The 144,179-nt window shown below is 38.8% G+C and overlaps 5 protein-coding genes, 1 long non-coding RNA gene and 1 other non-coding gene across 8 annotated transcripts in view; 3 read left to right on the plus strand and 4 right to left on the minus strand.

Moving 5' to 3' along the window:
• The first annotated feature begins 5,368 nt into the window (after positions 1 to 5,368).
• LOC149833759 (phosphatidylinositol 4-phosphate 5-kinase 6-like) lies at positions 5,369 to 9,748 on the plus strand. The gene is made up of 9 exons (XM_090009212.1): positions 5,369 to 6,355; positions 6,494 to 6,645; positions 7,957 to 8,124; positions 8,237 to 8,402; positions 8,488 to 8,598; positions 8,687 to 8,880; positions 8,998 to 9,104; positions 9,187 to 9,280; positions 9,460 to 9,748. Exons 1-9 carry the CDS (start codon positions 5,369 to 5,371, stop codon positions 9,746 to 9,748), a joined length of 2,268 nt encoding a protein of 755 aa, XP_089865338.1.
• An 11,172-nt stretch (positions 9,749 to 20,920) lies between these two features.
• Positions 20,921 to 22,053, minus strand: LOC149833760 (uncharacterized). Its single transcript, XR_016432711.1, has 2 exons — positions 21,958 to 22,053; positions 20,921 to 21,276 (listed from the first exon to the last, which is right to left on the minus strand). It is a non-coding gene; the product is annotated as an uncharacterized LOC149833760 (long non-coding RNA).
• A 1,132-nt stretch (positions 22,054 to 23,185) lies between these two features.
• On the minus strand, positions 23,186 to 26,435 carry LOC149833761 (G-type lectin S-receptor-like serine/threonine-protein kinase SD2-5). Its single transcript, XM_090011009.1, has 2 exons — positions 25,047 to 26,435; positions 23,186 to 24,641 (listed from the first exon to the last, which is right to left on the minus strand). The coding sequence occupies exons 1-2, from the start codon at positions 25,993 to 25,995 to the stop codon at positions 23,518 to 23,520; spliced, it is 2,073 nt and encodes a 690-aa protein (XP_089867135.1). The 5' UTR covers positions 25,996 to 26,435; the 3' UTR covers positions 23,186 to 23,517.
• A 20,421-nt stretch (positions 26,436 to 46,856) lies between these two features.
• On the minus strand, positions 46,857 to 87,675 carry LOC149833762 (Transducin family protein / WD-40 repeat family protein). The gene is made up of 20 exons (XM_090011010.1): positions 86,514 to 87,675; positions 85,532 to 86,018; positions 84,953 to 85,040; positions 84,658 to 84,839; positions 80,510 to 80,646; positions 79,089 to 79,155; positions 66,780 to 66,948; positions 66,529 to 66,643; positions 65,419 to 65,494; positions 65,116 to 65,298; positions 63,261 to 63,421; positions 53,341 to 53,446; positions 52,826 to 53,036; positions 52,413 to 52,699; positions 52,115 to 52,236; positions 50,972 to 51,116; positions 50,752 to 50,844; positions 49,276 to 49,349; positions 47,539 to 47,592; positions 46,857 to 47,458 (listed from the first exon to the last, which is right to left on the minus strand). The coding sequence occupies exons 1-20, from the start codon at positions 87,557 to 87,559 to the stop codon at positions 47,152 to 47,154; spliced, it is 4,110 nt and encodes a 1,369-aa protein (XP_089867136.1). The 5' UTR covers positions 87,560 to 87,675; the 3' UTR covers positions 46,857 to 47,151.
• A 2,892-nt stretch (positions 87,676 to 90,567) lies between these two features.
• On the minus strand, positions 90,568 to 118,283 carry LOC149833763 (putative NOT transcription complex subunit VIP2). 2 transcript variants are annotated; one of them, XM_090009838.1, is made up of 13 exons: positions 117,842 to 118,283; positions 116,699 to 116,810; positions 116,436 to 116,614; positions 115,954 to 116,335; positions 113,653 to 113,862; positions 113,481 to 113,582; positions 93,263 to 93,351; positions 92,813 to 93,019; positions 91,742 to 92,143; positions 91,603 to 91,655; positions 91,475 to 91,516; positions 91,052 to 91,196; positions 90,568 to 90,945 (listed from the first exon to the last, which is right to left on the minus strand). In XM_090009838.1, exons 1-13 carry the CDS (start codon positions 117,860 to 117,862, stop codon positions 90,886 to 90,888), a joined length of 2,004 nt encoding a protein of 667 aa, XP_089865964.1. In that variant the 5' UTR covers positions 117,863 to 118,283; the 3' UTR covers positions 90,568 to 90,885. The 2 variants fall into 2 exon arrangements, with proteins under 2 accessions (XP_089865964.1, XP_089865965.1); XM_090009839.1 differs by lacking the exon at positions 90,568 to 90,945 and having other exon boundaries at positions 91,058 to 91,196; positions 91,603 to 91,651.
• On the plus strand, positions 116,699 to 116,782 carry LOC149833764 (small nucleolar RNA snoR35). The gene has a single exon (XR_016432914.1). It is a non-coding gene; the product is annotated as a small nucleolar RNA snoR35 (small nucleolar RNA).
• A 24,166-nt stretch (positions 118,284 to 142,449) lies between the features above and the next one.
• LOC149833765 (uncharacterized) overlaps positions 142,450 to 144,179 on the plus strand; it is a 3,180-nt gene continuing 1,450 nt past the window's right edge. The window contains exons 1-3 of the mRNA XM_090009840.1: positions 142,450 to 143,016; positions 143,109 to 143,223; positions 143,329 to 143,443. Of these exons, the coding sequence (XP_089865966.1) occupies positions 142,916 to 143,016; positions 143,109 to 143,223; positions 143,329 to 143,443 (331 nt within the window). The 5' untranslated portion in view covers positions 142,450 to 142,915. The remainder of the gene's footprint in view (positions 143,017 to 143,108; positions 143,224 to 143,328; positions 143,444 to 144,179) is intronic.

Consider the following 144,179-nt stretch of genomic DNA (forward strand, 5'->3'; position numbering starts at 1 on the left):
GGTGGCCCATTTTTTGGCTGATTTCTTTTTGTTCTCTCTCTCTCTCTCTATGTGACAAAAAATGGTGTCACTGCGATATTTTTCTGGCCATATTTCACTTGCTGAAAAATGGTCAACAATTGTTTTTGGAATTTGGTTTCTCTTACTCGCGAGATCGAAGTGGTTGATCTCTAGTTTCAAATATTGATGAAAGAAACGTGTATCCTTGCCCTTGTGGTGATTTGTTACAAATGACAAGAGCAGAGTTAGAAATGGGAGAAAAGATTGTTCGATGTTCGATTTGTTCACTATACATAACAGTTATCTACAACCAGGAGGATTTCATGAACAAAAATAACAATACAGAATAGACAATCGGAACAAGCACTCACACTAGCATAGAAAAATGGGGTTGGAGCTCACAAAAATGTGATTTCTTTAAGTTATTGCATTTTAAATTTATTTTTGCAGGTTTATTGTATCGTTGTTAAAACTTATAATGATAACTTAATTATTGATTTAATAGATTATACCCGCGACTTCTCATTGTTATAGATTATAATGAGTTAATTATTCCTATTAAATAACGGTGATACAAAAATGTTATCATTATAAGGTGGTCATTGTTATTGGTGTACCCAGTTTCGATGACATTCTTCGCTGGTGTTGGATCACACATTAACGATGACTTATAAAATATCGCCGTTATTACTCAATTAAAGTAAAAAATTGGTAGCGATTTTTTTGTCGTCATTAAAGTAGAAAGAAAAGTTGCCACTATTGACCTTCATCTTTGTAGTGAGTGTGTATCTAGAGTTGCACAAAGTAGTCCACGGACAAAGGTACTCGATCTTCTCTTGAATAATCATGCAAGAGGATGCTGGAGATGCATTGTCGGTCTTTCATGTAGCCCTTGCTCATTGTTTCAGTTTCAAACTAAACCCTTTGAAGCGTTGGAGATACCAAATTTTGAGTTTCTGTCATCATCTGGGCATCATTGGTTTTTTTTTTTTTATATTTACACGAAGAAACCACACCCAGGACAAGAGACCTAGCTGTGCTGGCTCGGTACTTACGATCCCTGTCCGGGCAGTCTACGTAGGCGTACCCCTTGTCCCAAGGGAGTCGCCACGCATGATGCCCATGGGCATCAAATATTTACTGTGCACAATGTTGGGTCTCACCGTGTATCTGTTCTTGGGCTGGCGTGATACCTCATCACACCCGTCATTCTGCGTTGCATCGTTTATTCCTCGCTCAGGAATACATTAAATATAATTTTGGTTCCTTCAAAAAAAATTTGTTGAGATTATGTATCTTTATGATAATTTCTTTTTCTGTTTTTTTTTTCTCCCTTTCGGAGGAACTATGTATCTCCCTAAATATGAATGCAACAAAAACACAGGTGATTGATTAATTAGTTGTAGTAGATATAATTAGTGCATAATAACGAATCTGGTTCATAAAATTCATGGAGGACCTGTATATGAAAGTTAATTTTTCATAAAGAAGTATGGTTAAGTTTATGATATTTATAGGGAGAAACTACCCAGGATCATAGACCTAACCGCACTGGCTTTGCCTGCTGTACTTTGGCAGCGTAAAACTCGACGGGCTTACACTCGCAAGGGGGGGGGGGGGTCTACCTGTGTCCTTGTGCACAACTAGGTTCCAGTTTAGTCCATGAACCTACTCGGTCTTTCATGGAAACTCACAATCTTCTTGGGCTTCTCTCCGGTCTATGTTTCAGAGAAAAAAGGTTTGTTGGACAAAGCTGTTCCCGAAGGGATCGATGTGGATCCTGTCATGGATCGGGTTATTTTTTCTCAGGTTCTCGTACTAGGACCCTTGAAGTCACATCTACTGTTGTCAGAATCGAATCGGCGTTAGTGTGCTGCTGCACCTGATCTGCCCACCATCTTATGTTGGCCCCCCAAAGCTGACAAGCTGTATCTCATAGATAGAGGGCGGTCAGCGGCACACTCAAAGTGTGTAATGTGATTGCACCTGATCGAACCACCATCTTCAGTTGGGCCCCAAAGCTGACAGGCTGTATCTCATAGATGGAGGGCGGGTCAGCGGCACACTCAAAGTATGCAATGTGATTGCACCTGATCAGCCCTCAATCAAATTGGCCTAAATGGGCAGGTTCCCACTTTTCAATTCAATGAAGAAGCCGATTCAGACCCTTATATAATTGGCTGATCACTGCCCTCCCTACAGCTGACAGGCTAGTTGTATCCCATAGATGGAGGGCGCTAAAAGTGTGCAATGTGATTTCACACGATCATCCCTCAATCAAATTTGGCGCTAAAAGTGTGTAGTCGCCATAAATTAATAATCATGCTAGCTCGTTGTTCTAAGCTTCACCCTGTTCTTTATAATATGGTGAACTTGTTCTTAGGTATCAAGTAAGGACAGGAACTGAAAGATGGGCCAGCAAGTTGTGTCTTCCGATCCAAAATGTGTCTGAAATCCATGTTGGACTGCACTTGTGGACCTACTTTTCATCAGGAGTGTGCCAGGTACAAACTGTCTGGACCCCTTGCCGTCCAACATCGGGACAATTGCTCGTTGGGAAAGAATACTGTGGGCCTTACCAGACACCAACATATTGGGCCCATTTATATCTGATCTGCGCCTTTTAGGCGCTTTTGATATGTGGGACACACCCATGCAGGGACAGACTGATCCCTGCCTGAGTGCTGTCCTGCCATTGATATGTGCAGACAACACACATCGAGCAGGATGGGCTGTAATGCGTGGGGTGTATTTGACAAGCCACATAGGATGTGCCAGTTGCACCTATGGCTGGTAACCGTACCGAGCATCTCGTGACTCGGCCCGTCGTTCATGATCAGTTTGTATAGCCGGCGAGCTGAGCTACGAGCAGCTCTTTTAGCTTAAAAGAGTTGAGCCTGAATATAGGGTGTTCAGCTCGGCTCGAGAGAGCTTGTATAGATAAAAAATATGTATTTTTTATGTATAATATATTTTAAGTGCAATATATAAAAAGAATATTGCATAATATATATATATATATATATATATATATATATACATTTTATGAAGTATTAAGTATAATATATAATATTTTAAGTGTAGTATATAAATATATATACATTTTATCTATAAATAACATGGAATGTTTTTAGTTCGGCTAGTCTAAACACAAACACGAGTCAAGCCATGAGCTCATCCAGTAAACAAGCTGAGCCCGAACATGCTTTGTTCAGTTTGTTGGGCTGGTTTATCAGCCTTAGTTGCACCTCTAGGGGTGCGACTGGTGAGTACAGGACAAACGTGGGGGTGCAAACAGGCCCTTAACCCACCCTAATGTGCATGTAAAAATATAAATACCAAAAAACCACAACTTACCACCCAAGTGGTAAGCGGGGTCCTGTTCCAAGCAGAAGGCCCAGGTTCGAATACCTCTGCCACATGGGGCTTAAGAGTTATATAGTAGGGGTCTGCCAAACCCCAGCTTGCCTTTCGAAAAAAAAAAACCAACTTCTGAGCAATTGGCAAAGTAACGGAGGTACATAAATATTGATTTGGTTTCACATGTGGTATTAAAGACCAAGAAGGGCTAACGAAAGCTATAAAAGCATAAAACCATATAAAGTATTTTTTAGATGAGCAAAAATATAAAAAAATGTTTTTGAGTGTATTTTGCGAAACTCTTTCCTTTTTTCCGATGGGGGGGGGGGACATAATTTTTCAAGCCAATAGAGATATTGGCAAATTAAATATGGCCACCTTACTCCTGTTTCACTGCTCACTAGTGATTATCTTGCAAAGTGCAAAGTATGTGCTTCCCTTCTAACCAAATCAAGTGTGATCTGTTTTCCTGTTGTAAGGGGATCAATCATTATAACACCAAGGGCTGATGTTAACATGCCGTATATTTAAAATGGTGCATTGATTAATGATACCAACTTTTTCGTTTGATCACATTCATCAAAAAAATGAAATCATTTTGTTGAACGTGAACGTGGGATTAGAGAGCAGGAAACAGAAGGCAGATGCCACATGGCTCAGAAAACCAACTACAAAATCCAAACCAACCAACTGGATTGTGTACAAAGTGCAAAGAGCAACAAAAGATGGTGAGTCAAGCAAGGACCCAACATGGACACGGCAGCCTTCTCTTTCTCCTGCTCCTCTTCTTCATCATCATCACCAACACTAACAAATGGATGGTGGCCCATGCTTGTCGCCACCCCTGCGGTTGGGGGGAGAGCAAGTGCCTCTCTCTCTCTCTCATAGAGGAGGAAACAGGTGTGTTGTGTTTGGCTTTCTAAAATAGAGATGGGTGTGGATGGAGGACGGGATAAATCAAGTATTAAAAACAGGAAGGGACTAAAAAAAGAAGAGAGAAGATTGGAGTTGGAGGTAAAGGGGGAGAGAAAGGGGTGGGTGAGTTTGGGTTTGGGGTTGGGGTTGAAGAGAATAGAGAAATGGTTTACGGTTGGAGGGAAGTTAGTAGTGGGACCCAACCAAAGACATCTCCTCCAATTTCTCATGGTTATGATATCCAACCCAATCTTTGTCCAATCTGTCCTTGGGCTCCCTCTTTTCAAACATCGTAGCCCATAAGACCCCGCCCAAAAGGACACCTCTCTCTCTCTTCTTGAGGACGACGCTGTCTTTGCTATTTTTTGAATCCTTGTTTTTCCTTTGGTTCCTCTTCTTTTACTGGCCTTTTCTTCTTTCTCTACCTCCTCTCCCCTCTCTCTCTCTCTCTCTCTCTCTCTCTCTCTCTCTCTCTGAGCTCGGGAAGATCTCATTTGGCCGATTTTTTTTCTATTGTCCATCAATGCCTGGATTTTTCTTCGTTTAGATTTAAGAGGAAAACAAGGAAGGTTTTGGTTCTGCTATGGATCGAATTTGGGGTCTACCTGGGTGAGGAATTAGGATTTTCTTTCGGGCGAGGAGAGAGGATTTCTCTTATTTTGGATTGTTGGTACACGCGTACATGAAGAATTGTGGGGTAAAGGATGGAGGCGAGGTTGGAGGAGGCGCTCTCGATTGGGAAGCTGCTCGCTCCGCGTGTTAACAACAGAGGATACGAGGCGGAGGTGGACGACGACGACGAGGAGCCAGGGGAGAAGAGTGTCGTTGTCTCGAATTCGCACGGTTTAGATCCCTGCTGCTGCTGCTGCTGCTGCTGATGCTTCGTTTCTGCATTGGTCGTGGGCCTTTCTCTTCGGGCGTGAAGCCCCTCAATTCAGGGCAATGTGGCTATGCATAGCTAAGGGATCGTTCGTTCGGTGAGAGGATTCGGGCGATCGAAGCTTCGTGGAGAAACAGAGGGATAGTGACATAGGGAGAGGGTGGGTTAGGGAGTAGGGGGAGAGAGGTGAGGAGGGAAAGAGTGGGCAGAAAAATGTACAAGGAGGAAGAGGTATCGGCAGCGTGGGAGACGACGGTGCGGAGATCTCAGGGGGCGAGGCGCATTGGTGGCGGCGTGTTCCGTATGTCTGGTCAGCCCGTAGCTCATGTTGATGACGAGGAGGAGCAGAATGGTGGTGGTGGTGCTGGTGTCCATGTCGAGAAACTCCTCCCCAATGGTGATTTCTACACCGGCCTCTGGGCCGCGGGACTTCCCCACGGAACGGGGAAGTACGTCTGGACCGATGGGTGTATTTATGAGGGCGACTGGTGCAAAGGGCAGACGACGGGGAAGGGCAAGTTCTCATGGCCGTCGGGCGCCACCTTGGAAGGCGAATTCAAGAACGGGTTCATGGACGGGTCCGGAACCTACACGGGTGCCAATGGGGATACCTACAGGGGCCTCTGGGTGATGAATCTGAAGCATGGGTATGGGCAGAAGAGCTATGCCAATGGGGATTCCTATGAAGGGCACTGGAGGAATGGCTCCCAGGATGGGCATGGGACGTATGTGTGGAAGAATGGGAATGAGTATGTTGGTGAGTGGAAGAATGGGGTGATCAATGGGAGGGGTGCTCTTGTTTGGTCTAATGGGAATAGGTATGATGGGCAATGGGAGGATGGGGTCCCTAAAGGCCACGGCATCTTCACTTGGGCAGATGGGAGCTGCTACATTGGCACCTGGAGTAAGGATCCCAAGGACCAGAATGGGACTTACTATCCGTCGCGAACCTCTCCGGCCGCTAGTAATCCGAGTGGGTGGGATCAGCAGGAGGTCTTCACGGTCGATCTCAAGGATTGCAAGATATGCCAGGGTGAGAAGGTGTCGATCCTCCCGTCGCAGAAGACCTTGAATTGGATTGGAATGGAAGTTGATTTAACACATAAACCGGCATCATGGAGGTCTTCCAAGGTTGCAGCTACTGATAATAGCGGGCTAGCTAGGAAGAGGATGGGATCGTTGGATGTGTTGAAGAAGAGCGTGATCAATGCAGGTCATACTGGTTCGATCGAGAGGGGATTCGAGAGGATGGTTATATGGGAGACAGATGGGGATATCACCTGTGACGTTGTCGACGGAAACAGGCAGACTCCTTTCGCTCCTCACGCCGGCGGTGAGGGAGAGGGAGGAGTGCAGCAAGAGTTTGACCGGAAATCTGGGGGGAGGCAGCACAAAAAATGGCAGCCTAGGGAAGTTAAAAGGCAGGGAGAAACCATTGCTAAGGGACATAAGAACTACGAGCTAATGCTTAATTTGCAGTTAGGAATCAGGTACCTCTTTTTCTTCTCGCATTCTTCTCATTGATCGGTATATGGTCTGGGTCACTAAATCGGTAGCTGCATTCAAAATGTTTTTCTGTCTGTCTATTGTGTGTGGAGCTATGGATCATGAGGACCCAGAAGTTCAATACTTGCTGATAAATCCCATTTGTGATGATTACTAGAATTTTGTACTCGAGATGAATTGCTACCTTTAACAATTTTTGTCTGCATCCATAGGGGTAAACCCAGAGTTTTACACTATTAAGACAGCGACCCTAAGTACGTCTGGCAGAGCCTGCGCGGCTAGGTCTCTGATCCTGTGGGCGGTGTAGGCGGTTTCTCCGTGTAAACATGAAAAAAAGCTGGATCTGTAACTTGATTGTAAGATCTTCAGTTCTAGACCTCGGATCCATTCTTAAGAAGAATCCAGTTTCGGGTCAAGCCTGAATAGACCCTTGTCTGACCCGTTTGCAACCCTAGTTCACTCTATGATAGCTCAATGATTCTTGGTGCCAGATAATTAGCATATGGTGGATTCACTCGGTTATTTTGTTGAACACAAGTCCTGCATTATTCATCTCTATCATGGAGATTGAAATAGTCTAAATATGAAATCTCATGCTCGAGTGAATAACAGAACGCCTTTGGTAGTTGAAACGGCAAGAAGGAAAACATTAAATTGTTATTTTCTTTCATTTTAAATGATGGGTGTTGCTTTAAACTTCAGCCTTATCCGGAATACATATAAACATGTTAAATTGTCATCTTCACGTGTGGGCAAACCTTACAAAGACCCATGCATGAAACTTTTTTTGGGCAGCATGATATTATTCAATTGCATGATTATGTCCCCTTGTATTCAACTATTTGACATTTTCATTATTTGTGTGATTCATGGTTGTTGCAGGCTGCATTGAATTGTGGTGAACTTGCTAGATGTAGAACAAATAACAATTTGATGGCATTTGATATGGTTTTTATTTCTTCTAGTCTTTCCTTTCCTTTTAATTATTAGCTCGTTTATCAAAAGAGAGGAGGTTATGAAACTTCATATAGTACTTGGTCTTTTTTTCCTAAAATTGTCATATATGCACTTAGTACTTGGTTATAAAGACTGACACCGGTCCTTAGTCTTTTTTTCCCCTCTTTAAATGTATGAAACGGTGCTAGGTTCTGAAGTGTGCTGCCTGTCTTGTTTTATGGAATGCTGGAAAGCATACTCTATGAGTTGTCTTAAATTTTTTATTGCTGTGCCAAAGTAAACCAGTTTCTAGATTTTTTTTTTATCAACTATTGCTAATAGCTATTGTGGTTATTGAGGCATTCTGTGGGAAAGCCTGGTCCGGCTAATTCCCGTGATCTCCGTGCATCTGATTTTGACCCTAAGGAGAAGGTTTGGACAAGGTTCCCTCCTGAAGGATCAAAACATACACCACCACATCAATCTGTCGAATTCAGATGGAAAGACTACTGCCCATTGGTGTTCAGGTTTGCCCTCAGAACTCTGAACTTTGACATTGTTGTGATCTACCATTGTGGAAAATTTGGCTTTTTACTCTGGAATCAAATGGCATCTGATGCCTCGGTTTGTCTTGTTCAGGTATTTGCGCCGGCTGTTCAAGGTTGATGCTGCTGATTATATGTTATCTATATGTGGAAATGATGCTCTCAGAGAGCTCTCTTCTCCAGGAAAAAGTGGAAGCTTCTTCTACTTGACACATGATGATCGTTACATGATCAAGACGATGAAGAAATCAGAAGTGAAGGTGAGTTTTGATTATTCTCACTAACCTCTATACCTGAAAGCACACTGTTGGTTGTTGCCTTGATCTTTTTCACTCTTCATTGTAGGTGCTTCTAAGGATGCTCTCCAGCTATTATAAACACGTTCGAGCCTATGAGAATACTCTCGTTACCAGGTTCTTTGGTCTTCATTCAGTCAAGATGGGAGGGTCACAAAAGGTAGGGATTTCTGCTTAAATACTTTTTTGATCTATGGGATGCAAAATTTGTTTTATCGATCATGTCAATGATTCTTTTAGTGCATCAGGTGCGCTTCATTGTCATGGGAAACCTGTTCTGCTCAGAGTACCGCATCCACAGGCGTTATGACCTGAAAGGATCTTCTCATGGTCGTATCACTGACAAACCGAAAGCAGAGATTGATGAAAACACAACATTGAAGGACCTTGATCTCAACTTCTTATTCCGTCTGCAAAAGTCATGGTTCCAAGAAGTTCGGAGGTAAATTGTTACTTCCCCTCATTATCAACCCCTTACTGTTGAGAAAGTGGAATGATATTTTGTTCTCATTTTGGTGAGAAAGACTTGGTTTTGATGTAGCTTTTATATGTCTCTCAGGCAAGTTGATAGGGACTGTGACTTTTTGGAGACGGAGAGAATTATGGATTACAGTCTCTTAGTAGGTATTCACTTTGGAGAAGTCGCTGGAGCACGAAGCCCAACAGGTCAATTTTCATTTATTTGAATTCCTTTGAACATGTGAGGTTTCCATGGAAGAACGTTAGAATTGTTATGCTGTGATGACAGGAAATGGAGAGCCTGTCCAAGCAAGAGAGGCTTCTGCTCGCCTATCTAGAGCAGAAGTCAGAGACATGGATCAACTGGCTCATGATCCCATTAGGTACTGTTAGATTGATATGATAATATAAGCTTGTTCAAACTTTTTGGCATCACTTATTTTATAGATATAAGGTGGGAATCCCTCTTGGTACAGAGTAATTCTGTCCACTGTTTTCTACTTTACTGAGCTGAAACTACAGTTCAATTGGAATCCTTCTTGATGTTGAGATGTGAATGCAGGCGTTCATCCATCAGACTCGGCATCAACATGCCTGGAAGAGTGGAAACAACAGTGAGGAGAAGTGACAATGAATGCCAGCTCATTGGTGAACCTACTGGTGAAATTTTTGATGTGGTCTTGTTCTTTGGAATCATAGACATACTCCAAGACTACGACATCAGCAAGAAACTTGAGCACGCCTACAAATCGATTCAACATGACCCCACCTCAATATCAGCTGTAGATCCCAAGCAATACTCGAAACGTTTCCGTGATTTTATATTCAAAGTCTTCATAGAGGACACGTGAAGAAGGCAACGTGCCACCGCTTTTGCTTTGGGGTTGTACATGATACCAGAGGATGCTTGTTTCCAATCTGGTCAGATGCATGCAGGCCACGGTGATGCTCGCGCAATGGCATAGAAGATTATACGTCCAGTGGGCACATTTTGGAAAGGCTCCCTACAGTGCCAAGATGAAGCCAGACCCAAGCCATGGGACGGCAGAATGCGGGCTCAATTGAAGAAAGAAACATCAGTTTGTTGCTGGCCTGCATGCTGATTATTAACCAGCATACATATTTAAGATGGTTAAAAAGATGTAACCTACGTATATATGTAGAAAAGAGAGAGAGAGAGACAGAGAACGGGCTGTCCAACCAAAGGAAAATCCAAAATGTACAACCAACAATGGTCGGACAGCTCTCGTTAACCTTCTATTAACTATTTCGTAGATCAGATTTGACATATTTGATCTCTGTAATTTATTTAATAAAAAACATGTTTTCGATTACGATAGTTTGATATTTATATATGTTTAAAAATAAAAATCAAAGGCACAAATGCATCTAAAATTTTACAACACAAAAATCTGTTTTTTTTTTTTTTTCTAAACAACTCTATCGTTTTATGATAAAAAAAAGGATGGCGATTGGGGCCCATCTAAACATAAGCAGTCCAGCAACGGTGATTGGAAGCTGTTCATCTCTTAGATGAATGGCATCCTGGTGAGAACCCTGACATGATCCAGACTCTTGAAATTGGATTGGTACCATCAGGTTTGAGGAAGAAGTGTGATTGAGATCCATATTTCATGAGAACGCTTTTCTTGCACTGAGAGATTGTGAGAATGCCCACTGCAACAGGTCCCACGACGAACAGTAGGCGCTGAGAAAGGGTAAGGCATCGGAGGCAACGTTATATAGACAAGAGAGCGGAAGGGAGGGGTTGTTTTAAGCGACTCTTAAATGGCAACCGAGGGTAGAGGGCTGCTCTTTAACACTGGCCTCACAAAATAATTGTAACCCTTTCCTTTTATTTTCCATGTTGACAAATTAGAATCATTACGGCATGTTTGTAGAGTGAGGATTTGAATCCCAAGAGAGTTGTGTAATGAGAAAGCGATTCATGTGTCTCGCTTTTTTGGGGCACAAATTTTTGCATGTTTGTTTAGCCAACCTATGAAACCAAGTGTGTGATTAGAATTCCTCTGTCTGCAAAACTATAAAAGAATCATTGTATCAATTCAACAATATGTTTATGTGTGAGAGAGAGAATGTTTCAGCATCAAATCTGGCCCAATAAGCTGCCATGACTGGTTGCACAACCTCCCCTATGTGGTTGGTTGTTTGATGCCACACGAATGAGCCAAAAACAATGTAACACTTTCTATCAAATGAAACACTTTGAGAGCTTTCTTGGCCTCATCCTCACGTGTGATCCCAGGGCCATTAAACTGGCCTTAGATGACCCTTGATTGAAGCTCATAGTCATCCCTTTAAAATCTCATGTAACCAAGCCAACTTCTTTGAGTAAAGATATACCAAGTATTACCTCTGTCTCGGACCGAGCCTTCGGAATGGGGGCATATATAATGAGAAGCTCTACCGAGTGAAAAATGCATCAAGTGTAGGAACGCGCAATATAAGTTGGGTTGATTAGTGACGTGCGGTGGTAGCAGGGAATGCGATAGGTAACAGTATCGTCATTGATGAGATGGTATGTGACACCACAGATGTGTAGCGTTATTTGATTAAGCAGTATGCCCATGGATCAGAGGATGTTGCATTTAAAGATTTGGTTAAGGATCTCTTGTAACATCCCTAGAAAATCCAATATTTTTAAAACTTTTTTAAACCCAAAATTTTGAGAAAAATTTAAAACTTTTTATTTGTTATTAGTGTAAGTTTTATGGAATAGATTTTTAAAACAATATTTTCAATAAAAACAGTGTAAAAGCCCGACACCAAATACTAAAAACCGGCTCGCACGAGTGGTGGAGTTCGGGTCGATCTCAAGGGACAACCGAAGGAACGACCAAGGACAAAATGCTGGCCGGGGAAACCTGCAGAATCATGGCTGACAAGGTGGTCAAAATAATAACCAAAATTGCAATAACTTTAAGGGCGACAATTATCATCGTCGTGACTGCCGTATCCGTCATGGGGATCATTGGCAGGATACATGTCCCAATAGAAACCGCGGTCAAGGGAATGAAGATAACCGCGCACCCCGAGCTGCAAATGTTGTTCAAGGTGAGGAAGATGATCAACCTGCAGAGGTGCCAACAGTTGGTGCAATACAGATGATGAATGCAGTAAATGTCACAACTGTTGCAGAACCGTCAATATGCAAAGAGTTGATGTACTTGGAACTTATGCTCAATGAAAGACTTACCAAGGCATTGATAGACACTGGTGCTACGCACAACTTCATCTCGCGTGAAGAAACAAAATGGTTGGGATTATAGTGAGAACAGAAAGAGAGCCGCATGAAAGCGGTTAATTCAAAGGCTAAGGCCATCTACGACATCACTCGTGATATACCAGTGCAGATCCATAACTGGTCGAGAAGGATCACATTATCAGTTGCACCTATGGATGATTTTAAAGTCATCCTCGGGATGGAATTCTTGAGAAGCAACAAGGTAGTGTCGATGCCCCACCTCAACGTTGTCAGCTTTGAGAGTGAGAGTCAGCTCTGCATGGTTACTGTGATGGCAGGGAAGCCCTGTGAGTGCTTGGTGTCTGCGCTCTAGTTGAAGAGAGGCATGAAAAGCAGTGACGAGACTTTTCTTGTCACAATCTACGCTACGGGCGAGGCAGAAGAAGCCGCAGATGTCTCAGAGGCCTTAGCGCCAGTATTGAAGAACTTTGGCGATGTTATGCTCGTCGAGATGCCGAAGAAGCTACCTTCGAGGCGTGAGGTAGACCATCAGATTGAATTAGTACCGGGTGCACGACCACCCGCAATGGCTCAACAATTGATCACATTGGTGAAGGAAGGAAAGACATAGAGATTCTCGCTAGAGGATGGTTTGCTCTGCGTTGCGGGCGATCGTCTATACATTCCGTGACAAGATACCTTAAGGAGGTGCTTGATGCACGAGTGCCACGATACTACCTAGGCAGGGCACCCAGGGCAACAGAGGACCTTGACATTGTTGGAACGTGCATTCTATTGGCCACAGATGTGCGATGACGTAGATGCTTATGTGCGGACTTGCTTGATTTGCCAACAAGACAAGCCCATCAATCAGAGACCCGGTGGACTACTGGAGCCCTTACCTATGCCAAGTCATCTGTGGGAGTGCATAACCATGGACTTCATTGTGAGCTTGCCGAAAGCACAAGGTTGCAGTTCAATTTATGTGGTTGTGGATAGGTTCTCGAAGTATGCTATATTCGTGTCTGCCCCTGCCACCTGCTCAGCTGTAGATACTGCAAAGTTATTCGTGTGGAACGTAATAAAGCATTGGGGAATTTCAGAGAGCATCATCAGTGATCGTGATGCATGCTTCATTGGCAAGTTTTGGCGAGAAGTGTTTCGCTTAATGGAGATGAACTTGCATTTCAGCACAAGTTTCCACCCCCAAACCGACGAACAAACAGAGAGAGTAAATGGCATGCTGGAGGAATACGTGTGGCACTTTGTCAGTGCCAACCAAAGGGATTGGGTTGATTTACTTGATGCAACTCAATTTTGATATAACCTTCAAAAGATCGAGTCATCCAGTCATAGTCCATTTGAAGTCGCAACCGGACAACAGTCGCAGACTCCGCACTCCCTTGCTGCACGAGGATGTGGCAAAGCACCTTATGCATACCAGTTTGCCAGGATCTGGCAATATCAGACAAAGTTGGCAAAGGCATATCTAAACAAGGAAACCAAGCGCATGAAGAAATGGGCAGATGAGAAGCATCGTCCAGCAAAATTTCGTGTTGGAAGCAAAGTGTTGGCCAAGCTCTTTCCTGACCACACAACTATCTTTTGGGGCCACCACCGAGGCCTTATTTGCAAGTATGATGGTCTCTTCACCATTATCAAATGTGTGGAAAACTTGGCGTACCGGCTAGACTTGTCAACAAACTTTCAAGTGCATCCGGTATTCCACATATGCAACCTGAAGTCGTTCCACGAAGATGAAGGAGATCCTCAACGGAGCATGCCTCAATGTGCTCTGATCCCGCAGCGGGCTCCTTCAACAGTCAGTGTACCAAGCAGAGAGCCAGATGTCATCCTCAATCATTCCAACAACTATCTAGGGGAAGTCAAAAAGTACTTAGTGCAGTGGAAGGGATTGCCAGAATGTGAAGCCAACTGGGAGAAGGCCAGCAGCATGTTTCAACATCGACAACTTGTAGAAGGCTACCATGAACAATTGGCGTCGAGGACGGCGCCAACTTAGGCGGGGGAGCGTGTTCTGGACCGCCATGTTTTTCACCTTTTGCTCTAATGTATATACCTCTTTGGCACTCTAGAGTGCCCCACAAGGCCTTATGGCCTAAGAACCCCGTGTATTCGAACTCTCTCTTCCCCTCTTGATGTACTTTGCTTTCAAGTATCTATAAAGAAGCTTTTTGCATCCTTTTCTCTTTGCTCTCTTTGTGTTTGTGCATACGAGTACTCTTGCTTTCGCTCGTGCATGTGTGTTGTGCACTCAAAAGGCCTACCTTTGGTGTTTGTGTTTGCCCGAAGCTACGTCATGGGGGCCTTCGCTTCTAAGCCCGTGACAGTAAGCTTGTCTACTTGTAATTTGTGGACATGGTTGTGCACTCCCAACATTTTCTGAGCAGTGATGAACTATTTAAGTGATAAAATGTCTCATCCTAATACATATATCTCTATGGTATTAGACCCAAGGTGTTTGCATAGTGGGATGGGGGGCCTAGACTGTTAGACTGGCAGTCTAGGTTCAAATCCCATGGGTGTCACCCCTGCCTAAGCCGAAGCTTGGCAACTTTCTGGGGTCGAGGGGTAAGCCCTCAGAGTTTTACGTCGACATGGACAGAGACCCTAGTATGGCAGGCTAAGCCAGCGCAGCTAGGTCTCTGCATCTGGGGCAGTTTCTTAGAGTAAAAATAAAAACTCTATGGTTATTAGATTCCAAGTTAAAAAAAAAACTACATAAAAAGTCAGAACATCCCAAGTGTTTAATTTGTAGAGGTTGTAAAACTAGAAGCTAGGAGTCTTCGCGAAGAAACCAAATTCCTGCTACCATGTGCACACTTCGAAGTTTACTTCGTTTGGAATTGTGGGAACTGTGAATGGATGAGTTGATATGATTCTTACAAGTGTAGTCCTCTGCTTTTGGACGACATTCCAAGCTGATATATTGGTGACTTTCTTTAGAGATATCCTCTGCTTCCAATATTCCCTTATGGTGTGACTGGTATCTGTTTGGCAACTTTTAATTAATGATCTATAAGTTCTTGTTCATCCACATTGGAATAAAGCTTCCCCTAAAGCGGTGGAATCTTGGGTTTTCTTTTGCCTGATCTTATATTTCAAGCATTCACCTTCTACACAGACTAAAAGTTAGCAATGGGTTACAACATTTCATCTTGTGGGGATAAAGAGAAATATGCCAAGAAGATAGAAAGGGCTTGAGAAGATATGACACATCTGGGGGTTTCGGCATATGACAGTCAAACTGCACTGAATTGAATTTCCAAGCAAATCAATCTCGGGCTCCATTTGTAGATCGACGTTCCCTTTATGAGTTGATCATGGGAATCTGATGATCTGGTTTGTTAAGTTGATTTGTTCGGATTCACCATGATGCTTTATGAAATGCTGGTTAAAAACACAGCAGCAAACTAGAAAGAATAGTAGCTACAACGACGCAGAATTACTAGCATTAAAATCTGCGACTAAATTAAGCCTATGTTTTTTTGTAGCCGTGGCTAGTGTGTCAAGATTGGTGGCACAAATGGCGAAAGCATCAACCAACGGGGAATCCGCTTGTCTGGCAGGAGCAGTTAGTGCACATCACTTTGTGATGGGACGTTGCAAGTTCGAATCCCAATTGTATGGTTGTATAACTGGTAAAGGTCTGCCTACCCCAGCTTTCTTTGCCGAAAAAAGAAAAAAAAAAGATGGCAAGAGCATCAAGGACAGATGAGGCAGTGTGTGACTGAGATCATACAATAAACTTGAGGGTGCAAGCATTGGGCTCTATCTCTCAACCACCTTGCTCCTGCAAAGCGCATTGATTCCCTTCACATGATTGTCCATAGAACAAGAATTAGGTCTTTATCTCACTCTCTGGATCTTGGGCAGCCATCTGCATCCATGCAAAGCTTCTTCATCTTCGACAACGTATTAAGGGATGACTGAGCTTTAATAACTTGAACAAGTTTAGGTTCATCGGCCAGTGGGAAGCTAAGATCTCCTATCTGGCCCAACGTCAGGTCGATCTTGTTGGTGTGTCGAAGGGTCAAGTGTTTTAGTTGCAAGTGCGTATCGTCGTCCTCTCTGTCCTCGTTGCAGAATGGAGAGCACGAGATGAGCTAAGATGAAAGTTGAGGGCTAGAGTTGCATGGTTGGCTAATGGCGATGATAATACATGATTTTTTTCACATGAACGCATCAAATAAATACAGTAAGAACCGGTTACTCTCGGTCGAGATCGATGGATGCCAGTTTGGTCAGTAAAATTTCTTGTCAGCTATTACTTCTTATTTCTCCAGGCTGTATTTGGCTGACTTAGGCGTCGAGGGGGTCATCAACGATATGGGGTATAAGCGGTTGGCGGCAATCCAATCTGTTCCTCTGCAGGCTCGATTCACCGAAGTTGAGATTTCTAATGCTATTAGCGGACTCTCAGGATGAAAGGCCCCAGGCCTTGACGGTTTCCACGTTGACTTCTTCAAAGCTTTTTGGTCAATTGTTAAAACTGACATGCTCCACTTGTTTGATGAATTCTATCGTAATGCAAGGTGCCTAAACCATATCATGTGGCAGTAATCTCTTTAAATCCTAAGAGGCAAGGGGCGTCAGATATATCCAACTTGAGGCTGATTTCAGTGATGGGTGCTCTGTATCACATTATATCTAAGGTGTTGGCTAATCGGTTGTGCATTGTCATTGATCAACTCGTCTCTCTGAACCAGGGAGATTTTATTCCAAGTCGAAGTTTACAATGGTTTTTTATTTGTATAACTGAGTTTTTTCACTCTTTACATTCGACTGGAGCACCGAAATTCATGCTAAAATTGAATTTTCACAAGGCTTATGATAGTCTGGCATGGGATTTTCTGATTGAATCTCTAACTAACATGGGGTTTGGTAGCTGGTTTATAGCATGAGTTAAGGAGTTGGTCACAAAAGTTGTATCGTCTGTTTGTATCAATGGACTGAGAGGGGAAGAATTCAAGTTGGCTAGAGGTGTGCGACAGGGTTGTCCCCTAGCCTTTTTAATATCGCGGCAGATGGTTTACCTATTCTCATGAAAAGGGCAGAACAAACAGGCTTCTTGGATTCCTTGGGCATTCCTGGTTTTGTTGGTCACACAATTCAATATGCAAACAATACTATAATATTTGGTCATGTGAATGTTAATCAAATGTCCAAGTTGTGCTTCATTATTAAAGTCTTTGCTGCAATTTTAGGGTTTCGCCTAAACGAGAGTAAGTGCGCTCTAGTCTTACTCAATGTTGACCCTCTTCTACAATCGGCTGCTGCAAGGATCTTCAACTACCCAATATCCGACCTTCCTGTCAATTTCTTGGGTCTATTGTTGCACTCACTGCAGCCGACAGGAACTTCATTTTGGATGTCTACTATAGAGCGGGTGCAAGGAAGATTGCAGTCTTGGAAGGCCTGATATTTATCTTTTGCGGGACAAGTGATGCTAATTCATCATGTTTTGGCCAGATTACCAGAGTTTCGTATGAACATGTCCATTATACCGACGACAGTAGAACAGACGATTAACTGTTTTCTTTCTCACTTCCTTTAGTCTGGGAATGTGTCTCACAAAAAGTACTTGCTTGTTTATTAGCAACAGATCGTTCTCTCGAGGCAGCAAGGCGACTTGGAGATTCCGGATCTGAGAAAGAGGAGCATTGTTTTAGTCTTGAAGTGGGCCTGGGTAGCTTTCACATCTCAATCTCCTTGGGCTACGTTTGTTAGGCAAAAATATGACAGTCTACCTGACTTCCTTCTTTCGACACCCAGTTTAGTGTGTCATTTGTCCCTCTAGCTGGAGTGGCGGAAGACACTTCGGTCCTTCAGTGACAGGAATATTAGGCGGGTGCATGGCCGCCTGTGGCTTCACTGGGCAATGGCAAGCGGAGATAGGTTCTCCTTTAAGCAAGTTTACCATTCCTTGTTGCCATCTGAGATAGACTGGTTTCCCACTGATTGTATATGGGGTAAGGGGCCCGCTACAAGGGCAAAATCTTTGGCGTAGCTAGTGGCTCTGGATCGTGTTCAAACCCAGATTAATGTCAGGAAACAGGGGATTCAATTTTCCAGCATGTGTGTTCTTTGTGAGAAGGCAGTAGAGGACACGACTCACTTATTTTGGCTCTGTCCGGTCATTCTAGACTTATTTTTTCAAACTTGGGGTGCATTGTTTGTTCAAACTCGTCCGAGTTGCGTTATTCGAGACCTCTTGTTTGGTCCCATGATTTCACGACACAAAAAAAATGAAGATTATTGTGGCGGGTATGGTTGTTTTCAGCATGGTGGGTGATCTGGACTGAAAGAACGACATCTTCTTCATGGGCATCAAATTCGATTTCAGAAGGCTTCGCCAACGGGTCATGTCTGATGTGTATCTGGCTCTTCAATTACATAGTAGAGAGGGGGGTTTGATCGGCTTATACTCTGAACTGTGCACAGTCACCATCTAGATTGTGGCTGTCTTACTCCTATGTTTCTCTCTATATTCTGTTGGATGTATTTTGGTAATGTTGAATGGTGAATGTTCTCTCTCTCTCTCTCAAAAGTACAACGTGCTTTCATGGCTAGGAATGCCAAATTGCCTCTGCAATTTTTATAATTGAAGCAAATGGAATTTGAAGCTTTTTATTGTTTCACCTAATGCTGATCAAGTTTCATATAACTCAGTCCTCTTGCAGATATGCTGCAACTCCAAACCGTCATGCACATCTCATCCCAACCTAGCTCCAAGCTTTAATAGATTCACATTTCCTCGGTCATTGTCTAAAGAATGAAAAATGATGCGTTAGTAGATATCCCCATCTTCTGTAAATCTTTGGCTTGAATCAAACTAACAATCTCGCGTCTTAAATCTTTTAAGCCTAAGGAACTTGAAACATGTAAGGGTGGTTCTGGCATTTGGCATATATACTTCAGCAATGGCTTGTGCAAACACTATCTGGGATAAGCGCAATATTGCAAACCAGGCCTTTGTTTTGCAACCTCGATCACTCTTCAAATAAGCATTGTGAACTGACACAGAAATGTGAGAAAACAGAATCAAAGTACAAAGAAAACATCCATGTTTTTTTCCTGACAACACCTACCTGCCAAGCTTATATGCATCTGAAAAACCATGCCTTCTGAGCAGTGGATCAAGTTAAAGCAAAACTCTCAAAGTGTCAGCCTCGATCTGCAACTATAATGCTCCACAGCTCAGGTTCAAGCATCCCTCAACCGTGATCCAACTTTGCTGGGCCAGTAAGCCTGTGGAGCTCTGGTCATAACAAGAGTCAATGAGTACAGCTCTTGATTCAGACCGTAGCTTAGTTGGCTCAAGTGGTACGTAAGTTAATCAAAACATCTCTCCAAAACAATACGTCATTCTTAGATTGCGTTATTTTGCGCTTACGTAATTATAAGAAAAAATGGTTGTGGAAAGGGGCCCACCAATTTTCACCCTATAAGAACTCATCAAGCATGAACCAGTGACCATGAGAACCACAAGAGAGAGAAAATGGAAGAAGGGAAGATCAGTACATTCTTGCCTATACCATCCATTTCATTCGAGTAGGGTCTTTGCTGCCATGGAATACTGTAATAAGGCAGTGAATTATTTCAGCTCTCTTTATCCAGATAAGCATGTAGACAAAGTTTTCTCAGTAGCTTACATGGGGTCTTCTCTGTCAGTTTTGGTTGTCCTTGTCTTTTGGGCTAAAAGACCCAGTGAGACCAAGGATGAATTTGGGGTTGGGTTTGGGTTTGTTTCTTTCATCTTTGTTAACCATGCCACTGATGAACTTGGAGCATGTTGGTGGCAACCAGAAATCAAATAGACAGTATAGCATGACAATTTTGGCAGTGATGCTGTGCGGTGTGGCAGATGGGCTCATGGCAGGAAGTCTCGTGGGCTCTGTTGGAGAGCTGCCAGAGCGATATATGGAAGCAGTTTTTGCAGGAACCGCTTGTTCAGGTACTTTAGCCCTATATTGCATTTTTTGGAAAGTGTAGGAAATATCAAAAATTCTAACAAATAGGAACTCTAAAGCATACTTATTGAACTGCGGCCCTCGCTAATATTCAATTCTTACAAAAAATATAACTTTTTTAAGACAAAAAAGGAATCATATGAAAAATGAACTGTGCATGCCCATCACACAAACTATTAAATTGGACAAATTTATACTCTGTTGTTCTATCAATTATGAGTATAATAAAAGTGTATGCATCAATCGTGAAAGACGTCATCATACAAGTGATTTTGGCAGTAGTAGTATACGTTTTAAAATGTTTTCTATGAACTTCACTAGCTTATATGGGTAGACTTTTTGATCAATAAATGAAGTTGGATTTGCGTCATGTGACCCTGCCAATTGTGATTGCTTCTATTTGAATAAGAACCAATGTGCATTTGATATTGTGTGGATACAGGTTTTGAAATGTTTTCTATGAACCTATGGTCTGCCCCTAAATTTTGCTTGTTCATGCAGGTGTTGTTGTATCAGTTCTAAGGATAATAACTAAAGCGTCCCTCCCCCAAACTCCCCAAGGTCTACGGAAAAGTGCACACCTCTACTTCATTGTGAGTGTGCTTTTCATGGTCGTGTGCATGCTCTGTTGCAATATTTTAGACAGGTTGTCCATCATGAAATATTATGCAGACGGGAAATTTTCAGCACTTCAAAGCCACAACAAACCACATGAGGGGGATCTGAAACATATCAATCTGACACAAAATCAGACAAACATGGTTTCTTCCACACAACAAATAAACCTGACATCAGAATTCTGGAACACATGAAAAAAAATCAAGTGGATCACAATTGGCATTCTTATTATTTATGTTGTGGCCCTATCAATATTTCCAGGATATTAAGATTTACAATCAAAGATTCTTGGGGACTGGTATGCAAGTCTGCTGATAACAATATACAATATATTTGATTTGGTAGGAAAATCCTTGACTGCACCGTATGTCCCAAAGACCACAGTGAAAGTTGTATGGGCTTGCATGGGGAGGCTCGTGTTTTATCCCCTCTTTGCAGCTTGATTGCACGGGCCCAGGTTCTTCCATACCGATGCCAGTGCTGCTATTAACAAGTGCCCTCGGTCTAACTATTGGATATCTGACAAGTGTACTGACGATACTTGCTCCTAAATGTGTACCTACTAGAGAAGCAGAAACATCAGGAATAATAATGGTTTTATTTTTAGGGTTTGGATTGGCTGCAGGATTACTGGTGGAGTGGCTTTGGCTGATGTAGATAATGTGTTTTCCCACCATGACAATGTTCTCCAGAATTTAGACCAAATGCATATTTAATTCCTTCCATAATATGTTATTGTTTGTTGCTCTCTTGTTTAGATGACTTATTTTTCTGCCGAAATTAATCTAGGAATCAATCATACAATTCATTTGTGTCTTTCATGATCATCTTATCTACCAAGAACTCGATGAGCACATACAACATTTAGACCATCAGTATTCTGTCAAGTATTTGAACTAATTCCTACTTATAGACCAATGAACTCTGGCTGCAGGAAGCCAACAGGCAAAAAGCAGCTGAACCTTTATGGATGCTAGTGATCTAGTTAACCAATTTACAAGCTGTTGGTAAACCAAGCAGATACACAGTCTGATTGCATCAACACTTGGGAGTTGGGACTGCTGATTAATTGATTTCAGGTAACAATGAATAACATGCAGAGTTAACATAGGTTAAAATTTCAAACGAATATGCATGTTCTGGGATAGATGCTGCATGCCATTTCATGTTTCCTAAGTGAAAGCTGCTGGTAACTATGGTATTACCCCATGAGAGCCTCATTAGTTATAGCAGTTAACCTCACCTTTTGGCATTTTCCAGGGATCTGTGCTCCTCGGGAAACTTCAATTAATAGGCAGAACAAGTTCATATGCCAAGTTAACATTTGTTTTCTCATGATCGACTTCTCCTAAACCACAAATTTGAAAATCTCTACAAAACAATGTAGTACACTCAAATCAGAATTTTGGAAAAGATTTTGCTCCAACATGGCATTCTAAATATTAGAAGAACAAGAAACAGTAGATGCAAACAGGTGACAGCGTTGGCTTCCTAAAAACACATTTTTGATACTGTATAAAGTATAAACATGAAAATTCAGGAGTTATAATATGTCTACAGTGAGGTTATGAATGCCAGATTGCATCATTCTGTGGTAAGATAGAATAGCAACAGAGAACATAGTTATAACTAAAAACATCATTGCAGCTTCTTTCCTTCTCTGGCCATCAGAATACACCTTATTTACGGAGGGCATTTACAGACTTGCTTGTAGTCTGGTAATTTGGTTCACAAAAATCAGTTATCCAAAATGATAAAAAAGTGGGAATTTCATGCTCAAATTTTTGCCAATATTATGCACTATGTTGGTTCTCAAGCTTATCTTTGTTCTTATTAACTTAAGTACTGGGGCTCATGGGCCCCATCTGAATAGTGCAGGGTGAACACAAGAATATTAAGTCAAGCCAGTACATCATGCTATTTCATCAATGATAGCAAGCCTGTTGCACATAATACAAGAATTGCAATTATTTGATCGAATAGTAGAGTTGTCTTTTTCAATTTTTCTTTTGACTTATACCTAACATTGAGGAGAGGCATCAACCCTTGTAATTTTAGGGCCATTGGAACTGCAATTTATTTCCATCCTCGAGAAAAAAAATAGTAAACAATGGGAATGTAGTCCTGCTTGTTATTCTAGTTTGACAGATAAAAAATCGACATGTGCTCCTAACATTGAAAATTTGCATGATTTTTTAAAATATAAATGATGTTCACATGGTTATCCTAAAAGCAGAAAAGTCATGTCTTATGATCAGAAAGTACAATTAAAACAGAAAAGCCCCAAAGCGTAAAACTACTGATTGTTCAACACTTTAGCATGTATTGAGGGAGAGAGAGAGATGGCACCACAGTCAGCAGCAAGCATTCAGCATTTAATTTCAGAATATAGGATTTGGCAGAACTAGAAATCTTTTTGCTGATACATATAAATGAGATGACCAAACTAGTAGGTTAAATCACACGTTATAGATACAAGTATCATTGTATTAGTTAGATCAGTTAAGGGTATCAAATACAGCAACGAATATTACCATGAAATTACTCGATTCCTACAAAATACACCGCCCCAATTCACAAAACTGAACTAAACAATCAGAAGTTGAAGCAATTTACAAGCCAAACCAAAATTTGAGTCAAATGCAAGTCAAATGAGAAGAGTTGAACTGCCAATAACCATATCTTACATCATCAATTGTGTCACACTATATCTCCATAAATATGTGGAGCTGAGTTTACTCGAACTTGATCTTTGGGAAGGAAGTTGATATTCACAGATCCCTAAGAATGGGCATTTCCCTACTCACCTTGGCCCAGATAGCCTCACAGCAGACAGGAGGGCTTCACTGTTACAGTCTGCAGCATTGCACGAAGAAGCTTCTTCACTGACAGATTTCAGTAAATTTGAATATAGTCGGAAGCCAAATGCTGTGGTAGTCGGAGGTTGTGGCACTTCAATGAGTCCTTCAAGTATTTGAACAACTTTAGCCATTGAAGGCCTCAAAGACATGTCCTCCTGGATGCACCATAGTGCAACTCTGACTGCAGTGGACACTCTTTCATCTTTGTCGTCATAATGCAGTTTTGCATCAAGGATATCATTCAGTTTCCCTTCTGCCATCTTTTTAAATGCATATGATGGGAAATGGGCTTTTTCTGTGCTTTCTGCTGGTTCAAAATTCTTTCTTCCCCCAATTATTTCAAGCAAAACCATTCCAAAACTGTACACATCACTCTTTTCAGATATGGCATAGTTTGTGATCCATTCTGGGGCAAGATACCCTCTTGTACCTCTCAATGTGGTACACACGAGACTCTGTTCCCTTGTCATTAGTTTTGCAAGCCCAAAGTCTGAGACCTTTGCAACATAATTATCATCAAGGAGGACATTCTCAGGTTTTATATCACAGTGTACAATTTTGACATTACAGTCCTCATGAAGGTAAGCCAACCCCTTTGCAGTTCCAATGGCTATGTTGTATCGTTTGTCCCAATCCAACAAGAAACTTTCTTTCTCACAGGAAAAGATCCACCTATCAAGAGATCCTTTAGACATGAAGTCATAAGCAAGCAACCGGTGCACACCCTCTGCACAGAAACCACGGAGCCTCACTAAGTGAACGTGATGGATACTGCCTATTATATTCACTTCTGCTCTGAATTCTTTCTTCCCCTGGCCTACTCCCTCCAATTTCTTCACAGCTATTCTGCTCCCATCAGGAAGAACGCCTTGGTAGACCGATCCAAACCCTCCTTGACCAAGCTTCACAGAGAAGTTGTTGGTAGCAGTCTGAAGCTCCCTGTAACTGTATCGAACAGGCATTCCAGACAAGCCCTCCAAAAAATCATCATCTTCAGATGTATCCAGCATAGGCTCAGACACTTCTATCTTCTTGTGGTATTTAAATGCCAGATAGACCAGCACACCTATCACAGACAGTGTGACAATTGCAATTATGAAAATAATGATAAGGGTGTGCTTGCTGCTTCCCGTTCTGCTCCCAGACTTGGAGCCATTGACATCATTAATAGGAATTTTGATATATGCAGAATATGATTTGTCATCACCTTTCAGGCTCCCCAATTGGCTGTATTGGAAACATGAGCCAGTTTTGTTATCGAAGAAGAAAGCAATGCAGGAGCAGTTGTGATAACATAAATCTTGACACCCTAAAAGATTGGAACTGGGCATAGGCAAGGAAAAACTATTTGCAAAATATCCAACCCCCCCACCCCCGATACTAACAAGCTTGAATGAAGCTTCTGAACTACAAGTTTGGGAAATTGCAGGCTGACAGAGAGATCCAGAGTTCAGAACTTCGGGACACTTACATGTATTTGGGGTGGTGCATATGTAATATGGTGCGCATGGTTGAGGTGTGTCACAATCGTTTTGTGGTATCCTTCGCTGCTGGACTGGAGTATCAGAGTTTGAATTTTGAAGGTTGAAGAACGAAATGGATCCATCACCACCTAAAACAGCAGCCCACGTAATATTCGGATTGGAGTTGTCAGAGAAAACAAACTGCATGAGTAGATCTCCTCTCTGATTGTATAGATTCCACGAGTTGCTAAGTAGGGTAGCAGAGTATATGCTATCGGTCTGGCCCTGCATGCTAATAGTTCGCTTCTCCTTCTGCATAGACCAATACTGCTGCGGTGGGTCATAATTTGCCAGAAGAATCATGTCCCCAGAAACCATTTTTAGACTGTAAATTCCGCTGGAGTAGTTTTTGCCGGTCGACTCGCTGCTGATGAATTCCATTCCAATACTAAAATTCTGACCCGACAAAAGGGTGTCTACCGGGTGCTCAAAACTCTGCCATATGGGCTGAGAATCGTTATTAATCAATACCAAATTGCCAGAGTCCTGCAACACCATGGCCGAAACTCCTTTTCCGGAGGTTCCTGTCGACCAGATGGAGCCGCCGTTCAGCTCCAAGTGAACATTCCCATCTGGGCCGAAGACGACATCGTCGTTCTGTTGAACCGGCGAGTCTCTGTTAGCAATCCAAACGATTCGCGAGCTCCTAATGTGCCAGACCGAAAGAAGAAACTGCGAATCATTCCCTACACCATGAAAGCCAAAGGCAAAAGCCTGATTCCCGGATCGAAGAAACATGCCATGGTTATCAACCCAATTTACCTGAGGCCCACGAAATGGGGGCACAATCTTGCCATCCCTGACTACGCTACCATTACAGCTTCCAACTAAAAGAATCACCACCACCCAAATAGTCCCCACCAAAGTGACAAAGCCCCTAACTTCCACACCCATCATAACAAAATGAATCTCTTCACCACCAACAAAACAACAAAAACTCAACAGACTATCAAAAGCCAAAAATTGGAACCAAACAACAGGAAAAAACGTCTTAATCCACAACCAAAAGGGAAGAGAAAAGAGTTCTTCACCCACATAATAACAACCACCAACCAATCATTTGCGATCAATTAGTCCAACAAACAGCAGAACAGAAGGAGAAAGCGAAAGAAACATCCGCACCGATCAACCCCACTTGACCTTCTGAACCAGTATGTAATAACAAGAACTCAACTAAAGTATAACTCAAATTTCTCTAGACAATGGCAGATCTAAGCTCCGAGTTTCACGAACCTGTTTTCCCTACCCACCCTGGTGCAGAAAATTCAAACAGAGGAATATAAGCCAAAAAATAAGGATTATGGTGGTGGTGGTGGTGGTGGTGGTGGTGGCGGCGGCGGTATACAACTGATTTTTCTTGTGGGGTCATGCACAAAAAGTGTAGGTAGAAACCAGTACCGCTAGAAGCAGCTACCACCTGTCTTCCTCTAAGGATATTGATGATGGATAGGAAGGAATTTAAGGAGGTTGGGGTTGGAGGTTGGGGTTGGGGTTGGAATTGGTTGGGATGGCATTTAAGGAGCCATCCAATTGCCGGTCGAAAGTTTGAGAAGAGCCACGAAAACGTTCAAAACTGCAGCCGCCTTCCCATTTGGAAGCCTGTCTGGTTGAACGATCCCCACTCATCATAGTCCCCACCATGAGAAAGTACTTTTCGCCCCCCCACCCCCACCCACACACTTTGTCCCACAACATCACCAGATTGGACCGCAGACGTCAGAAAGAAACCAAGGTGAGAGGACCAACCAAGAACCAACCGTGCTGGAAAGAATCCAAGATTTCCCAAATACCACCAGAGACCTTACAAAGATTGTATTGTAAGGCCTCTGGTGGTATGTGGGAAATCTTTCCTAAAAAAACCAAGGATTTGTTAAAATAAAGTTCGTTTGGAAGCAAGAAAAGATATTACAAAAACAAAAAAGGAAAATTGCTTATGAGAAATTTTGAGATAACTTTTTTTTATTTTTTTGTTTGTGCAACATAAAAAAAACAGGTTGAAAAAGTATCAAATAAGAATTCTCAGACGATAATATGTAGTTATTATGATAATTCGGCCAAACGTAGCTGTCATCTTTCCTTCCCATGTGAAAGTATGGACGAAACGTGTAAAACAAAAGAACTTAAATAAGAATTCTCAGTTCACAAAGGAACAAGCCAGACTGCTATTATTTGCTTCCCCTAGGAAGGATATGCATTTGGACACAAAGTGGAAGGGGATGTAAATGTTTGCTACATTCGATTGGCCAACGTCATTTTTTCATTTTTATTATTTGGTTTACATTATCCCATAGTGTGATCTACATATTGTTTTTAGTGGGAACCGGCTTTTGAATCACCTTGCAGGTTTTTTCGGAGATGCAAAAATCGACAGCTATGAATGTATCAAATTTTAATGACAAAATAAAAAGCATATTTTTTTTGTCAAGAAAACATTATTCAACGGTCGCTTCCTACTAAATTGAATATGCTTAACACATCTACGAGGTTAGATAGAGAAAACAACTTGCTTCGTGATATTCCAACTAAATTGTACCTACAATCGACTGTATTTAATATAAACCCTACAGTGCGAGCCAAGTAAACTTATTTTACGGCATAAAAGCAAACGTGAATCATGGAAACCCCAACTACTTCTTATGCAACTTCCTTGACATGCATTGTTTGTCCTCATTGGATTTCGGATAACATAAATAGAAAAAAAAAAGACAATTCAAAATGTCTAGCAAACTTTTATCTTAAAACTAGAATTGTGCACAGAAGATTAGGGATGGCAGTGGACTAGAGGGAAACGGGGCCTCGCCCCGCCTTAACCCGTTTGGACTGGGGATGGAGAACATGAAACAGGGATGGAGGTTAAAATCAAAACCGGTGCGAGAATAAAGGCGGGGATGGAGGGCATAATTTTGAGATGGACCTTGTCCCTGCCCCGCCCCGGCCATCCCTGGGGAAGATATTGATGGCACCAGAGTTGAGACTTTTCTTGTTTCATCTAGCTCTTGGATAGGTCATCAAACTTTATTTGCAATTCTTCGTGCATTTTTTCCCAAGTCCAACCCGTTGCATCCGGTCGTAATATAAGTTTCTATGCAACGGTTGACGGCCTTTCCTGTTGATGGGGTCATCATCATGCCAGTTACATACCCTCAAAACTGTTTGGATTTGATCCAATTCGATCCTCTCATCCCTTTTGCTCATTTACTTTCAATTCTGGCTCACAGTCGCCAGCTGGGTCTTAAAGTCTTTTTTTTTTTTAAAGAAAGTAATTCATTCAGCAAGTGAGAAGTGATGAGGTAGAACTGTCATAATCCATGCAAACAGTAATCAAAGAAACAGCCTTGCTAACAGCTGAAAAACAACTATTGAAAGACAAAGAAACCCAATGCTCTGTGCTAAAATGCATCTGCTCCCTGATCAGTCAATGGCAGTCTCGTAACATTTCTGTCCGGCCTTGGAGGAGATCTCTTGTCTTAGCTTATCGTGGAGTGCTACGGTAAGACCCACAATTTTTTAATAAAAATTCTAAATAAATCTCAGAGGTATTTTATATAAAAAATAACATATGAACTCAAAAATACGAAATGAATAGATTTCTACGAATCAATTATACTCATGACATATATATTTTTTTAAATATATGCTCAAACAATCAAGGAGTCTTAACTTTCTCTCTAAGTAAAATTAGGAGATTTCAATGAACCAACTCACTTAGTTTCGTCGATACGAAAAAAAATAGTGTACTCATAATTTTTCGTAAAAAATATCGACAAAACCCAAAAAAAATGCGACACCCACAAAAATATCCGACGGGTCCTACAAAAATATATCACCAAAAATATCTTGTGTACCCCCCACAAAAATATCCTATGAAATCATGAGGTGGGCCCCAAAGAAATATAGAAATCATTTGCCAAGCAAGCAAGTTGACTAGTCAATATTTTTTTTTCTTTGTTTTTCCTTTCTTTCTTTTCTTATTCCACTAGGTTGCTAAGTTCTTTTTAATCCCGCCATTCCCCTTAACTTGAAATGGACGCCCCCCACATGGGAGGCTTCTAATGAATAGGGTAAGTTTAACTTTATATTTTATACCATGGGTTTTAGTAAGTTTTAAGTTTAACTTTGATTTAAAACCCTATTTTTAATTTATCTTTTTAAAGGTTAAAATGGAGTGCTACATAGGATGAGATGGACCACCTATGGACCCCTACACATTTATAAAATTTAGTTTAATTTACAAGTTTCATTCCACTAAATAATTTTTAAATTAATTCACTTAAAATTCAAATTCAATTAAAATATGAAATTAATGAAATGACTTTAAATAAAATTAAATTAGGCTCAATTGTAAATGCATGTTATTTCTTGAAATTTGAAAATACATGTATTTAAGTTATTTATTATATGTATTTTTTCTAAGTACAATTCAAATTCTTCAGAAATAATTTCTGAAGAAAAGAAATTCAATAGAGTCGATGAAACCCTTGGGGTGTGTGGGTGTGTTTCTTACACTTAAAATAAATTTTTAAGGATACACATAGTTCGTATTATCATTATCAATTTATCTAGAATAATTAATTTCTTTTCAAAAAATATTATTTTCTCAATAATGCATTTCGAAGATGATTTCTACCAAGATCGATAGGATCCATTGTTGTTTTGAATCTTTTTATTTCATTTAGTTTATAAATTAGATTTCAAACTCATGAAACTAAATTTAAATTTATTGAATTATGTTACATACATATCAAGTTATCATAAATTCGTCTGAAATCCTATTCGACTTTATTTTGATAAAATTTATTTAGAGACAAGGTTTTAGTTAAGGTCTTCCCAACCAAAAGTGTGTTCTGTTTTAGAAAGAATGAGAAGTTCAACCCCAAATTTGTTGATCCCTTCTAAATTTTGAATCAAATCTGAGAGATCGCATACTGAGTAACATTGTCACCACAACATGCAGAGATACATAATGTATTCCATGTGTCAATGGTTATAAAATGCATTCACAACCCCTCTCATGTCATTCAACATGAAGACATTGACATCAGAGAAGACATGTTGGTAGAAGAAAGACCGGTAGAAATCGTGAACCATCGAGAACAAGTGCTAAGAATCAAGGTTATCTCACTTGTTAAAGTGAGATAGCAATTTCATTGCATTGACGATTGCACTTGTAAACCCGAATCCAACATGCGTGAGAAGTAATAAGAGTTATTCGTGTCGTACTCTTAACAGAATTTTGAGGACACAATTCTTTTAAGGAGTAATGATGTAAGACCCGTAATTTTTCAGTAAAAAATCAGAATAAATCCAAGAGGTATTTTATATAAAAATAGCATATGAACCCGAAATATGAAAAACAAACCAATTATACTTATGATGTATATATCTTCACAAATATATGCTTAAACAGTCAAGGAGTCATAACTTTCTTCCTGAGTAAAATTAGAAGATTTCAATGAGCCAACTCGCTTAGTTTTATCGATATGAAGAAAATGATGTATTCATAATTTTTAGCAAAAAATATCGATGAAACCCCAAAAATATGTAGGACCCACAAAAATATTTGGCGAGTCTCACAAAAATATCTCACCAAAAATGTCATGTGGGCCCCATAAAAATATCCTACAGAATCATGAGGTGAGCCCCATAGGGATATAGAAGCTATTTTATTACTTTGTCACTAAGTTTGGGTCTTGGATCAAGTGTATTAGATTGGATCTACAACCCATGTAGTTTCAAGATCCATAAAAAAAGTTATAAATAGAGGTAACCCCCTCTCTTAAAAATTGTCCCCCCCTCATTCTCTCTCCTCTTTTTCTCTCTAGCTATTCTCCTCTCTCTTCTTTCTCTTAGTTTTAGCCTAGATTAAGCCTACTTGCATTGAGCTTGGACCTGCTTAGCCCAGTTGGCCAAGATTCACTTGACCTACCAGGTTAGCTTTTCTCTCTCCTCTTTTGTCTTGGTTTTAGCCTAGATCAAACCTACTTGACCTAGACTTAGCCTAGTTAAGGTGGGTTTGGACCCACTTGACCTAGACCAAACTTAGTTGGGACAAAACCCCTAGCCGCTTGACCTCCTCTATCATTTTCTTGCCTAAAGTCCAACCCATCTGACCTAACCTAGCCTATTTGAGGTAGGTTTGCACCCAGTTGGTCCTAAGCTAGGTCCAAATTGGTTTTTGGTTTAGACTTCATTGGATCACCATTTTATCGAAAGTTGCAAGAGACACTTTTGGTTGTTACTGTACCAAACATAAAAAACATGCTCGCCACGACCTAGGAGTGCATCAACTACCTCATTGGAGTACTACCGCACAGTTTGGGTAGGTTTGCGCACCAAACAATGGCAAAGTTCTATTCTACTTGATATATACGTATTTGCTTATGCTTTTGAGATTGTCATCGCATCGAACGATGGCAAGACTTCTGATTTCCGCAATATATATGTATTTGCTTATGCTTTTAAGATTGTCATTGCATCGAACGATGTCAATGCTTCTGCTTTTCGCAATATATATGTATTTGCTTATACTTTTGAGATTGTCATCGCATCGAACGATGTCAAGGCTCCTGCTTTTCGCAATATATATATATATGTATTTGCTTATGTTTTTAAGATTGTTGTGGCATAGAACGATGTCAAGGCTCTTGCTTTTCGCATATACATATATATGTATTTGCTTAGGTATTTAAGATTATTGTTTTGTTGAACGATGTCAACTATCACGATTTATGCAAATATATATGTATTTGCTTTTTACTAGTTATTTAGTTCAGTTTCTCCCTTCAAACATTAAGTATGCTTTCATTTACGCCACCGCGCTATATCGCATAGGTGCCTGCTTATACTACATATAGATGTGCATAAATAAGCGTCCAAATGGAGATCAACTTTTATCGCCAAATGAGATTCTATATGACTGCTCATCGATCAAGATTTTGATTAACGAAAGAAGCTCCTATTGAAAAGGCTCTGCTCTTTGCCCAAAACCACTTTTTCGTAAAAACGTAATTCACTTGTGCATGGCCTAACTAAGGCCTAAGGTTCTAATGAACCATGAAAGATGTGAAGTACGTACAACGGTGTGCACCTATCCCCAAGTTAAGTGTAGCATTTTCTTTGTCAAAGAAAAGAAGTTCTACCAAATTTTCTAAAAATGATGTTCACCAAGCTTAAAAGAACGCAACACTTTCTCTGTTAAAGAGAGAAAGTACTACTGAATTTTCTAGAAGAAGCTCACTGAGCTTAGAAAAAGCATAATGTGTACTTCATCACACAAAAGAGGTACTGCTAAAATTCTAACAAGTTACTTTCTATAAGTAGAAAGAGTCATAATGTTTCCTCCGTCAAGCACAGAAAGTGCTGTCAAAATGTTTGGCAAAGTACTTGCTTAAACCAGTTTGATTGGCATGATGATGCCCCTGCTGTCGGAACCCTGCCAAAATGGATCGTTCTACATTCGCCTGTAAAGGCACCATACTCGTAAGGGTTGATGCAACAGATTAGTTGTTATGCCTTGACTAGGCCAAGTGCTTGTTGTGGCTACATATGTCGAGAAGTCGATCTGAAGTGATTGTGGTATATGCATACTCATATAAAATATTGTTCTACAATAAGACTCGTAAGGATTGACATGTTAGAGTTTGTTGTCTACCCGAAAGAGATGAAGCACTCATGAAGGTCATAAATGCCAAGAGCGAAGTCATGCATGCATATAAATAAAACTTAACGGAGATCAACACCTATCACCTATATCGCATAGGCTCCTGCTTATACTATATATAGCTGCACATAAATAAACGTTCAAATGAAGATCAAGTCCTATCACCAACCGCGATTCTATATGATCGTTCATCGATCAAGATTTCGATTGACGAAAGAAGCCCTTATTGAAAAGGCTTCGGTCATTGTGCAAAATCGTTTTTTCGTAAAAACCCAAGTCACTTGCTCATGACCTAACTAAGGCATAAGGTTCCAAAGAACCATGATAGATGCGAAGTAAGGACAACGGTGTGCATCTATCCCCAAGTTAAGCATAGTGTTTTCTCTATCAAAGAGAAAAAATGTTGCCAAATTTTCTGAAAAGATGCTCACGAAGCTTAAAAAATATAATACTTTATCCGTCAAAGAGAGGAAGTGTTGTCGAATTTTCTAGAAGAAGCTCACTGAGCATAGAAAAAGTGTAGCGCGTACTCCATCTTACAAAAAAGGTGTTGTTGAAATTCTAACAAGTTACTTTTTACAAATAGAAAGAGTCATCATGTTTCCTCTGTCAAGCAGAGAAAGTGCAGTCAAAATGTTTGGCAAAATGCTTGATTGAACCAGTTTTAATGGCATGATGATGCCCCTGCTATTGGAACCCTACCAAAATGACTCGTTCCACCTTTGCCAGTAAGGAAACCATACTCGTAAGGGCCAGTGCGCCAAAGTAATTATTGTGCCTTGACTAGGTCAAGTGCTTGTTGCGGCTACATACGCCGAGCAGTCAATCCGAAGTGAACGTAGTATATGCATGCTCAAATGAAATATTGTTATACAACAAGACTCATAAGGGTCGGCGTGTCAGAATTCGTTGTCCACCCAAAAGAGGTGAAGCGCTCGTGAAGGTCGTAGATGCCGAGAGCAGAGTCATGCAAGCATATAAATAAAATTTAACGGTAGTCCCTTGACCACATGGTTGAACTGTGCTTTGGAATACTGGATGGGGTTATGGTACATATTTTCCTTAATGCAGAACGCACTGATTTGCCCGAGTGGCATTCGAATATCTTATAAAGAACAGTTATGCCACCAAATCCCTTCAGAACTATTGCTCACTGTGGCAGACAGTGATGGTATAGTCGCGAGTGATACGTATTTGTTATGAACCAAAGAGTTCAAGGAACCTCCCGTCACTCAAGAGGTTTGAAGGTCGGGTTATCCTTAAGATCTAAGGATTGAACCCCACTATTGTTGTAAAGGATGCATTTGAAATGACCAGGTGAGGTTATCTCAATATAAGTTCTACTACCCCACCATGGACAGGATCATCAGGCATCTGGGGTATCTAAAATACATAAAATAATAAACCCTCATAATGTCGCGTTGATGCCGAAGTTCAAGCTTCTCCCGTGTACTAGGGGGTGAACGATTAATATCGAAACAATGCATTAGTTCTAGTTTCAACGATGTATCAATGTATAGATGAATGTGCGTTATTCGGATAAGTCTTGCATAACCTTTTGAAAAGTGTTGAGATCGGTATACTACTTGATCGATAGGGCAAAGACCCATGTTGTATCTACACGACTAAACTAAGCTTGAGGAGCTCTCGCTTGGATTTGTGGGATACAAATATGTCAAGTCTTGGAGACTTGAGCTTTGATCATACCCCGAAAGACACTTTTGTGATATATGCCAAGTCATGGAGACTTGAGCTTGGATGTTCTAAACTGTGATTCTGAGGAAGCTTTCGCGATATATGTTAAGTCGTAGAGACTTGAGTGGCATTGTTTTGAATTATGTCTCTAAGTAGCTCTGTGTATTTTCACGAGTTTATACTTGATTTAAATTTGAATGTTTTTTTACCATACCAACAATGGTTCTAACCTCGTTTAATGGAGAATACAAGTACTGAACCTACGATGTGATATGTGAAGCATGGCGGCATCAATTTTCAGGGATTCTTCAAACTGTCTTGCACTACTTTCTTTATAAAATTAATTTCATAGAATATTGCTTTTCCAAGCAGTGTTGTTTATAATAAATAACTCATTTTGATAAATGAAACACTTTGATGGTCAATGAGTGTTTGGCCACATATCTGTGACTTGCCCAATGTTTTCTATAATCGATGACTCATTGTCATCTATTTTTGCTGCTAAAAACCTTTTTTAAATTACGCTGCAAAGGAAAAAAAATCATAAATTTTTGACCAAGTAATGTTTTAAAAATCCACGAAATGAGACTTAGCATTATAGAATCGACGAAGGTTCCTATTGTTTCAAATGATATTCCAAGCTAAGAATACCCATACCCTCTTGGGAAACTAAAATCAATCCAATGCCGATTAAGGTCACACCATGTCAGGTTCAACAAGCTCCTGAAAAAATGCGCAGTACCAAAATAAATGAAAAGAGGGTTTCATCTTTGTTACCCCAAAGGATGCATCGACCAGCAAGGTGAACACCCTGTTGTTGCAACCTAGATTTAGTGTTAACCCGGCCAAGTAGAATCTGCCAAGCAAAGAGAGATGCTCGAAGAGGTAGGCCTCCCCCTCCAAAGCGCCTTCTTTGGAAGCCATTGTGCGCCTAAGCCGATCAAGAACGAGTAAAAGGTTTGTGTTGAAGGTACCATCCGTGAGAGCTGATCATTGATGAAAGACCAATTCTGAAGGGTTTCTATGATGAGTCAAGTCTCAAGAAGTATGTGGTGGTGACCAGACATCGACGACTTTGGCATATTTCCTTCTTGTGGCTGAGTATAGGGCAGGGAAGACGTCTCTAAGTCAACCATAGATCCACCAAAGTGTCTTGCCAAAAAGAGAGTTGAGTTACCATTCCCCCACCTCAACCTGAATGCTGAGGCAAAATTCATCAAGAGCCACCACCAACCCCCTTCCAAATTACTGAACCCCTTCTTCATAAATGATTTTCAGACCAATTAAACAGTCATCCATGTAGAGCATATTTTTCAATGAAGATGGTAGCAATTCTACTATCTTTCTTACAAATCACCAATAGCCACTTCCCCAAAAAGAACCTTGTTGATCTTACGTTGTGAATTCCTAAACCCCGTGGAGTGGTTTAGAGATGAAATGCCAACTTATCAACGAACCTGCCTCGCAGTTAAAAATAGAGGTTGCCAACCTTTGTATCTCCCCCCGGGTTATCATTCAATATCAGGAATTGACTTTTATCACCCTTCATTCTCAAGCCTGAAAATATAGGTGAAGGCTTAATGATAATCCAAAGAACCCAAAAGTTTTTTTCTGATGCTTTCTCAGGCACCGAGAGATCATTGACAAATAAGAGGTGGGAAATGGAGACACTGTCTGAGACCAGCCCACGAATTTGCCTTGTGTTATCGTTGAAGAAATCATAACAAAGAGTGCTTCCAAAGCCAAAATAAATAGTAGTGGTGAGTAGGGGTGGGCATCCACATGGCCGGGCCTGCTAATGGACCTAGCCAATCGGGCTGACTCGGGCAACAACACTGCCCGTTTACTAACGGGCAGGGTTTTTGCCGAGTTCTTAATGGGCTCAGGTTTGAAGAGAAGCCCATGGCCCGGCCGGGCCAATGCGAAGCAGGCCGAGACCGGCCCTACCCAATCTTAAAATTCATAAATGCTTGACTGAAATTATGGGTTAATGAGAAAACAGCAAGTTCCCATGCAACTAATTAGGTAAATAGTAATAATTAACAAATAGCAAGTTTTCATACAATTAATTAGGTAAATAATAATAGTTATCCAAGTTACTATGTAATGGTTAATTTTTTTAATTTTATATTATTAAAAAAATAATAAATAACTTAGGCCCATCTGGTTGGCCAAGTAGCTCGCAGGCCGGCCTGAGCCCAACCCACATATATAATGGGCCGGGTTTCGGCCCAGTACCTAACGGGCCCGAGCCTAAAATCATGGCCCAAACCCGGCCCATGGTGTGTCGGGTTGGCTTGGCTCATTGGGCTGTCAAGCCGGTTGCCCACCCTTAGTGGTGAGAGAGGGTCTCCTTGGCACAGCCCCCTCTTTGGTTTGAAGAGGTCACCATTTTCTTTATCGATAGACATCGCAATAGATGAAATATTAATGGATCCATGAAAACCATTTACCCCCCAAGCCCATATGATTCATACAATTTATAAGAAAACATCAATCCAAAGAATCAAAATCCTTTTTCAAATCAGTTTTTAAGATGAAAGATTTCTTACCCGACAATTTGATGGAGTGCAAAGCTTAACGATCAACAACACAAGAATTATGCAACCTTCTTCTGGGAATGAAAGCACTTTGAGCATCCGAAATAAGGTCCCAACCACGAGTTTGAGTCTTAATGTGAGTACTTTGGGTACAATCTTGAAAATCATCCACCAAAGAGATTGGTCTAAACTGATCAATCGATTCTGTAAGAGGGTCTTTTGGAATGAGAATAAGCATTGATTTACCCAATATTAGAGGAAGCTTAGCAAAATTGTAAAATTTAGCCATCATTTAGAGAAAATCCCCTTTTAACAAATTCCCATGACTCTTTAAAGAATTTGATGGAAAATCCGTGTTTGTTCATTGGGCAAACTCCATGCTTCATTTCTTCTAATGAGAAAGGCCCAATGGTACCCACACGGACAACCTCATTCAATTTCTTAAAATTCATACCCGACGTATCATAAGAAGCATCAACAACGTAGAAGATCCGTTATTTAAAATAATTAGTTGCAAGAGGAGGAATGTCCAAAACCTTTAAAATAATTAGTTGCTGAGTTTTAAAGTTGATCCCATGTTTGTGGTATGACTTTTGGGTTTGGCCAGAAACGAGCTCTATCAGTGTAATTAATAAACTCTTTTTTTTTCATTTATTACATGAAAAGACTGCAATCCGGATCCAAGACCAATGTTGTCAGTATCAGTATCAGACCCGTATCGTTTGGCCAACAATTCAGGCCGAAACCGATTCTCAAGTATGAATCGTTTTTGAATCAGCTAAAAATTATTACGTGTCAATCAGAACGTGATGCTTGTTAAAGCCATTAAAATAATGTTAAAATATTAATTTTAAACTTTTTTTTTTACATTTATTAAAAAACAGTCGATTCAGGTTGGTATCATAATCGATTTTCTGGTGACACGATACGTATTGATCAATTCAGGCCTATACGCACTAATACCGACAACAATGTCCAAGACCTGCTTGGCCTTATGGAAGGGGGTATCCACATGGGGGCTCGAACTTGGGATAGAGAAAAGGTTTCCTTATCAGAGGCCATGTGAGCAACCCCTTGGGGTCAGTAGTAAACCATGTGTCGATGTCTCAACATTTTTTTTTTAAATTTTTTTTGAAAGGCGGGTTAGGCAGACACCTACCAGATATCTCTTAAGCCACATGTGACAGAGGGATTCGACCCGCTTACCACATGGGATACCACCTTGGTTGTGATGTCTCAACATTATTGCACGCACTCCCACTCACATGTGCATGTGTGTGAGTGTGTGTACGTGTACGTGTACGTGTGCGCATAAGCATGCACACCCATGAAAGCTGCAACAACCTCTAAGCTAAGCTAAAGGTCCCTCACTCCAATGACTTTTTTCTTTCTTAATAGGCAAGTTGGGGTTAGGCACCATTGGGATTTGAACTTGCAATGTCCCAATACAAGGTGACGTGCACTAATGGCTTCTACCAGCATATAAGCCGAAAGCAAATCAAACTTTTGCTCCATGCAACTGACTGACTATGCTCTCGAGTGTAGGGAAGCAAGTGTATGATCAGGATAGACCCTAAAACCAAATGTGAAATTTAACAAAGAAGTCTGGAAAATAGATCTTGGTTAGAACTTGTCTGATATGGTATAGTTGAATCTAGATTTGAATTTACATGGTATTAAGTTTTTTTTTTTTGCACAGAGAAACCAACCCCAAGATCAGACCTAGTTTGCCTGTCGTACTTACTATCATTGTCCTAGCATCGTAAAACTCTGTGAGCTTACCCCTTTCCCTCAGGGAGCCACCACACTTTGGCTTGCTCAAGGGATGATGCTCATGAGATTTGAACCTATACCCCCTGCCTAGCAGCCTAGGCCCTACATGGTATTACTTTGATCTTCTGAAAACAAAAACAAAGAAAGTTCAAGAGAAGGGTTTTGCATGTAAACATGGAAATGGATCCAGTTAGATTTGGACATGAATCAAGTCCAACAAAAGCAATGATTTAAATTGGAATCCAATTCCAGCACCTATAAGTTTCAATCCAATAATTTAAGGAGTTTATGCATTTGAAGAAGTGGCAGCTGCCAAATCCATGATTTAGTGTAAATACAAAGGAGGGCCTTACTTGCCATCCCAAATGCATAATCGCCCATCCCAGCGCCAAGATTCCAAACAGGATCACCAAAGTAGTTTGACCAAGATTTTACCTACGGACCACCAAATGCATAAATGCCCATCACAGCGCTAAGATTCAAAACAGGACCACCAAGGTAGTTTGACAAAGATTTTACCTCGATCGCCAAATGCATAAATGCCCATCCCAGTGCCGAGATTCCAAACATCCCCTTAAAGTTTTGGTGGATAATGGGTTTTAAGGTTTAAGATGGAGATTAGAGGAGCAATGGAGTGGGGGTAAGGTAAGGGGGAAACAGATCAGGTCATGCTGAAAATGAGCTAGTAGCCTTGAACTTGCCGCAGCTGGTCGCCGAATGCCTTAGCCCAATACTGGTAAGAGCGAACCCATGGTGGTCATTGAGGTGTGGCAGTGGCCCCACCGAACATGGTATTCTGATGCATGCTAAGAGTTCTCAAGTCCCTATTATCCAATAACAGGAAGACCCTAATTAAGTTGGAACATTAGGGTACTTGGTAGGTCATGGGCTCAAGGTGAAATTTTGCACCAATCAAACATTGCAAGTCTGATGTTAATTTCTCCTTGAGACTAAGATTACAACTTCTGCCATGACTAAGATTAGATGCTTAGCTAAGTCGGAACAATATCAGGCGACAAAGATTGGGAAAGATAAACCTCCTGATTGGTTTCCAATTTATGTTGATGTATAATTATTTTTTCCATTAGCTATAACTGGCTCTCTCTCTCTCTCTCTCTCTCTCTCTCTCTCTCTCTCTCTCTATATATATATATATATATATATATATATATATATATATATATATATATATATATATATATATATATATATATATATATGATTGAATTCTTTGAGAGCACCTATGTTTACCTAATAGAAACCATGGATGTCAGCTGCATCTTCTCAATTAGACCTTGTAATATATTCAGCATATTTTGTTTAATAGAAATCATGGATCACGTTTTCTCGATGGTAAAAATATGAATTAGTCGTCCATTTTGTATGTTCTAGATGGATTTCATCTACAGCATCTATAGCAAAAAGCTTCTGGTAACTATTGGGAAAACAATGCATGAAAGTTGCGAGTACAACTTGAGATATGTGAGATGGTGAAGTGATTGATTTGCAGAAGGAGAATCCATCAAATGCCACCCTAGGTAAGGGCAGATCAAGTGCAATCACATTGCACACCAAAAGTGTGCCGCTGCACCTAACTTTCCTTTCATGTTTGGGTATAGCCTGTCAGCTGTGGGGCCCAAAAGTGAGATGGAGAGCCGTCAGGCACAGCAGCACACTTTTGATATGTAATGTGATTGCACCTGATCCTTGGGCACCCAACCCAAGGTGGAGGTCATGGCAGCCTTAGGCTCCCTACGCTCAGCAGTGTAAGGATCAGGTGCAATCACATTGCACACCAGAAGAGCCACACGTCAATTAGGCCGGTCAGCGGCTGCCGCTTCCTGTCCCCATTACTCGTCTCCTAATTGTCCCAAGAACAGCCACTAAGACCAGTGCTGGAACATGAGCAACAGTATCCCTGACTATGTAAATACTTGTCCACAAGTCTTCCTGATTGGAGCAGCCTACGTCCCCCGGATGATTAAAGCCCCCCACCATATTCCGTACCAACGAAAAACAGGCGACCTTATTCTGAACCTGCCCTCTTCTTGAACTACAGACCTGCAGCAACTGAGCTGAGGCTTGAATTTGTCATGTCTCATTCGCGGGTCCATTATTTTCTACTCCAACGTGATGTTTTATATCATTTTTAAACCACCCTTCTATCCATGAATTGTAAATCGTGGGTCCACGCATGCATCTCTAATATGCAAAATGCATAGGATACAAATTCTAATTTACAATTATCAGAAAATCCTGCTTTCCGTCACATTCTATCATCTTCAACTCTCAACAGTCTAGGGTTCTCTCTCTCATTGCTCTTGTGGCCAAGCAATGCTGGTTGGCCCATCAACTGGGTTCTTCATGTACTTGTTTGCTTCATACTAAATATGGTGCTCCTGGTCTATTTCTTCTTCATCATGAAAACCGGAGGTTGGCGATCTTGCACTTGCGAAGCATGTGGCTGAGAGCCTTATTGTTCTTCAGAGATCAAATTGAGGATGCAGAAAATTACAATCAGTGGTCACAATGGGTGATTGCACTAAATGGTGTGTTTCACACCCACAAAGTATATAGATCTTTGCTCCTCTCGGAGGCTGATTGATTCCCTGAGTGCATGTTATGGGCTAAGGGCCCTTCCCCAAGATCTCGGGTCTTGGTTTAGTTAATTTTGCATGATAGGGTTCAGACTCATAGTTATTTAAAGAGGTTGGGTTTTCAGTTACCTAGCTTATGTGTGCTTTGTCAAGCTGCTGATCTATTCTGGTTCTGCCCAATCTTTGTAGTCCTCTTTAATTAATAGGATGTGACAATCTTCAGACGTGATTGTCAAAAAGGAGTCTTTGCCGCTTGATCTGCTCCTGGGTCCTGTTCAGATTAGACGATGCAAGCGGTGGAAGCTGATTTGGAAGACGTGGTTGCTTATTACTTGGTGGTTTGTTTGGATGGCGCACAATGATGCTATTTTTGAACAAATTTCGATCGTTTTTAATAATCTTGTCCATAAAATCCTGATTGATGTATATACGATTTTGCGTATGCATCTTAGAGACCTCCCCTTCCATCTGATCAACGTTCACTCATCGGTGGTGCCTTCTAGTCCAGCAGATCCTGGTTGAGCTCGGCTTTGTTGTTTGTTGCTATCTGTCTGTAGTTTCTTTTTTTTAGTTTTTTTTTTTTCTATTTTTGTTTTCTTTCTTGTTCGGTTCATAGGTTCAACATTTTGTTGATCTTCATGAGTAGTAATGTTCTTCTTTCGATTCTCTCTCTCTCTCTCTCATTAAAAATTATAATCAATCTTAAGATAAGATTGAGGAGAATGCACTATTGATGATGTTCTAAAGGCATTTCCTTTTTTTTGGGAAGACGCATTTAACTTTTTTTCCTCGTTATAGACCCATATTTGTACCTGTAGTTGTCTTCCTATACGGGTTGTATTTGGTTTTACAAAATTAATCTGGACATGGATACAGACATGGACGACAATCACCTTTAAAAAGTTCATACCTATATCCATCCTGGATTTGATCTATTGCCAGGTGTATGCATGAGTGTCAAAACAAAACATTTTCAATCTGCAGGCGAGAACATATGCCTTCATTAAGCCAAGCAAGAGGGATATGTCCTATTGCAGGCCAGGAGGTGCCACCTTGACTGCAGCCTTGTTTCAGTGTCCACGGTATAAAATAGTCTACAAGTAAACCGCACCCACTAGGGATGCTTTCTGCTTGGCTTCGACCAAGCTGCAAAAGAAGAACACCCGAGTATTGAATTCACACCATCCTTCAACTTAAGGCCTTCAACCGATCCACCTAGCCATGTATGTGAATCCCTTGTGGGAAACCAAGTAAGAGTTGGTTGACAGATATTGCCAATTTATCAGGTAACTACATCCTCATGGTGACGGCATATTTTAATTAGAACCAGAATGCAAAAGTGACACATACCAGTTGATGCAATATACAAAACAATGTGTGGGTGCTCGGCGTTCTCCTCAGCCTATCGATGCCCACGATGAGCCCACGCCTTCAAGTCAACGGTGAGCAAGACTCTGAACCCAAAGAGAATTACGAGGACACACAGGCTTAACTCATCATGCAGCCTTGCCTCTTATTTATAGTGAAAGAAGGTGGGGAATTATAGAATGTGAACCCTTTCGTATTCACGTAACCCCTACCCCACTAAATCCTATTAATTACCTAGTAACCCCTCATTAGTGTCAAACGGGGTCAAAGTATGGGTTGGATCCAAGCTCAAATGTTTAACATTCTTTCACTTGACCCATTGACACTAAAAATGTATCAAATCAAAGTTTATACTGTTATCTCAACTTAATTTTTTATGTGGATTCACATGCTATCATGTATCACAAGAATGAATCATATGAGTCATAGAGATCATCACCTCTTTATGAAATATCATATTTTCATATACTATAATATAATTCATTTTTAGTGCTTCAGCATGTTGAGATTATATTTATGAATAGGTTAGTCTCTAACCGATTTTATTGGTCATTTAATATTGTTATTCTCGTTAACTAAATGAAAGATCATTTATACAAAATCAACAATACATGAAGTCATAGAAAATTAATTCAGTTTCACAAATATGATCACATATAACCATAATGTATTATCATACATTAAAAATAATTAAATAGACCCATCTTCTTTACATGTTGGAAATACAATCTCGGTGTTAACTCTTTAGTAAGGAGATCCGTAGTCATTTCCTTCGTTCTAATGGTAACAATACATACCAAATAATTCTCAGTCATTTCTTTAACAACAAAGTACTTTAACTTCATGTGTCGACATGAGGTTGAGCTCTTGTTGTTATTTGAAAAAGACACGGTTGCTTTATTATTATATAAGATCTTTGGTGGTCTCTCAATAGAGTCCATGATCCAAAGACCTATAATAAAGTTTTTTATCCAAATAGCATGAGATAAAATCTCGTATAAAATCAATAATTTATGTCCCGATAAATTTCAAAAATTCTTTCATTGTCCTACAATAAGAAATGACACCTCGAATATTCTGAGCTACTCGCGATTGCAAAAGCAACATGCAAAGATTATTCGAGCACTCTCACTTCTCATAAACAGCATTTTAAGCGCTCTCACTTCTCACAGACAGTCTTTATAATGGTTGTTTTATTCTCCATATGAGTAAGAGATTAATCGCTCTATATGATATTTATATTGAAAAGGTAAATATGAGGCCATTTATTATTCACATTTTCTAAAACAAGCATAATTGGGTCATTATCGTTTCACTTTAGTGGAAACGATAATACTCATAGTTGTTTTGTCTTTTCAATTCAAAAGAAATTGACTTCAATTGATGAAATTAACAGATCATGTCACCAATGACAATTCAGTTTTAGGTACGAATATGTTTTATGGGCTGATATATATATCTACTATTGCACCTTATGTGAATTTGGAACACAATGACCTACATTTGGGTAAAATCACTCTTTCATAAAATCACACACAATCATAATACTGAATCTTAACATCATCCAAAGAATCTTCAATCACCACAACTTAGATCACTTTGGTGATAGAATAAGTTAGTTAATCGAGATCTTTTACCGCAAACATACTCGTACTATGGAGCATGTCCATGCACACATGATAATGCATGTATATTCATGATGAAACATGTATTATATCATAAAAAATACGGGTTCATCCTTCAACTTATATACATAAACTAATTTTTATGAAAACACATTAAAAATATCATGAATTTAGTCATAATTCATGCTTAAGAACTTTATGTATAACTTAAATAACATAAAACATATATATTAGACATGCATAAGTCATGCTTTCTTAACAATAAACACTTATAAAGCATGAAAAATAATAAAAACATACTATTATGGGTCAAACCCAGGGTCCATAAGCTAAAACTGGCTTAAAAGTACCTCAAACCGGTATGAAACAACCTCGAACCGGTAATCTAAGAGTCTAAACTGGTTTTTAAACTAATGAATTGATATAAAATATGAACAAAAGCTCATAAAACCCTATAACTGAATGAGAAAATCCTTGTTCTTTTATGGATTCATGTAAATAGGGTTTCTATATCTCGAAACCGATGAAAAACCAATAGAATCTGGTCAAAAATAGCTCTGAACCAGTCCTGAAAGGTGTCATATCGATCACAGAACTGGTTCAAGTGTAAATAATATACGATTTGATTCGATCAAATCTGGATCCAGATCCAATTCGAATGGATCTCAGGTTGGATACCCTCGGTTTAGATCCAAATCCATAATGACTAGGTCCTGGATTGGATCCAAAACTGATCTGAACCTGGATCAAGTCCATAACAAGACCCAAGTTGGGTCCAGAAACCATATTCGATCCAGACCCGAATTAGGTTGGATCTGGATCTCAACCCAATCTAATCAGATCAGACACGAACCTGTACTATACCCGAATTCGGTTAGATCTAGATCATAACCCTATTCATCCATATTGGACCAGACCCGGAACTCAAATGAGTCTGGTTTTGATCCAACCGAATCAGATCTGATCACTGACCTGTTGTTCTGATCAGAACCAAACCCAAAACCCACATGGGTTCGAGTCCAGTTCGATCCCTCAGAACGGGTCCGATCTACCTCAGGGATCAGATCCAAATTCTAGGTCTGGATCTGGGTCCAATCCACCCAGACCGAATGGCATTAAAACATCAAGGTCTATTTTGGTTTCTCAGAAATCAAAGACCACTGAAAAAGGGCAAATGCCCCTTCGGCCTCTCATTTCAGGGGACATCACCGACAAAGTTGTCGGTGAATCAACGACCCCTGACGAAGGTCACCCCCTTGTCCCGACGACGACCCCCAACAAAAACCGCTTTCCAACAAAAGGGTTCCTCTATCAGCCACCTTGTTCCAAAGCCCGACCGAACCACCAACGACGGTGGTTCCCCGGTGACTATCCTCCTCTACCAACGACGCTGACGAGGCCGCCAACGATCGTCGACCCCCTTCACCTCCCCGGTGAAAGACACTAGCAAAAGGTAAAGGGTTCTTAAGACTTTTTTTGAGGTTATCCTCTCCATCAACAGCCAATCATGGTTGTCGGTCGCCGAACAAGGCAGTCGGCCCCGATGGTCAGTCAATGGCGACGACGATCACGGTCAGCCATCATCGACCTCCCGATGAAAGAAAAAAAAAGGAAAGAAACCCCCAATGATGATTGAACAGAGTTGTCGCCCTCCCAATTGCAGAGGACGGCTCCGACAATCGTCTCTCAACTCCACCTTTCCTTCCTCAACGAAAGTCATTTTCTGTGAAGGGGATCAAAGAGGTCGAACCTCCCCCTTGCAATTCAAAAAACGCTATATGTAGCAGGGGGACAGCAGTACTGAAAACCGCTAACGACTGCGACTAGCATGGCCGCCAGCCACTGATAGCAGACGGGGATTTCAAGATGCCAACCCCGTTTGTGCTACCCACCATCACCAGCACTAACGACCGGCTACGAAATGCCATCGATGACAGTGACTCCCTATCATCGATCTACTTCCGTCTGCGGCACAAGAAGAAGTCCGCTGGTACGAGCCAGCCATCCGCTTTGTCGCTAGAAAGCAAGCGACCAAAGTTGATGTGGAGAAAAAATACCAACATAAGCGAGCATCGAATGAACACACCCACATGAGCGTACATGGGCCCATAACCCAATGTTGGCATATTTTAATTAAAACTGAAATATAAAAGTGACATACCAATTATGTCATAGACAAAACGACGTGCAGGTGCTCAGCATTCTCCACAGCCTATCGATGCTCACGATGAACCCAGGCTTTAACGTCAATGGTGAGCAGGACCCTGAACCCAAAGAGAATTACAAGGACGCAGAGGCTTAACTCATCATGCAGCCTTGCTTCTTATTTATAGTGGGGGTTACAAAATGTGAACCCTTTCACATTCACGTAACCCCTAACCCACTAAATCTCAATAATTGCCCACTAACCCCTCATTAGTGTCAAACCCGGTCAAACTATGGGTTGAATCCAAGCCCAAATGTCAAACAATCAATTTCCGAGGCAATGTTGCAAAAAACCTTCCATGGAGTCGCGACGCCTTTAACCAACCTTTTACAAACAGATTTTTTGTGGTGCAAACTTACAAAAGTTACAACAGAATCACCCACATGATCGGCAAAATTCCTAGCATATTTAGGATTTGCCATGTACCCTAAGTCTCAATCTCCCACTATGTAACACAACGATAAAAAAAAGATCTACAACATATTTATACATGATAAGATAACCTTGATTGGAACTCGCAAGCAACTACCTCAAGGCCAAACCCCACCGAGGAAAAAATGGTGTGCATGATGGAGAGATTCTACGATTTTCAGTCAACAAAAGGTTCCGTATCCATGCAGAGATGAATTAATTTGCGCTGGTAATGCCCATAATATTCACCAACAGCAACAACATCGTCATGATCATTGTTGAGAATAGGAAGTAAATTGGATTTTCGTTCACTGCCACTATTTTCTTTTGATAATGCTTCAGAATCCTCAGATAGAGAGGCAAGTTGTGAATTGATCTCATGGCAAGCCAATAGAAACATCGCAGCTGCATCAGGTAGCTGTGAAGCACGAAGAGCAGCCAATGCCTCGGAGAGAGAACCCGATGCAACATATAACATTAACGCCCTGCACAGTTGCGCAAAAAAGAAAACAAAATTGAGAGTAAGAAAGGAACCAGTTGAAATTAGAGAGCAGCTTTTAATTACCTCCAAATGTTATGTTCATTGTTCAGCGTATGATCAGCCCATCTTTGTAACACCCTGCAGGACAGGTTAAGGTTGAGAGAGAGGGAGAGGATGCAAATTAATAAAACCTTGACTTGGAAGACAGGAGAATTCATCATGTTGCTTCAGTTATCGTGTACAAAAAACAGGTGAAATAATTGAGAAGGGCTAAGCCTGAGATCCTTTATTATATAGGGCATGGATTTCAGTGTATTTCATTCCATGACCAATGCATATATTCTAGAAATTGTAGAGAAAACAACTATCCATAATCTCTTCAGAAACAACTTCAACCTTACCAACCATGGGGGATGAAGTATGAACGACTACACAGTTAGAAGTACTCCTAACGCTCGAACATGCTGCGTTTTCTAATTCACATTCAAGTCTCAACACCATGCAAGGGATTGTGCATACTAGACTGTGGCTGCAAATCACGTTAAGAAGTGGGATAATTCTTTAACATTGTTTCATTTCTGGTCGAGTAATTGTTATTATGGTTGAGTCTTTCCCTTGTCTTCATCAAGTAAACATGTCACATTCATCCTTTCCTCTCTTTTTCATTTTCGGTCTCTTCCATAAATATTCATCATAAACTAAGTTATCAACTTTTTTCCTTCCCTTACCTTACGACAGCCACCAAACCCCCCACCCCAACCCACACTTTTTGCTTCCCAATCACTCTCAATGAAAATAAGAATGTTGCTCTACAATCAATATGATCTTGTATTTTCCTGTTGGATAATCTAGAAAGGTGTGCTGGGATGCAATGATCTAAAGTTACCAAGCTCATCACCAGCGGGGAGGAAATTTATCATACAATCCCATGCATTGTATGATAAATTTATCAACTCTACTTTTGTCATAGAAAAAATCAATTGAAACCGACTGCTAAAGCAGATGGTATTTTTTTGTGACTCGTTCAGGTAGATGTTCAGTCAAGTCATGATATCTTTCCCAAATAGAACTGATGCTACAGAATTTTCTGAAAAAAAATTCAGGTAAAGTACCAGATCATAGGACAAGAGTCTTTGCCTGGCTCATGTCACAAAATCTGTCTTCCGGCGACTGTGAATATGAACTATGAAGCTTAGAGGTTACAGCCAGACAAGCTGTTTGGTGTTGCATTATGCTGCAGACCTCAATGCACTTGTTTGTCTTTCCCTGTTTCAAGGCATTAAGAGGTCTTGCATAGGTAAGATTGGGAAGTGGATTTTTCAGGAGCCCAATGCTTTAAGGCAATCATACAGGTTCCCTGAACTAGATAGGAGGGAAGAAGTGAGTACTTTGGAGCTAGTGGCTGGTCCGAGCATTCAGCTGAGATGAAAATAAAGGAAGCAAAGGAACAATCTTTTGAACTGCATGGATTGAAAACTCCAATTCTATTTATATGCCAAGAGAGTAGACTTGAGGAAGACTGGCTGGATCAGGAGACTGTACAGGACAATGAAGACAAAATTCATCTGTTAGGTGTCCCAGAATGGCATCTTGTATTCCAAAATGTAACTCGTTGTTACTAGTAACATTTCCCTTCACTAAAAAACGAATAAATTGAAACTCAATTTAGTATCTTTCTGATCTTGTGCCAATGTGTTCCAAAAAAATAATCCTTAGATCAAGATAACCTTTTTTTGCATAATAGTAAGAAATTTTCCTATTAAAAATAGAAGATATAGCTGGTACAGAAACTTGTTCAAAAACGAAGAGAGTCAAATCAACCTTGCATAGTCAGATCCCTGCAAATGTGTTGCTGCTAATGTTGCTGCATCTATCCAGTACCCAGCATCCTGCAACTGTAAAATCATCAAAAATACACACTAGTAAGCACACTTAGTAGAGAGAAAAAAAAACAAAAGGCACATCACCCAAGGTGGGGAGTATCGTTAACATTAAACTAAATACAAAGTGATAGTTGCTCACATTTATCTGCAATTATATGCAACTAATTTCATATACTGATGTGAGAGCTGTGCTCCTTACATTGTACACAATTCCAGAAAGAATATGAAGCATCTTCAGTCCTTATGTGGTGAGGCATGTGAATCAAATTTAATCAGCATAGGCCTCATGAGAACAACTTAATGAGCAAAGATCACAAGAAAATGTGTAAGCAAACAAAATAAGGATGTACACACAAGAAATTAGGAGAGATGATTGGAAACTTAGAAGGAGACAGTGAAAGGGGACATGGAAGATTATAGAGTGACTTAGGTTGTAGACATAAATAGGAAGAGATGGTGAAAAAAGAGCTATAAAGCAGACTTCATGTAGTTGGGAGAAGGCTTAATGCCAACTATGAGAATATGCATTTGAGATGGGGAAGGGGGGTTTTGTGGGAGGCGCTAATGTTTTTCACAAAGATGGCTGTCTAGTATCAAATTCAAAGATACATTCCAATGACCTGTACTATCTTCTCTTGAATGTCATACATCAATCCATCCACATTACTCCACAAGTAGGTTGTAGAAATCCAATAATGTACCATTTATCTGTCAGACTAATTACTAGCCATTGTCAACAAAACTAAATTCCCATTACAATTCATGAGCTTATGCATTCCTTCATGTCACCGTTGAATTTTAAGAGATTATCGTTCTGGACACTCGGTGAAAAACAAAATACTCTCTCCCTTCAATATAAAAAAATGTAATATGCCATGTGTTCATTGCGTCCATATTGTATGGACTTATTCCATGGACTGAGTTTTCCAAAATTGTTCAAAGTTCCAGATTTTAAACAGGATGAATTCCAACTTTTGATATAATCTTACACAGTTTTAATTCAAAGCACTAAGAGTTGGATAAAAAAATTTATAGAGTATCAAGACTTTGCAAAACTGATCCAATTGTATGTAGGTTTATCCTCCTTGAAGCAAGTCTAATAATACTTGGCATTCATATTGTTATCCCAAAGAACAAGTAGCTAGCTTTCATGAGAACAATAAGGGAAGAATAACACATGAAGCTGACATATATCAATTATAAATATTTTCATTAAGGTAATATTGGCAAAGTTTTTCATCTTCAGAGTAGAAATAAATGGTTCTTGCTGACATGAAGATCTTGCCTGTTATTAAAAACAAAAGGTAAAAAAATATGAGAAAAATTAATTTGAATAAAATTTTCAAGAAAATATTTAGTTTTTAAATTTATGATGGAACTTTTTTTTATTTTTGGCAGAGAAAAAGAACCCAACCTGCGAACAAGCTTCTTGATATCTTCCAACAGCACAGAGTAGATGAGTCCCATATAATGATTTTTCTGTCCTTACCATATTTGCAGCAACCACCTAAAGCCAAAGCAAGAAGTATTATGTCAGTAGTAAAGCTCACATGAAAGGATGAAAGGCCATAAGTATGAGAAGATCTCCATTCAAAAGACAATCATATGTAAGACAGGTTTCCAAGATCACACACCTTAACTGCAAGCTCATGTAATGACATTGAAACAGCAGAGGAAAGTGCAACTGCACGCAAAGCATTTACATAGAAATAAGATCCCTCTGGTGGGGTAGAAAGTAGCAGCGTCACTGCAGCTTCTAAGTTTCCAACAGAGACAAGCCTGATTTCCATAAATCATGAAATTAGAACCCAGTAGATGTCATTGTTTCTCTATAAAACATTTCAAAGGAAATGTGGCAGGGCCTGCAAACAGACTACAAACTCCCATTACGAGAGAAAATGCATACTGTCTCAAAGCATCTCTCAGTCGTCAGTGACATAATTGTCTGTTTTCAAATGCATCCATGCTTTCTGTTAAGAAATAACTGAATCTCAAACTGAAATGTACAGTAGATTCATCCATCAATTAGCTGTTCTACACCGATTCATCGTAAAGACACCCTTTTCATTCTGGTAAAATCATTAGAAACCAATTCTCTTGTCAGAATCAGGTTGGGCTGCTCAGCCACTTGTTTTGGCCAGGTTTGGGCTGCCATTCTGCCCTAACCCAGCCTGGACTGAGTTCCGTCCTAAGCCCACAGCGCATCAACAGTCAGTCAGCCCAAAGAAAATAAGACTCAAACTGGGCCTGCCTGACATGCCACATTGCCGCCTCTTCAGATGGGTTAGGTGGCCTGGCTTGTTTAGGCTCGACCATACAGACCCTTTTGCAAGACAGGCTTGACTGGGCCGTGGCTTGATGACGAGCAGGTCAGCCCATCTAAAATAAGGCCTAGGGTGCATTGGGCTGGCCTGTTGCCTGTTGCCTAGTCCTACTTTCTCTTGGGGGGAATTCCATTTAGGGGCCAACCTTTTGCCCCTAATTCAAAAATACCATGGCGAAAAAATATGCTCACTCAGAAAACCATTATCTGAAACCTGTCTCCAAGAAATGGTTTCAGAAAGCATGGTTCCTCCGCATGAGATGGCTTAGAAAAGGTGAAGGGGATTCCATCCATGCTGGTAGCCATGTACATTTTCCAGGCCATCTCTTGGCCAGAAATGGCAATAAAGCTCCGAGATGTGAATTTCGTTCAGCATTTTGGTAACTAATCAAGAGTCTCGGAAACTTTTCAAATGCATCAGCAGAAAAATGAAAGAAAGCAACATCAAGCTTACTCATGAACACGTTTTTGGATTGCATTCTCCCCATCAAGTTTTTCATGCCAAGGAATTCTCTCACTAGCATTAGCATGTATTTCTCCTTGCTCAAGGGCCATTAAACCAAATCTGGCACAACCCTGAAAAGAGAAGTAGTGAACTTGTGAAAACAAAAAAGAAAGACAAACCAGAAAAGAAATATTTAGTTTTAAGCATGAAATGAGATACATGAAGAGATAGAGACATCCCAACGCCACCAAAATCAACAGTCAATATCAATATCAACACATGATATTGTGATTATGGCATGACGTACCATTCTGGTTTTCATCCAATTTCCTGATAATGATTTTTCTGAGGGTGCCATTATATCAGACATGGTTGCATCTCTATGCTCTTGAATGGACGATAATGACTCAGCCTTTGGAGGAGATTTATCAATCGATTTCTTTGCTAGAAGGCAAAGAAAATACGGCAATTGTAACCAGAAAAGTGCTTCAGAGGGATCTCCAAAAAGTGATGCAGCAAAGGCAAATCTTACTGCATATCCTTTATTCACCAACTTAGAATACTGTTGCACCCTCTCATTGTCAAGCAGACAACCTTGCGTTAAAGAAAACAAAAAGATAAACATTGTATTTTCACATATATCAAGAAGGAAAGAAATGTCATCAAGAAAAAAGAGAAATGCATTTATCAGGAAAAAAAAAGAGAACAAGGGAAACACACCTTCCCTGCGATATGGTTCCAAAACTTTAAGAAGCATTTCTGGAACAGCTGAGTCACCAACATGTGGTAAAACCGATTCAATCATGTAGCCACGGAGGTCACTTTCATAAGTTGAAGCAGTCTCAGAAATTTTGGGGAGACTATTGCTTATGGTAGTGCCAGTCTCAAACCAAGAGGGCTTTACACCCGATTGCAGGACCATTTTTAGTGCCTGTAATTGACAACAATTAAGCAAGAAAGGTAACATAAAGGAAAATAACTAGGGATCTGTCAGTCTTCAAATGTATCAATCACATCTTGAAGATTGAAAATCAAGACAAAGAACATGGCCATTGATTACATTCCAGTGTCAGCAATTATAACTAAAAATAATATTCCAAAGTAAAATAAAGGTTCAAATACTTTATACTATACAAACCCATTTTATAGGCAACAGTATGATAAAAAAGAAATAATAGGAATATCATATGAAATACAAGTTTCGTGACATCAACCTGCAAAAGATTGCCTCTTACCAAAGCATGGGAGGTGGGAAGTAGCACAGGAGAGCATAATGGCATTGGCCTAAATCTCTCTTTAGTAGGCTTCAGATTGTATCCCAGATTAGACTTTCCATCATGACTGCATTTATCATTTAAAAACAAAAAATAAAAACTTTCAAAAAACATTTTGATCTCTAAAACTACAACATAAATAAATACTTCAGGCTAGGAATTAGTTACCATGCACAAAGGATAATGTCATAGTTTGTACATTTTCTCTACAAATTTGTAGAGGATATTAAATGGCAGTACCAAGTTGAACAGAAAAGAATAGGTGGCAAGACAGAAGGGTGTGGTTGGATTCCACCGATTCTCTAATCCAAGGAGGAATTGAGACCAGAGGAGCAAGATCCTTCGACAAGAAAGAGATCAGAGGGGTTCAACCACCACCTAGATGAATTAAATGTCTTGAGCTGTTATAAGCACAAGTTCACAGTTGTAATAACCAATTGTACCATTAGTAAGTCAAAATTTTAAATCACATTGCATTCAAAAGACTACACCCATCTCATTATTTAATCAAGCAATTAACTTTACTGCCTTCAATTAGTTCATGCTTCATACTGAAGCTTGGTGATGAAGATGATAGCATGAGAAAGGTGTGACATAAGGTGTTAAATTAACAGAAAAGTTTACAGCACCCACCACAAATGTATTTTTGCACTCTTAGATTTATAGCTCACAAAGAGTTCAATTTGGTGAGGGGACAAAAATAGCTTAAGTTTAGATGTTGCAGATGGCACACAGTGTTCATTATGACATTCGTGTTCGCAGATCCATGGCTCAAACATAGTCACCAATATGTTGAAAGTATCACAATAATTATCACCATAGTCACCTATATCGCCGATATTTTGAAAATATCATGATATTATCGGCATTTTGAGCAAGGCCAATAATATCAGCAAAATATCATAATATTTTCAAAATATTACTAAAATAAAAATATCGCGATATTATCATGATATTTTTGTGGTTTTTGGAAAACTTGTTTTATATATTTTAAGTTCATTTTTTCTATTTTTTGGTTTCTTTTGTATTTTTAAAACTTTTAGAAGTTGTTTCCTTATATTTTTTGCAAGAGAAATAATAGAAAACCTATTATTTTCCTATGTTTTTTATTATTATTTATATTTTCTCAATTTTTAAAACTGATGAGATTTTTCCAAGAAAAAAACACTTTTTGAAAATATCTCCAAGAAAAAACCTCACCAAGAAATTACCTTGAATGATATAAGTGACTATGATTATCATCATTTCTAGGTAAAACGATATTATCAAACAAAATATTGCAATTTTTTCAAAACATCGTTAAAACATAAATATTGAGATAATATCACAATATTATTATGATATTCTCATGAGAGTTTTTAAATTTTCCTATTTTAATATATTTTTAAGGCTATGATTTCATTTTTTGTTTCTTTTGTATTTTAAGAATTTTTCTACTTGTTTCTTTGTATTTTAGCAAGAAAAATAATAGAAAAAACTTTATTTCTTATTTCTTATTTCTTTTATTATTCTTTATATTTGTTTAAATTTTCATAATTATGAGATTTTTCTAAGATCTTCCCAAGAAAAATCACTTAAAAAACTCCAAGAAAAACCTTCGGTGAAAAATTGCCGAGAAGTGAGAACAATACCAGTGACTATGGGCTCAAAAAGAGATTATTCTAATAGGAGAGAAAAACAACTTAAATTATGGTGTCACAGATGGCATATGGTGAAATTGCTAGAATATCTCATTATGAAAATTAAGCTGCATGAAACCCATTGGTGTTGCAAAATGAACCTCCATGTCTCAACCATCAAGAGCACCAATCAAGTAGGGGTAATGGTTATAACTCCAACTTTCCTTGAGAGGAAAAAAGAAACAAGAATACCCAATAAATTTACCAAAAGTAGGACTGGTAAATGAGTCAAACAAGCCGAGCTTGAAGTGCTCAAGCTTGGATAATTCTTGCGGTGCACCAAGCCAAGTTCGAGCTCATAATGAGCCCAAACTAAACAAGCCAAAGAGTTGGCTTGTTTATAAAAAAATGCATTATTTCAAAGCCAGAAGTAATAGGATTATAAAATTTTACATTGTTTCAAAGCTGGGAGCAATAAGATTTTATCTCTAAACCTATTGCTTGCAGACGAAATACTTCAATCATGTGTTCTATATTATACTATATGATGTAAAATATATCTAAAATATCTTTATTACTACTTAATGAGCCCATACAAGCTGAGTCAAGCCGAACACCTGTTTATGTTCACTCCACGAGCCTATTTTTGAGTTTAAAAGAGCTTTTTGTGAGTCGAGCCACGAGCAGCTCAGCTTGTTCCCCAGCCCTAACCGAAAGACTTGCCAAATAGTAATATCTAACCTTTCTTATCATAGATGTGCTCATGTTTCTCACTTGTTAATCATATGATGGTTTATTCTTTTACTCTCCTAGTAACTCCATGCCTAACTTGTAGAGCACTTATAACAACCACATACCTATCCTACCCTTCTTATACCTGCCGCCACTCAAAAACCCCTAAAATTCCTTAAAATAACCCATATCCCTTTAAGAAACTTTGTCTTTGACTCTATAGTTTTTCAACTTTTAAACACTCAATCCCAGCTATTACAGCCAAGGTTGCAAGAGTGTATTGTTACCCGTATCGGTTGGGCCCAAAGTTAGATACATATTGTAGCACAACGTAAAAATCATAATTTTTAATATTTTTTTTTTCAAAAAATCAAGAAAATCAGAAAAAATAGAAAAATTTCTAAAAAAATTATAACACATGGAACAATGTTGAATTGCACAAAATCATACTTTCATATTACATAAACAAAAACAAAATAACCAAGTTTATGAACACTTAAGTGTTAAATAACCAAGTTTTTTTTTAAATATAACCTCAACCATCATCATTATCTTCTTCTTCCGTGAGAAATCCACAAAGGCCCTCTCCCTTGCGCACGAATCAGCACCCAAATCGCTCTCATGCCTCCACACAAATGAGAGAATCGTCCCTAGGAAGGACTTTAAAACTCAAAAATTAAAAAGTGGAGTTTTGGCCCCTTCTAAAGTGTGTCAGACATGTATCATATGATACAAGGTTGTATTGTATGATGCAGGGTTGTACTGTACGATATAGGGCTGTACTATACGATATAGTCAACACGAATACGATACACACTTATATCGTGATACGAGTGTGTATTGTATCGAGTTAGGCCATAGTAATAATATGTATCATACCGTATCATAAGATATGATACAATACTTAAAACATTGATTTCAACCCTTTAAACCAACGAATTTGGCTACAAATCAAACAATCCTTTAAAACTCAAAAAACAAGACATGAGACAGAAAATATTTTGAAAAATCTGTTTCTTTGATACAAACTTCAAAAAAATCTTGAAAAGGGCCTTTAATCTTTATGAATCCTACACTAACAGAGGCCTAAAACTCAACGTGAAATCTCACTTCTACATAACAGTCGGTATCCGTTATATTGATGCCATATTCGCACTGGACCACTACAAAAACTCTTTAAAATGCATGGCCTTTGCTCTTGTACAATCTTGTGGAGTCCAATATCTCAGCAGTATTATCTGTGAAGAGGTAGGCCACAAGTTATGGTGTTTACTAGGACCTTAGTAACTTGATCTCTTGGTCAAGTAGAAGATGAAGAACTATGAGCCACTCTAGTACCAAGGCAAAATACCAAGCTATGGCAGCGGTTATAACTGAAGTTTCGTGGAGACATCATTATTAATTAGCCTATATCAGAAGATCACAAGATCTTTATTATATTATGATGTCATAACTATATTTGATAACCTCTTGCAGCATGGAAAGATGAAACATGTAGAACTAGATCAACACTTTGTGAAATAAAATACTAAGGATAAAGAAATTCTGCAACTTTTCATTGGTGGGGATGATCAAGTGGCAGATTTATTCACTCTCACAATGAGACAAGTAGACATTGATTCTTGAAAGGCAAACTAACCATGGTACTAACACATGCACAATCGAAAGGACCATTTTAAGGAGGTGTAGTATTTATGATGTTTGTATAGTGTTAATATACTTTGTATAATAGGGGTATACATGTTATTCAAGTTATAACACAGTACCTAATGTAAACCACACATGTAAGAAGGGACTTTTATACATCTATATTAAAATAGAAGATATATATTATGCCCCAACCCTAGCCTATGGCTTTTCGGATCCAAATCTTTCCATTTCTCTTCTCTTCTCTTGCTCACTCTCACAATATTCACCCTCCCCATCACTTTGGAAGTTTACAGTGGATGCACAGAATTGGCTTTGACAAAATGAAATGAAACCTTTTTTATTAATAAATTGGAAAGAGATTTTAACTTTCACAAATCCCACCAACTTAGACACAATTATTACAAGATATTTTTGACAAAATACTTCTAAACTAATCTGTCTCAATAACAAAAATCCACAGAAAGCAAGCCTGCGATCCACAAGTCCACGTGTGCATATTTTAATCCAATTTCAAAAATCAGAAACTAAGGCTTAGAATTTGGACTATTAGAATTCAACTGGTCTTTTTGGGGTTCCTTGATCATGTAGAAAATGTTGTGCCTTGCCCATTCAACATACATTCTTCACGTTCATAGAAGAAAAGGTGAAATAACTTAAAACTAGTTTAATCAACCAAATGAGATACAAAAATAAGATTTTTGTAGATGTTGGGAACAAGAAAAGTATGCAGTAGAGACAAAGGAAGACCAGAAACATAAGCACTTCCAATATGAATCGTAGAGTAAACTTTACCATCCTTTGTGACTATCCTACCGTAGCCATTATAATTTTTTTGTTAGTGATCTTATGACACTTCTAGTGACATGATTGCTTTCACTAGAATCTATGCATCAAGCTCCATGTAAAGAAAAATGTTGATTTATCTGTGTGATGTTGAACACAGAAACAAGTATGTTAGAGATTCAGACTTGAGCAGAATTAGTATTAAGAGCACAAATAATTATCTCAGAGGTCGGGGTAGGCCTAGGAAGACTTGGATGGAGATGATAGGAAAGGATATGAATGCTTTGAACCTCACCAAGGACATGGCATTGGATAGAAATGATTGGAGGAGAAGGATTCATGTGGAAGACCCAGAATGATTTTCTTTGTTGGTTCATATCGCCGACCCCAATTGTTTTGGGATGAAGGCGTAGTTGTTGTTGTTGTTGTTGTTGTTGTTGTTGTTGTCTGTTGCTTCATAAAGTCAAAAGCTCCCAACAATCATTTTCACAATGTCCTCGTTTCTTGAATAACTGCAAGTAACCACATTCTTTAGGACTTTACTATTTTGGGGTAAAGGCAACATAGAGAGGAGGTGCTCACTTTTCCTTTATGTTGATGTTTTTATTTAAATTGCATTATTACCATAGATTCAATTCATTTTGTTTTAACAAAGGATCTAAGAGTACAAATTAACATGGTTGACATAAAAATTGTTTAGGTCCAAACCATTATAATCCATGGGTTTAACGAAATCTCATTCTTGGTTTTAATTTAGGCCCCGTTTGGATGATAAGGCCCCAAGGGTCCAAACCTGGGTTTTAGAAACTCAGGTTTAGACTTAACAACCTGGTTTTTGGTAAACTCTGGTTTACACCTTTTTGCACTTTGTTTGGATGACAAAAAAGAGAAAATTAGGTTTTATCACACCTGAAAATATTTAAAAAGAGAGAGAAATTGGTCTAACCATTTCCTAGTCACTCACCGGTCGGAGAATGTCCAGGCTGGTACTAACCATGCCAGACAATACCACCCCAGCCGCTGGTACCGCCCATGCCAAATAATACCACCCCAGCCAGTGGGTGACCAAAAAACGGTTGGAAAATGTCCAAAATGAAAAAACAAAAAAAAAAGAAAACCATCATTCTTCCGCCAACTACCGATCAGAAAATTTTTTGAGGGTGTCATTCATATTGGATGGCACCTTCTATCATTTTTCGGCCATTGGCCAGTCAGAAAATGAATGAAAAACAACCAAAACAAAGAAGAAAAGTAAATTAGTTGCTTTCCAGCCAACCAATGGCCAGAAAAACTCTTGAAGGTGCCATCCTTGTTGGATTCCACTTTTCAACAAATTTCTGCCATTGGTGAACAAGAATATGGCTGAAAATAGAGAAAATTAAAAAAAAAAAGAGATAACCTTTTCCAGTGTTGGGCCTCTAGAAAACAATCAAGATGATGCCATCTGATGAGGCCAACACCATCATACCAACTGTCGACCATAATCCACCCATATGCTGGTCAGATGGTGGTTGAGCACCTCCCTTGAGAAATGTTATGAAGGAGAGAAAGAGGGTGGGGTAAGGGTGGAGTGTCAAGAGGCACCTGATAAACCTAGTTTGAGGGTGAAAAATCACCCCTTGAGATGATTTTTCCTAACCAGGTTTTGGGATGATTTGTTTCCAAAACTTGGTTTTGGAGGTAGAGGGCAAAACCTAGGTTCTGAGATACCTAGGTTTGGATTAAAACCAAGTTTTTGGCAAACCTAGTTTGCGAAAAACTTGAGCTTTTGATTGTTTGGCTGACTAAAAACTTGGGTATCCGAGTTTTTGGTTAGAAAAACCAAAAAAAGAAAAGAAAAATAAAAGAAAATTGGTTAGCTGATTTCCAACCACCCACCAATTGGAAATGGTTGGCATGCCACTGTCCATGCTAGACAATAGCAGTCTGGCCATTTCTCCAAGCAGTGGATGGATAGAGAATGGTTAAAAAAAATAGAAAGAAATAAATTGTAAAAAATATAGACTGCCCATTTTCCCATCTGCTGACCAAAGTGGTTGGGATAGCACCGGCAACCAATGTTGTAATTAGCGTATTGGAACCCATATCGAAAGGGTTGGTGATACCGGTGTATCGTACCGCATCATATCGTATTGTAAGATACGGAAAAAATCTTATTTTAAAAATCACAAAAATTACAAAAAGTGAAAAAAAATTCAAAAAACAAAAAAATTAAATTAAATTATAGAATAAAATAGAAAAAATAAATCAAATTTAAGCATTATGAACAATTAAGCATACACATGTACTATTATAACATGTGAAACAATATTGTAACAAACTAACAACCAACAAAAACAAAAGGTTTACTATTAAAGAGTCACATTAGATAACAAACAAAAGAAAAAGGTTTTAAGTAAACAAATTATAGCAATCACATAATATAAAAATAAAACTTAATAATAACTGAACAGTGTATCGTATCATTTCATGCGGTATATTGTATCGCATGGACCAGCAATACTGTGTATTGTATAATATGATATGATATGATACTGATAACACTGCTGACAACCACTACCCATGCTAGTCGGTGTCATCCCAACCATTTTTTGGTCAATAGATGGCCGAAAAACGGCAGCGCATCAAAAATAGCATAACAAAAAAAACGAAAATGCCATGGCCATTTTTCAGCCATCTACCACCAACTGGAAAATGTCTAGGATGGCACCGACCGACATGGCCAATGCCAACTTATGCATCTCTGGCCATTTTCTGACTGCTATAAACAACAACAACAACAACTACGCCTTCATCCCAAAACAATTGGGGTCAGCGATATGAACCAAAAAAGAAATTCATTTTGGGTCTTCCACATGAATCCTTTTCCTCCAATCATTTCTATCCAACGCCATGTCCTCGGTGAGGTTCAAAGCATTCATATCCTTTCCTATCATCTCCATCCAAGTCTTCCTAGGCCTACCCCGACCTCTTTTAACTAATATATTTTCCCATTTCTCCAACCTTCTAACTGGAGCATCATTAGACCTTCGCCGAATATGTCCAAACCACCGTAAACGATTCTCTCGCATCTTATTTTCAATGGGTGCAACACCTACCTTCTTACGTATCTCTTCGTTCCGAATCTTATCTTTTATTGTATTTCCACACATCCATCTAAGCATCCGCATCTCAGCTACACTCATTTTTTGAATATGATGTCTCTTGGCAGCCCAACATTCCGTACCATATAGTAAAGCGGGTCTAACAGTCGTCCTATAAAACTTTCCCTTCAACCGCAATGGCATTCTACGATCGCACAGCACTCCAGTAGCACTTTTCCATTTCATCCACCCAACCTTTATCCTATGATTTACATCTCCATCAATTTCTCCATACTTTTGAATGATGGATCCCAAATATTTGAAATAATCATTCACCGGTATATCTTGCTCACCAAGCTTCACTACACTCCCATCACTACTTCGTTGCTTACTAAACCGACATTCCATATATTCAGTCTTACTCTTACTCAACTTAAAACCTCTAGCTTCCAATGTCTGTCTCCATAATTCTAACTTAGCATTAACCCCAGCTCTAGACTCATCAATCAAAACAATATCATCAGCAAACAACATACACCACGGTACATTTTCTTGAATTGATCTCGTAAGCTCATCCATCACTATCGCAAATAGGAAAGGGCTTAAAGCAGATCCTTGATGTAACCCAACCGTTATCGGAAAATTGGTTGTCACCATTTTCTGACTGCTATATGGATGGAAAATGGCCCAACATCAAAATAAACACAAAAATAAAAAATAAGCTTTCCATTTTTCCATCTATCAGCCAGAAGATGGCCAGGATGGCACCGGCCAACAGGGCCACTGTTGGTCGATAGATGGCTGAAAATGGCCACAACATTAAAAAACAATATTTCAATCATTTTTTGCTGCAAAATGGTGAGTCCGGATGGGGGGAAATTTGATTGCACAAAATTTTGTGCATTAAGCACCCCATCACCCTCCATCAGGTCTTGGGTCCCACACCTAACAGGCCCTGTCCCCAAGATGGAGGGTGATCAGGTGCTTAATGCACAAATATTTGTGCAATCATATTGCACCTGATCTTTTCGCCAAAATGGCCAACGTGGTACCGTCCATGTTGGGTGATACCATGTCAACTGGTCACCAACCGGAAATGGTCAGCAAGTGGGATCCCAAAATGAGGTCCCCAAGATGAGGGTGGGGAGAGGGTAACAAACCCCTACCCCCTGATAAACCTGGTTTGGATTGCTCACAAATTAGGTTTTCATCGAAAACTTGGTTTGCTAAAACCAAGTTTTTGGCATCCAAACGATGCTAAAAAACTTGTTTTACTGTTTTAAGTTTTAACTGGGTTTTCAACCAAAACCAGGTTAGAAACCTTGCTTTGGGTGTCACCCAAACGATGCCCTGGTTTTTAACCAGGTTTTGGGTGTCATCCAAATGCAGCCTTAGTTCTTGCACGAATTTAAGTATGATCTAATAAAGCCTCAACAAAAGTTTAATCAGTTATATTTGAGACAAATCAAAGAAAACATAAACCCACCTACTTTCAACTTGGATCCTCATGGTTCAAACTCTCATTAGAATCATGAAGTCAATTTTGGATCCATTATACTCATTTCACTTAATCGATCCACCATATAATCCAAGCACGATTATCTTTAAAAATTATTTTAGACAATTTGGCATATAGACAACAATAATCTCGTGTATGAATATTTATAAACATTGTTTCAATTTCTTACCTATAAACAGGATAACATAAATACATCCAAAATCAATTATAAAAAAGTGAAACTTGTCTAGGTGCCCACTGCCCAAGCACAATAGTTTTAGCACGACAATTTCTTCATTCATTACTTTGTCGTTGGAATTTGTACATATGTGCCTCACCAACCCCTAGATGTCCACAGCCAAAAAAAAAGATTCACTAACAATAACAGCATACACATTCAGATTTCATGTCTCTAAGATGGCAAACTCTATAAACAATATATGATTATCAAGTTTGATACTCTATATATTATACTCGATTTGTAATTGTGTTATGAAAATGGGTTAGCAGTCATACATGCTAACTTCAATAAGACGAAAGCTGCTGTCAGCCCCTGCTATGCATAGAGCCAATGATTCTTCTCCATCTGTTCGTAAGGGCAACCAATCAAGCTCTAGAACAAGTGTTCCAAGAAATTGTGGTTGTAGAAGTGCATTGGCTAGTGGATCTTGAGTATCCTGCCAAAGACACAAGATTAACCTAACTAAGCATTTCAGTTAGATTATAAAGTTGTCAATAAAATATGACCCATAAACATGAAAATTACTTATGTAGCTAAGAAAGAGAACAATTCATCAATGAGATGAAATATTCTAAAAAAATGAATACCTGGAAGACAATTATATTAAAGGGGGCCTGTAGGTTCTGTGTGAAAAATTTTAACCAACACATAACCACACCAATGAGAATGGGTATTGTGTGCAAGCATAGGGAGATATGGTTCAGAATTTGTTCAGACGTAGCATTACTCAATCCAAAAAAATCAGACCTACGTTAATTTTGGTTCAGATTTAGACTAGGCTTTGATCTAGAAATCACTAAAACAAGACAAATTAGTCCAGAAAACAAAAACCCATATCCAAGCATAATCTGTTTAACTACCCAGATTCAATCCCATCTACGTCAAGTCCAAGCTCAATTTCATCCCCTCCGGGTTATTAGCGCTGTCTCTGCAGTAATCATAAATTTTCATATATGTTGTGGTATCAAGCTTTTTGAAAGTTTCTGATAAAGTCCGAGTTACCAGGTTCTGCTCTATTTTAGGCCTTTTTGCCTGATGCGTTATGCTATAAGGATCTGATGGAACCTCACAAACCACCAAAGCCAGCTTGAATCAATCAGATTGTAGTAACCCCTATCAAAACCAACCATTAAGTAATTGCATGAGGTAATAGTTTATTAAACCTAACTAAACTAGTTGTCTACAATTGGATATCCAACCAAACCGGCACTAATAAAATCCCATATTCCTATGCACATATTTTAGAAACTGTGGTTTGACCAAGATTGCCTCCTACTGGGTCAAACCTAATGGGTTGACCCAGCTTGAATGGTCCTAGATTCCCCATGGTCATACTTTTTCTTTTCAGGTTTTAGTTGTATATGATTGTGTTATGTACATGAATTAGACATAGGAGTTTGTTTCTGCATCTGTATGTAAACCTTGTTTTCAAGCCTCACGCTGATAACATTGCTTGCCACTTGATATTTGTGATACTGTTCTTATGTTGAATAATCTTGAATACTTGATTAGTATCATGTGTCAGCCACTAAGTTCCCATTCGTGATAATTGATTTTGGTCTTAGATAGGTGATACATGGTATAGCTGTTGAGTATGGATGCCTCTCAAACATTATGGATTTACATTCTGTGGTTTATATTTTTGGTTAGTTGATAGTTGTCTATTAAATGTAACTAAATCATGATTTGATATACATTTTACAATATCGTAGGAATTTCAACCATTACATATGAAACTTCCTTTTAGTTAGTGCTAGTGAAGATGAACACTTAAAAAGCCTTTGTTGTGTGGTGGGAATTCTTTGAAGAGAATTCTTATGTCAATAATAAGAAATGTGTATTTATATGTCTGCTGACGGAGTGAAAGTTGACAACGAGAAGCTGAAGGCTATTGTTGAATGGCCAACCCAGAGCATTATGGAAGTAAGGAGCCACTTTCCATAATGTTTTCATGGACTAGCCACTTTCCATCAATGGTTTCCAGGAATTCCAAAGTCCAATAGCTGCCCTTTCAGTTTCTGCTTCTCATCTCTTGGAACATGCATGTGACAACAAACTTAACAGCTAAATCAAAGGATTCCAAGAAACTAAGATGCAGATATAATTCCTTTATAATGGATTTATACTTACAAGATCAAAAATTGAAAAAGTATTGTCATGGAACAGCACAGCAATACGGCCCCGGCTATGATCCCCAGCAACAACTGGTGAAAATTTGATCCTTCTAATTCCATCTCTGTGAGTGTTGAATGATGAAGAAAGTCCAGTAGTCACATCCCACCAACGTATAGTTCCTGATCTGTCTCCCATAACCTTTAAAGATTTATCAATAAAAGAAGCTAGTAGCTGTGTAACTTCTCCAATCACAAAAGAACATGCATTCAAATCTACAGATATGATGAACAAATAATTAATATTGAATATAATACATACTACGTGTGGAAGTCGGTATGCCATAGCAGTCACCAGTCCATCTAATGAAACAAATGATGAAGAGGGCCACTTTGGTCTGAAAGGGAAAAAGAAAAAATCATAGCCATCAGGAGGACTTTTGACAATTGAATCAGAAGCTAATTTCTTGTAAACCTGTGAAAAAAAATAAGACTCATGCAGATTGCATTCCTTCATCTCAACTAGATACGAAAATGCATTGAGAAAAGGATAGGCAAAGAACTGACCCGAGGAGGCAACTCAGCTATTAAGTTAGGGGGGGAATGAACAATCTACTTCTCAAGCTTAATGATTCTTGAGTGCAATGGAATATTGTCCTGCTTGTCTGTCTGGCAGTCAGATTTTGAACCAAGGTCCTTCTGCAAAATTTATTTACAACTTGGGACTAAGTTGGCTAGAAACTTAAGAGAACTTTTTAGTGGCCAACCACACGATTCATTTCTCTAGGAACATTAGGCAGCTTGAGAATCACACTGTATTCTATGTGGTTAAATGTTTTTACACTATCAATTTACTGTAGTTCTTTTTGTGGGCCACTTTAACTTATCCCAGTGATCTCCTAACTCCTAAATAAATTGATCTATTTTATGGACCACATCAAATATTTGAGGCACCAATACCAAAAACTAATCAAGTATAAGATATCAATGTAGGATACCTTGTCTTGTACATCCCACGAATTTGGGTAGGTCCAATTATCAATCTCAACAATATATAGCCACATCAGTTGCCAAATAAAGCAAAAATAGCACTTTCTTTGAAGAATTAAACTTAAAACTTGCAAGCCTCAAAATTTGGACATATAGGTCAACATTGATCTAGTTGGACAAAGTTGGTTGGTTGTTTGTTGACTTAACATAACTTCCTGTTGACCCGCACTAGACTGTACCAGCGATGTACCACACCCATACACATGTTACATAGCTAATAGGCACATATACCAATTGCTAAACTTCAAATGGTAGCAAATGTGCATATTAACAAAATTTGTTGGGACATCTAACACAAACTAAAATTACATTAGATAAATAAAATAGTCCAATATGTGATAATAATCCAATAGAGGATAGTATGGAATTCAAAAGAAGGAACCTGAAGTCTCGAATCCGTCTACCCTGAACTTCAAAGACGCCTAGAGCACCGTTCACTAATGCAAATGCAAAACTTTCAGATGTTTCATCATTAGATCCATCTGAACCTCCTTCCTCTGCAAAACTGGAAGTTACTCGGATGTTGTGTGATAATCGATAACATTGCTTTTTACAATATTGAATAAAAGATTCGTTACTCCATAAAGTAATAGATCTTCATCATAGGAAACTTGTCATAAAAGAAATACTTACTGGAATCTGTAGAGGATACATTTATATTGGCAGCTGCAACAGATGAAGCAATGGTGGGCCGCTCTTTAGAGAAGAGAGAAGCTTTCCCACCAAGTCCTTTTTGAGAAGGCCTAGGTGCTGTAGGAAGTGTCCACTCCATTATAGTGAATGGAAGAGCCAGCGATCTAAGCTATATAGGAGAAGCCAATTAACATGTCATAAAATGTAGAACCTTTGAACAAAAATATTGCCAAGTAATCCATCCACCTGGGAAGCAAAAATGAAGTCTTTCATGGCTTATCTGTACTAACATGACATCTGAGAAAGAATCAACTTGGTCATGCCCTAAAAGAAAAGAAATATCACTAGGAAAAACAAGGTCTGAACCTTGAAGTGATGAGAAATAGAAATATTCATAAAGTGCTGGTCCAGTATTTGCACAGGTATATATTCAAACAATAGTATGTGATGTTGGTAAAAGAAGATAATAATTCAAAAGATACAGCAGATCATAGTTACAAATATTGTTCTCGGGAATTTCTTGACAATTGAATATCTCTGGAGATTTTCAAAAGTCTTGTTTTCTCCGGAAAGTATTGGTTCTAAAAAATATCATATTAAATATGTAATAGCAGTATTGTAAAATTTTATGAATATATACATTGGCATGGGTGATTGCAAAATATTATATTTTTATAAATAACACACAAAAATAATCCCGTATTGAAAAGGAAGCAGAATAAGTGTTTTTCTATGAGTCTTAATAACATAAAGTAGAAACTACAAAAGAGACAAAAGAAATAGTCCCAATATCAATGAGTAGGGGGAAGGAGTGCCCCTTCCACCTCTATTTTGAAAGGATGGTTCCCCTTTGTTTTCCATATTTAACTTGAAACTTCAAAAACTGTTCACATGGAGTCATCCACATTAACAACACTTTTTGAAGTCTTTTTAGAAAGTGAGCATTAAATGCCCTTGCTTCTAAAATGTTTCTTGGTTTCTTTAGAAAGTCGGCATTAAATGTCTTGCTTTTAATAAATATTTTGGGTGTGTTTGGTTTATAAGTCATGATCGATATGTGAATAAATGTGACAGTATCATGAGATATACAAAACAAGCAAGATTTTGAAAATCTCGTGAAATTGTCATAATTATCACGGTTTGTGATTTTATCACAATAAAAGCACAAGATTTTCAAAATCTCGACAATATTTGTGACTGTGCCACAGATGCCTTACTGAAAGTACTTGTAATTTTTATAGATCAGGAATGATTGCCAGCACAATTGTACACTTTTTTTATAAGAGTGGGAACTATTTTAACCTGACTTTCCACCTGGGTAAATAGTTGACTATTTGTCGGTGCATTTAAGCACACCCTAAGAGTACATCTGGAACAACTTAATGCTGCAATATTAGGTGATATTGCATGCATGCTATCTCCTTTTCCTCAACCATACTCACCAATATCGTTCTCAGCAATTTCTTGTTCATTGTTTCTTTCAAAGTTTTTTTCAAAAAGTGGTTATTCTCAAGTAAATCTCAGAAGTTTTAAAAATTAAAATATATATAATAATAAGAAAATAATATGTTTTGTATTATTTTTCTTTCAAAAGCATAAAAAACAAGTTTTAAAAGTTTTTAAAATACAAAATAAACAAAAATGTAAAAAACTAGACATAAAATATATGAAAATAAATTGTTTTAAAAATATTACAAAAATAATGTGATATTTTGAAGATATCTCACTATTTTGCCAATATTATTGGCTTACCTTAAAATGACGACAATATTGGAATGTTTTCAAAATGTCGGCGATGTCAGTGACTACATTCTAAACATTGACATGGTTGGCTACCTGTGGTTTTTCTAAAGTAAATCTCAAAAGTTTTAAAAATTTTAAAAATAGATAAATAATAATAAGAAAATAATATATTTTGTATTATTTTTCTTGCAAAAGCATAAAAAACAAGTTTTAAAAGTTTTAAAATACAAAAGAAACCAAAAAAAGGAAAAAACTAGGCATAAAATATATGAAGAAAAGATTTTTTTTTTCAAAAATATTGCAAAAATAGCATGATATTATTATGATATTTTGAAGATATCACACTATTTTGCCGATATTATCGGCTTACCTTCAAATGACGATAATATTGCAATATTTTCAAAATATCGGCAATGTCGGTGACTACGTTCTAAACATTGACATGTTTGGCTACCTTTCTAGATATGGTATATACCAGAGTTACTAGAAGCTTCTTTGATAGGTGGGAAGCCCGCTTCCCAGAAACTCACTTCAAAAGTGCAATATTCCTCGCTTCTGAAACTTTATGGGAATCTCGATTCTCCCATGCTTCTCCTATGTTTTCCACACGCTTGATCTATTCTTCTTATATGTTTTCTCACTCTACTTTTCATGTTTTTTATGTGTTTTCTCTCACGCTTCTCGGTCACTTCGATGTGATTTCTCTAAATTTGCAGTCATCATTTTTAGATTTTTGATAAAAATTTAATTCTTACACTAAAAAATCATGAATTAAGAATATGCACTTTTATTTTAGTTTTTATTTGTGTTTCATTTCTATTCTCATTCAATTCTTATATTGTTTTTTTTATTCCTCGCTTCTTACTTCCTATACATTTTATAATGCATCGCTTCTCACTTCTGCTTCATGTATCATTTCTCGCTTCCACTTCCTAGTCTAGCACCTTGGTAAGTTGGTATACCTTTCTAAGAAAACATAGGCACGTTGTTGAAACTTTAAGAACTTTGCTTATTGTTAGCCATGTGCCTAAGGTTTTCTAGGAAAAAGTTCTCTTAACAGTTGTTTATCTTATAAACAGAATGTCATCCTCTTCTTTACAAAATATTTCACCTATTGAAAACCTTTTTAAATTCACCCATGATTATTCCAGATTACGAGTATTTGGTTGATAATGTTTTATTTTAACCAATAAGAATGACAAATTTTCTTCGAGAGTTATCCCTTATGTTTTCTTTAGCTACGCCGATAACCAAAAGGGATATAGGTGTTATGATTCTAAGGATGAAAATTTATATATATCAAGAAATTTAACTTTTTTGGAAAATAAAAAAAAAATGATAAGGATCAACCTAAGAAAGTAACCGAGTATTTGTTTTTATCTAATCTTGTTTCAAAACAAGATATTAGTGATTGTGAGTACGATTTTTAGAACGTTATTGAATCAAGAGATATTTAATCTCTTGATGAATTGCCTGATAACCAAACTTGTATACAATATTCTAGACGGGGAAATCAAAATCCCCTATGTGCACTTGAAATTTTTTTTAATCCTAGTGAAGATGAATTGCAAATTAGGAAATCTTCTACAGTATCAAAACCTCCATTAAAATTTATATTATATGACTCTTTTTCCTCAAAATACCAAGCATGCATAGCCCCAATTCATTCATACATAGAACCTTCATCATATGATCAAGCCAAAGAATACTTCGAATGAGTTAAAACTATGAGATTAGAACTAGAAACAATAGAAAAAGCTCAAACTTGGTCCATTCAAAATCTTCAACAGGAAACGAAACCCATAGGTTGTAGTTGAGTATATAAGATAAAAACCAAGAGTGATGGGACTCTTGAGAAATACAAAGCTAGGTTAGTTGTTAAAGGGTATTCACAAGAATATGACATAAATTATGAAGAAACCTTTGCATTTGTTACTCGCATGACCACGATTAGAACCCTTACTTCAGTTGCTTCTATTAAAAATTGGTTCATATATCAAATGGATGTTAAAAATGTTTTTCTAAATGAAAATCTTATGGAAGAAGTTTACATGGAGGCATTCCCTGATATAGACACTCCTCAAGGAAAGGTCATTCGCCTACATAAGGCATTATATGGTTTTAAACAACCATTCAAAGCTTGGTATGATAGATTTAACAAAGTTATGCTTGATATAGACTTTAGATCTTTTTTTACTGACATTGCTTTATTTGTTAAGGATTCTAATGCAGGTATCGTTATTTTGCTCCTTTATGTTGACGATATGATAATCACTGGAAGCGACAAACAAGAAGTTCAAAATATTAAAAAGATTCTTAAAACTAATTTTGAAATGACTTATTTAGGTCTTTTTCGATACTTTCTAGGTATAGAGATTGTTTATTGCCCTAGAGGGTATTTATTATCTCAGTCTAAGTTTGCTTCTGATATTGTTCTCAGGTCTGGTATCACGGATGACAAGAAGGTTGACACTCCTGAAGTAACTGTTGAGAATAGGTGGTTTTAAGTGAAGTTTTTTTTTCATATTAGATGCTATTTGAAATTATGTTTTCATAATGGGCTTAGTTGTAATTATTCTTTTAAGCCTCTCTCTATTTAACATAGAGAGAGGCCCTAATAATGAGTTAACGAGTTTTCTCTCCCTGTGCAGTCGTCTCTCTCTCTCTCTCTCTCTCTCTCTCTCTCTCTCTCTCTCTCTCTCTCTCTCTCTCTCTCTCTCTCTCTTCTCTCTCTCTCTACCTAGGGTTCGGTGCATCTTTCTACATGGTATCAGAGCCACAGTCGATCGTGGGAGCGTGATCGATTGTGATCAAAGCACAGTCGATCGTGGGAGCGTGATCGATCGTGATCAATCCAACGAAAATATTTTTCCAATCACGTCAGCGATAAATTTTTTTTTGAAAGATCTGATGACAGATCTGGGTGTGCTGCTGGTCGTGGATGCTTGCTGTTGCCGAGTTTTTTTTTGTAAGATCTGATGACAGATCTGGGCGAGTTTGTTTTTGCTTTGCCTTGACTCCCTGTTGCCGAGTTTTTTTTCTTGTTGTGAGTTCTTGCCGTGATTCTCTGTTTCTGAGCCTTATTTCATTCCCTGGTGTTGAATGTTTGCCTTGTCGTGACTCCCTGGTGACGAGTCTTATTTCAGCCGTGATTCCCTGATATTTGGGCCACGATTTTTTTCTATTTCGTGATTTCATGTCGTGACTTCTTGGTTTTTGGGAGAAACAGCAATCAAACTCGTAGTGGTGTTGCTAGTGTTTGAAAAATGACTGACTGTCAAGCTGTATATGTCTGGGGAGCAACCTCTGTTATGATTCAGGGTCTGCGTATGCAGAGGTATGTTGGTTGTGATTCGCTGATGTGCTGAAAAAAAAAAACAGGTTCTGCGTATGCAAAGTTATGTTGGTCGTGATTCACTGATGTGCTGAAAAAAAATTATTAAAACTATTTTTCATGTTTGTGGGCTGTTGTTCACTACTGTCGTGGAAACTGCAGGCTAGATTTCCTGCTGTGCTGGGAAAGTACTCGTGTTGTGGGCTGCTATTCCTTACTGTCGTGGTTTTTTTTTGTGTGTGAACAGCTGTTGATTATCATATTGGTTGGTGTGTGAGTTTAACATACGTTTTTTCCTGTGTTGATTGGAGTCTGTCCAGTTTTTTTTGCTGAAACAGAAGTATGGTTGAAACTTCGAAATGTGATTCCAAAGTAGAAAATATTGGAGAGTATAAAGCATTTGCCAATCCCTTTTCGTACGGCTCGTCTGTAAGGTTGAATGAAACGAACTACGCCAGGTGGTCCAAAACTTTTATAATGTTGGTATCTGGACATCGTAGAAAACATATCTTGTTGGAAGACGAACCCACTAAAAAAGTGGGAAAATATGTTACCTGGATGAAGATAATGACATAGTTATGTCATGGATTATGAATAGTGTCGAACCCCATATTGCAGATGGTTTAATTTACTATAATACAGCCAAACAGATGTGGGACAATCTTCGAGATACGTACTCACAAGAGACTAATGTGAGTCGTATCCTACAAGTTGAACAGGAAATATATAATTTACAGCAGGGAGATCAAACCTTGGCCCAGTACTATGCCTCTGTCAAAGCTGCATTTGAAAGACTTAATGCTCATAGACCCCTCTGCTGTTCGAAACAAAAGGATCATTAAGAACAAACTATGGTTGCTCGGTTTCTTACAGGTTTATTTTCAGAATTCTCTGTTGCAAAAGTCCAAATGTTGACTGGTTCAGATGTTCCTACTCTTGCTGAGGCATATAATCGTCTGAGTAGACTTGCGATCTCTCTTCCACAATCTCAGCCTGTGACTCAGTCATCTGCTCTAGTTGTCTCATCTGGTTATGGGCGTGGAAATCTTCAGAACATCAGAGGATGAGGTCGTGGACGAGGTATGGGAGGCAGAGAAAAGCTTCAATGTACATTTTGTGGAAAATCTGGACATTTAAAAGATCGTTGCTGGGATAAGCATGGCCGGCCAACCTCTTCTTCATCAAAGTCATATGCTCCTAAAGCAAATGTTACTACTCTTGAGGCAACAAAGGCACAGGAAAATATTTTTGCAAGTGACAGTAGTATCACCCTCAGTCGTGCTGAATATGATGAGTTGATAGCTCTTCGTCCTTTGAATTTCACCCCTCCTGCAGCTGGGGTTGCCTATTCAACCGGAAATCATCTTCATCCGACTGACAGTAAGTGGATTATTGACTCTGGTGCATCCAGACATTTGTGTGGAAATTCACTTGTTTTTTCAGATCTAAAGGATATTAATGCTCAGCTTGGAGTCTCATTAGCCGATGGGAGCTCCTCCCCGATTGTTGGTCAGGGAAATATTTCTATATCCTCCTCATTACAGTTGCAAAATGTTCTTCATGCTCCAAAATTTCCTCAAAGTTTACTCTCTGTTAGTTGCCTTGTAAAAGAACAAAACTGTAGAGTAATATTTGATTCGATGGGTTGTCATTTTCAGGATTTGCTGACGGAGAAGAAGATTGGTGGAGGCTATGAAGAAAATGGAGTTTACTACCTACATCATCCAATGGGTATTGTTCATGCTGCAGTGGAACATTCATTCAGTCCTGTTCAGTGGCATCGTCGTCTTGGTCATCTTTCATTGTCAAAGCTTCGTTCGGTCTTTCATCAGATTCCTTCCACCACATCCTTTCAGTGTGAAGCATGTCAGCTGGGCAAGCATCATCGAAGTTCGTTCCCTTCGAGTTAGAGTCAGTCTAGTAATAAATTCTTTGAACTTCTTCATGCAGTTGTATGGGGTCCTAGTAAGATTCCTACTAAGACTCAGTGTTGATACTATCTAGTTATTGTTGATGATTTCTCTAAGTTGTCATGGGTGTTTTTAATAAAGAAACGATCTGAAGTTCCAAGTATTATCAAATCCTTAATTCTTGAAATAAAAACTCAGTTTGAATCTATTGTTAAGATTGTTCGCACTGATAATGCTCTCGAGTTTAAATCAAAAGGTCTGTTACAATTTTACCAAGATCATGGCATCCAACCCCAAACTTCTTGTGCCTATTCATCTCAACAAAATGGGGTGGCTGAGCGAAAACATCGGCACCTGCTTGATGTTGCCAGGACCATTATGATTCAATCCAATGTTCCTGCGTTATATTGGGGTGATGCGATTACCATTGCTTGCTATTTGATCAACCGCATGCCTTCGTCTTCTGTGGGTGATCAAATTCCATTACATGTCCTAAAACCTAATGCCCCACTCTTTTCTTTCTCACTAAAAATATTTGGATGTGTTTGTTTTGTACACAAACTTGGCCCTGACCGTGATAAATTAGTTGCTCAAGCTACAAAATGCATATTTATAGGTTATCCCAAAAATCAAAAGGGATATCGATGTTATGATCCTATTTCTCGCCGAGAGTATGTCAGTGCGGATGTATCTTTCTTGGAATCCACTCCATATTACTCCATTTCCGGTTCCCCGCTGCAGGTTGATCCAGCTGAGTCTTTTCCATTACCTATACCTCCTTTTCCTTTGGAATCTGTGCCCTCATTCCCGAACCAAACTTCATCCTCTTCCAGATTTAATAATCCTCCATTGGTATATGTGCGTAGAGCTCCACCTCCGCAAGAGCCTTCATCTTCTTCTTCTCCTGAGGTAAGTTCTACTGACAATAGTGATCTTCATGATGATGATAACAGGCCCATTGCTCTACGAAAGGGGAAACGACAATGTACCTTATATCCCATATCTCATTTTGTCTTTGATGTCAGAATTGAAAATCAAATGAAGTCTTTTATTTCAGCCTTATCTGCTGAAACTATTCCTCTGAACTATCAGCAGGCAGAGCTTGATAATCGCTGGAAGCTGGCTATGCAAGAATAAATGGATGCTTTAATATCTCAGCATACATGGGATCTAGTTGATTCCCCAGCAGATGCTGACATTGTTGGGTGTAAATGGGTATATACAATAAAGTACAAATCTGATGGTTCTTTTGAAAGGTACAAGGCCAGATTAGTAGCCAAAGGGTATACTCAGACATATGGTGTTGATTTCTTTGAAACCTTTTCTCCTGTTGCACGGATGGGTACCATTCGTCTTGTTCTCTCAGTAGTTGTTCAACATGGTTGGAGCTTGTACCAATTAGATGTGAAAAATGCATTTCTATATGGGGATTTATCTGAGACCGTTTACATGCAACAACCTCCAGGATTCGAGGTTAAGGGGGAGTGTCAGAAGGTGTGTAGATTGAGAAAGGCGATTTATGGCTTGAAACAAAGTCCTCGTGCATAGTTTCAAAAGTTGTTTGAAGTGATGTCACACCACACAACATACTCTCTCTCTCTCTCTCTCTCTCTCTCTCTCTCTCTCTCTCTCTCTCTCTCTCTCTCTCTCTCTCTCTCTCTCTCTCTCTCTCTCTACCTAGGGTTCGGTGCATCTTTCTACAGTAACAAATGTCAAAATGAAAATTGATGATAGGGGAGCTTCTGGATGATCCAACCCCTTATCGACAACTTATCGAAACTCTTTCTTATTTGACAATTATTAGACCTAATATAGCACACGATGTACTCACATCTAGTCAGTTTCAACACGCTCCCACATTTGTTCACATGGGAGTTGTTTTGTATATTATTAAATATCTTAAGAATTCTATTTTTAGAGGCATGTTCATGTTTTCTGCATCTGGATTGGATTTACTTGCATACACTGATACAGATTGGGGAGGTGATCTTAACACTCAACCACGGGTTTTTGTGTTTTCTTAAGTGAATCGTTAATCTCGTGGAGATGCAAAAAGCAAAAGGTCTATCTTTCCTCAATTGAAGCAAAGTACCAATCCATGGCCACAACCACAATGGAGGTGGCTTGGTTAAGAAGACTGTTGGCTGGTATGGGAAAAGGAGCTTCAAAGATGTGCTACGATAATAAGAGTGCTATCTACATTACCAACAACCACACTTTCCAGTTTTCATGAAAGAACAAAGCACATCGAGATGGATTGCCACTACGTACGAGAAGAATATCTTCAAGGGATTATCGATCTACTTTATGTCACATCAGAGTATCAGTTGGCAGATTTTTTTCACCAAACCTTTCCCCGCTCCTAAATTCCACTTCCTTTTAGGCAAACTTTCGCTCATTATACCGTAAGTTTGAAAGAGAGTGTTAAAATGTATAAAATTGTATATATATTTATATATATAATATTATATATGTATATATATGTTTTTATGTATATACATATAAATATATTGTATAGTTAATTTTTTATTTATTTTTATTCTTTATTTTTTCCTTTGTTAGATCTAGTCAAATTAGGTTGACTAGGACCCAACGGCTAGAAATCTAGTTGTTAGGAGGTCCCTCTCTTTCTTTCTTTTGGCTCTCTTGCCCTCTCTTCTCTCCCTCTTGTGTATATAAATAGGGGTCTTCCCCTATTGCAAAGTATGCTTCTTGCACACTTGTGATATTTAATAAAATAATATTTTGTATATTGTAAGCTATCTTGTGTACACCCTTTTGTGGGTTTATGTGAGTGCTCCTTAGAGAACACTTTTGTGTTGTTCACTTGATATTGATGGACATTTTGGTTCGTAATTGAAGGCTATTTGGTTCTTTACATGCAACTGATCTTGTTGTGAAAGTGAGGTTGGTAGTTGATTCTCATATGGAAGCAAACACCAAGTTGCCGGCTATAGATGGAGTAGAGTTAGAGGACTCAATTGTATACAAACAGTTGGTTGGGAGCTTGATATACTTCACTATATCTAGGCCAAATATTACTTATGCTATCTATGTCATAGTTGGCAAACTCGTGACCCAGAGTCAGATCGCTCAACCCTTGACTCGCAAGTCAGCAGGTCGACTGGGTAGCTCGAACGAGTTAGAACTATGCATTTTCTAGTGTTAAGATATGGAAAAAATCAAAATTCATATTGTATAATTACTAAATTTAGGACATAACATCAATGACTAAGCTATATAAGTATTCAACTATACATAATTGTTAATATTTATGATTTAAAACATATAATTCTTTATAACAAGTATTCTTTTATAGGAATTATGCATTAAAATCACAAAATGCATGAAAAAACAAAACACATAAGAGGCATGTGAATCGGCAGTCCTGAATTGGTGACCCGATTGGGGTCTAATCCGGGTCGATTCGAGCGATTCCCGGGTCGACTCGCCAGGTTTGACAACTATGATCCATGTGGTTAGCCAATTAATGAGTTCTCCCAAATCAGTACATCTTGTTGTTGTACTCAAGATCATTAGATAGGTGATGAACACCATGTCGTATGGAATGTTTTTTTTCGCATCTTCTTCCACAGGTCCTAGAGCCTTGTGATGTTGATTTTGAAGGATCCACTAGAGAACGTCTCTCTAGCACAAGGTTTTGTGTTTTTATTGGGAGCGCCTTGATATCATGGAAGAGTAAGCAGCAACAAAGAGTTGTTTTATCTATAGTTGAGGTAGAGTATAGAGCTATAGCTCAGGTTACAACTGAGGTTATTTGGATCATCAGGTAGCTATTGGGAGAGCTAGGGGTACATATGCATGGAGAACCTCCTTGAATTGTGATAACATGAGTGTTATTTATATTGCAAAGAATCCAAAGTTCTATTAAAGGACAAAGAACATTGAGATAGATCATCACTTTGCTAAGAGAGCATATGAAAATGGGACCATTTTGTTGGAGCATGGAAGTTCTAAAGAGCAAATTGCAGATGTGTTCACTAGAAGTCTTGTTTTTTCTCATTTCAAGTCATTCCTCCTCTTCAAACTTGGGATGATTCCACTTGCATCATCTCAAGTTTAAAGAGTATTGAGGAATGTAGTATATTATAGCATTTCTATGTGTGTTGCCCCTTCTTGTATATTTCATTATTTATAGGAGTAATCTTGTACTTTTGAGTTCTATGTTTTAAGAGTCAAAATTAAGAGTCTATTTTTGTCCTTTCTCTAACAGTTTGTTAGTGAAGGAGGGTGGACCTCTTATATTGTTGTAACTCTTCCTTTTGTTACTTAATGAAAGTTTCTTTCTTCATTGTTCATCTCTCTCTTCACTCTTCTAGAGTTCCTTCTTGGTTTGATAAATATAATTGGCAAATAAATAATGTAAATTTTTTGTATAGTTTAGGTTATGTTTGGGAGCAGGTGTTGGAGAGGAGATGAGAGGGGTGATGGGAGTGGAGAAGAAATTGGGAGATGAGGTTGGAGCTCTCAACTACATCCTCGTGAGGATGTAGTTGAAAATGGCCCATCTCCACCCCAATTTCCACTCTCAACACCATTCTCATCTCCCAAAACATTCCCAAACACCTGTCGAGTAGATGGTATTAAGACAACGCATAGATAGTACATAGAAGAGAATATTATAATGTTAATGATGATAAGTTCTCAATAAAGACAATGCATAAATAGTACATAGAAGGAAATATGATGATCATGATGATGATACCACTAAAAATGCATGCGAGAGATAATGGTGGAAAATACTCCTGCCTTGATTGTGGTGCCTTTTTTTTGTAATTATTTTCATTGGTTGTAGTACATCACGTATATGAAATATTATTTGCATGAAGAATAGTCACACACAAATATTCCAAGTGAATTTATGTATATCAGAATAAATTTATGCACGCTTCAAGACACAATTCCTTATTATGATGATAGTGGTTTTCTTTTTCATATCTAACAAAGAACCTGACCCAAGTGATGGGGGGGTTGTGTCGGTCTTGGGCTGTCATATAAGAAGCTCAAGGTGAATAGGACTATCCCCAATCTAACCACTGCTGAAGTTCTTACAAGTGTGCAGGAGAGGATTTGAGCTCATCATGTTCCTCATTCATTGAACTAGATCTAACCACTCTAGCCACCTCATCATGTTCCTCATTCATTGGACCAGGTCTAACCACTCTAGTCCCCTCTTGGCAATATTGAAACTGTATATACTGCACTAAGATCTTTTTTACAACAAATGTCCTATCAAAAGATGTGACAGAAATATTTATGCTCAAGTTCATGAAGGAGAAAAGGAAGAGAAAATGTGCATACCATCATGGGATTCTTCGTCATTGCCCATACCTCCACAGGAGCATCTCGAAATAAAATAAGAAGGTATCTGTGAGAGGTTTAAAATATTTCATTAAATAAGCAAGAGACTATTGACAAAGAAATGAGCTAATATTACTTGATTAACAAAATATTGATGTTCAAGATCAAAATATCAAGAATAAATGGTTTGCACAGTCATACTTACCGTAAGAGCACAAAAGGGTGACACGAAGGTTTATGCAAAGGTGCAACAAAAAAGGAAGAGAAAAAACGAGGGGAAAACATGAATAAATCATATTAAGGTTTCTTCATTTTATTCTCTCTTCTTTTCCTTATTCCTTCACTTCTCTTATTTTTCCCTTCTTATTTTTTAATTTATGTTTACCTTCTTAATTTCTACCTTCCTCTGTCATTTTATTCAGGAAAAGATAGAAAAGAAAATCTTTAAAGTGATACAGTCATACAGGAAATCAACTGGCAGATATTCTTACAAAGGCATTGGGCAAGGCAAGTCATGATTATCTTGTAAGCAAGTTAGGAATGATGACATCTTTCATCCCAACTTGAGGGGGGAGTGTTACGAGATAGGAATGTAGTCCCAACTCTATTTTTGCCTTGTTTCAAACTTTTTATATGTTTGACTGTCCATGTACGTAAGTCTATGTATATGGGCAGCAGCTTTTCTCATGCATAGGGGTAATTTTGTCTCTTTACCCACTTTTGTGTGAATAGATAAGAGAAGGGTCAAGTCATGCCCTGAAGCTCTTCTACTTCCCTCTCATATTTCTCTCTTCTTCTATCTTTCCCTCTTGGTCTCTCATCTATTACTTTTTAATTCATATATGTTGATCAATGGTGACAAATCTGCGCGGCGTACATTTGTCTATTTGAATGGGGGGGGAGAAGGAGGGAGAGAGGAAGAAAACTACATGGATGAGTTTTGGTGATGGAACAAGTTGGAGAGCCAAAGAGAGGTGACAAAAACAGTGGTTAAGCATGGTAGGGGTTGAGCAGGGTGGTTGTAGAAGCAGGGTGGTCCAATGTTTCTCCCCATACCTTTATTCTTAAAAGGTAAGAAGCGAAAACAAGCAAAGTAAGAGGGAAAAATGAGTTGCTATCAAAGTGCTCCTAGATCCAAGCCAATTAATAAACAAGTTTATATTATGTATGAACCCTTAGCAAGTTTCTATATATCAAAAAGGAATTCTGAAGGCAAGCTTGAGGGCAATATACTAAAATAGACAAACAAAAAAGCTTAGAATGGCTTATAATTGAGTATGGTTTGCATCTCAAACTCCAGGATTGTACAAAATCAAATGAGACAAATAGGAAAATAGCAAAGAATGCAAACATGGACAAGAAAAAGCACTCAAATAAATTTCAAAAAGTAACATACATAGAACTTTTAGCCTGAAACATACCTCCCAGAGGAAGAAGCTCTCAAAGCCCTAACAGGAGCACGTTCTGGTTTTTGTAGGAATCTAAATGGACGATTAAGGCCACTCCTAAGACAGGAAACAACAAGCCTATTGATATAGCCACCACCTTTGTCACTAACCTGGATTAATTTAGTTACAACATAACATCAATTACCATTAGCAAGTAGAATATGAATTGAAAAGAGAAAGGACTTATAATCTGGCAAAAGCATCTTAGGGAAAAAATAAAGAAATCTTGAAGGCAATCTAGAACACAAAAAGAGATAACTAACTGGAGCTTGAACACAGTTGTAGCTTGAAGGAATCAGATGAACCGAAAAAGAAAAAGAAAATTACAATATAACAGCAAAAAGCACTTGAAACAAGCATAACCAACAAAAGCACTTGTAAAATCATCTGGTTCACTGAGCATTTGTTCTTAGAATCAATCACCCTAGCTACACAAGACAGAGGTGGAAAAGGATGACAAAAATCAACTTAACCAGACCCGTCAGTTCATTTTGTTAGATGAGGTAGCAGGTGAATGACTAATCTAAGCAAGAATTTCTTACTCACGAATGCCACATCTTTGTTGCAAGCAACAAGAGAAGTAGATAGTCACTCAACAAGGTCCATGGCTAGTGGACTTTTGTAAAATTACCAGTTTACCACTGATTTAAAGGTGGGATGACTTCACCAAATGGCATTTCAGGCATCAGCTTAAGTAGTTCAACAATTGCAACAAGATGCACAGGAAGACATAAAAAAATATTGCCATTCTATATGAATTTTCTAGGGGGGCTCTTATCAAGAAAACCAGACTGCGTTGTTTCTGATTCATCTGACGTTGACCCTCCAGATTACTAATTCAACATTGCCACAAAATAACACGTTGCAAATTTCTTTTATCAAAAAACATAGAACCAGTCTCCATTCTAGCTTTCCTTCCATACACAAAGATCAAAAGGCAACTTTGAAGGGTCTTTAACATTTCTGTTTGCAAAGCATTTTTATCAACCCGTAGTTATGCCTCTTGATAATTTGATCTACAGAAAACCAATAAGGGAGATCTATGACAAAAAGAAACCACTCAGATGCATGAACATGCATTCAATATATTCATTCTCAAAATTGAATATATTTACTTCGAGGAAAGCAAGAGTAGTATTTTTGCACAACAATAAGTGGTAACTAACTTTGTAATAGTAACAAGTGACCAAACCAGAATCACATGCAAGTGTTACTTTTTGGGCTAAACTGAGTCTTTTTGCTTTGAAGGAAAACAAAAGGTCAAAACACAGCTTTCAAAAAGAGAAAATGTGTACTTTATGAGCTTTTAATTCGGAAAGTGGAAGTGACCTTTTTGGCGTCGTTACTTTTAAGGGTATTTTGATTCATTTCAGTCAGTTGGATGCAATTAACACTAATATAAGTGACGAGTTTAATGTTAAACAAAGCCACATATATACATATATACACAGGGGCAGAGCCACATTTGGGCTAGGGCACATGCCCAGCCTGACCCGAATTTTCCCAATGGGGGGGTTCGGGTCAAGGACTGCCCATCCTGACCTGACAGGTTGGGCTGTGAGTGCCCACGTTCACCTTCAGAAAGATCGGGTCAGGGCGGAAACACTAGGACCCGACCCACGCCTCTCCCCCTCTGCCCATGAGTCCCCAACCCCAACTGCTCTCTCTCTCTCTCTCTCTCTCTCTCTCTCTCTCTCTCTCTCTCTCTCTCTCTCTCTCTCTCTCTCTCTCTCTCAAAACTTTGTTGGATTCTGACCGGCCATCCGGCAGCCTCTCTAGCACACGCCCCAGGCCCTGGTGTCTGGGTCTCCTTCTTTTCAATTTTTTTTCAAAATGTTTGAAAGGGACTTGATTTTAGGGGTTTTACTTTTTTTCAATTAGCATAATGTATTTTTAGGGTATAGGTTTTTTATTTAGTTATTTTTCTTAAATAGCATGATGAATGTTTAATTAGCATTTTAAAATTTTGTGTCTTTTTTTTTAATTAGTATTAGGCATGAATAATGAATGCTTGAATTTGTGTTAGAATATTAGGGGTTTTATTTGTTCTTTTTCAATTAGCATAAATCTGTGATTTCTTTTAGGATTTGGGGTATTGATTTGGATTTTTCAAAATAACATGAATATATAATTAAGGTTTTACAGTTTTTTATAAGATATTTTCTTTGTAATTATCATTAAGCGTGATTCCATTAATAAATGCTTGATTTTGGTTATCAAACCCCTAAATCTTTGATTTTTGTTAGGATTTATGTCTTTTATTTGGGTTTTTCAAATGACATAAATATTTAATTTTTTTTTTTGGGGGGGGGGGGGGTCAAGTCGCATATCTACAATGTGATGTTTGTTAGGATTTAAGGTTTTTATTTGTTTTTTTAGAATAACATAAATGTTTATATTTATGATTTTAATGTGTGTTTAATAACTTTAATTACCACTAGGCGTGAATCAATGAATATTATGTGATTTGTTTTAGTTAGAATATTAAGGGTATTTTTATTAATTAATCATAAATGCATAATTTATAATGTTTGTAGGGATTAGGGTTTTGGTTTTTTTAACGACATAAATGTTTAGTTATGGTTTAAGGGTTTTTTGTACCTTTTTCAATTAGCATTAGGCATGAATATTGTGAGATGTGAATTTGGTAAGAATATTAGTTTTTTTATCACTTAGCATAAATGCATAATTTATGTTGTTTGTAGTAATTAGGGTTTTGATTTGTTTTTTTCTAGAATGATATAAATGTTTAGTTTATAGCTTTAGGGGTTTTTTTGTTTAATTAATTACCATTAGACATTAATCCATAAATATTGTGTGATTTGATTTCAGTTAGAATATTTGTGTTTTTTATCAACTAGCATAAATAAATAATTTATGATGCTTGTAGAAAATAGGGTTTTGATTTGAGTTTTTGAAATATATTGTTAGTAATTATTTTTTCTTTTTTACTTTGTATTTGTGCCCACCCTAATTTAGAATCCTGGCTCCACCCATGTATATATATAAACTTGCTGAGTTGACTCCTAAGTCAATCAACTCTGCTAGACTTGACCATTCATCAAGTCAAATTAATGAATGACCAAGTTGTCCACAAGACTCGCCAAGTCACAAGTTGACTTGGCCATGACTCGGTTTGGTTAACTTATAATTAAATTATTTATTTGTTTAAGTAGAATTATGTGTACAAATGTATTTTGCATAATATATATGTATATTCACTTATATAATTGTATATCATATATACTTCTATATGCATTTATCTATGTAATGATAGATTCTACACACTTGGCCGAGTCACCCGAGTTGACCCAGCAAGTCAAGAATCAAGCATATCACCAAGTGGATTCTCAAGTCACTGGGCTGTTTTTAAAAACATTGATACATACATATATATATATATATATGTGTGTGTGTGTGTGTGTGTGTGTGTCAAAGAGGTACAGGTGCTGGTGCAGGTGCGACGGCAATTTCATGGTTGTGGGGTGTGAATGTGTGTGTGTGTGTGTGTGTGAGAGAGAGAGAGAGAGAATGGAAAAACATATGTGTATGCATATGTGTAAGTATATATGCATGTAATATATATGTATGTGTGTGTGTGCTCCATAAAATACTTCTCTAATTATACAAGTATAAGCTTTTTAAGTTTTTTCTAAAACTTGGACAAATTTGGACTTGCTCAAAGATGATCAAATCCATAACTGGACCAAAATGGTCGGGTGCAATCCCCAGGCCTGCACCCAGCATCTTGGGTGCCACACCCGCACCCACAGGGTGATTTGGGTCTGCAGAAGCATATATGTGTGTGTGTGTCAATCTTTCTTTCAGAACTTCTGTTTCGTCGTTATGACTCCAATTTGTGTCTGGTTGATCCACTGAATGGACGACTTGCCTTGGTTTGATTGATGATTCACCACCCAGGCGAACAAACGAACGAATTCCAGGGGTGGCCTGTGGTCGAGAGCATCAGCCCTCTCCAACTTGAGTGGTTATCCCTCCCCCAACGGTGGAACCAGATAAGGTTTTGGAGAAGGGGGATTTTTTGCTTTTTCCCAGGACTGGAGTAGAAACCAGTGGAAGCAACAAAAACCAACAATATGCACTATACTACTACAAAATACCTGTGTGTAAGAGAACGATACAAGCCTAGAATTCCCAAGCCACCTCAAGCCTTTGATAGCAGTACCATGAACAGACAAGCTTGTCGCAACTGCATTGGCAGCTACATCAACAACATCTATTGTTCCACTTTGAGTCCCCAAAGCAACCAATGGAACCCCCGCCGCAGGATTATTACCACCACCTTCATGGGAAAAAGGGAAAGGTCAAATCCTAAAGAAATAATCGATGTCAAATTCATTCAATGTTCATAAAAGCATCTTTCATATGCTTTATATGAAGCAAGGTGATAATTACGAGCTAAAGTGGCAGTCAAAGAAGGACTGGCAGCAGCAAGGACAGTCAGTGTTGAAGATAGAAGATGAAGTTGTCCAACTAAGCATACCTGCATATATAAGAAGACAAATTGAGATTCTAAATGAACAAGAAAATAAAACAGTATGCATTACCTTCAAGCTTCATCTAGCGAAAAGAAACAGAAAATAGGATTGACAACAATAAAAAAGGAACAACCGAACTACAAACCATAAAAGATAAGCATTAATGACAAGCTTGAGGACTAGAAAGCAAGTTAAGAAAATCCAAGGTCCAGGAAAAGCAGCTGTAATCTCTGCTTTTCAGTTTACCTTTTATACCATGTTGAACTTCAATCACCGTTACACTTTAATATGTTATATTTCCAATTGTAAGCACACCAAAAAAGTTGCTTTTAAGTATGAGAAAGAACAAAATCAAGCATCGCATAAGCACAATTTCGATCTTCACCATTTGGACTAGCCGCCTCTCAAATAAAGCACTTCTATTTGAAAACAATCCATACAAAGTAGAACAGTTGCCATGTTATTTATATAAGAGAAAGAATGGATCTTATAAAACCTTGAACACCAGTTCATCTTTGACAGGAGCCAGAGTTGATGGGGCAATATAATTGCAATTTCCTGGTTCTGACTCTTTCACATTGTCCCATGCATGTCCAAGATCAGACGAATTCATTTGCTCAGTGGTTATGGTGGAAATAATATTGTCAGTACTATCAGTAACCTTCTTCACATTTGGTGCACTTTTATTGTCATGATTGATCCCTTCAGCAGTCAGCAGCCACTTCCAGATCTTCCCGTCATCAGAAATAGAGATCAAGAATGTCTCAGATGCAAGAAGTAATTTCCCATCAAGAGTTTTCACGCCGTTTTTTACAGCGTCCAAAGGTGAAGTAAGTAACATATCCGAGTATAATGCGTCAACATTTTCAACAACAGATTCTGCAGGATAAAGTGTGACGGCAAGAACATTTGGTGAAGGTACAGTAGTTCCAAGCGAGGGCATTAATTCTTCCATGAAACACATTAGGTGAACCTGTTCTCCTCTGCAACAAGAAACCATAAGTTTCTTTTTAAGTCATGCAACAAACAATGTCATAACAAACTTTCAAGGAATTCAAGGAATGTCCACAGAGCTTCAAAATAACATGGCTATAATAACTCCACCTAGCCACATTATGATTTGAAGTCACAGAACTTAGTTGACAATGAGAAAATCCAGTTTACAGTAGCATTTTTCTCCCAACATTGTGCTTTTTCTCGTCAATTTCAAATATTTGCACAAGAAATGATATCATAAGTTGTTTCATATAAGCACGTCAAGCAAAGATGAACTGAAGCTAAGGAAAAGACAAATTGCAGGCAAGACTTAGATCTAGATAACAAATAAAAAGGCCCAATAACATTCAGAAGAAAGTAGATCTTATCACAACCAGTTCTCTGGGGAGGAAGTTGCCAGAATGCTGGATTTTACTCTTCTTTTTGCATTTTTTTACTCTGATTGTGTAGATCAGAGAGAGAGGGGGGGAGGGGGGGCTTACTCGTTCCTTCTCCAAACACTGATTTTGCCGTCGACATGAGCGCAATAGAGGCGATCGCTGTAGTACACGTCCGCCACAACATCCAGAAACTTGCTGCACCCTCTGGGCAACCCGGTAGAGAAAAGAGCGGTCCCGTACTGCATATCGAAGACAAGCAGCTCCCGGGGGAAGACAGCATACAATATATGCCTCCAATGCAGCGAGAAGCAGAGTTTCACGAACACGAGGGGGAACGCGGCGAACGCCGGAGTGGCGGGCGTGATCTGAGCGGCGGAAGAAGAAGAAGAGGAAGCGTCCTTCTCCATCCGTTGGATCTCGGTGGAGTCCGAGACCTGGATCTGGTGCTCCTTGAGGATCACATCGTCCTCCCTGTCGCCAAGGACCTTGATGGAGAGGAGGAAGCCCTTGAGGCCCAAGGCGCAGAGGTGGCGACCGTCGAAAGGGTCGACGTGGATGCAGGAAAAGAACTCCGGGGAGACGTCGTACTTCCAGAAGCACCGGCCGGTGGAAGGATTCCAGAGGGAGAGCATCGAGGATCCGTTGAGGGAGGCCAAGAGGATTGAATCGGCGGCGGATCTGACGAAGCAGAGATCCTGAATTCCCGGCTTGGAAGCAGAAGAAGGAGAAGGAGAAGGCGAAGTAGAAGTAGTAGAAGGAGGAGGAGGAGGAGAGTCGGAGGTTTCCATCCAGAGGAGGAGTCGGGAATGGATGTCGAAGATGCCGATGCGGCCCTGGCGGTCGCCGACGGCGAGGCGGAGGTGGTGCGGGGAGGAGGAGGGCTCGTCGGCGGCGGAGAGGAGGTCGCGGTGGAGGAGGTTTGGGATCCAACGGACGGAGGTGACGAAGGGGGCGAGGGCGAGAGGGGAGGAGGAAGGAGGGGGCATGGGGAGGACGGAGACCAGCTGCATGGAGCGGGTGTCGACGACGACGACGCTGCTGCCGGCTCCGTATGCGAGCAGGCCCGTGGAGCTGCAGTCGCAGCAACCACCGTTGTTCCGACTGGCCGGCCCCGGAAGCATGTAGTCGGACGCCGACGATGTTGTCATCCCTTCCTCCCTTGCTTGTTTGCTGCTTCTCTCTGCTGCTGATCCGTGTTTATTTCTCTCCTACCATGCTGCTGCCGGTCAGAGAGAGAGAGAGGCGCGCGAACGTGGATGCGCGTGCGGGGATGACCTTCCGCGGCTTCAACTCAAGATCCGTTTTTATTAGTTTCATGCTTCCATCATTCTGCGACAGGGGTACCAAACGGATCGAAGATGGGCTGAATCTTGTCTGACCCAAATCCGAATGAGTCCGAACACGAAAAAGGATCTAATGATCTAAGATTGGATTCGTATCCGCACTATATGTGGTAATACTGAATCTGCCAAAAAAAAAAACATATCAAAAACATGGTCCTTAGTCCTTACATATGAAAATATGCTGTCAGATAGGATTTGATCCAAGATCCGGTCTAAAATAATATCCAAAATCCAACCAGCATCTGAAAGCGATCCAATTATGTGAATCCGTGTCCAATCCGAATGCATTCTTGGATCTTACTTGGAAAACCCAAATCCAGAAATATTATGCTGGATCCAGATTGGATATCCGACAGTTCCAATCAGCTGGCAACCCTATTTGGCAATTCGGGATGGAACGAGTCCAGGGACGTCGATTGCTCTAGTACCCAACCCATCAGGGGTACCCCCAAACCTCGGTCTGGTCACAAAATTGAAATCCCAAACTCAAATCTGTATAATTTCAGAAGTTTACTTTTACTTTAAAATACATATAAAACAAACACTGGGGTCGGGTACCCAGCAAAAATCATAACCTAAATATGGCTCAGATATTGCTTGGATCAGGTTCCTGTTGACCCAAATAATATTCGAGTGACACTTTTTACATCCGTACCCAGAAATTTGGCTTTGGGTCATGTACCCAATACAAACCCAACCCGTTGACAGCCCTAAATGGATCAGATTCAAATCGACTTAATTTAGTGCTTGATCTTGAACTTCCAAAATCTTGATTTTAGACACTCTGTTCTAACACTATCATCTACAGTGACAATAGCATTGGTTCACTTATATGCATATTTGCTCACTAACCAAATGCCTTGAACATCCAAAATCAATAATGTAGCCTTTAATAAAAGGCCATGCTTGATGATTTAGGCAAAGTGGAAATTAATATGGTAAACCCCCCGGGATTCAAGCAGATCAACATTGACCTGCTTGAAGGAACCCAGCCATACCACCTTCCTATTTTGATATAATTATAACATTAAAGTGTAACTACCCATTGGTAATAACGATGTCAAGTACCAGACCTATCTACATAAATCCAAAGAGAGAGAAAGAGCCGTTAGTCAACACCATGTTTCAACACTCTTTAGTGTTGGCACCAAGTTTGCCAACGCTCACCGCACAATAGTTCAATTGAATTATAACCTAGTGTTCTACTCGTGCTGTCGACAATCTAATTGGTTAGGTAAATGTGTCATCACCCATGCCCCAAATTTGCTCATACATCCAATAAAGTCCATCAACTTATGCATCATCTATAATGATTATTTGAGTTAAGCGCACACTTTAGTAACCCAAGCAGACTCTCACATAGAGCCTACTTCTCTAGTAGAACAGATCAGGTGATATAACGACCACCAACCTCCATCGTTTCAATCACCACCATCTACTGTGAAATGATGACATCAGCGCTTTTTATGGGTCCCACTACTACTTGCACAATGAATGGTGGTGATTGAAGTAATGGATGGTAATGATTTCAAAACACAAAAATTTGTGTTTTGTCAAATCACCTGATCTGTCCTCCTCAAGTGAGATCCTCTTCAACGCAACTTACATCTTATATTGATGCTGACTGGATGTGAAATCATTTCTTTGAGATATTCAAATGGTGGTACTTGATTTGGAACCATGGATTTAAGATGGGATTTTATATACAATTTTCGCCTAAAAAACGATTGTTTGAAAAGTGATAAAGAGAAAATCAAATTTGCGTACAAATTTAGAAAGAACAAAAAAATGCTTCCACGAAAAATTGGACTCCAGCTTCTCTCTCTCTCTCTCTCTCTCTCTCTCTCTCTCTCTCTCTCTCTCTCTCTCTCTCTCTCTCCGCATAGAAAGGTCCCGCTCAAACCTACCTAGCCATGCCGACCACCCTCTTGCAGAACCTCATCTTGTTAAGAGTTATGAACTCTTTACATGCAAAACAAGAACCTAAATTACCTGACCAAAGCGATCACATTTGTGGTAGCTGATTCATTTGCCAGCCTTATTTCTTTAATGTTGAAAGCCAACATTGGTCCAACTCAAAACCAACCAAGCCAAGCAAGAAACCCTTGTTCAACCTCGGGTTGTTAATCATAACGGGATCTTTACAAACAAAATAAGAGCCTGACTTTAGGAGCCCTAATAAGCTCATTACCAAGCTCAACCCAGCAGAGATATAATGTTGGCCTATTTACCAGCCTTCACATGAAATTGGAAGATTGAGTGGACTATTCAAACCTAATGAGAGAAGCCAGGCAATCCAGGTTCAACCTCAGTTTGCAAGCATGGTAGATTCTTTACATGCTAAATAAAGGGGCAAGATTTGGTCATCCATCTAAATGAGCTGAAAATCATACACGCAGGTCATGTTGACCCTATCAGACCCCATAGATGGATTAAGCATAGTCAAATTGTTACAATCAGCTCTTGGGCCATGGTTTTACATGAACAAAGTATTATCTTATGAGCCAAGGAAACTTCACACATTGTAGATCGTTTATTTTTTTCAAGGTACATAAAATCATGTCTAAATGTTGTAATCAGACAATCTTCGAGCCTATTCCCACTAACCCAAACATGTAGATTACATCTGTAAGGTTAGTTTCATGAAGAGAAAAAATCATTCAGAAGTATCTGACTGAACCGGAGTTACTACAGCTGGCTCCCAGCCTTCCACAAAATTAAAAGCCATGATTGGCATATCCGAGCCAAGCATCCCTACTTCAAAACTCAGCTGGTTAAGCAGAATGAGTTGTACAATACAGGAGAATGCAACGTTTATCACCAAAACCACTCCCAACGCTTGAAGAGTTGGAGGGCTCATTCATACAATAAACTGAAAGGGGTAATTACAGCTGGAGGCAGGTACATCCCACAATCAGTGTAATGGGCCGGTTAGTCAAACAGTAAAAGCCAGGCAGGGTGTTAGAGCCTGTCTTGGACGCAAAACTAGAATGGAGGACAAATATCTGAACAGAAAAAGAGGAAAAGAAAAAACTAGGATCCCTTAAATCAGGAACTGCAAATACAACATGATTCTTGTAGGAGATCAATTGATGAGCTACAGTGCTGGTAAAATTACATAGAAACTTTGTCTAATGCTGAGGAATTGTTGGTCTCTTTTCAATCATCTCGTATTGTAGGAGGAAATTGTCCTGCAGTGCACCATAAAGGTTTGCTGGATCAGAGAGAGAGAGAGAGAGAAAAAACAGCTGAAAGCAAACTGCAGTTATAGAGATAAATCATAGAAGACGTCCAAACCTTCCGAACAGTTTCCCATGTGTTGGGATCGAAAGCAAGGTAGGTTCCTCTCTCAAATGTTGGTGCCCTAACAAGAGACTCCACATTTGGGGCTTTAATGAGCCACAACCGCAGTTCTCTGTGATAAATCCACCCTAGATTCACTCTGCATGACAAATCAATATTCTGATTTAAACAGCCAGAAAAGACATTGTGAAATTCATCCAAGGCAGGTATTACTAAAAATTTAAACTTGACTAGACATGGATCTAGAATGCAACTGAAAACAAAGAAAAACATCCATATCCAGTTAAACCCCCCAAAAAAACACTTTTAAGATGGAACATAAAAATTGAAAAATATTTATCTCAGAAATGATCGTCATGTAGCTACATGAACATGGCCATGCATAAACAATGCAAGAGAGAGAAAGAGAGAGATTACAGTTCATTGGCAGCATACAACTGAGCTTCATCATTAGGCATGCTACAGTAAAAAATAAAACCCAAATCAAGCTTTGATCTTGCCACCACATGGGGCTAGAAACTCAGAAGATGAAGACAAAGAATTACCTGTAAAAAATATAAAAAAGTGTCTCTGGCCGGAATCTTGAAAAGTAACCTGGCTATATTCATCAGAGATGTAAAAAAAAAAAGAACGTAAGGATGAGAAAGATCAGCCATTCTCCAAAACATTATTGAGAATTCTTACTTGTAGTTTCAGAGCAGGATGGAGATAACACTGAGGCAGAGAGTATTCAGGATCACCCTTTGCAGGTCCATCAGACCACGGGGAAGCAAAAGTTTTATGGAGATTGTCTCTTGAGTTCAAATTCAATCCTAATGTTGTCAGATCAATTCCCAAAGCAAGTGATGTCAGATCAGGATCACTCATCTTTATTACATTTAATAGACCAAGCAGCCCAAAACGATCCGGAGCAGCTTGCATGCTCTGCAAGGATTTCAGGCTCTGATATGATTGTTGCACGGGCATAACTTGTAAACGAAATTGTGATTGGTTTGAGTGGTGATACTGCTGAAGAAGCTGCTCATAGGCGAAATTAGGAGAGTTCACAGGCCTTAATCCAAGATTAGGTGCACCACTGCTCTGAATCTAATAAAAAAATAAAAGTACACAGTTATCATCAGGCCAAGTATCAGAAATTTATATGGTTTGAATCAATCACCTGTATCGTTCAAGATAATTTATCACCCAGGGTTTTTCTTGGAGAAATTTTCAATACATGGTTTTTCTCGGGAAAATCTCAGGATTTTTAAATTTTAAAAATATATATAGAAAATAATAAGAAAGATAAAAAATTAATAGAGTTTTTATCATCTTTTTTGCAAAAATATAAAGAAATAAGTTCGAAAAGTTTTTAAAATACAAAAGAAATACAAATTTTTAAAAACTGGGCTTAAAATATATAAAAATAAGAAAATCACAAATAATATCATGATATTTTGGCAATATTATCAGCTTACCATAAATTTCCAATAATATACTATATTTTCAAAATATCGGCGATATCAATGACTATGGTTTGAAGCACAGGCAAACCTAAACTTGAAACAGGTCCCATATCAGCAGTGTCATGCATGATTGATGCAACTCTAGATATGACTATGTGCACCTCCAAAACATGAGCAGCTCATGGATGTAGACTATGTTGGATCAACAAAATCAATGCAACTAAAAATCACTTCCCAGCCAGGAGCAGATACCCTTGGAAAATGATTTCCATAAGAAAAATCATTATGGATTAAATGACAGGAAGAATACCTGAGAGTGATAGGATGCAGACAGGCCACGTGAAGATGGGAATAGATCAGAACCATGGAGATGAAGATCTGGAGTGCTTGTGGCTGCATAAGATGCTCCAGCATTACTCATTGATGGAGCATGCTGCTGCTGCTGCTGCTGTTGTTGTTGCTGCTGACGATGAGTCGCGTACATCCCTGCCAAACTGAATCCAGCAGACCTTCCCATCTGCATTTCATGTGTGAACCAGTTAAAGTTGGCCATGTATCCAGACCCAAACAGCTTGATCCTCCTATATTGCCAGTAATGTGATCCAAAATTCCAAGAAATCCAGGGCATTCCAGGTACATATTGAAAGGTCTGAATGCATAGACCTGATTCAAGCCAGGTCTTACCTGGGCCCTTCAGCAAGGCCCATGACTTGACCGTTATAGAACAGAATCTGACACATAAAGTAAAACCAAGACGTACGGGAAAATGCTGAGATTGCATCATTGACATTGCATTTTCGTGATGTGGCTCTTTCTGATGCAAATCCATTGCAAAATCAGCATTATTACCTGTTCCCATTCAGCAAACAAATGCAAATATTAATTGCTGCAACAAACATAAAACAGCAACAGCTTGCTGCAAATGGTAACAATTCCAACATACAATAAAAACTGCCTATTTGAAACAAGATCAAAACACATACCCATTTTGACCTTCCGGGTAACTAACGAAACAACATTTTGCTGCCCATAGGAAGAGTTCATCTGTTTCATGCTTGGGTACAAGAACAATACAGGAGCATCCAAAGACTCACAATAAGGAACAGTCAGGTGGATGATCATGAAGTTTTTGATATGGAGACACAACCAGACAACAAAGCAGAAAACACATAATTAATTAATAGTACTGTCATTTTGACAGCTTCAGCCCAAAAAATACGAGAAACATGCCCAAAAAACAGAAAAGCCTTAATGGTTTCAAAAATGTGTATTTTATACTCAGACACTCCATTCTGTTGTAGAGTATAAGGATAAGATTTTCTATGCATTATACCCTTTTCAACAAGGAAATACTATAATTGTCTACTAATATGTTCTCCTTCTAAATCTTATTATAGGCCTTAGTTTAGTAGAAAAGTGAGTTACAATCATAGCATAAAATTGATTAAAAATGTCAAAAAACTCACTTCTATTATTCATGAAATAAATCCACACAAATCTTGTACAAACATCAATAAAAGTGACAAAATAGATGGGACCTCACACATTTGAGTGTACAAGAACAAAAGACAAAATCTGCACTGCTAGATACCAAAGGTAACATGGGCACTTTCGAAAGAGTGATATACCTATGTCAACAAAGCTACTAGTACTGGTACTTCATGGGTACGGGTCAGACCAATTTCAGGTCTGTTATTTGGGATCATTTGCATTTATTTTTAAGGTGCATAAAAAGTTACCTTCCTCCATTCTTGTATGGCAGTTGATACATATACACACACATGCATACACATATTTCTCAGAAAAAATGCATACATATATGCATTTATGTATGTAAATATACGTATGTATGTACAATCGTAGCACTGTAACCATATTTATAAAAATTCTAGAGTTGTACCTTACATACTTGTATCAGCACCTGTACTTGCATCCACACCTATATGATATAGTTTACAACTTTCATATTCTTTAATTTGACTAGAAACAACTGCCTTTGACTCATCAATCAGACCAGATGGGAAAATGGTTTGTAACTTCATGACCATACTGCCTTTGACTCATCAATCAGACCAGATGGGAAAATGGTTTGTAACTTCATGACCAGTATGCAGCTAATGAGTTAGGTTTAATGAGTCAAGATAGTAGAGATGCCCTTGCTTATGCGCAGTCCCAATCCTCCTTTCTAATTGTTGATTCTATACATAACAATTAACGAGAGAAAATACAACATAGTATTTATAATAGGTTATTTGACTAACATAAATTAAGTTTATTGCAAGGGATAATCTTCAGAAATATTTAAATGATTGTGGACTGAACAAAAGAGTAGTAGCTTCTACTTTGTAAAAAGGCATAGCAGAAATATTTGTTATCATATGATAAGTAGCTTCTGAATTTATCGACCAACCTGCGGAAGATCCAGAGTTGCATGTAAAAACAATACCAGTAGCGGACAAGATGATATTGCTGTAACTGCAGACCAAACAAGTACTTCCTGAATTTCTACGTCACCTGGGTAGGGGTGCGGGTGCGAGTGTGGGTACTGAGGGTACGACACGGCAATTCCAAAAAAAATGTGGGTATGGGGACACGGCTATATATATATATATCACATAAATATAAAATAAATTCAAAATAAACTGAATATAATCTAAATATATATTATATACTGAAAATATAATTATAAATTATAAATTGAATACAAACTTGTATGTACGAAGGGTAAAATGGCGTGTCCAAGTGTCAACGTGTGTTGACACGGGTACGGAGGAAAAAATGGAGTGTCTGTGTGACATAGCTGAATTTGTTCAATTAATTGAAAGTGTGCGGTTGTTCTCAAGTTTGAGGAAGTCATTGCATTCAAAGATGAGCCTTAGGATCAGTCAAATGGATCTTCTCATTCACAGCACTATCACCAGTAGAGCATGCAAAAGTCCCAAGCTTCTTCAAACTAGGACAAGTATTTCGTGCATCCTGGTTTCTTACAGTAGTTGCATCTTATGGTGTTTATCTCAATGTGGGAAGAATTACCCAAACGATGATACTGACCACCACGCCCATCAGTCTCACTACAACCGATATTGCATCATCAGTTACCTTACCTCGCAACCATGTCGCATGGATATGACTGCAGATACGAGGATACAGCCATTATTACGAAGTTTTCAATATAACTAGTTTATAAAGGGATATGATACAGAGGCCAAAATGGAGTGTCCATGTGACAGACACTCCCAATGACTTTATTTTTATTTTTTCTCATGTAAATTCAGCTAAAGTCAGAGTCCTCACATTATCAAATTCACTCGATACAAACTTTATTACTCAAGACTTCTCTTGTCTCCTGTTCTCATCCAAGCAAGTTTTGCAATCTTTATGTTTTTTACACTTAACCCTCTATCTCGATATTTGCTATTGCATCCCACAACTGCTATATCTTTGTATAGAAGGCTTGGAATGACTTGTTTTCTTGGCTTAATAATCTTCAGACTTGAACAAGCTGATAATTCCTAGCCCAATGAGCTTGTTAACATGCTTGTTTAAGAAAGTCCCACGCATTTTTGGCATCTTCAAACTTTGTCAGGTTGGTGGCTGCCTCTTTCTTGACTGAAGCAGACAACCAAGATTCAACTGACTTTTAGAGAGAGAGAGAAGGATAACTCAGGCATTGTTAAGCTTGCAATATCATACCCAGCATCTCCAACTTTAGGCTAGGTCTTGTTCAATCCAGGAACCCACCAAGTTCTTTTCCTTCTACCACTATCTTCATAAACTCAGCCCAAAACACATAATTGGCCTCATCCAACTTCACAAGAGTCAATTGGACGGAGTCACTCATATCCATTTTTATCCCAAACAACAAGTATTTGTGTAGATGAGGTAGTAATATATCCTATTTACTCATCTAAACATGAAAGAAACATCCAAATCACCGAAAATCACAAAATCACAGTTACCACCCCTTGCAGTCCACCACAAAAAAAACGTAAATACCCTCAAATGGATAAGTATCTAGCTCAAGGACCCTTCTAGCACATTTATTTAAAATTGCCTATATAGATACACACACAGGTACCAACAACTACAAAACTCAAACCAAAGTTTAAATCCAATCAGACTCAATTTTTTCGAAAAAAAATGCTCAAAAATTTGAATCTCCTTCAATATTTCGTTTGAGAAGCAATAAAATTTTATTAAATTGAAAATGAGTAAGAGGGTGACAAGATGTTACCAAAAAAATCATCAGGGTAAGGAAATCAACACAAGCTAGTGGCTCCTACCCTAGCAGATCAAATCCATGAGATGTCACCCATTCTTCCATTTGATCTTGGCACACACGAGAATGTTCCTTTGTACAGCATTATAAATGAGCATAGAATTAGATGAGACTCCTCTGAATATCCTATTATTTCGTTCGAGCCAAATGAACCACCATGATGATAAGATCCGCCGTTTACATATGTGTCTCTAGTTGTCACTTGATAATATATGGAGGTCTGAGTAAAGCCTGTGGTCCCTCTTTCTGGTATAAAATCCAAGGGAAGGTCGAGCCATGCTAACCTTAGTGTCCTTTGGAAGAAAAGGTAAAACTGAAGGGATTTAAGTTGTTGTCTCCCCACTTACCAAACACAGAGAACACATGTTTGCAAACTTAAATCCCTTCTTTTTCATATTTTCTTGGGTATTGATCTTCTCCATCAAGACCAGCAAAGTAAAAATCTTCACCTCTAGAGGAAGGTCCAAAGATCCAAAGTAAATCTTTGGGAGCAATTCCACTCACAGTGGCATTAACAAGCAATAGAAACAACCATCCATAATTAACCTTATTTATCACATCTCCAAATATCTATGTCAACCAAGTAGTAAGTTTCCAACTTGTCAATATGCCCATCATACTAACTAGGGCTGACAAACGAACTGAATGAACTGGATAAAGGGTGCTCAAGCTGAGCTCGTCATTGTGGCAAGCTCGAGCTCATAATGAGCCAGAGTTAAACAAGGCTGAGTTGGCTCGTTTATATATATATATATATATATATATATATATATATATATATATATATATATATATATATATATATATATATATATATTAAAATTGAAAATAGTAGAATTTGGACTCCAAACCTATTGAGCCAAGCTCAAACTAAAATTTTGAAAATAAATAATAAATGCATTTTTTTCAAAGCTATAAGCAATAGGATTTGAACTCTAAAATTATTGCTTGCAAGCCAAATATTTCACCTATCTAAACTCCTTGGATTATATATATATATATATATATATATATATATATATATATATATATATATATATATTACTAGTTGATGAGCATATACGAGTTGAACCTAGTGGAACACTTGTTGTTTATGATCAGCTTGTTGAACCTATTTCAAAAGTTCAAACAAGCTCTTTACAAGTTGAGCCATCACTGGCGTGTCCCATTTCCCAACCCTAATACTAACGCATCCTTCAATCTTGTGTTCTGTGAAGTTCCTCCTAAACCAAATGCACCAGCCTTCAGAGGGTGTTCAATGCTCCACTACAATGCTGTCCTTGTGCTCAGCAACACTGTAAACATACAGGTATATGTCTGCTAGTGGTTTCTCCAACACTAGCTATCTTTCCAGAATCACAACTTGCTGCTAGACCCCAAATTTAGTCACCATCCTTGAGGTGAAATCCTTGATGTGAATGCACAGCCGATCCCTCCCATAGCTTAGCCTGATACGGCCAAGGTCACGCACCAATTCCGACCATCCCCGGCCATTTCGACTAGCATTCTCACTTGGGAACCTCAGCAAACTAATTTTGCTAGAGGAATGCCCCCCAAAGCACTGAGCAAATTGGGACAGACAATCAAGGGCACAATCAACTCTCCTATCGAGCGCATACACACCCAGGTTGCAGTCATTGCAGTCCTAATGGCCATCTACGCCTAAATTTTGACCATCGACACCCCTTCAACAAAGGCCACCCTCCTCCTTCACGCATTCAACCCTGCATGGGCCATTCCCACACCTGGAGTACCATTCTCTTGAGGCGTTCTAGGCCCAGCAGCAATCTACGCCTTGGTGGATGCTGTGCAAGTGTTGGCAAAAGAAGATGCACAACACCCACGCATGCAAGCATCCTTCGGACTTGGACACTGAGAGTGTGGGTTGTACCAGTCTAGTATCAGAGCCCATGGAGTGCCAAACAGAGGCGCTCAACACGCCGGTGCAGGCACCGGGGACTCCACCCAGCATTGAAGCGGTCATCCAAATGCTCGGCAATTTGCAGACATCCCGTCCTTTGAGCAGCAGTTCAATAGGCACGAGTCCCACGGGACAACTCTAGCTTTGGCATGTTCAGCAACAGAAGCGACCAATTGATGAGGCCCCTGAGTTTGTGCAAGGCCCGCCAGTGAGTAGAGACCTTCCCTCTTCGGTAAGAGGTACTCGCGCCCCACTTGTTTGGTGAAATGTCATATCGTCGAACGGAGGCTTGCCCTGTGTGTCCAGTGGTTTTCATGCCCTAGATGTTCAGTGAGATGATTCGCCATCAAGTTGAGGCTTCATACATGCGGCCGGAGGTTCGCAAGCACCAACTATTTGGTGAAATGTCACATCACACCCCATCCGGCACCACCGGGGTTAGTGCATTCAGCAACACGAGACCAAACCAGTGAATAAAGGTATGACTTCCCCAAATTCAGCGGCTTTGATGTTTTTGACAGGATACTCAAGGAACAAAGTGTTTTTATGGGCCAAGTCATGCCGAAGAAGAATAAGATGGAGTGGGTCAATATGAATGCGGAGGGTGAAACTTCCCAATGGTTGCGATGGCTTATGCATGGTCGTGGTAGGCTTACTTGGCCTGAGTTTCTGGACTTGGTTGTGAGGAGGTTTGGCCCAACTCCACATGAAAATTATGATGTGAAGTTGAAGCAATTACGGCAAGAAGACACCGTGCAAGAGTTCCAAGAGGAATTCGAATATTTGAGCTCCATGGTGCACAGTTGGCCGGAGCATGTGTTCATGAGGGCTTATGTGGGTGCTCTCAAGGAGGAAATCCGAATTGAGTTGTAATTCCACAACCCCCGCAGTTTGAGTGAGTGCTTTACCCTCTCAAGATGCATTAAGGAGAGGAATAAGCAACTCACGGCCTTGAAGAAACTAACTAGGCCTCCCGACACCCGCGGTAGAGGCATTTATGTACATGAGCGCACTCCCAAGCCCAATTCAGGTCCGACAGCCCCTAAATTTGAGAAAATGGGTAGGGCCACCATTGAAGAGAAGAGGAGAAATGGCATATGCTTTACATGTGATGTGAAGTGGGGAGCCCAGGCACAAATGCAAGGCAGCATAAATGTATGTTGTGGTGGATGATGACGGATGAGGACAAAAGGGAAGCCAAGCTTGGTGAGCATGATGATCCAAGCTTGGGCATCTTCTATCATGTGCCTTTGGGTGTGATGGCACCACATTCCATGCGACTTGAGGGTATTATGAATGGCCACAAGATTAATATGCTCATTGATACATGCTCAACTCATAATTTCATTTGTGATGAGCTTGTTCACATACTTGGGTGTAGAGTGAAGGTAACACCCCACATTTGATGCCATGGTGGGGGATGACACCAATTTGAGGTGTTCAAAGGTGTGTCATGACACACTCTAAAAGCTCCAAGGAGCTAAGTTTGTGGTCAAATTTGTATATCCTTCCCATGTGCGGGGTGGATGTAGTCCTTGGGATGTGTTGGCTAAAAAACTTAGCCATGGTTGCTTGGGATTTTGGCCAAATGCATATGATATTTTAATGGGGTGATCCCAGAATAATTTTTTTGAAGGCATACAAACCACACTCCATGGGAGGGGTTCTAGCCAAGGGAACCCTCAAAATATTTAAAGGGGCCAGTGAGGCAACCTTACTAGTGGTGCATCCGATTACCTCAACCGAATATAGCAAGGTTGAGGAGTTGGTTCCCACCGAGCTCCAAGTGGTGTGTGATCATTTCGTCGATGTTTTTGGGGAACCAATTGAGTTGCCACCACTCCGATTACAAGATCACCATGTGACTTTGGTGTCCGGAAGAGAGCCAATTAGTGTGAAGCCCTATCGATATGTGCACGAGCAAAAGACAGAGATTGAGAAGCTAGTGGGTGAAATGTTGCAAAGTGGAATCATCCGCCCGACACTTCTCCTCACTGGTGCTCTTTGTAAGGAAGGACGGCTCTTGAAGATTTTGTATTGACTACCAACGCCCAACGTAATTACGGTCGAGGATAAACACCCCATACCAGTAATTGATGAGTTGCTCGATAAGCTTTATGGATCCACTATTTTCACTAAGTTTGCCCTCTGTGTCGGATATCACCAAATCTGGATGGTTGAACTTGATGTGAAGAAGACCGCCCTTAGAACTCATGACGGCCACTATGAGTTCCTTGTCATGCCCTTTGGCTTGACCAACGCCCCCGCAACCTTCCTGCACCTAATGAATGATCTCCTTCGGCCGACTCTTCATAAGTTTGTGCTTGTAATTTTTTATGACATTTTTGTGTATTCCAAGAGTCTTGAGGATCATAATGGGCATGTAACTTATGTACTTGGGGCACTTGGGGGCATAAATTGTGTGCAACAAAAGTAGAAATGTAATTTTGGGCAAAGTCAAGTATCTTACTTGGGACACAATGTAAATGGGCAAGGTGTAAGCACCGACCCCGAAAAGGTCAGAGCCATGTTGGGTTGGCCCAAGCCTAAGTCCATTCGGTCCCTAAGGAGTTTTTTGGGGCTTACAAGGTATTATAGGAAGTTCATATGGTCGTATGGGTGCATTGTCCCCCCCTCACCGTAATGCTTAAGAACTTCTCTTAGACGCCCAAGGCCAAACAAGCATTTGAAGGCCTTAAGAAGGCTATGAATGACGCACTCATCCTCGCCTTAGCAAACTTCTCCAAGGAATTTGAGGTGAAAACGAACACATGTGACACAGGCATTGGGTTGTACTCAGCCAAGATGGTCACCCTATTGCTTTCATAAGCAAGTCGATTCCAAACCCCAAGAAGGGCCTCTCCACTTATGACAAAGAAATGATGGCCATTGTCCTTGGCATTAAGTAGAGTCCTCATCTCTTGCGGCACCATTTTGTGATCAAAACAGACCATCAGAGTCTCAAATATTTGCTTGAACAAAGGATCTCCACCCTTATCCAACAAAAGTGGCTTGTCAAACTAAGCATGCCAGTGGACCGGGGGGAAACGGTACCAACCCTGCCTCGCCTCGTTTGGACTGAGGATGTTAGACATGAAACGGGAATGGAGGTTAAAATCAAAATCCGAGAGGCGATGAAGGTAGGGATGGACTTACGCTTTCCCCCGCCCAGCCTTGCCCCATCCCCGATCCCCGTTAGTAAACCTTCCTCTCCTTTAGGGATGGTAGTGGACCGAGGGAAAACGAGGCCCCGCCCCGTTTGGACTGAGGATGGAGGACATGAAATGATGATGGAGATTAAAATCAAAACCCGTGCAGGGATGGAGGCGAGGATGGAGTGTAGAATTTTGAGATGGGGCAGGGGTGGAGACCTTGTCCCCTGCCCTGGTCCACTGCCATCCCTATGCCAAACTACTTGGGTATAACTTTGAGTTCAAATACAAGGACAAAAGAGAATGTGGTAGTCGATGCACTCTCAAGGTGCAATGAAGATGAAATGCAACTTTTTATTATTTCTTCTATTGTTCCAATGTGATAAGTCGAGCACGTAATGAGCAAAAGGAAAATAATGAAATAAGTGAGGTGAGAAGGGCCCTTGAAGAGGACCCAAATCGGCACCCTCACCACTTGTTGCAAAGGGACCTTGTGCTCTACAAAGGGCGCATTTAGTTGCCGCATGAATCTGCATTATTACCGAAGTTGTTGAGGGAGTTTCACAACTCCCCGATGGTCGGCCACATGGGGATGTCAAAAACTTACTTGAGGGTCAAATCCCACTTCTATTGGAAAGGGATCAAGGGTGTTGTGAGGGAATATGTGCATAAGTGCTCGGTTTGCCAAAGCAATAAGTATGAGACAACCAAGCCGCCCGGGCACCTCAACCCATTGCCCATACCAGAGAGGGCATGGATGGATATCTTTGTGGACTTTGTAGAGTCCCTTCCCAACTACCACAAGGAGCTGGTATACGTGGTGGTGGGCTGGCTCACCAAGTTTGCACATTTCGGCGAATTGCCAAGTACCCACACGATAAAATCAATGGTGGAGGCTTTCATGGAAATTTTGGGGATGTTCTATGGGGTGCCACACCATAGTTTGTGATTGTGACCTAGATTCATTAGCACCTTTTAGAAAGAGTATTTCACTCTCATGGGAACCTACATGTGCTATAGTTTGGCTAACCATCCCCAAACAAAGTTAAACAACCGAACGTCGGAGACATATCTAAGGTGGTACACTAGTGAACACCCCAACAAGTGGAGCAAGTACCTAGCTTGTGCCCAATATGCCTATAATACAAGCTTTCAGTCTTCACTTAGGGTGACCCCTTATGAAGCCCTCTTTGGGCAACCACCACCTAATTGGGTCACATGAGCATGGAAGCTTTAAAGTGTTAAAGGTTGACAAGCAATTGTGCACGAGAGATGAGGTGATGCGCCTTATCAAAAGGAACCTTGCCAAGGCCCAACAACACATGGAACAACTCTACAACAAAGTCCAGAGCGATCGAGAGTTCTAACCCAGGGATTGGGTATTACTCTAAGAGATTGCCCAAAGGGGCAAAATTCATTGTTTGGGCAGCCCTACCTCACTGATACGGCCCAAGGTCACGTGCACCTGCACATGGCACGTGCATAGCCTCCCACCAAGCGCCGCACTAGTACAACTTTGCTGCATTAACACCCACGGGCATAAGGCCACTTTTTGGTTATTTTCTTTTGGCATATGTTGATTTGAGACCCAGCTTGTGGTGATCCAGATCCGATTAGGATGAGCAACATATAAGCTCACTAATGCCACCCTAATCATCTTGTAATTTGAGAAATAATAGCCCTAAGACTCTTAGCTGTCATTAGATCCCAAACTTAGACACCAACCTTCCCAAGTTGCATAGCCCATTCGGGCACTCCATGGATCGGTGCTACTCACCAGAGTTGTGCCAAGGGTCAATAAGTTTCCCGAAGCTCTACCATGCGTATTAAGCCTGCCAGTAGCACGCCTTGTGGCACCCACATAGCAATCAACACCCCTATGTTGTGGTAGCATAGTCCAGTGAGTCCAACCCCATCTGATGCCAATTTCAGCTATCCCCGGCCATTCTGACCGGCATTCTCACTTGGGAACCTCAACAAACTAATTTTTCTAGAGGAACCCCCTCAGCAAAGGGCACCCTCCCCCTTCATGCATTCAACTCTAAGTGGGCCATTCCCACACCTGGAGCACCATTCTCTTGAGGCGATCTAGGCCCAACAGCAATCTACACCTTGGTGGATGTCACACAAGCATTGGCAAAAGAAGACGGACAACACCTACACACACATGCATCCTTCGGACTTGGACACCGAGAGCGTGGGCCGCACCAGAGCCCCTTCTCCATTTGCTAGAAATTGTCCAGGTTTGAGGCCAGTAATTTCTATCACATTTCTGTTTTAACAGTCTCGTCCATGGCTTATCATCTGAAGCTAGTGGTTAATGCATACCATCATCAAGCCAACAACGATTTGTTATGTAAGAAAACAGCCCAATTGTCCTAACTATGGGCCCCAAATATGTTTTAATTGTCATAGTTTATGTAAAAGTCAAACTAACGTTCTTATTTGTCCAAGTGTTGTAAAAGGTATCCATAAAGGGGAAAATATTTAACAATTAAAATATGATTTTTTTCCAAACTTTTGAAACAAAGTAATAATACATCAAAATAGAATTTTTAAAAAATTAAAAATAAAAGAAATACCTAAGCTTTAGAGATTTGTAATCTTGGATCGATATGCAAAGTTCAGAAAATTATACTAAAACCTTGGAGTTGACTTTTTATTCCTTAATAATTTGCATTTTTAACTATTTTTAATGGATTCAAACAATGGGTATTTGCCTATATACATGTAATATCTTAAGTAAATACAGAACAAAAATAAAAATAAGATTAGAGCATTTACTTAAATAAAAAATCGTAATTTTATAGTATCCCCCGCCTGACTACCTTAATCACTCTATCAATACTCCCAAGGGATGAAATGAAGAGGAGAGAAGAAGACAAAGAAGACTAGGGAGCGAAGGCATCAGAAAGGTCTACGGAGCTTCGAGATTACCAAGTAAGCATTTAATTATAGTTTTGATCATTAGAATTAAAGTTGCCTTAATTTATTTTCTTTAAGCCATTATTTATGGTTTTCTATAATTCAAGTTTCCTCAAATTAGTTTTGTGATGACTTTCTATTAGGGGTGGACATCGGGTTGGGCAAAGGCCACCCAATTCGAAGCCCATCAAGGTCGACAAGCCTAACCAGACTCACGGCCATCGAGAACCCGACATAAGTCTTATGGGGCTCAAGCCCGAGTTGTTTACGCTTGGTTAACTATGCCCAACCGATAATCGGCCGACGAGCGCATCTCGGTAGGTTGCACAAGCCATGCCAATTAAGGGTCTCAGATCGGTACCCAAAGAAAAAAACAAGAAACTAACCCCTTCTCCAAAGGGCACAAGGAGAGATAGAGAGAGACTTATAAAAGACTTAGACGAAGATTTATTGACAAAGAATTCGAGTATCTTAATCTATAATTGAGTCGTTAATTTGTCAATTTTGTCTTCTAAAAAGCAATGCAATTGTCACAAAGTTGTATTTTGACACATTCAAGACTTCAGTGAAGGTTAAGTTATTAGATAGCATTATATGTGTTTCGAACCGCCATGTTTTTTGCTTTTTGCATATGATATATATACCTCTTTGGCACTCTTCAGTACTTGTAAATGGCAAAACTCCCGTATACTTGGATAATCTCTCTCTCTCTCTCTCTCTCTCTCTCTCTCTCTCTCTCTCTCTCTCTCTCTCTCTCTCTCTCTATCTATCTATCTATCTATATATATATATATATATATATACTTACAATTGTTATAAGGAAGTTTATGTCTTCATATCTCCTTGCTCTCCCCATGTTTTTGTGCATGCGTGTACTTTTGCTTCCGTTCTTGCGCATGTGTTGAGAGCTTGCTCGTGCGCTCGAAAGACCTGATCTCAGTGTTAAGTTCTACTGAGACGATGTTGTGGGGGCCTTTGCTTTTAAGCTCATGACAAGTTAGTACCGGAGCCTTATCGAAGCTTGGGACAAGTATTCGCCAGCCAGTGTCAAGAGATCTGACATTCTTCATAGAAGCATGGCTCCAAAGAAATAGGATGTGATCCTTTCGAGAGATCAGGTTCCACCCGAAGAAGCCTTCATGGCTGATGACCGTGTGACAGCTCTTGTGCCTGATGTCGTCGAGTTGAAAGGATCTGTGAACAACATGGACAAGTCAATTCACGAGACAAACATTGCCTTTAAGGCACTTGATCAAGAGATCAAGACCGCAGTTGAGAGGGTGGAAGAATTTGTAGCCAATCTCACCACCAAGTTCAATGACTGTGAAAACTCTTACCACAAACATCGATGATCTGCTATAAAGGTTCAATATCATGGCCGCAAAAATGGATGTTGTTCAACGAAAGAATGACCAATTGGAACGACACGGCAGCGACACATGTGGATAGACCGCGTATCAAATTGCCCAAGCAAAGTATAAGGGCACTCGGAACTCAAGTGACCTCAAGAATTTTTTTTATCAGATGGAGCACTAACTTGATGCTACCCGAGTTGATGAAGAAACAGATAGATGGGGAACCATAACGATGTATCTTGCGGATGACGTCATCCTTTGGTGGAGAGGCCTCCTAGGCGATATTAGATGTCGGCTTGTCGTGGTAGATTCATGGGAGGATCTCAAGAGAAAACTACGTGACTACTTTTTGCCCATTAATGAAGAAAGAATGACCCACAACAAATTGCTAGAACTGAAGCATACAGGCTCAATTCATGAGTATGTCAAGGCCTTTACCTCAGTGATGCTAGACGTCGAGGATCTAGGTGACCCAGTCTGGTTGTTCCACTTCATGCATGGATTGCAAGGGCGGGCTGCTACGGAGATTCTGGCTATAGGACGATTTATTTTGTACTATGGGAGATTGTTTATATATCAAGTGGTAGGATACTATGTGAAGGCGCTTGGTGCACGAGTGTCAAGACACAATTTGGGCTGGTCATCCAGGACAATATAGGACTTTGGCATTGTTAGAACATGCATTATACAGGCCACAAATGTGCGACGACGTAGACACTTATGTGCGGACTTGCTTGATTTGTCAACAAAACAAGCCTGTCAACCAGAAACCTGATTGCTAGAACCACTACCAGTGCCAAGCCGTCCATGGGAGTTCATCACCATAGACTTCATCGTCAGCTTACCAAAAGCCCAAGGTTGGAGCTCCATTTTCATGGTTGTAGACAACTTTTCGAAGTATGTTATCTTCATACATGCCCCTGCCACGTGTTCAGCTACCGACCATGTAAAGTTATTTGTACAACACGTGATTAAGTATTTGGGAATCTCAAAGAGCATTATGAGTGATCGAGATGATCACTTCATTAGGAAGTTTTGGCGAGAAGTGTTTCGCTTGATGGGGACGGACTTGCTTTTCAACACAAGTTTTCATCCCCAAACAGATGGACAGACAAAGAGGATCAATGGCATGTTGGTCGAGTATCTTCGAAACTTTATTAGTGCCAACCAAAGAGATTAGGTAGATTTGCTTGATGCTGCCCAATTCTGCTACAACCTCCAGAAGAGTGAGTCATCCGGTTATAGTCCATTTAAAGTTGCAACTGGACAACAGCCATAGACTTCACACTTTCTTGCCGCTTGAGGACGCGGCAAAGCGCCTTATGCATACCAGTTTGTCAGAAATTGACACGAACAGATAGAGTTAGCAAAGGCGTATATGAACAAAGCGACAAAGTGCATGAAGAAATGGGCGAACAAAAAGTGTTCGCCAGCACAGTTTTGCATTGGAGATAAAGTGTTGGTGAAGCTCTTTCCCGAACGCACCACTATCTTTCGAGGTCATCACAGAAGCTTCAACACCTCTTCACCATCACAAAGCGCGTTAGAAACCTGGCGTACAAACTAGACTTACCATCAAATTTTCAAGTGCATCTAGTCTTCCATATGTCCAACGTAAAGTCATTTCATGAAGATGAGGGGGATCCTCAATGGAGCAAATCTCATTGTGCTCCCATTCGACAGCGCACTCCATCAACAATCATCATCTCAAGCATAGAACCAGACATCATCATCAACAACTACATCGGTGAAGTCAAGAAGTACCCGGTGCAGTGGAAAGGTCAATCAGAGAGTGAGGCCACCTGGGAAAAAGCTACCCACATATTATACAACAGTCAACTTGTGGAGGATTACCATTAACGATTGGCACTGAGGTCGAGACCAGCTTAGGCAAAAGAGTGTGTTTTGGACTGCCATGTTTTTCACTTTTTGCATCTGATATATTCTTTGGCACTCTCCGGTGCTTGTAAATGGCCTTTGACCTAAGAACCCACGTATACTTCGATAACGGGCCCCTTTCCCCCTCTCTATCTCTCTCTTTGTACTTACAATTGTTATAAAGAAGTTTATGTCTTCATATCTCCTTGGTCTCCCTATGTGTTTGTGCATGCGCTCCTGCGCGTGTGTTGAGAACTTGCTTATGTGCTCGAAAGGCCTGCTCTCAGTGTTAAGTTCTACCAAGGTGACGGTGTGGGGCCTCAGCTTTTAAGCTCATGACAATATGAAATGCTCTTGAAATATAATGCTATATGAAATGTTCATGTTTTTTAATTTTTTCTAAAGCTTTGACGAGTTTATTTGATCCATAAAGACCAGACAACAAAAATAAACAACCCGATAACCACACCCTGAGTCATGGCCATAGGTTTGTTTTGGGATGTGATGTTTTAATTGTTAAGTATTGTCAACCACTAGGTTCCATATCCTCCGATTACCAATGGAAGCGTAGCCAGGTTCCAACTAGCCAGCATACAGTCATTATCAGTTTTTGCCCTCTTCCAAACGAAACCTCTCATGATGTTTTATAGCCTTTTTGTTGTTTTCCATGGAATTCTGAAAAAAATAGTAGTAAGGTATAGCAACAACAACAGACCTAATAAGAGTAATTCTACCTGCCATAGATTACTTGCTGCCCAAGACTGGATCCTGGCTGAGGACATGTCTTCCACCTTATTCCAGATATTGTCACTCCCCCTGCTCTTAGAGATGTACATGCCCAAATAAGGTAGTGGCAGATGCTCCTGAGCACAGCTAAAGAAAAGTTCAGCTGCAGTAATGGCCGGTTGGTCTACACTGAAACATAGGAGCGCATGATTCCCCTCATGTTCGGCCTGAACATTTTGGAAAAGATCTTCAAGATCAATGAAGTTCAGCTAAAATACGCAATTGAAGCAGCACTAAAATACTAGAAAGAACCTCCTGGACCTGGTCAAGTAACCGAGGACCAAATATGACACCCACCTACACAGCCTGCTTCATCAACATAGCCAAGAAATCACTAGTAATGTTGAAGAGTAGCAGTGATAAGGGATACCCATCTCTCAGGCCCTTTCTCGTATCAAAGGAAGTGTTGTTCCTTCCACTAATTCTTACCGACACAAATGCTAAAGTGATTAATCCCTCGATCCACACAAGCCATTTCTCACCAAAACCCATATCCTTGAGGCACTGAATTAAGAAACACCACCTTAAAGAGTCGAACCCCTCAGTTAAATCAACTTTAAGAAAGAAGGCAGCTTTTGTTGGTCAATCAAGTGCACTACCTCATTTGCTATCACCTTGCATTTGTGGATCTGCCACCTTTTGATGAAAGCATATTGAGAGGGTCATATGAGAGCATGTACTACCATTTTCAGCCTCCCGCCAGAACCTTTGCTATAATTTTGTAGAGAGCCAACAATGATATTGGTTAGCATCTTGTGATATCTTCAGTCTCTCTCTCTCTCAAATCTCCTTCAATATAACTCAAAATTACCTGGGTTTTGCTCAGAGTTACCGGAAGCTTCTTAGATAGGTGGGAAGCTCGCTTCCCGGAAACTCGCTTTGGAAGCACGATACTCCACGCTTCCAAAACTTGATGAGAACCTCGATTCCCCCACCCTTCTACTATGCTTTCCACATGCTTCATCTATTCTTCTTATATGTTCTCCTACTCAACTTTCCATGTTTTTTTGTGTTTTCTCTCTCTTCTCACTCCCTTTCATGTGTTTTCTCTAAATTGGTAATCATTTTTAGATTTTGTTAAAATTTTAATTCTTACACTAAAAAATCATGAAATTTAATATTAGTCACTTTATTTTAGTTTTTATTTGTGTTTCATTTTGATTCTTATTCAATTCTTATATTTCTTTTTTAATATTCCTCGCTTCCCGCTTCTTATACATTTCAAAATACATCGCTTCTCGCTTCCGCTTCCCGTATCGTTTCCCGCTTTCGCTTCCTGGTCTGGCAACCTTGGTTTTGCTTATCATCTTTCAGGATGTTCTTATGAATGAAAAAGGCCCCTGCTTGAATCCTCTTCAAGGCACCTTAGTCATTTCCCTATAGTGTGACATTGACACCTAGGAACTGGCCTGCAGCCACTCCTATTCTCCAGCCAATGCATCAGCCTTCTAACACATCACTTTAACCCCTCTAACACAGACAAGGTCCTCCCTGCTCTCTTTCATGGCTTTGATACCATCTCAAAGAAAGTAAGAAAGGAAGATGTGAAGAGGTCTTTATCAGGTCTCACTATTCCTTCATTAAACTCACCATAGAGAATACACTAGGAATATCCCTTTATCAGGGTTACAATAAATCAAAACAAGAAGAACAACTAAAATGTCCATACTTCTGACTTCTAGATATGTATAAAACAAACTGAAAAAAGACATTGTGTCCCTACTCATTTTTTCAATCTAAACATATAACCCAATTGCTATGCAGCTAAAATCACGCCTTGGCACTTCCTAGGCAACCTAGCACATCTAGGTGAAGGGTGAGCATAGATGAACACATAGGGGGCAATTAACACCAAACTAATAACTCTATATAGAGATTTAAGAATTTACAAAATCATCATCAGACCTTTATTTAAAAATTAATTTTACTGGGTTTCTAGGAGTTTGCCAGGCCTTACCTAGGCTCTCACAGGTAGGGGACAGAACCGGGACAGTTTGGGCTACCATTTTAAATGCTGACCTGGCCCACCCCATTGCCCACCCATTCAAATGGGTTGGGCAGTCCACATACCACAAGCAGCCCGACTGATCTTGGACCAGGGTTTAGGCCCTTGGCCAGTCCAACTCTGGAGCATGACCAGGCCACAGCCCACCGGTAGGCCAGTCAACCTGTCCAGAATAGGGGTCAGGTCAGGCCAGGTCAGCACATTGCCCACCCCAACCAAGGGGGCTGGCATATAGGAACCACATGGTGCTTTTCACTGTGCAGCCACAATATAATACAATTCAATGAATGTGTGGGATGATTTTCCATGTGCTGTTGCAGATTTTGTTCTCCTTGACATGTTTTCCAGTCAAAAGCAAACCCTTGAGCACAGGCTTTTATCTCCTACACTCCATTTCTTTTTTGTCTTTATCTTGTTTTCTATTCAATCTCGTTTTTATTTTCCACTTCTCCACTTCTCTTTCACATTGTATAATTCCCAGACCGTTTCCTTGTATATTTCCTTTCAAACTTTTTCATAAGGTTTCCCCTATATCTTTTGCTGCAGTATCCCAAAAAGAGAACTCTTTAAAGGAGGTTTATCATTAAAAAATGTCGCTATTTTTGCTTATAAAGGCCCTAAATTCATAAACTACTCCCCTGTGCAGAGAAAGGAAAGAAAGCAACACTAACATCTTTATTTATTCTCCATTAACTCAATTTCAATCCTTGCTTTTATTTGTAACTTGCAACTCTTTCCTTTCTTCTTTTCTATAAGATCAATTCCACAAACTCGTGTTTCCTGCCCCAACTATACTGAAAAACAATCAACCAAATTCTTGACTTCAATATGAACTCCATCTTTGATACCATACCAAAATGAAGTTGAAGGGGAAAAACAAAAGCAGCACACATGCAAAAATCATGACTTTGTTACTTGCATCTGCATTCTTGTCTGAAGTGTTTATCCACGTCCAAATCCTAAATTACTGCTGAATTAGGCCTGTGGTTAAATGAAAAATTGTCCATGCTGATATTGACCCATGAATTTATCAGCTAGCCCTATTCAGCAAATTTCAACATGGATCAGCCAATGTGCAGGATTAACTTGGAGTGCAGATGATTACTGACCAGCTGATGGGCATAAGGATGAAATTGCATAGGACCTCTGAGGACTAGAACCATGGTATCACATCTTCATTACTATGGTTACCGGCCAAATTCTATAATTCAAAAATCATGGTCTATGATTCTTCAAGCCCCAGAATGCTAATCAAATGTGTGATGGTTGATATCACTTAGACCAAAAGCAAATATTTATTCCATCTCAACAGCCTTCTCTTATCTCACCATTCAAAGTTGAAGATTCATCTTTGACAGTTCCCAAGGAAAATGATACAAGATTTGGGTGTGAGCACTAAACTTTTTTTCCTCCTACAAGATCAAGTGACCTAACTGGAGATGGATGCTGGTGTTCTATTATACATTTTCAAGTATCACAAATATCCACTTCTAGCAGACTCATCAATTTCTCAAAAATTGTTGTACACTTGTGCTGCTGCTGCATATGAAGCACCAGCTTAACTCCTAAATCCATTCATTTTATGCTACTTCTAAGGCACCTCTGTTTGGTAATTGATTTCCTATGTCACACGGACTCTTCTAACAGGGCACCGCACCCGCGTCGCACCCGCACCAAGACGGGTGCGACACTTGGACACAGCTTCCTTTATGTTAGGTGAAGTCAACCACACTGAGGTCCATATTTCTATCCAAAAGTAGATTCAATTAACCCTAATCAAGTCCATTTTTATCTATATTATATATATATAAATAGATAAATGCACACAAATACACAGTATTAACTTAAAACTGTTAAAAATTATATATATATATATATATATATATATATATATATATATATATATCCTTCCCGCACCCAAGCTTTTTTAAAGTGCCACACCGCCGCATCCGCACCCGTACCCGCACCTATGTGTCATAGTTGATTTCAGATCCGTGTGCCAGTCAATATACCACCAGCCTATTCATATTATAGCAAGAAGAATATGAGTAGGTAATCAAGACCTATAACACAGAAATCCTTTTGTCCAGTGGACATATATGGTGAGACTTGACCACATAAACAGTACCACCCCTTGAACACTTGACTTAGGTGGATTATAAGTACCTTCAAGGATGTCCACCAATGAGTCAAGTTGGGTCTCTCTGTCTGTACAGTTAGCGCATGCATGAATGTACATCATTTTGCATTGAAATTATGACTATTTCATAAGGTTCAAATGTAACACTCCTTGTAATGATATTGAATACCATTCAACAATCCAGCTCCCACCTAGCTATGAAGTAACAGACACTAGTTTGAGCAAAATCCACACCATGACCGAGGGACTAAATTCTGTGCTGCATTAGTTAGACTATTAAAAATCAAAATAACAGAGTTTAATAGAATCAGCAAATGTAATTAATGAAGATAAGATAAAATTTGTATAAACCAAATAAATGCTTCAAAACACTCAAAACTATTTTAGGGCAAAATACAAAAAGAAATCCTTCATTAACTGAAGAGCAGATTATAAAAGCCAAGATGACGAGATCAGAGAGAAACAACCAAAAGTGAAAACCAACCAAACAAAGGTGCCAAAGAGTTTGAAAATTTAATATAGGAAACAGAACGGGACCTTTAAATCCAGGCAAAGCAGGGAAGTCTTCATTTTGGATGCTAAATTCTTGGCTTGGTTGGACAACAGAACTTACACCAACACCTTGCTTTCGTAATGAACCTGCAAAGATATATCAACTACAATGTTTATGATAATAGACAAGAATTTAAAGTAGGTGCCACAATCTCACCTAATTGTCCTTGAATCCCTCCAGCTGAACTTGGACGACCAGTTAACTGTGGGAAATCATTCATGTCAAATGGAGAACCATCATTAGAAATTATTTCATTAGACATTCCCAAGGAGCTCAATGGATTATTTCCTGCTTGGGCTTGGTTTTGAGCCAAAGGACCTCCTGATGAGGAGTATGAGCTGCCTAACATGGAAATCATTTGTGGAGCTGTAGAAGCCAAAGAGGCACTAAATGTAAGTACATAATTCAATCCAAATCCATCGGCATATAGAAATTTCAGTCTTCATTTCAGAATAGTTTATCATTCCCCATTGGCAATTATAATGCAAATTGCAAAGTTGAAACACACAATGTATGTGCACATGCATGCTTAACTTTGGTACCCTCAAGGATACCATGTCGTATACTAGTCTCATTGATTTTCAATATTACCATCCAATCTTATGTGAATCTGACAGTTCATATATAATCTCCATAACCTCCTTAGTATGGAACTAGCATTGGATTAAAATGTTTTAATGTGCATATGCCAAAAGGAATCTAAAATCAACAGCCCACAATGCACCAAAAGTTCTTGAAAAGAAATTCATTTTACATCAAAACAATTAGATCCAAAGCATGTTTCTAACGAAACATGTAATGAAGTATGCGGAATTACAAATAACAAAGTCCAAAGGCACATACAAGTCCAAGAATGGACAATTATAAAGAAGATAGACAAGCACACAAGTGCACAAACAAAAAGTCCACTAAGGGACAATGCCAAAAGCTAATAAAAAGTAAATATTATTGAAAAGAGATGGGAAAGGAATGAACAATGTATGGGGATCACTCCCCCATTTATATACAAAAAGTAGAGGGGGAAACCATTGGGAGATCCCCTTAATAGTTCATTTGACCAATGTATGGGGATCATTTGACCAATGTATGGGGACCAATATGGGAATTTTTGTTTTTTTACATGTCATTGGGGAGCTCCACGTTGGGGCCCCAACGACTCTATGGAGAGGGGCCCCAATGCAAGGAAAAAAGATAATTTAAAAAGGAAAAAGAAAAATAAGAAAAAGTAAAAAATAGTTGTTTCTAATAAACAACTAGTATTACATGTAAAAAGACAAAAATGCCCATATTGGTCAAACTATTATAATATATATATAACAAAACAAACCATGCAAACACATCTAGAGGGCCTGATTGACTAAATAATACATGCTACTACAATTCTCCATTAGAGAGTATGGCACCCTCAACAGTAACAAAGCCAAAATCTATCCGGTTTATATCTGGTACCAGACTATCGAGTAAACTAATTGATTTTCTAGCAATCTATTTGAGTGCTCCATAAAAACATGTTCTAGATGGAGTTGGATATGTGATTGTGACCCTACCCAACCAGTCCTCCACTAACTTTTTGTTTAGTATTTAGAAGTTAAACCATCATTTTCATTTGTTTAATTCTTAGCACTATTAATTTTGTGTTGTTACGGTTTCCTTTAATTTTAGATATTCTTATAATTTTCTTTCTTCCAAATTTGATGAGATTGATCCAAGTTTTTTTATAGAAAATCAATATTTTTCAAATATCTAGAGATATTCCCTTATAGAGAATATCCTGTGTGTGATATGTGACATTGATCCAAACCATTTGTAGGCTACTCATCAGAATTAACAATTGGGACATTTGTAATAACAATGTAATTCTTATGTAAATAAAACAGTATGCAGAAAAGTTAACAAGATTCAGTCGGTTCTCCACCTATATGCATAGATTTGCGGCCACAAAGTAAAGTGGGCATACACCACACAGATTACACAATTTCCACATTTCTTGAAATTTTAATATCCAGAGCTACCTCTTCAAAAGTACTCCCAATAATTGCTAAAGGTGCACATTCTAGCTCATAGGGGTATGATGTATCCACCAATCTCTTCCATTTTCCTAACCTAAATTTCTACTTAAGTTGCACTATTTTATAATTCCATGTGCAGTGGACAATTCAGAATAGTGTTAACTTGCCAAAACTAACAGTATGAAAACATTGAAAAGAAGCATAAATAATACCTTTTTTCCTGACTTCAGATGAGCATAATACCATTATGAAAACTTAAAACATATCATGTTACTACAATCCAGAGACAAAAACAACTGCTTAGCACAAGAACTTAATCCTGCTCGAACATCAATTGTGATGGAACAATGTAAAATAAAATCTGATTCTAAAATGAGGGAGGTGGGCGGGAATAAATAAAAGAAAAAAGACCTTAAGATAGTCATTACAACAAAGATGAGAGCAAAACCTTGCTGAAGCACACCACTCATAAGTCTGCTTGCTCCTTGCACATTGAGACTACCAGCACCACTATTAGTGGTAAGATTTACACGTGATGCTAACCCAGGTACATTCAATCCACCACCCGAGCTTATATTCCGAGCAATGTTATTAGCACCAACAATGTTTCCAACAGAGCTTGTAAGTCGAGGGCCACTGTTACCCAAAATAGGAGACATTCCCAGTCCAGAAACAGCACTTCGGTTGCCAAGAGAAGCAGAGGTTGGGGATATGCCAGGAACAGGACCACCAACTCCATTCATGCTACTGCTAAATGCAGGATTTCCCACAACATTAATACTTCCTCTATTTGTAACCCCTGAATGCCCATGTAAGCCTCCATGAGACAGCTGCAACAGTTGAAGAAGTTATCCAATGCATTTCTAGTGACAGAAAAAAAATACACGCATCCATACATGTGTATGTGTGTGTATGAATCGAAGAAGACACCTGAGAAAGTGCAACGGGGAGATTGTTTGATGCAAATCGTCCAGCAGAAAGGCTTCCAGAAGGCTGCTGAACACCAGAAGAAGGCACACCAACCAATGCTGAGTTGCGAGAGGTGAGGGATCCAGGCATATTAGCCACATTGAAGCTCCCATGGACATTATGAAGACCTTGTATAGCACCTGCAAACAAGGCACTTTTGTATGAATATTGTTTCATCATCAGCATAAGAGGGGTGCATTCAAGATTCCAAGAACTTTTCTCACCTGAGTGATGAAAAACAGGAGCTGATCCTGATTGCCCCGAAAAAGAAGTTGTAAAAGACCGGCCTGTATTTGCAGATTCTGGAAGATTTGAGTTCGAACCATTTAAAGTAGACTGCAAAACAAAAGTTCAACATCAAGCATGACCATGTCCTGCCAACATCTCCAACAACATAGAACAAAAAAAATTGTGACCACTAAGAACAAAAACAGTTCATTACCCACAATAAAACAATATCGCTGAACACAAAGTAAGCTGAATGAAATTCCAGTACGCATCAGTTTATATATTTAACATACAGGAACCTACTTTGGTTTAAAAGTCCAGAATTAAACAAAAATTTGAAGACATTTTTACATTTGACAATTACAAATGGGGAAAAAATCAGCACCCAATGTGATAAGCCCGAGGAATTCATCCAGTCAAAAGGGTTTCTAGATATATTAATCATAACAAAATGGAAACTCGAACGTGATCATCAGCCAGAAGAAATTGAAACTGAAGTGAAATATAAACGTCAACAAAAGAAAATGAAAAGGGACTGATAAAAATGATCAAGAGATAAAAAGTGATGATTTGACACAAGAACTACTCGATGCTGAACGAGTATGATTATAGCAAATTCGCACAGCACCGAGACCTGGCCAAATACATTGTGTATAGAACTCAGAACTAGCACAGGCAGGATGATGCATTACTCATGGACTGCCTAAACAAAGCAAACAAACACCGGCAGCGTTTAAATGTGTAAAAACTTCTGAAAGAAGCACGTGTTTTATCGATATTTTGGCCAAACGGAAGTATAGTTTGTGTCAGTAGGTTTCCGCACCACTCACTTTCTTCTACAAGGAAATCTCACGCTCCATAAATTACGATTCAAATTCCCATTATTTATACAGATGAAAAAAGGTACTGGCTACCAAACCCCCAAAATAACACGAGCAAACTAGGCGAATTATCAACACTCAACAACATGGCATCTCTTGAGAAGAATTTTTAAAAAAAACTTGTTCGGACTCGAGCGAAAGAAAAATTAGGGCAAAAACTACAGAAGAGATCAAACCGTTTTCATGATTCTCGATGCGATAACAGTTCCCGAACAGGAAAAATCTAAGAAAATAAGAATAAAAGAAAGTTTTTTTTACCTGAAACAAAGACGTCGCCATACTGGAATAAAAAAAAAACAAACTATCCAACAATCTGTGTATCTATCCCTCTAGTTGTGTGGAAGGAGATTTACAGAAGACAATATATCAGCCAAAGGCGAAAAACCCTAATCTAGAACGGGCACCGAAGATCTCCAGTCCAAAAGGCCTTCCCCTCTGAAATTGAAACGCCTACACCGGTGACGGAGTGAACCAGGCATGATCGACCCGCCCCCTTCCACCGGGAAGCAACAAGGATCGGTCGAACGATCGGCCGGCCCGTCTGCAAAAGCTACGTGAGGGAAGGGAAAAGGCGATTGCCGAGGAATCCGAAGCCTCGCAGAAAAGGGTGACAGGCGATGAAGATAGAGAGTCGATGAAGACCAATGAGGAAATCAGGGATGACGCAAAGAGCGAAGAGAGGGGGAGAGAGCAAACGCGAGAAAGTAGTTGCGAACTCCGGTGTGCACGTGCTATGTATAATTGGGGGGTTTGGAGGGCGGGTCGGGTGTGAGCGTGAGTGCCCGTGGAAGGGAAAGCCTAAAGGGTAAATATCGACGATATTTTGAAAATATCATTTAAAAAACGTGATATTTTTAATTCATTTTTTAAATGTCAATATCTCGTGATGTTTTCAAAATCTCATGATAACCAGGTCTTTGTTTAACCATTAAGTCTACGTTATTATGAAAACGAATAAGATTTTCCGCGCGTGCTAAAATGAGTACACATCTAAAATAAAATAACTTTCTTAAAGACATGTATATAACAAAATCACAACTACTACCTTTTTATTCCACTAATAGTTGTGGAAGAAGGCCTTTAAAATGATTAGCAAAGCAAAGCATCTTGTCCACAATGGAGAGGAAGGGAAAGAAAAAGAAAATAATTTTTTAGAACATTTTTATGATAAAAAGTTTTTAAAAATTTGATATTAATTATAAACGAATAAGTTTTACGCGGACATGGACAGAGACCATAAGTACGGCAAGCTGAGCCAGCGCGGTTCGATCTCTGCACCTAACGCAGTTTCTCAGAGTAAAAAAAAAAATTGCCTTCTCTACTTTCTCAATTAAATTGTGCATGTAAACGGTTCGGTAGCCAAGAAATGAAAAGGTAAGCACTCACATTTCCAGTATAGTGATCATGCAAGCGGTTTGGGTATATGGAATCATGACTATTTGAAAAAAGTAAGTGTTAATTATGTTTAAAAATTACATAAGTACCATATGACACATCTATTTTTTAAACAAGAATTGATAAATGCCCAAAGAAATTTATAATCACATCATAATAATATATGACTAAAAATGTCACTGGAGAAAAAAATATAAAGCACCAATTTTGTGGCCTCTACTACCTGTGTTTATCCTTTGATAAGATTTAGGAAATGTAGATCTCTGTCAATGAGTAAAAAAAAGATATATTATGAAGTCATAAATAGGGATGCAAACGGACCGGATCTAGTATGCACCTTTTTTTTATTTTTGGTTATTCCGACCTGATTGGGATCTAACTTTCTGGCTCAATCTGACTTAGTTTCAGTGTCCTGACAGCGTAAAACTCCAAGGGCTTACCCCTCAACCCCAAGGAGTCGCCAATCTTCGGCTTAAGCAGGGGGTGATGCCCATGGGATTTGAACCTAGACTTTCCGTCAAACGGCCTAGGCCCCATCCTGGTCCAGTTCTGATCTGTTTGCATCCCTAATCATAAACAACTAGAAAATGACCTACCCTTATGGATGTATCGCATTGCGAGGCTAAGAATCAATTTTAAAAGAATAAAGAAAAACTTTGGATCATTTTAACTTCAAATCATTGTACAAAACTGCATCCCTTTGATACTTAAAAATCATATTCTCATGGATTTCTTTTTACCATAATCCAACCCACTTATGCTATCTAATCATTTTTTTATATGCATCTAAGGAAAAGGTTTTAGATTATAATGATAGGCCAAAATGAACCTGATCCATTTTCACCTTTATTTTCCGCAGAAAAACCACTGACTATTTTTTGTCTTTTATATATGGATCTTTAATATATTTAAATGGATCCAAGCAGTTTTTATAACACATAAACAAAGTAGAATGTTAGTTTAGACCCAGAGCATAAGTGGGTTGAATTACATTTGGGTTAGGTTTTCTTCATCCCAGATTCAATTTGGGTTTAAAATCAAACAAAAACTTAATTTATGAATCAGATTGTGTTCAGGTCAATAGCTTCTATCATATATCCACTCATGTTCATTGGGTTTCGGTTTATACCAAGTCACTTAGACGTCGGCCTTCAATTATACAAATTGTTGTTAGGTTGTGTTTTAAACCATAGCTAGGTGGTGTGAATTTTATGAAATAGATTTTTAAAATAATATTTTTAATAAAAATAATGTGAAAGCCAAACACCAAATACTAGAAACCAGCTCGCACAAGTGGTGGAGTCCGGGTCGATCTCAAAAAATAAGAGAAACACTTTGTATTTCATAGAAAATTAATCTACTATTTATTGCCTTGAAAAATAAAAGAATTAATCAATTAAAAGTGCAGTCCTCCACGAAGGGCTTAAACAAATAATAAAAGAATAATTAAACAACCTTATTACAAACCCAAAATGAATAAATAAATAAATCATAAGCTAAAAATAAAAGAAGAAGGGTCTTCAATGCTTGAGCTTCTAGTTTTCTAATATTCTTGTATATTTTGAGTGCTCTATGAAGGGCTTAAAGAGCCTTTTAGGGACCTCAGAGAGCTCACCGCACGATCAATCGCTTTCCTGCAAAACAAAAATACAAAATGAGCAGAACCACGAAAAGAAACAATACCGAAATCTGATAATTCAATAAAGAAAGACCAAAAAATATAACAAACTATCTATCATGTAAAGAATAAATTAACATGTAACAACCTAAATCACTAAATAACAAAATAGCAAAACAAACTAACAATTAAGAAACCAATTTGTAACCAACTAATGACCAATTAACTAAAAGATAAACTAACTAACTACTTTATGTAAAATGTTGAATCGTAACTAACCACTATTTGGTTTTAATTACTTTTCAACAAACTAAGACAAATGTTAGAGAACACATGGATTTATGCCTAACTAAATAAACCATATGAAGATATGTAAATTTGAGCTAACTAATTAACTTTGAAATTCAATTAAACTAAGCTACTAAACTAAGGCTAAATTACTCAAATGATGACAATGCAAAAAAAAAGTAAACAAAGACGTCGTAAACTAATTATAACAAACTATTTAAGTGCAAAATGCAAATAGAGCATTAGGTCTACACTAATTAATAGAACAAGAAGATAAACCTGATCTAACTAACTAACCAATTCATTAATTGAACTTCACATTAACTAAAAAGAAAATGTTGCAGCCACCTAATTACAAAACAGAAATTTAAAACTAAAACGACACAAACCTAACTCTATATAAAATTATTAACAACTTATCTACTCAATCAAACATAAGATGTTGTCACCATTGTTGGTTACATGGGGAGAGGTGGTCAACAATAATGGCAAGACCCACGGCTCTAAAAAAATAAAATTGAATACACTAAAATTCTGAATCTGCTGAAGTCCTACTCCACTTAAGTTATTGTCGTTAATTGTTAATCAAGACTCCAAACTAGCATGTAATAGTCTGCACATTCTTGCCAGCACGCATGACCTAAATCACACAATTTTGCTTATTAGATCAGAGTGAATTGGTTTAGCCAATCATCAAAATCTATCAGGTCAGCGTGATCTGAGATTCATGCTGATCTTCGAGATTTTTATGGGACCTGGTCACACGATAAAAATGATAATGCTACATGCCAGTTGCGGGTTCTAATCAGAGAGCACTATGTCATTGTTGCACCTATTCGGCATGGTCATGATCAGGTACGGTTGATCAGTTCTCGCACTATCCGGCTAATCAAATAATCCAATCTTAATTAGATATGGCCGACTGTTAGATCGGGATACGTTATTTCGGATTGAACAACACCTTTCTTTCTTTAAGCAAAGCCAATCACATTACACTATTCTAGAAAATGACTTAACTATCCTATATGTGATATGTGCTAGATGAATATGATGCATGTAGACTAATCGAATATGCCAAAAATGCAAATCAAAAGCAACCTATTTTATATACTATAAGAATATGGGAAAGACAATATGATGTATGCAATAAAGAAAAATATTATAATGTATGCACTCAATGAACAAAACAAAACAAAAAATCTAATCTATGCACATGAATGTAAAGAGAAAGGGGAGAAGAGGCAAACCTCATAGTCCGTCTCTGATGGAGGGGTTGAGAAGAAGAACATGGTCTTTCTACTTGTCATGCTAAGCCTTCTTGACGAAAGAGAAAGATCCATCAGCGAAGAAGAGGCTAGAAGAAAGAGGAAGAAAGGAGATGAGTGAGGGGGAAGAACCGGTATAGAAATATATATATATATATATATATATATATATATATATATATAGAGAGAGAGAGAGAGAGAGAGAGAGAGAGAGACGTGGACTTCAATATGGGGAAAAGACGCCCTTGCTTCCTATAAAACCACTATTTATAATTTTTAATTAGGTTTTTAGAAAGCTTTTCAAAACGAGTCCATAAAATTTTCCAATATTTCAAACAATTTCATTTTTCTGAAAGTATTTCCTAAAAACTTAATTGATTTTACAAAGAGGACTCAATTTGCTCAAATTATAATTTGATGAAAATCAATGAAACCCTTAACAAACAAGCATTTTTAAGCATTTATCGCACATAATTATGCATGCAAACATATAAAATTATGCACGATCACTAGGGATGCAAGTGAATCAAAATATGATATGTTCACGCTCAATCCATGTTAACTTTTATATAAAACAAGTTGATGTGGTGGTCGATGTGGATGTCATTTAATTATAGGTTAGGCATACATAAGCCCATTTAGACTAAAAGGATAATTAACAACTTATTATACACCAAAATTAAAGACTTATCCATTTAGACTATAACAACCTTAGAACTTTTGTTCTTGTGGATGCCTAAAAATTGATCAATTAACTATTTTGAGATTGAATTCATGGATCATTTGAAGCATAATATGTGTGATCCGAATGAAGGTATTTCTCATTATAAGTGTGCACATCTATCTCAATGTGTTTACTTCTTTCATGATTAACTGGATTAGCTGAAAGATAAGAAAAACTCAATTTGTCGCACCATAGCATAGGAATTTGTAACAACTTTATTTTGAGCTCTCCCACAAGATATTGAATCTACACAATTTCTGCAACAAAATTTACAAGAGCACTATATTCAAATTTTGTGCTAAACCTTGACATTATGGGTTGCTTTTGAGAAGTCCAAGATATAAAGGCATAATATTCAGTCCATAGAAAACAACAAAACCACATGTGGACTTCATATCATCTTGACACCCTGTTGCACCAAAGAAAGCATTAATTAATTGATCACCAGAGGAACTAATACAAAAGCAATAATCTAATGTCCCTTTATGAGAATGAAGTGTTCACTTTACTGCTCTCCAATGCACATTAATTGGTTCATGCATGTATTGGCACACCCGGTTAATTGCAAAAGAAATATATTAGTGTGGCATAGTAGCATATTGAAGATCACAACACTTATATAGAGAGTTGGGTCTTGAAATTTGGTTCCAGCATAAGGCTTCAAATGAGGTGATATAACCATAGGAGTTTCAATTGTTTAGCACTAATCATCCTAGCATGTTTTAGAAGCTCGATGATATACTTCCTTTGAGATAGAAGCAGGCCAATTTTGAAAGGTTGGACTTCGATATCTATAAAATAATGCAAACTTCTCAATTCTTTCAAGGCAAATTTAGAACCAAGTTTCTTTATGAGATTTAAAATAAATTGGTTTGAATTTATTATAATAACAATATCATCCACATATATAAGCATATATACCAAAATTCCTTCCCTTTAAAAAATAAATAATGATATGCCAGATTTTTGCACTAATGAAACCTAAAGACTGGAGAAATTCACTAAAACAAGAGAACCAAGCTTGCACAAATTGCTTTAGACTATATAGTGACCTTTGCAAATTGCACATATGTTGTGGTTTCTCTCTAAAGGTTGACGCATATAAACTTCATCAAGTAAGTAAATGTGCATGAAAGCATTTTTAACTTCCAATTGCTTTATTTGCCAACCACTAATAACAACAATAGATAGAACCATTTGAATGATTGTGGGTCTGTTGGCTATAGCCTTTGTCTGCTAATTAAGCTTTATATCGCTCTATAGAACCATTTGTCTTGCGTTTAATTTTCAAGATCCACTTGCAACACACAACATATTTATTCCTTTGAGTTAGAATAAGAACCCATGTCTAATTTTTTAGAATTGCACCATATTCACTTTACATGGCAGCTCGCCACTTAGGATCTTGACAAGACTCTCCAAAGGTGACGTTTCCATTGTCCTAACTTAGTACAACAAGTAGGGTTTCAGCTATAGGGTATTTGGTGGAAGTACAAACTTTGCGTTTTAAAGTGTCATCTTGGTATTGAGTTACCATGTGATGAATTATAATTGGTTGGACTATAGGAATAGGAATACATTGATGTGAATGGTGAGAGCTGGTTTTTATTCGTTTGTGATTGACTAGAAGAATTGGATCCAACAACAGGGCTGGCCGGTTGAGTAGAAGAATTGGATCCAATAAGAGGGTTGGTTGGTTGAGGCATGTTGACTTGGGACATGCTATTTTCTTCTTCCCTAGGGATAGCATCAATAAGAGACTCATTATGGTTAGGTAAAGGCTGAACTAAGGTAATTGGAAGGCTAAGGATAGTGAGTCTTTTAGACTCAATATTTCTTTGATCTAAGTGGCAAGTGACTCTTTCTTCATTCAAAAGGAAGCCATTTTCATCAAAAATCACATGATGAGAAATAAACATTCTTTCAATCTTTAAATTCAAACAATAATAACCAAGATGACATGGAACACAACACATAAAATCACACTTTTTAGATTTATAGTCCACTTTATGTCTTCTATACAGTTTAAGACATGAAAAACAAGTGCAATAAAAAATTTTGAGAAACTTATAATCTAGTTGGACTTTAAATAAAACTTCAATATGGGTCTTTCCTAAGCACATTATGGGAGTTCCCTTTATAAGGTAAACAATTGTTCCAAAAGCATGTTGCCAAAATTTGGATGGGACACTAGCTCAGGACATCGTAGACAAACCCATATAAAAGATATGAAGTGTTTGTGTTCAACAATACCATTTTGCTCATGAGTATGAGGGCATGATATACTATGTCCAATGCACTGCTCATTTTAAAACTATGTGATCCCTTGGTACTCCCCTCCCCAATTCGAGTAGAGCTATATACTTAATTCTTTGTCCCATAACATTTTCAACATGGGACTTGAAAACTTGAAAGGCATGTTGCACATTAGATTTATGCTTGATAAAACAAATCCACACATATTTAGAAAACCCATCAATGAAGATAACATAGTATCTATAACCATATGAACTCGAAACTGAGGTTGGTACCCACGCATCTAAAGAAACAACTTTTAAAAAGCTCTTGGGAGGATTTAAGGACTGTTCAAAGGAAAAAATATGAATTTAACCATTTTGGCACACCTCACATATTCCTGACACAACATTTTCAAATGGAAAACCATAGTTTTCAATAACATTATGAACAATACTCAAAGAAGGATGTCCCATACACATGCCATTGATCCACAACTACCTTTTTTCCTATGACAGTCTTTGTGTCATGCAAAATCCAGCTTGTATAGCCCTCTCTCACTTGTTCCTTAAAGCAACATGTTTCTCATGATTTGGTCATTCACAAAACAACACTAGGGATGGAACTCAAAGATAACATTATTATCCTTTGTAAATCTTTGATTTGAAAGTAAATTTTTAGTAATATATGGAACATGCAAGATATCCTTCAATAAACACTTGTGATTAAGGAAAAATGAATCAACCTATGAAATCCACAAACCTAAATTGTCCCCATTCTTTAGAGAGTCATGTCCTAATTAATCAGCATGAATCGAAAGATTGTTCATGTTATTTATAATGTGATGTGTGACACCTGTATCTAGGTACCAAGTTTAATCACCAAGGTTGGTCGCATCAGTAGAACCTGATATGACTTAATAAGCCTGAAAAGTTGCATGTTTATTTTGAGCACAATTGGATAGTTGAGTTAGTAGACATATCACGTGATCGACTAGTCTAATAGTTGACATTGGACATGCCTCCTTTATTATTTCTTCTACCGAACATGTTAAAGATAATATGATCAGATCAAGGAGATATGAGAAAGCGAAGATAAAGAAAATGATAAGTTACCATAAAGAAAATTGGTAACTTATCAAGGTAAGTTTGTCAAGGAGAGCACATAATAAATCTAGACATTTCCTATTATCTTTAACTGTGTGTAATGTCTTTCTATTTTTTGTTATTTTCTAATCCCATAAAATATGGGATTACGTAAAGTTGTGTAACAACTTTCAATTTTTTTGTTATTTTCTAATCTCACAAAATAGGGGATTACACCAATGTTGTATATTTGCCTCTTTGTATATTTCCTAAATGAATGATCAACGTTACCAATTCACTCTTCATGTGAAGGTTTTTTCTTTCACATGGTATCAGAACATGAGCCAAGTCCTCATGTGAGTTAAAATTTTCATCATCTTCATCGTGCTTCACCTGTTCACCAACCTTCACCATGAGCTAGAATGACACTAACTATGTTTAGCATCCTGAAGCGCAAGAAAACGGTGATTTCAACAACAACCCTTACTACCTCCATCACTTAGACAACTCGGGGCAAGTTTCGGTGATGAACTCACTGACAGACGACAATTATCTATCCTGGATTCGCGCCATGAATGTTGCCCTGTCCGCCAAAGCTAAGATGAGCTTTATTGATGGATATGTATTGAAGCATAAATCTACATCTCTCATGCTTACAACATGGGTTCCATGCAATAATATGGTACTTTCATGGATCCTTAACTCTTTATCTCATGATTTGTTCGAGAGTGTGATTTATGGTGAGACTGCTACCGCCGTTTAGAGTGACCTGAGAGAATAATTTTCTCAAAAAAATGGATCTCAAAATTTTGAAATCTAGAAGTCGATAGTCACTTTAGGCCAAGAAAATATGTCCATTGCTACATATTACACGAAACTTAAAACTCTTTGGGATGAGATTTCTACCCAGATCATGCTGCCAACATGTGAGTGTGGAGCGACGAGGGCATTATTTGAACTGTACCATCAAGAACGCCTTATCCAGTTTTTGATGGGATTGAATGAGACATATACTACCGTTCTTAGCCAAATCTTGATCCTGGAGCCCATGCCTACCATGAATAAGGCTTATAATTTGTTTTTCTAAGAAAAAAGACAAAGAAGCATTCATTCACCACCAAGTTTAGAGCACAACATGGTTGCTGTTGTGGACACCAGGAACCATCCACCTCATTGTCAAATCGAGGATGGACATGCAAAGAAAAAATTCATCAAGAGAGGCCCAAGTGCGATCATTGCAACAAACTTAGACACACTAGGGATCAATGGTATTTCCTCCATAGATTTCTCAAAAGATTTGCCAACGCTGCCCAAATCCAACTGGAAAGTGGAAGCTCTTCAGGTAATGTTGTACCATTGTTCAGTCAGGACCATTATAATCATTTGCTTGCATTAATCACTGCAGGTAACTCTCAACCAATGACCAATATGTTAGGTAATTCCCATTCTTTTCTTAAACCCTATTTTTCAAAATTTGGATATTGGACACTGAAGCCACTGATCATATGTGTTCTTCCATTACTTTGCTTATTACATCCAAACCATGTGAGTATCTCAAACCTGTCAAACTTCATGATGGGTCATTTTCCCCAATAACTCACACGGAAACAATCTCTATAACCTTAAAAATCTATCTCGACCAGGTATTAGTTGTCTGTTCATTCAAGTTCAATTTAATTTCTGTCGATAAATGCATGAAATCATTAAAATGTAATGTTATTTTTTTCCTTCTCATTATGAAATTTAGGACCTTCAATCGAGAAAGACAATTGGAGTAGTTAGAGTGCATGTTGGACTATATTTCCTTGACATGAAGTTGAATAATTTAGAAGAAAATAAAGTTACAATCATGTCCACCATCCCTGCTACCCAATTTAATCTTTGACAATGGCGCCTAGGCCACATTTCCTCTCATAGATTAAAACTATTGTCCAAAACTTTTAATTTTGTTGCTTTTAAAGATTATCATTGTGATATATGCCCCCATGATCGTCAATCACGTTTGCCTTTTTTCCCACAGCGAAAAGTCCACTTCATGCTCTTTTGAATTGATCCATATAAACATTTGGGGTGGATATTCCACACCGTCTATATGCGGAGCCCATTTTTTCTTAACTATTGTGAACGATTTCACATGATCCACATGGGTTTATTTGATGAGATTCAAGTCTCAAGCCAAAGGGTTCTTAAAAGATTTTATCACCATGATCAAAACTCATTTTCAAGGTGTTGTCTAAATCATTATGTTCGACAACAAGATCAATTTTTTTTACATGAGGTTCAAAATTATTTGCATGAAAATGACATTCTCCATCAACATAGTTGTGTAGCTACATCACAACAAAATGGTGTAGTTGAGGAAAAACATAGGCATTTGTTAGAAATCTTAAGAGCTTTGCAATTTCAAGCAAATTTACCTATCAAAATTTGGGAAGAATGTATTCTCACTACGGCCTATTTAATAAATAGGCTTTTCACTAAAATCTTGAAAAATAAGAGTCCTCATGAAGTGCTTTATGATTCCACGCTTAGTTATAAGCATTTTAGAGTTTTTGGATGCTAATGTTATGTTCATAATATTCATTATAAGTACAAGTTTGATTCCCGTTCTCGCAAATGCATTTTCGTTGGATATCCTTATGAACAAAGGAAACAAATTCTTTGATCTTGAAAACAACTCCATTTTTGTTAGTCGAGATGTGTTTTTTCATAAAGATATATTTCCTCCAAAAAATCATGTCTTACCAAATCCGATTCTAGAAACCCATGAAGCTCTACCCAATGAACCAGAGTTAAAACTAAATGACCTATTTTAAGCTGATTAATCTAGGTTAACTGAGCAAAATCAATCTAAAAATAAGCATGTCCCGGATAGTGAACTAGACCCTTCTACCACTCAAGACCAAAACCAAATTAGACGATCTACCCAAAATAGAAATATAGAAATAGACCCATATACCTTGATGATTATCATTGTTCCTATCTTGCACTCTATGCTCATAGCACGTCATCCAAGATGAATGAAACCAATCATCCCTTGAGTCACTATCTCTTGTTCTGTCAGTTTTCAAATGATCACTTTGCTTTTCTTATTTCTATCTCATCCAACAATGAGCCACGTGATTTCCAAATGGCTACGAGAGATGACAAGTGAATAAAAGTTATGACAGTTGAGATTAAGGCCTTAAAAGAGAACAACACGTGAACCCTTACCAAATTACCTGTTGGAAAAAAGCTGACTTCATTGAAATGGGTATACAAAATTAAATATTGATTTGATGGATCAATTAAAAGGTATAAGACATGTCTAGTTGCAAAGAGTTATATTTAACAAGAAGGCTTAGACTATCATGATACTTTTGCCCTGGTTGCGAAACTCGTTACCATGTGATGTCTACTTGCCCTTATTGCTATCTTTGATTGGCACCTACATCAACTTGATGTCAATAGCATTTTCTTACATGGAGATCTAGACGAGAAAAATTATATGAAAGTACATATAGGATATTTGACTAAGGAGATACAATATTTGTGTTGCCTAAATAAATCTCTTTATAAGCTCAAACGAGCTTATAAACAATGGTTTGCAAAATTTTCTCAAGCACCTAAATAAGTGTGTTTTAAACAGTTATTTGTGGATTATTCATTATTCTCTCATATAAACAGAGACAAATAAACTTTTGTTTTTGTCTATGTAGATGACATCATTATCATGGTCAAAAAGCTAAAAAAATGTCTCCATCAACATTTTTGTGTCAAGGACTTGGAAAAACTCAAATATTTTCTCGAGATTGAAGTGGTCAGATCCAAGGAAGGCATATTCTTAAATAAAAAAAAATACATCCTAAAAATTCTGAAAGATGTAGGTTACCAAGGATCAAGACCTAGTGAAATTCCTATGGAGCAAAGATTGAAACTGGATCAAAGTGGAGTAGTTCTAAAAGATCCAACCCAATATAGAAGACTAGTAGGATGATTAATATATTTCACCATAACTTTTCCTGATATTATTTATTTAGTAAATATTTTAAGCCAATTCATGCATTAACCATGAAAACCCCATCGGGAGACAACCATGAGGCTCCTTCGTTATCTAAAGAGCATTCTCGGACAAGGAATTGCACTAAGCTCAAGAAGTACTCTTCAGCTTTCATGTTACTCGGATTCATATTGAGTCAGTTGTCCATTTACCAGAAGATCCACTATTGGGTTCTGTACTTTTCTTGGACAGTCCAATCTCTTGGAAAACCAAAAAACAAGCCACCATATCTCGTTCATCCACAAAAGCATAATATCGATCAATGGCAACTGCAACTAGTGAGATCACATGGTTGAAATATTTGCTCACTCACCTTGGTTTCCTTCATTCACAAACAACTTACTTATATTGTGATAATCAATCCACTTCACACATTGCAGCCAATCTCGTTTATCATGAGCGAACTAAACATATCAAGCTCGATTGCCATTTTATTCGAGAAAAATTCAAAGTGACATTTTATGCAGCAAGTTTGTTCCAAGCAAACATCAAATAACAAATATTTTGACAAATGCTATTGGAAAGAATCAATTCAAATATTTGGTCAGCAAGTTAGGCATGTTAAATCCCCATGCTCCAACTTGAGGGGGGGTGTTAAAGATAATATGACCAGATCAAGGAGATATGAGAAGGAGAAGATAAAGAAAATGATAAGTTATCATAAAGAAAATTGGTAACTTATCAAGGTAAGTCTATCAAGGAGATCACATAACAAATCTCGACATTTCCTATTATCTTTAATTGTGTGTAACATCTTTTTGTTTTTTGTTATTTTCTAATCCCACAAAATATGGGATTACACCAAGGCTGTAAAGTTGTTCAATGTCTTTCTGTTTTTTTGTTATTTTCTAATCCCACAAGATAAGGGATTACACCAAGTTTGTATATTGGCCTCTTTGTACATTTCCTAAATGAAAATCAACATTACCAATTCACTCTTCACATGAAGGCATTTTCTTTCACAGAACCCACGACTTTGATTTTGATTTGCACCAGATGAAGACAAACTACTAGAAGCCATAATCATGATCCACCAATAGATGACTCAAATACCATAAAAGATTTTGATGTTTACACGAGAATAGAAAATCGACAATTACACAAGGTGATAACAACAGAATATCAATAACCTCACAAGGCGATGTTCTCACAGGAACAAAAATTTGATAATCACACAAAGTGATAAAAGCAGAATATTGGTAACCACGCAAAATGAAGAGAATAGAAAATTGATAACCATACAAGAAGATTTACGTGGACCTACATCCACAGATGAACTCTCACTCTCTCTATCCATCTTGAGAGAGGTGATGAGGTCTATACATGTATATTTAAGTAACCCCATTACATGGCTGAAGTATCCTATGATTTGTGGACTTTCGAAGATCTTTCTCAAATACATGCTTGTCTCCTAATATTTTCTTTCTACCATTATGAGATGTATTTACCCTATCTGATGGCCTTAATGCATGGCAAGTATCCTTCTTGAGATATGGATCCTTGATCATTGAGGAACTTGTTTTGTTATTTTCTTATTCATGTTGACATGAGGCTCCTTGATTATTAGAAAATCTGTATTCCTTTCATTCTTGAGTTTCCTGCTTGAGATACCTTGGATTAGGGTCAACGTCTCCTCGTACCAAAGGGATTGGTTATCTAACAAGGCCCACTTCCTCTAGTATACTCTATGATCATCAATGAAAATCTTAACATGGAACACTAATGACTTAGCTAATGGGGCCACACAAAGGGATCTCAATAATCTCTTACTCCTTCAGCCATAAACCGTTCATCACTTTCTTGTTAGACTTTGCCCTAAAATGTGATAAATTTTGTTAGCGATTTTATCTATATATACTTTGCACATCTCTAACTTTGATGTGGGCCTTTGTTAGTCTCTCTACTATCTACCTCATTTAACATGTATTGGATCCAACAATCTTTAGGGCATGTTTGAGAGCGAGAAAGATGTAAAAAAATAGATGCAAAATGGAAAATCCATATGGATTTTTTGACCCTTCCAAATGAAAGAGATTTTTTCTAAAAAGTACACTTTTTGATAGAAAACATTCCTCTATAAAAGTGGGAGGGGGTGGGCACGTGGAGGAATGTTACCTATCAAGAGAAAATTTATTTTACACTCCCCACAACCCATCTCATCACATCTCACCACCACCATCTACCATCTCACCATCACCACCACCATCCATCTCACCACCACCCTTGGTGACACACTTAGATCCGACAATAGCGCATCCTCCATCTGATGGCCATTTGACCACCTTCGGCAGTGGAAGAAGAGAAAGAAGAAGGGCGAGCTCCGACGGTGGCTATTTGGCCGAGGGAGCCGGTGATCGACGAGACGCTGGTGGACGGGTGGTCCACCATGGAGCAGACAAATGTGATCATCCTATCGGATTTGGAGACCTCAGAGATGGCATGATCACCTTTCTTGATGTCGTGCTGATCGGTGAATCACTGACGGTGATGACAGCCATTACGACGAGGAGCAGGGCTGCGATGAAGATGTTGCCAGTGACAATGATACGCCACCTTCTCTTGGGGGTAGAGGAACTCTATGATAGAGCTGCAAAGCTCCACCAATACCATCACCTTTCTCTCTCTTTTTTTCATATTTTGACTCTGTTTTTCTTATTCTACACAAACAAGCAAAAAACTTTTCTTTTTAGAAAACTTCTCATATAAAAAACTCTCATAGGCAACACTTTCTTTTCCTATGAGAATTTTTTCTCGCTTTTAAACATGCCCTTAGAATGCTAGACACTCAACAAGTTTTCCATGTTATGGGTGTGTATGTACTTGCATACACATCCTGCTATTCATGCCTACTCCCTGTTGCATGCACGTGCTTCGGTTTCTGATTGCTTCTTTAACCATCCGACTATTTTGCTTGGAGACTTCCACACAATGGACTCTCCTTACAATAAAACTGGCATGTACCCTCTCTCATCTTTTTGCATGCTCTACTAATCTTGCTGGACTATTGAAAGTCAGAAATGATGCTATCAAATTCACCTAGTCCGATAATCAGATTAGGCATGTATAATGTATTGTGTAAGCTAGATTAGTGTTTTATTACTTTGTTGGGTTGCTTCATTTCTTGCTTGATCTCATATCATAACATTATACTTTATACTCTAAGGTTGAACCTGTTAAGAAAGCACACACATCTTGAATAAGGAACCCACACACATGAAATACTAATTTTAACATGGTTCGGTCAACTTGCCTATATCCATGAATAAACACACACACTCTCTCTCTCTCTCATCTCATGCAGAGAGGAGTGTGACTCTATTTATAAAACCTTTCATGTATAAGCTACATTTAGATGAAAGATCTTTATTATTTTCAATCTCCTTAAAGTGTTTATACATAAGAGTCATTATTGAGATGAATCATTTCTCTTGTAGGAGTCCTACTTAGTTCAAGCTTCTTCTTCTCACAAGCCTCTTCAACAAGAAGCTTCATGAAAGGACTCTCATATAAAGGCATGTAGGGAACCATCCTTTTAGACCTAAGCCTTTCAAGTTTTTAAAAATGTGGATGCCACATGATGATTGTCATGCTATTATTGTGTCCAATTGGCATGCATGTCATGTGTTATGGATGAGCTTCAAATTCAATTGTGCTTATGAAATAAGTGAAAACGTCCTCTCTTTAAAGAGTGAGCCGGCACCAATCAAAATGAGAGAAGTTGATAATGAATTAGGAATTCCTTGCTTTTGATCTACTAGCATAGGAATCTTTTTGGAAGCAAAAATCCAAGATCAATTGGTTTTATGAGAGGGACTCTAACACAACCTTTTTTCATACTTCAATGATGGGACAATGCCAAAAAAAAATATCCATCAACTAAAGTACAATGATAAACTTTTCAACAACTTTACCAGCTATAAGAGGTTCATTAAGCATCTAATTTCTAAGGAGGCATATAGAGGGAGAATGTTTGAATGCCTACCTAATGGTTAAGTTGTAGGTTATAATTAGGAAAAACATGATTGTATTAGCCCTAGTTTTTATAACAGAGTTTAGTTGGACGTTTTCTAGTCAACAATAATAGTGTTGCACACGAAACCTTGAAGAGCCTTGTTGTGCCATGGTATGGGACTAGGTGTGGTGCATGCACTTGCACGACCCTATGCCACCGTGCAAATAACTTTCCTGCATGTTTTTAAATCAAAGTTATTGAGACATCTTTGGCTGAACGACCATGATGTCTCCCAAGAAAGACAAACCTTGTGTCTCAAGATCCCTTAGAATTAAGGAGAATATTGAAGAAATTCCTAAGAAAAATCAAAAGGATTCAAATATAGACATGGAAAAGGAAAAATCCAAGGGAAAACAGGTAGTCAAATATGAGGAAAGTTTAGACTCTGACTCAGAGTCAAAAGAAGAAAAACACAATTTCAGGAAAGAGGTCCATCAAGAGTCAAGGACCAAGTCAGTGGCCAAAAGGAAAAAGGGGGAATCATCACAAACAACAAAAGAGGACATTGAAATGAAAGAAATGAGAGCTCATCGAGACAATTAAAGATATAAATAAACAGTCATGATGCCAATAAATAATATTATGTGAGCGACTTCTTGCTCGAGGGAAGCGCTCAGTGGGTTGACAATGCACCCCAAAAAATTTATAAAATTCAATGGAACCGAAAATCCATATACTCATGTGACCATGTTTGTCAATAACTGTCAGAAATATCATGAGAATGCCAAAGCAATGATCAGCTGGTACTCAAGAGCTTGGAGGGCGATGTTGTAATGTAGTTCTCTATCCAAGATCTCCAAAAGGTCAAGAAGTTTGGGAATCTAATCAAGTTGTCCAATGGTGGAGGACAATATACAACGAATGGCATAGCCTATCTCTGAGAAAAATGCATTCACTACAATTCCAGATAACTTCTCACAACCTGATCAACATTGTTCAAGCCAACAATTTTGAGAAATTGATTTAGAGAGCTGAATGGATTGAGATTGGAGTCAAGAAAGGCCTATATGAGGGAATAATTATCAAGCAATGATTTAATAAAGATGAAAATTCCAAGAAAAATAATTATAAAAAAGGTCAAGTAAATGTTGTCCACAACAATTATAAGGACAACCAAGACTGAAAATCCAAAAACTATGGGCAAAACCAAGCTCATCAAAAGCCAACGTTTTAGAAAGCTCCTGAGCAAAGAAAGCCATATTAGAGGCAGAAATAGTAAGACTCAGTATGACCTAGAGACAGAAAATTTACAGAAATAGCTTAATCCTATGAAGAAGTCGTGAATATTATGATTGAAGCCAGACTTCAAAGTTGCTTGGGGTGCCTGATCCACCCATTGTCAAGGGCAGAGATCCGAGTAAATACTGTAAATTTCATACTCTTGGGACATAACACTGAACACTATTTTTGTTTTAAAGAACATTGTTCAAGATAATCTGAAAAAGGGGAAATTGTATTGAAAGGTTTTTATAAACCCTCATGTTTAAACCATGATCAGAGTATATACCAAAATCCTTTCCCCGAAAAATCAAAAGTGTAGTGAAGTTGAAGAAGCTTGGCCATTTAGACCTTCAAACTCTCCCAATTATATAGCCATCGAGTCTTTCCCAGGATAAGTTTTCCAACATGCCCAATAAATTTTCCTAGAACAATTCGAGATGAGCTTTCCCAAAGTACTCAAAATCCTTCTAAGGCACTAATGATCTTTCCCAAGATATTCCAAGGCCAGTGTTGAAAATTTTTTATTTTGACAAGAATAATTTTTCCTAGAAAACCTCTTCCCAGAAAATTGTCTGAACAAGCTTTGTCTTGGGGATTACCCTTTAACAACACCATTGTTGTCTCCAAGAGAAATCCAAAGTTGGCGTGACCTAAGGGAGGTCTCTTGTGTATGGGTTATGAAAGGGGCCTCTAGTAGGTGTCTTTGGATCCATCTTATGCTTTGGGATTTTGGGTGCTGAGGGCTAAAGTGTGTCGGGTTTTCTGTATTCTCTTTGATACAGCGAAGAAGAGTTTGTTGTTGCTGCTCAGTAAATGTAGGCACACTTGCCGAACCACGTTAAATCTTGTGTTTTGTTCTTTTTGCCTTGCTTTGATCCATCTTGAAATTTGAACCTGGCCTAATTATTTGTGAGGTGCATCATTTATCTATCTTAATCTTCATGACCGCGATTCTCACAGTATCTCTATCTCGTCCAATAACCGGAGTTGGATTCAATGGCTTTGATTTGTTGCACACCTCATTAGTATTTGAACCCAACCCTCTTAAAGTTACAGATAAAACCAACTCAAAGCAGCTGCTCCCTGCACTATAATCTGTCTACTGTTGCTTCTTATCCATCAAAATGGTGAAAGCTTATCATGGAAAGATTAACCTTTGGACTGAGATATCATTCGTGAGTTTGTACTGCGACATTTTTAATGAACTCTTTTGGGTGATTATCGTTCTTTTGAGTATATACTTTTCTTCAACGCCCTTTACAACTACAAGTAGGGATGGCAGTGGACGGGGGTTGGGGACAAGGTCTCCACCCCGCCCCGTTTCAAAATCTGAACCTTCATCCCGGCACGGGGATGGATTTCAACCTCCACCCCCGCCTCCATCCCCAGTCCAAATGGGGGCGAGGCAGGGCGGGCCCTGTTTTCCCTTAGTCTATAGTCATCCCTAAGGATTGGGGACGGGACGAGGTTAGGAGGGGATTGGGATGGGGCGGGGAAAAGCTTAAGTCCATCCCTGCCTCCATCCCCGCACGGGAATAGATTTTAACCTTCATCCCTGCCTCCATCCCCGTTTCATGCCCTTCATCCCCGGTCCAAACGGGGCGAGGTGGGGCGGAGCCCTGTTGTCCCCCGGTCCACTGCCATCCCTAACTACAAGGGATGATACAAAGATACCATCCTTTCAAAATAATCACACCGTGACTATTTTAGATTATGTTTTGAATTTACCTTTAAATATTGTTTGAAAATGTTTTAATTCTATTTAAATTCATTTTATTTCAAAAATTTTAGTGAGTGGTGTGTTCTTTTAAAATTGAAATACTTCAAAAGTAAAAATTCTTTTCCAGTTTCTTATTATATTCCTATATCTACCCTAGTTTTTTTCCATAACAGAGAATTAGGGCCATTTTCTTTGTAATCTTCATAACTAACCGCTTGTCTGGCAGGAGCAGTTAGTGCACGTCACCTTGGGTTGGGACGTTGTAAGTTCGAACCCCAAATGGTATGGTTGTATAACTGGTAGGGGTCTGCCTAACCCCAACTTTCTCTGTAGAAAAAAAAAACTGGTTTGATTAAAAGCAATATCGGATTTGGGGCCAGCAAACGAGCTGAACCTAACAGAGGGTGTTCAATCTTGGCTCGTTCTTGTGCCAAGCAGAGCCAAGCTCAAGCTGATGATGAACCTGATTTAAATGAGCCGAACTGGCTCATTTACAAACAATTATATTTTTTAAAATCGAAAATAGTATAAATTTGACTCTTAACCAATCGAGCAAGCTCAAACTGACTCATTTACAAAGTAAATACATTATTTCAAAGTGGTAAGCAATAATATTTGAACTCTAAACTTATTACTATCAAGTCAAACACTTCAACCATCTGAACTCAATAATATCAAATATATGTAAAATATATTTTTTTACTAGTTAATGAGCCTATACGAGCCGAGGTGAGCTGAACACTCAATGTTCATGTTTGGCTTGCCGAGCATATTTTATGAGTTCAAACAAATTCTTTTCCAGCCAAACATAAGCCTAGCCACGAGCGGTTCATCTCATTTCCCAGCCCTAATCGGATTGGACTGGTAAAACATATCTAACTAAAGACAATTTAGCCTGTTGTTAGATTTACCTAACTCTGTCTTTCAGACAGTTATAGCTTGATGGTTTAATAAAATTTCGAGTTTGGACCCAGGTGAAACCAGACTTGGACCAGATTTTTGGGTATGGTATCAAATCTAGACCTGGGTCTACTATGAGAAAACCATACCCGGACCCAATAAGAATTACATGAACCAGACCTGGTAAAACCATATATTTTATCATTTTTACAATGAAAATTTGTGGGTCTTAATCCAAACTCAGGTCAGGTCAGGTATGGGTCTGGTATAAAATTTCACAAACTATATCCCGGTCCATGTATTAATCAGACATTCGGGTCTGGACCATGTATTAATCGGGTATTCTTATTTATCACCATACCCAGACCCTATAGGGTTTGGTTCGGGTCGGCTCTAGGTAAACCCGAACCGTTGACACCCCTAATTCCGAGACAGTCAAAGGCTTTATCTTCTAAAATCCTCATCCCATTGATATGTGGAAAAAGTAGCATCTTGAATTCAATATTCCATTTTAGTGTAATTTGATTGTCAAATTACACTTGCAATGAAAACAGCACATCCTAGATTGGGTCTTAGATCTAAACATGAAATAAGCCTTTGAGGCAAACTTCATTATTACAATTGGCTAAAGTTAATAGATTTAAAGCCCAAAATTTATAACAATTCAAATTTGGATTTAACAAAATCAGACACAAAATTGAGATGACCAACTTGCTCACACCCCTAAACACGTGTGCACATACAAAAGCACACAAACACAAGAAGCAATATTCTTTTTTAGCCATTTGCTATTGTTTAGTATACAATATATAATTTGTGGTAAATTACAAAAACCTACTCGAGCTATAGGCTATTTACAAAGAAGCACCAAATTCTTCAGAAAGTGTGTTTTCACCTCTGTATATTCCTAAAATCACTCATTTGACTATTATCTTAGTCAAACAAAATGAATAAATGCCCCCAATATTTATTAAGGAAAACATAATCTGAATTACTTTATTAAGCAAGAACAAGAATATTTTTTATCATTTAGCGGGGTAATTGAAATGCGTTTCAAAGATCAGGTGGTTGAATGCAAAAAAACCAAAGGGTTGGTTCTAGGAGGCTTTTTTAATTCATCAAAAAGTTATATTGGCATTTGCTAAAGTATATTCATCCAAAATTTACACAACCAAGAGGGTTAGTCACAGACAAGTTTCAGCAAGAACCAGACATTTTCATTGTCTAAATCCTGCTTCCACCGAAGATATATCCCAATCAATCAAAATCAGATGAAATTTTGCCGTTGTTGTGATACTGCGTTTTAAGAACACTAGATAACCTAAATGGTGCAGTTTTGAATTCCTAAATGAGTATGGATGGCAGTCGACTTGGGGAAAACGGGGCCAGTCCTGACTCGCCCCGATTTGGACCGGGGATAGAAGACATGAAACAGGGATGGAGGAGAGGATGGTGGTTAAAATCAAAACCCGTGTGGGGATGGAGGCAGGGATGGACTTACACTTTCCTCCACCCTGCCCCGTGCCCGTCCCGATCCCCGCCTTGCCCCACCCCGCCCTTATTCCTGCCTTGCCCTGCCCCACCCCATCCCCATCCCCATCCCCGCCCCATCCCTAATCCTTCTTTAGGGATGATAATGGACCGAGGGAAAACGGGGCCCACCCCACCTTGCCCCGTTTGAACTAGGAATGGAGGACATAAAACGGAGATGGAAGCGGTAATGAAGGTTAAAATCAAAATTCGTGCGGGATGAAGATGGGGATGGAGGGCAGGATTTTGAGACGGGGCGAGAGTGGCGACCTTGTCTCCTGCCCCGGTCCACTGCCATCCCTATAAATGAGTAGACTGCAAGAGAGAGAGAGAGAGAGTTTGTAGTCATATTTTGTGGCAAGGTAGCTGATCACATTTCAAAGGTGGGACATATAGACTTGGCAAGATTATCAGATCAAGCACATGGTTTTGACTAATGTTGTCAGTATCGGCCTTAATAGGATAAGCAGAAAATCGATACTATATTAACTTGAATATGTTATTTTTTAATAAATATTAAAAATGCTTAATAGTAATTATTTTAATATCATTTTAATGGTTTTAACATGTGTCAAGTTATGATTGACATAAAATATTTATTTATTTATTTTTATAACCAATTCAGATTCACTTGAGATTCGGTATTGACCGATTCACCTAAATGGTTGGCCAAACAATTCAGAACCGATACCGATACTGACAACATTGCTTTTGTCCAAGATTATGCATTCATAGGGATTTCACGTGAAACCGTAACAAAAAAATAATTGTATGTTCCAAATCCTTCATCACCATGTACCCCCAAGTAACATAGAGCTGGAGAAGAAAGGCAAAGGGGAGGGTGTCTGTGGTTTGTACCAAAGGCACGGTCGGCCTGTAGTCCAAATGCAATGCAAAGGACGGTGGGGATGTCCAAACAAGTCGTGTGTGGTTCAGTGGTTGTCTAGGAGACAAGCCCACCCACAACTAACTTTCTCCTTTAATAATGAACATCAATACCAACTCGATAAATAAATAAATAAAAATCCTGCTCCTTGAGAAGGTAATGACTTATGTCACAATGATTCTTGGACTCAAGGACGTGAGTGTTGGATTTCACTAGAAAGTTCAGTTTTTTTTTTTTTAAATGAAACACGAGGATAGGGGTGGGCATCGGGTCAGCCTGGCTCAGGTCCGTTTAGAGCTCAGCCTGTCAGGCTTTAAGTGCGGCTGGGCTCAGAGATGGCCCGACCTGTTTACTAATGGGGTTAGGCTTTGACCCGCTTCTTAACATACTCGAGTTTACTAATGGTAAATAATAATAGTTACAAAGTTACTATGTAATTAATTAATTGTTTTAAATTTATTATTATTAAAAATTAATAAATAGCTCAGAGCTATCAAGTAGGCCCAGTAGCCCACGGGTCGACTCGAACCCGACCCACATATATAATGAGCCAGATTTTAGACCGGTAGCTAACGTACCCAGGCCTAAAACCTTGACCCAAACCCGGCCCATGGCGGGCTGGGTCGGCTTGGCCGATTGCTGCCCGGCCCATTGCCCACCCTTACACGAGAACATGATTTTTTAAAAATTTTAATCAACAATTTGTTTAATATTTTAACTTTAAAAATAGTTTGTTATTGAAATAAAATTGAATGTAACAAAATATTATTTAAAAATACTAAAATAATGTCGTATGTTATGTGTCGGTGTGTCAGAGAGTGTCTGCTCGTGTCTCCAGGGACACGCAGCCAAAATGGCATGTGTTCCTGTGACATAGGTAAAGACTATGAGTTCAGTTTGGCAGCTGGTAGTTTAGAAGAAAGTTGAAGATTTAAGTTGGAATTAGGTCAAACCAATAAGGTAATATTGTGCCAAAAGAGCACAATAAAAATTTTGCTTGATTTGAAAGACTGTCGTGATTTTAATGTGAAGTTAATATTGTGTCGAAATTAAGTGCGTAATGAAAATCTTGCTTAATTTGAAAATATTGCGCTTTGGTCACGCTCATTGATGTGATAAAAACACTTTTTTTAGGGTTATTTATATTTTCATTTTTTTATTTATACTATATATGTTTGTATATTTAATGTATTTAAAAATTTTCTTAATTTTTCAAACTATCATTAGATTTTTCCTCACTCATATTTTTTGCATAAAGAGATTTATAACCATGGTCGAGGCATCCTCTCATTTGTATATTTGCATTCATAACTAGGTAGTTACCATCTTTGTCCTAGATCACAAAGATACCTGGAGGCAAGATGCGTGATGTGGGTTCGACCTTTAAGTTCGAAATTTTTCTACATGAGGATACACTTTTTTTTTTTAAATAAATAAAATTCATTTTTTAAATAAATAAAATTCATTTTTTGATATTTTAATAGTAAAGGCATATTTTTATTGTAATAAATCTAAAAACATGAAAATATCAAAACAATATTATATATTGACTGCACATGCCAGTGTCCATGTCAGCTTGTGTCACCCGAAGTAGCTCATATCTCAATCTAGGGCTGTCAACAAGTCTAATTTGTATTGGGTATCCAACTAGACCCGAACCCAAATTCCTGGGTACGGGCATGGAAAGTGCCAACTCGAAAAATATTCAGGTTGACCCAAACCCGACTCGAGCAATATATTGCTAGCTGGGTTTGGGTCATGTTTTTTGCCGGTTATTGAAACCAAGTATTATATATTTTTAATAAAAATAAATTTCTCAAATTATGCGAGTTTGAGTTTGAAATTCTACTTTTATAACCTGACAAAACCCAAACCCGAACCCGGTTGTTAGTTATATGGGTGGATCCGAGTTAACCCTGACCAGACCCGTTGATAGCCTAGTCTAATACAAGTTCAACCCCGACCTCCTGTGCTGGAAAATTGGAAGAAGCAAAGGGAAGCAATGGTAATTCCTTGCACAAAATAATTGCCTTTGTTTGCCTTGTGGCCCTTTGCTTTGGTTTTAGCTGGGCGTCAGGCGTCCTGGTTCCGCTACGCTGGCCCATCCCAACCGTACCGCTCGATCTCCCCGCCCTTGACTTCTGCCCTCTGTCATCTGTTCCAATTTGGACGCCCTTGAGAGGAAGAGATTGGGAGAGATCGCCAGTCAAGAATCACTCCCTCCCCAGAACCAAAAGCAGAGAGAGAGAGAGAGAGAGAGAGAGAGAGAGAGAGGAGAAAAGGGAAAGAAACGAGTACCCCCAAACAGTTTAAGCACAAGCAGCAACCAGCAACGACAAGGAGAAGGAGGAAGAGGGGGAATGAGGTAGAAAAGAAATTGGGGGAAGAGGAGGAGGTGAGGTCGTCTGAGAAAAATGCCGAGACCAGGACCGAGGCCGTATGAATGCGTCAGGAGAGCTTGGCACAGTGATAGGCACCAGCCCATGAGGGGCTCCCTCATTCAAGAGCTCTTCAGGTATGTATATGCTGATGCCCTCTTGTTTTTTTATGTTCCTGTTCCTGCCTGCGTGCGTTTTCTCACGAAACGACCTGCGTCGGTGATGCTAGGATTGTGAATGACAGTCACAGTGAAGACATCAGGAAGAACAAGGAGTGGCAGGAAAAACTGCCCGTCGTTGTATTAAAAGTTGAAGAAATCATGTACTCCAAAGCCAATTCAGAGGTAAAACAACCCATTTTGGCGTTTGTTTTGTAAATGGTCTGCGTTGGTTGGGGTTTCGTGGTATCATCTCATGTTGGGGCTTTGTTGTCTGCGTCTTGGCTACAGGCCGAGTATATGGACCTTACCACTCTGTGGGAGAGAGCGAACGATGCAGTAGATACGATTATCCGGAGAGACGATAGCACGGAGGACGGAAAGTTTCTGCAACCTTGTATAGAAGGTATTGCCCACCCTTCACTCCCCTTTTCTTCGTCTCTAACATGGGCGTTTTGGGCTTCTTTTCCACTTTGATATACTTCTCTCCTTTGGAGTTTCAAGCCTCTTGCTTCGGACTGAAGATGGGTATTTAAGAACTCTACTGCCTTGATTCTCTAGGCTGCTCACATTGCTTAAGATTGAGAATTCCTCCTCAAAATCGAACTCTACCCATTCAGTTGCCAAATTTAACAGAGCTTCTCGAGCATAACTTTGCACTCACATAGACGCTCGCACGCACACAGGCACACACCCCGCTATGGTTTTCTTCATTTTTATTTTGTTTGACACCCGGCTATGGTTTTCTTCATTTTTATTTTGTTTGCCAACCAAACCCCAATCCTTGCATTGGGATGGAAACACTATTTCCATGTGTTGCCAAAATACGGTTTTGTCAAAATGTGGTGTTGAGGATGGAGTTGCCACACATGTCCTCTATTTAGGTTATGTTTGGGAGCCTTGAATCGGAGGTTGTCTTGTGGTTTCCGCCATGCTCTCATACTCTCTTGCTGTGTGAGAGCAGTGGCGTTGCTGAAACAATGAGTTGGGACTGGTGTTGGCAGGCCCAACACCACATTTCAACACCTTTCACGGTAGGATGTTTTTGGCAACTCCATCTCTCAACATCACACATGGGCAAAACGATATTTTGGCAACACACTGGAACCGTGTTTCCATCCATTGCAAGGCTCCCAAACATA

This window comes from Nuphar pumila, chromosome 6 (genome assembly GCF_984573655.1).
Source record: "Nuphar pumila chromosome 6, dmNupPumi1.hap1.1, whole genome shotgun sequence".
Lineage (NCBI taxonomy): Eukaryota > Viridiplantae > Streptophyta > Magnoliopsida > Nymphaeales > Nymphaeaceae > Nuphar > Nuphar pumila.

Bases quoted from the DNA above. Each gene is read 5' to 3' on its own strand.
- LOC149833759 (XM_090009212.1), top strand. From the start codon at position 5,369: ATGTACAAGGAGGAAGAGGTATCGGCAGCGTGGGAGACGACGGTGCGG. The intron at 8,125-8,236 runs GTTTGCCCTCAG...TGTCTTGTTCAG, and splicing joins TACTGCCCATTGGTGTTCAG to GTATTTGCGCCGGCTGTTCA. The intron at 9,105-9,186 runs GTCAATTTTCAT...CTGTGATGACAG, and splicing joins TGGAGCACGAAGCCCAACAG to GAAATGGAGAGCCTGTCCAA.
- LOC149833761 (XM_090011009.1), bottom strand. From the start codon at position 25,995: ATGATGGGTGTGGAAGTTAGGGGCTTTGTCACTTTGGTGGGGACTATT. The intron at 24,642-25,046 runs GTAAGTGTCCCG...TGTCTGTGATAG, and splicing joins ATGCACCACCCCAAATACAT to GTGTGCTGGTCTATCTGGCA.
- LOC149833762 (XM_090011010.1), bottom strand. From the start codon at position 87,559: ATGACAACATCGTCGGCGTCCGACTACATGCTTCCGGGGCCGGCCAGT. The intron at 66,644-66,779 runs GTAAGTATTTCT...CCAGTTTTGCAG, and splicing joins TGTATCCTCTACAGATTCCA to AGGAAGGAGGTTCAGATGGA. The intron at 51,117-52,114 runs GTAAGCTTGATG...TATGGAAATCAG, and splicing joins ATCCAAAAACGTGTTCATGA to GCTTGTCTCTGTTGGAAACT.
- LOC149833763 (XM_090009838.1), bottom strand. From the start codon at position 117,862: ATGGCGACGTCTTTGTTTCAG. The intron at 116,336-116,435 runs GTGTCTTCTTCG...CAACTGTTGCAG, and splicing joins TCCCCGTTGCACTTTCTCAG to CTGTCTCATGGAGGCTTACA. The intron at 91,517-91,602 runs GTAATTCTTTGT...TTTTTACTGTAG, and splicing joins CTTTTTTATATTTTTTACAG to CATGCCTAATGATGAAGCTC.